The sequence below is a fragment of the Emys orbicularis genome, chromosome 24 (genome assembly GCF_028017835.1).
Source record: "Emys orbicularis isolate rEmyOrb1 chromosome 24, rEmyOrb1.hap1, whole genome shotgun sequence".
In the NCBI taxonomy this organism is placed as follows: domain Eukaryota; kingdom Metazoa; phylum Chordata; order Testudines; family Emydidae; genus Emys; species Emys orbicularis.
In genome coordinates this window covers 3,556,136-3,685,467 of record NC_088706.1, presented here as the reverse complement: position 1 = coordinate 3,685,467, position 129,332 = coordinate 3,556,136, and the positions used below count along the sequence as shown (strand labels likewise).

The following is a 129,332-nucleotide window of genomic DNA, read 5'->3' as shown; positions in this document are numbered from 1 at the left end:
CAACTTGATCTCCTTCTTTGAGAAAGTAACAGACCTTCTAGATAAAGGAAATGCAGTGGATCTAATTTACCTCGATTTTAGTAAAGCGTTTGATACTGTGCCGCACGAGGAATTATTGGTTAAATTGGAAAAGATGGGGATCGATATGAAATTCCAGAGGTGGATAAAAAACTGGTTAAAGGGGAGACTGCAGCGGGTAGTACTGAAAGGTGAACTGTCGGGTTGGACGGAGGTCACCAGTGGGGTTCCTCAAGGTTCGGTTTTGGGTCCGATTTTATTTAATCTATTCGTTACTGACCTCGGAACCGAATGTAGGAGTGGGCTGATAAAGTTTGCGGATGACACAAAGTTGGGAGGTATTGCCAATTCGGAGAAGGATCGGGATATTCTGCAGAGAGACTTGGATGACCTTGTAAATTGGAGTAACAATAATAGGATGAGATTTAATAGTGAGAAGTGTAAGGTGATGCATTTAGGGATGACTAATAAGAATTTTAGTTATAAGTTAGGGACGCATAGGTTGGAAGTGACGGAGGAGGAGAAGGACCTCGGAGTCCTGGTTGATCGCAGGATGACTATGAGTCGGCAATGTGACGTGGCTGTGAAAAAAGCTAATGCGATTTTGGGATGCGTTAGGCGAGGTATTTCTAGTAGGGACAGGGAGGTGCTCCTTCCGTTATACAAGGCGCTGGTGAGACCTCATTTGGAATACTGTGTGCAGTTCTGGTCTCCTATCCTTAAAAAGGATGAACTCAAACTGGAACGGGTACAGAGAAGGGCCACTAGGATGATCCGAGGAATGGAAAACCTTTCCTATGAAAGGAGACTCGAGGAGCTCGGTTTGTTTAGCCTAACCAAAAGAAGGCTGAGGGGGGATATGATTGCTATCTTTAAATATATCAAAGGGATTAATACCAAGGAGGGAGAGGAATTATTTCAGCTCAGTAGTAATGTGGACACGAGAACGAATGGATATAAACTGGCCGTGGGGAAGTTTAGGCTTGAAATTAGAAGAAGGTTTCTAACCGTCAGAGGGGTGAAATTTTGGAACAGCCTTCCGAGGGAAACGGTGGGGGCGAAAGACCTTTCTGGCTTCAAGATTAGGCTTGATAAGTTTATGGAGGGAATGGTTTGAAGGGATAACGTGATTACAGTCAATTAGGCATTAACGTGCAATCGCGGGTAAAATGAGGGTCCGGCTGTAGAATCTTGCCTGTATGCTCGGGGTACTGCTGATCGCCATATTTGGGGTCGGGAAGGAATTTTCCTCCAGGGTAGATTGGCAGAGGCCCTGGAGGTTTTTCGCCTTCCTCCGCAGCATAGGGCAGGGGTCGCAGGCTGGAAGATTCTGTTGTGGGTGGGTCAGCTTTTGTGGCCTGCATCATGCGGGAGGTCAGACTAGATGACCATATTGGTCCCTTCTGACCTTAAAGTCTATGAGTCTATGAGTCTACGAAAGGAAGATCGTGCCAAACCAACCTGATCTCCTTCTTTGATAAAGTAACAGACCTTCTAGATAAAGGAAATGCGGTGGATCTAATATACCTCGATTTTAGTAAAGCGTTTGATACTGTGCCGCATGAGGAATTATTGGTTAAATTGGAAAAAATGGGGATGGATATGAAAATCCAGAGGTGGATAAAGAACTGGTTAAAGGGGAGACTGCAGCGGGTAGTACTGAAAGGTGAACTGTCAGGTTGGAGGGAGGTCACCAGTGGGGTTCCTCAAGGTTCGGTTTTGGGTCCGATTTTATTTAATCTATTCATTACTGAACTCGGAACCGAATGTAGGAGTGGGCTGATAAAGTTTGCGGATGACACAAAGTTGGGAGGTATTGCCAATTCGGAGAAGGATCGGGATATTCTGCAGGGAGACTTGGATGACCTTGTAAATTGGAGTAATAATAATAGGATGAGATTTAATAGTGAGAAGTGTAAGGTGATGCATTTAGGGATGACTAACAAGAATTTTAGTTATAAGCTGGGGACGCATCGGTTGGAAGTAACGGAGGAGAAGGACCTCGGAGTCCTGGTTGATCGCAGGATGACTATGAGTCGGCAATGTGACGTGGCTGTGAAAAAAGCTAATGCGATCTTGGGATGCGTTAGGCGAGGTATTTCTAGTAGGGACAAGGAGGTGCTGCTTCCGTTATACAAGGCGCTGGTGAGACCTCATTTGGAGTACTGTGTGCAGTTCTGGTCTCCTATGTTTAAAAAGGACGAACTCAAACTGGAATGGGTACAGAGAAGGGCCACTAAGATGATCCGAGGAATGGAAAACCTTTCCTATGAAAGGAGACTCGAGGAGCTCGGTTTGTTTAGCCTAACCAAAAGAAGGCTGAGGGGGGATATGATTGCTCTCTTTAAATATATCAAAGGGATAAATACCAAGGAGGGAGAGAAATTATTTCAGCTCAGTACTAATGTGGACACGAGAACGAATGGATATAAACTGGCCGTGGGGAAGTTTAGGCTTGAAATTAGACGAAGGTTTCTAACCGTCAGAGGGGTGAAATTTTGGAACAGCCTTCCGAGGGAAACGGTGGGGGCGAAAGACCTCCCTGGCTTCAAGATTAGGCTAGATAAGTTCATGGAGGGAATGGTCTGATGGGATAACGTGACTTTAGTCAATTAGGCAATAACGTGCCATCGCTGGTAAAATGAGGGTCCGGCTGGAGATTCTTGCCTGTATGCTCGGGGTTCTACTGATCGCCATATTTGGGGTCGGGAAGGAATTTTCCTCCAGGGTAGATTGGCAGAGGCCCTGGAGGTTTTTCGCCTTCCTCCACAGCATAGGGCAGGGGTCGCAAGCTGGAGGATTCTCTGCGACTTGAAGTCTTTAAATCACGATCTGGAGACTTCAACAGCTGAGTTAAGGGAAAGTGGGTGGGTGAGCTTTTGTGGCCTGCATCATGCGGGAGGTCAGACTAGATGACCACAATGGTCCCTTCTGACCTTAAAATCTATGAGTCTATGAGTCTTATAAGGTAACTCCCTTCTCTTCATGTGTCAGTATATTTATGCCTGCATCTGTAATTTTCACTCCATGCATCTGAAGAAGTGGGTTTTTTACCCACGAAAGCTTATGCACAAATAAATCTGTTAGTCTTTAAGGTGCCACCAGACTCCTTGTTGTTTTTGTGGATACAGACTAACACGGCTACCCCCTGATACTTGGAAATCTTAGACACACTCAGGGGTCCCAGGACCACTGGTTGAAAACTACTGGTCTAGAGCAGGGAGAGCGGGAGCTTCTCATCTCAGTATCTCCCTGCTCCAGAAGAAGGGGAGATTCAGCTGCATTGGGAAGTGGCAAATTCAAAACTGATAGAGGAGGGAAATATGTTTTCACACAAGGTGTGACTAGCCTGTGGAACTCATTTCTCCTCGCAGGATGTCCTGCTGGTCAAGAATTTAGCAAGGTTCAAAGAGCGATGAGACGTCTATGTGGTTAACAAGACTTTTCAGAGTTATAATAGTTAATGCTAACAGAGTATAGGACAGGAGATAAACCCTGATGTTTTAAAGGCAATCTCTGTTAGTAGTTAGGGTAGGACCATCATGGGGAGGGTTTTATTGCCTCCCAGCTATATACTATGGGGATTCTTGCACTGTCCTCTGAAACATCTGGTGCTGGACATTGTCAGAGACAGGGCTGGATGGTCCATGTGTCTAGTCCATTATGGCAATTCCCACACTTCTGTCTGGAGAGCAAGGGGTGGGAGAGCACATGGGTCTGAGAGGGGTAGGGTGACCAGACAGCAAGTGTGAAAAATCGGGACAGGGGGTGGGAGGTAATAGGCGCCTATATAAGACAAAGCCCCAAATATCGGGACTGTCCCTATAAAATCAGGACATCTGGCCACCCTAGAGAGCGGTTAATGCTACAGCATGTTTAATCTATTTTACATTTATTTTCCCCATTCCTGGGGAACCTCAGAGCCCTCTCCTGCATTTATTCAATGCAGTTTGTGGAGTATAGGACACTTGGTCGCTCCTGCCCATTGCTGCACATGTCAAGCTGCCTGCACAGTTATTCCCTATTATTGTGGGCCCAAACATTCAGAAATGGCTGTTATTTGGGGTGCCCCAGTGTCTGGGGGCTCAAGTTGGGACACTTTAAAGGTGCCTCATTTTTCCAGAGCTGCTAAGCATCAGTAGCACCAATCAATTCAGCTGTGGTTGTTTTGGACTTCTAAAAATCAGGCCCTTTTAAAGTGCCTCAAGTTGGACCCCCAGAAACTGCAGTGCCCCAAATCACTAGCTCTAGCTCAGAGTTTTAGCCATAGTGCACAAGGGGAGGTGCTAGAAGCACTACTGCGTGCTCTGCAGGCTGCCTGAGGGGAAGGCCTCCCTTCCCATGCCCACTGCAGCAGTCTGAAACAGGCCAGGCCTACCCGCCCAAAGCCCAGATAATTGATTAAGGGGTGAGCAAATAGAGCAGGCCCTACGCAGCTACTGGCCAGAGGACTGGGAGGCAATCTCACCCCTCACTCCCTGCTCTTGGTTGGAGAAGGAGGATGCACGTCTAGAGTGGAAGTTTAGCACTTTTGAGGTGGGGCTGGGGGCTGGCTGTAGGCCACTTTATCAGCCAGTGGGCATAGAAGTAGGATTGGAAAGAGGTGCCCCGTGGCTGAGGCTGGAGCAAGCAGGCCCAAGGGTAGCTTGGGCATGGGGCTAGGGATAGGCCTAGGTGGCTGCAGCCAGGCTGGGAAAGTGGCCCAGGCCCTGCTTGAGAGTCTTGACTGGAGTGGTAGCCATGGCGATGGAGGCCTGTGATACGGTAGAGACTGGGAGCTCCCGTGCACCCAAGCACCAGGGATCCCCGTGAGAGGTATGAGAGACCTGTAATAGGCCTACAGGACTGAGGCTGAGATGGGGCAATTTGAACTCGTAATGGGTCAGTGGTAGTACTCTTAAGGACTGGGGGCTCCGTGCATTGTACTGTTGAGGGGGTGCTGTGTGTGTTGCTGAAAGGTCCCTCTTACTAATCATGGGTTGTGTCCTTGCCCAGGTAAAGTTGCTGGTATTAAAGCTGAGTGCAGCACTGATTTCTGTGGTAAATTCCTGCCTCCCCAAAACGCGTGGGAGGGAGCCAAGCAGGAAGCAAGTGGGGCTCTAAACCAGGGGTTCTCAAACTGTGGGGCGTGACCCCTCAGGGGGTCATGAGGTTATTATGTGGGGGGTTGTGAGCTGTCAGCCTCCACTCCCAAGCCATGCTTTGCCACCAGTATTTATAATAGTGTTAAATATTTTTAAAAGTGTTTTTAATTTATAAGGTGGGGTCGCACTCAGAGGTTTGCTGTGTGAAAGGGGTCACCAATGCAAAAGTTTGAGAACCACTGCTCTAAACCCTCTTGGGCATGTGGCTTGGGGGCATTTGGGGACCACACAACAAACTGAGGTGCCCCCCCCCCATGCTGATGAGGTCCTACTGCTCCATTTTCCAAAGGGCCCTAGCGCTCAAGGAGCTGAGCACCTTACATACATAAACCACTGCAGTATTGCCAATGCCAGGCATTGAAAAATCATGTCAGGCTCCCCAAAATTATGAGATTTTTGTTCTAAAAAATGCACATTGGGTTCTTTTTATTTACCTTCTGGCATTTGAAGCTTTAGGGTTCGCTCCGGTCATGTTTTCAAGCTTTTCTCCACAACCACAAGGATTAGACACACAGTTTTTAAAATTAAAACTGGGATTCTCACCTAACAACATGACTCCAGGAGCTGGGGCTTTAAGGAAAATAGTAAATATTGCAAGACTCATGATGAAGTTACAAGACTTGGCAACAGTGCAGTGGCAATGTGTGCATGTTACACTCACAGATCCAAGTGATGTTGGAACACTAATTTAATTACACTTTTTGTAAAAATTGGAGAATACAGTCCCCCACGGAGGTGTCTGCAGAAAGGTCAAACCTATGCTGTGACCACATCCTGCTCACCAGATTGCTGTTTGCTGCTGACCTCTCTGTCAAGAAGACGAAGGCTTAAAGAGATGGAGCTGGGATATGCAACCCTGGCATTATTTGAACAAATTCAGTGTAAAGTAAAACACTTTTTCTTCAAAAATATAGGCTCTGTTTATGCTGAGAGTCCAAGGCATTGATTTCTGAATGCTTGGAGCTGGCAGTACTGCAGCGGTTTATATATGTTCCTCTTACATCCTATTCATTTCTTCTGTACAGGGTTCTTTGTCAGTCTTCTTTGTGAATCAGTGGAGACATGCATTGAAGTCTCTCTCTTTCTATTGACTCTGACACCCATTTTGGCTGCAGATTTTTGTCTTCCTTGAGTTATTCTTATACATGTTGTTGTATTTCTGTTGTGGTGCTTTTTTGATTGTTTCCTAGTTGTAATATTAATTGTGCTTCATTTTGCCAATGTCAGAATTGCCCCTTTAATTCCATCAATTGCATGCACTCTGTGGGTGAATTCTTACATTCCCTTATTCCTTCCATTTTTATGCCAAAGTCACTTAATTTGTTTAATTCATTTTTATGTATGTTAAAGAATAAAATGTGGCACAATGACATTGTCAGTCATTCTGTGACAGCACAGAGTGACTAGAGGAAAGGCAAGATGCTGAATAGACCTGCACACAGAAGATTGCTGGGGTTTGTTTTTTTGGTTTTATGCTACATTTCTACACCTTGACCCTGCAATGAGTGACTACCACCCACTCACAGAAATCAAGTCCAGAGCTGGATACTTGGTGTGTCTGGACCCCCCCAAATAACCCAGAGAGAAGCAGTGCAAAGTCCCCTTCAATCTGCATAGGAGGAACCATCAGTTTGAAAAAAACCTTTGGAATTCTTCATGGCCTACATAAACTGTAGTTTCTATCCCGGGACTGCAAAACAAGGGGTCATCTGATGGTGTTGGGTTTAGTAAGGTAGATAGCTGTCTGTCAAGAAATGGACTGAGACACACCAACTTATATAGGGGCCCCTGTGCAGCTGCCAGATAAAGACCCTACTAACCTGGGCTGTGAGAGGTGAAATGCTGCTGCTGTATTACTACCCTCTGAACCACAGTCAGATAATATCAACTACAGTAAATAGCTGGAGATGTCATTCACATCTCTGAGCAGGCTGAAACAGGGCAGGTACAATATTTACAACTGGTAACGCCTTGCCACTCAGCATTAAAAATAGCCATGTGCTGGCACATCCCAGTCGAGGGGGGACACCTTCCACGTAGAAATGCTAATGACTCTAATTCTGTTGTGTATGCATGATGTCAAATACTTATACAGGGAATATGGTTTTCGCCTGAGCTGAGAAGGCCCCAGACAGGTGTGGAGGAAAATTGGGTCTGAGGCTTCTTCTATTTGAAGAAGAGCTAATGCAATCCCAGGATGCATAAACAGGGGAATCTTGAGTAGGAGTAGAGAGGTTTTTGTAACTGGTGTGATGGCTGCTGGAATATTGTGTCAATTTCTGGGACCCAAACTCAAGAAGGATGTTGATAAATTGGTGAGGGTCCCTGTTGGCCTTGGAATCTATGAATGAATGAAGTTTGAGAATAGTTGTGGGGTCTGATTAAAGTGGTGTTGCAACTCATTTTCTAGTTTCTATACCCAGAGTTCTAGGATGTGGAGCACAAAAGAGCTTTTTATTGGCGACTCTCAGCATTATGTTGCAGAATGTCATGGCTCTTCAGGTTATGGTTACTGTCTCTTTGTCAATTTTCTAATTTTCCAGCAATCCTATGTTTATTTCTTCTTGTGCTCCCCTGCCTGCTTGTCTTTATCTACCTGTTTTAGCTTGTCTTAGACTATAAGCTTTGTGGGGCTGGGTCCATGACTGGGAGATCCAGGCACTACTGCAATATAAATAATTATAATATTCCATTTGTGCATTACCTTACGGAGCTGAGCATATGTATTACATATGAGGAAACAGTCTATGAGAAGCTTGATAAGGCTGAGTTTGACATTTGTTTGGTATTAACTCCAGAAGGAGGACTTGTAAGATAGACAAAAATCTACATATAACATTTTTCAGCTGCCTTTCTGCTTGGTGACTTAGGCCGTGATGATAGGGCCATCCCATTGTTTTAGAAGGGCCTCTAGTGCTACTTTTAATTTCTGAAGAAATAATTTGAAAAGTTTCAGGAAAAACAAACCAAGTCTAATTTATACAATTTGATTGTGTTGCATCATAATGAAGGATTCAGATTAGCGTCATTTTTTCCACATCTGAAATAGATAGAGACCTGTAGGGCACAGCAGACTTCTGCAAATTCTGATTTTACGATTCTTTTCACTTGTTTAATACAATGAAGTAAAAACTGAAGTACTCTAAATAAGATACTGCTGAGACTTGTTTGATGTCTCTGAAATGTGTGTATTGTAAATACTAATCTCTCGCTGCTTGCATCTTACTCAGAGTTCAGTGTTATGCTAAAATCTGCTGCTGTCAACAACTCGCTCATCTAAGGTGCTTGTTATTTAGTGGCATAAATGTTAGTTTAATCTTTTGTTCAAGAGTTTGACGTGATACATACGGGGTAGAGCTGGGTTTAGGCTATTGGAACCCTGCTAGAGATACCTTGGCAACAAGCTAGTTTAGTCTGGAGTGGCGGTCCAACTCTTGGCTAAAGCATCCAGTCTACACAAAGCATCAAAGGCCTTTGCAATGGGAGTTATGGCCCAGCTAAGGGTTGCACGCAATGAAAGATTATGGAGAGCGATTGATTTAAATTGTATGAGGGCAGGCACAATGGGTATTCTTCCTCTTCACGCTGTTTCATTTACAAATTTTGGGCTTGTTTACTTGCACAACCATTGCTTAACTACGTTGTTACAAAATTTGACAATTCTGTGGCTGCGCTTGAAAGTAAAAGAAGAGACCCACTTCCTGGAGCAGGAAGGACACTGCTCGTCCACCTACTTCCAAATCACAGCTGGCCCCATCGCTTTTGTCTCTGTTCCTGAGGGAACATTTTCCACTCTCTCTTTTAAAATTTCGTTGCGTAGAGTAGCGCACCTGGGACACTCTGGGTAAGACTGTTCCTCCCCCACCCACCCTGGTTCTGAAGGAATTTGTAGGTAACACTTATGGACTCCGGAGCTTTCACTTGGGAAACGCCTTTCTGCCTGGCTCAGAAATCTATTTAATTTGAACTGAGACGTATGTTTTCTCTTAGATGCCTATCAACTCTGCAGATCATTTTGGACATGAATGAGTTTCCAAGGGGAGAATATTTCATTCCACCAGGGTACCCTCTGTGTGGGAAATTAGCCAGCTCTGTTGACACGGGCTCTTGCGTGCTTGACCAGAGGAATACGTTGAATGTGTGTGTAATACGATTTCTATTTTTAGGGCAATCAGTTCACACTGTTGTGGGTTAAGATTGATTGTCCATTCTCCCAGAGCTAAGTGATTTCTCTTGTGACTCCCTGAGAATTCAACCTGCCACAGCACCTGTTATCTCAGGATTTTCCATCTCATAAAGGCTTGACTATTTATGACTCTCTGCACCTCACAGCTTGCAGAATCAGCAGCACAAATGTTACCCCACTGACCGAGCCATGCTGTGAAGTTGATCCAATAATAATAAACTTGGAAGGATTAGATTTTTATCAGTAAACGTTGATTTCACTGTACATGCAGAAACCGACAACAATCGGAATTTACAGATAGGCAAAGCAAGAAAAATGCTGCTTGAGAACTTGTTAGTTTGATTTCACAATGTTTACTTTGTAGATTTTGACATGTGAGGTTGACACTTTGTATTTTATGGTTATAAACCTTTAACTTTTTGAATGTGTCTACTTTAATTAAATAATTAGTCTGACCACCCCCCAACTTCCTGCAACTGTGAAAATTTAAATAAACATTGAGAAAATGTTAAAACCCATAACTTTGCACAACTGTGAAAATTTAAAAATAGAAAAAATGCTTTAAAATAATTGATATGAGTGGAAATTACAAACAAATGAAAATGGAATTCTGCCAAGCCCAAATAATGAGTAATAGACTCCAAGCCTCTCATTTCCCCTAATCCTGCCTGTGACGAACTGGGAATGTTCTTAATGTTTTCTCTGAATACTGTGTGGGTGCCTCAGTTTCCACTATGCGTTTCTTAAATATGCACAGTGGTGGGATAAGGGTGTGTGATTGTTGCAGAGCCCTAGAGGGCAGGGAGGTGCAGGGGTCTGCACAGAGAATGGCCGACATCCTGTCTCTTGGCAAAATGATGGCCTGAGCCCCTCCCCTGCAAGGTGCCAACTGAAGGTGTTGGAGAACAAAGAGATCAGGTGGCCTCCTGGCCAGGGAAAGAAACAAAGGCCAGAGGAGGGGCTGGAGAGTTTCAGTTTGGAGCAGGCTGGGGAAACGGAAGGAGGCTCCCACTCCCTTCCCAGAGCTGGTAATAGAACCCAGGAATCCAGGCTCCCAGCTCTCCCTGCTCTAACCACTAGACCCCGCTCCCCACATAGACCCAGGTTAAAAACCCAGGAGTCCTGGCTCCCAGCACCCTCCCCCCGCTCTAACCACTAGTCCCTACTCAGCTCCCAGAGCCAGGGAAAGAACCCAGGAGTCCTGGCTCCCAGCCCCTCGGCTCTAACCACTAGCCCCCACTCCCCCCATAGGTCCAGGGAAAGGACGCTGTGAGACCGGGCTGCCACAGCGTCTGCTCCGTACGAAGCTCGATGTGTGTCAGCAATGGCGGGGGGGACATAGTCCACCAGTGTTATAGTGTGCTTAATTTGTTTAATCTGGTTTTAATAAAGTGCATGTGGCAAGTTTTCCAATACTGTCAGTTTATGTTTGTGTTGCTAAGAGCAAGTCGGGCATAGGGGAACCAGTTTAATAATACTGCGTAGGGCCCCATAAATCTTAAGGCCGGCCCTGCCTTCGCATAGGGCAGAGTCAGCTCCATCTTAGAGATGGGAAAACTGAGGCATGGAAAGGGTACTAGAGAGGGCCAGGTATATAACCCAGGAGTCCTGGCTCCCACCAGCCCCCACTCCCCTCCCAGAGCCGTGGAGAGAACCTGGAGTCCTGGCTCCCAGACCCCCTGCTCTAACCACTAGCCCCCTCTCCCCTCTCAGAGCCAGGGAGAGAACCCAGGAGTCCTGGCTCCCAGCCCCTGCCACATTCTACCCAGATGGAGAGGGGGCACTTCCCCCATGACTTTGTTTGCCCCGGGGGTGCTGATGGGGTGGGGGAGGGGCTGAGCAGAATCTCCAGGGACTCTAATTAAGCCCAGGCACAAGAAGTGCCCCTGATTACATTTCCATTTAAAACAGAGCTAATGACACTTCCCTTCCCTGTACCTAGGCCCAGTCCGCCCCCTTGCACGGAGCCGGCTGCCAGCGCCTGGTGCAGATAAGTATGGGGAGGCAGGTGAGACTGCTGTCTTGGGGAAGGTGTGTATGGGGGGGTGGGGATCCAGATGGCACCCCCCGAACCCCCACAAATCTCTCCCATCCTGTGCAGGTCTGGCCCCAGGGCGGCGCTAGGGGGCGCTGTGCGGCAGGGAGCGGGGCGGGGGGCTCAGCAGGGGGCACTCTCCCCTGGTAGGCAGGGCTGGCCCCAGGGCGGCGCTAGGGGGCGCTGTGGGGCAGGGAGCGGGGTGGGGGGCTCAGCAGGGGGCACTCTCCCCTGGTAGGCAGGGCTGGCCCCAGGGCGGCGCTAGGGGGCGCTCTGCGGCAGGGAGCGGGGCGGGGGGCTCAGCAGGGGGCGCTCTCCCCTGGTAGGCAGGGCTGGCCCCAGGGCGGTGCTAGGGCGCGCTCTGCGGCAGGGAGCGGGGCGGGGGGCTCAGCAGGGGGCACTCTCCCCTGGTAGGCAGGGCTGGCCCCAGGGCGGCGCTAGGGGGCGCTGTGGGGCAGGGAGCTGGGCGGGGGGCTCAGCAGGGGGCACTCTCCCCTGGTAGGCAGGGCTGGCCCCAGGGCGGCGCTAGGGGGCGCTGTGGGGCAGGGAGCTGGGCGGGGGGCTCAGCAGGGGGCACTCTCCCCTGGTAGGCAGGGCTGGCCCCAGGGCGGCGCTAGGGGGCGCTGTGGGGCAGGGAGCGGGGCGCTCAGCAGGGGGCACTCTCCCCTGGTAGGCAGGGCTGGCCCCAGGGCGGCGCTAGGGGGCGCTGTGGGGCAGGGAGCGGGGCGGGGGGCTCAGCAGGGGGCGCTCTCCCCTGGTAGGCAGGGCTGGCCCCAGGGCGGCGCTAGGGGGCGCTGTGGGGCAGGGAGCTGGGCGGGGGGCTGCAGGGGGCTCTCCCCTGGTAGGCAGGGCTGGCCCCAGGGCGGTGCTAGGGAGCGCTGTGCGGCAGGGAGCGGGGCGGGGGGCTCAGCAGGGGGCACTCTCCCCTGGTAGGCAGGGCTGGCCCCAGGGCGGCGCTAGGGGGCGCTGTGGGGCAGGGAGCGGGGCGGGGGGCTCAGCAGGGGGCGCTCTCCCCTGATAGGCAGGGCTGGCCCCAGGGCGGCATTAGGGGGCGCTGTGCAGCAGGGAGCGGGCGGGGGGCTCAGCAGGGGGTGCTCTCCCCTGGTAGGCAGGGCTGGCCCCAGGGCGGCGCTAGGGGGCGCTGTGGGGCAGGGAGCTGGGCGGGGGGCTCAGCAGGGGGCGCTCTCCCCTGGTAGGCAGGGCTGGCCCCAGGGCGGCGCTAGGGGGCGCTGTGGGGCAGGGAGCTGGGCGGAGGGCTCAGCAGGGGGCGCTCTCCCCTGGTAGGCAGGGCTGGCCCCAGGGCGGCGCTAGGGGGCGCTGTGGGGCAGGGAGCTGGGCGGGGGGCTCAGCAGGGGGCACTCTCCCCTGGTAGGCAGGGCTGGCCCCAGGGCGGCGCTAGGGGGCGCTCTGCGGCAGGGAGCGGGGCGGGGGGCTCAGCAGGGGGCACTCTCCCCTGGTAGGCAGGGCTGGCCCCAGGGCGGCGCTAGGGGGCGCTCTGCGGCAGGGAGCGGGGCGGGGGGCTCAGCAGGGGGTGCTCTCCCCTGGCAGGTGGGGCTGAGCCTATGTCCCAGCTACTCCCCCAGTCCATGTGGCGAGTGAATGCAGTGGGTGATGCTTTGGGCGGCATTGTGGGCCGTCAGCTAACGACCCCTGGCTAACGACTGCTTCCGGGAGGCTGTGCCATTGGGCTGCAGGTGCCCCCTGCCATGGCGTTCTTGCCCAGCCCGGTTCCTTTGTGCTGCCCTGGGGTGTTGAGGAAGAGGGGCAGCCTTTGCCAGAGGGAGGGAGCTGGGATCCAGCTGTGTGGGGGAGATCAGCTGTGACATTGCGGGGCATCGGGGCTCTGCACACAGCCTGATTCTCAAATAATGGGGATCGGGGCCCTGGGTTCCAGAGAGCACTTTGGTCAGGCCCTATCTGGGCAGCGCCCGGCGTGACGGGGCCCCAATCTCAGTCAGTTACTTGGGTTACTTCCTACTTCAGTGCATTAATGTATCCGGCAACTTTCGGATCTCTGCCTGGGGTGCAGAGAATCTCCTCTAGGGTTCACCCACGTAGGTCCCCTCATCTTTGCGATACCCCAGAACACACTTTGATGTGATGTACTCGGGAACTACCAGACACAGGTAACAATATTGTTAAAAAGGCTGGAATCAGCAGCCAAAGTCTCCTCTTAAAGAGCGGGGATGGCGGCATGCGGGAAGCCAACAGAGCAGAGGGGAACTTTGGGACCAACATGGCCAGAGGAGTGCAAACCACTCTGCTCAGCTTTCTGCAGTGCACCTGGGGTGAAGAGGAACTTGTTACGCCAGTTTCTATCTGTTTTACAGTGTGTTTTGGATCACAACAGTGATACTAGAACAGGGGTGGGCAAACTACGGCCTGGATCCGGCCTGTCAGGGCTTTGGATTTGGCCCACGGGATTGCCAGCCCCGCACCGCTCCTGGAAGCTGCCGGCACCGCGGCCCCTGGGGGGAGAAGGGGAAGAGGGCTCTGTGCACTGCCCTCGCCTGCAGGCACCACACCCCGCAGCTCCCATTGGCTGGGAATGGGGAACCGTGCCCAATGGGAGCTTCGGGGGAGGTATCCACAGGCGTGGAGCCCTCTGCCCCCTGCTCCCCCAGGGGCTGCAGGGACATGGTGCCAGCCGCTTTCGGGAGCGGCACAGGGCCACTGCCACCCCGGAGCCGCTCCAGGTAAGCGGCACTGGGCTGGAGCCTGCACCCCGAACCCCTCCTGCACCCGCACTCCAACCCCCTGCCCTGAGACCCCTGCTGCACCTTGCTCCCCCGCTTGCACTTCAACCCCCTGCCCTGAGCCCCTTCCTGCACACTGCACCCCTCCTGCACCCCTGCCCAGAGCCCCCTCCTGCACCCCAACCCCCTGCCCCAGCCCTACATTCATGGCCCTGCATGCAATTTCCCCACCCAGATCATAGACTCATAGACTTTAAGGTCAGAAGGGACCATTATGATCATCTAGTCTGACCTCCTGCACAATGCAGGCCACAGAATCTCATCCACCCACTCCTGTATCAAATGTGGCCCTCGGGTCAAAATATTTGCCCACCCCTGTAATAAATTATCACTCTTCCTCCCGCCCCCCCCCCCCAGCTTTGCTCCCTGGGCATTTATGAATCACGTTGCATCCAAATTCTTGACACTAATGAAAAATGTAGTTTCACAACCCCGCTCTGAAGTAGGGAAATATCATTGTCTGCAATTCGCAGAGAGGGAAACAGAAGGCCAGAGAGCTGACGTGGATTAGAACCCAGGAGTCCTGAATTTTAGTCCCTGTTTCTAATCACCAGGCTGCATTCCCCTCCCAGAGCTGCAAACAGAACCCCAGCGTCCAGACGCCCCCTTCCTTTGCTCTAACCACATTCCACTGGGGTCCATTCTTCAGCACCACGTGCTCTGCAGTGGAATGTACCTATCATGCCAGGGGTGGAGAAACTGAGAGGGGAAAATCCTCAACCAGTAACCTTGACTGCTTCTCACACCCCGTCAGACTGGACTGGACACTAAAGCCCAGAGCCTGAAAGGTATTTGGTGCCCATAAAATCAGCGATGTCTAAACCCCTAACTCCTTCAGCCTCGTCTGACTTTTTGTTCCAGCTTCCATGATCCACTGGACTCGGCAGATCAAGGAGGTGCTGAGAGCGCAGGAGGCGGGGGAGAGCAGGGAGAGAACGGGGCTGCTGGAGGAGATTGAGTTCTGGAGGAACTGCTGCACCGACCTGTCTGAGATCAGCAAACAACTCTGCAGGCAGGAACTGACGCATAGAATCATAGAATATCAGGATTGGAAGGGACCTCAGGAGGTCATCTAGTCCAACCCTCTGCTCAAAGCAGGACCAATCCCCAACTAAATCATCCCAGCCAGGGCTTTGTCAAGCCTGACCTTAAAAACCTCTAAGGAAGGAGATTCCATCACCTCCCTAGGGAACCCATTCCAGTGCTTCACCACCCTCCTAGTGAAATAGTGTTTCCTAATATGCAACCTCGACCTCCCCCACTGCAACTTGAGACCATTGCTCCTTGTTCTGTCATTTGCTACCACTGAGAACAGTCTAGATCCATCCTCTTTGGAACCCCCTTTCAGGTAGTTGAAAGCAGCTATCAAATCCCCCCCCCCCATTCTTCTCTTCTACAGACTAAACAATCCCAGTTCCCTCAGCCTCTCCTCATAAGTCATGTGTTCCAGCCCCCTAAGCATGCATCCGAAGAAGTGGGTATTCACCCACGAAAGCTCATGCTCCAATACGTCTGTTAGTCTATAAGGTGCCACAGGACTCTTTGTCGCTTTTTACAGATCCAGACTAACACGGCTACCCCTCTGATACTAATCATTTTTGTTGCCCTCCGCTGGACTCTTTCCAATTTTTCCACATCCTTGTAGTGTGGGGCCCAAAACGGGACACACTACTCCAGATGAGGCCTCACCAATGCCGAATAGAGGGGAATGATCACGTCCCTCGATCTGCTGGCAATGCCCCTACTTATACAGCCCAAAATGCTGTTAGCCTTCTTGGCAACAAAGGCACACTGACTCATATCCAGCTTCTCGTCCACTGTAACCCCTACGTCCTTTTCTGCAGAACTGCTTCCTAGCCATTCGGTCCCTAGTCTGTAGCAGTGCATGGGATTCTTCCGTCCTAAGTGCAGGACTCTGCACTTGTCCTTGTTGAACCTCATCAGGTTTCTTTTGGCCCAATCCTCCAATTTTTCCAGGTCCCTCTGTACCCTATCCCTACCTTCCAGCGTATCTACCACTCCTCCCAGTTTAGTGTCATCTGCAAACTTGCTGAGAGTGCAGTCCACGCCATCCTTCAGATTATTAATGAAGATATTGAACAAAACTGACCCCAGGACCGACCCTTGGGGCACTCCGCTTGATACCGGCTGCCAACTAGACATGGAGCCATTGATCACTACCCGTTAAGCCCGACGATCTAGCCAGCTTTCTATCCACCTTATAGTCCATTCATCCAGCCCATACTTCTTTAACTTGCCGGCAAGAATACTGTGGGAGACCGTATCAAAAGCTTTGCTAAAGTCAAGGTATATCACGTCCACCACTTTCCCCTCATCCAGAGAGCCAGTTATCTCCTCATAGAAGGCAATTAGGTTAGTCAGGCATGACTTGCCCTTGGTGAATCCATGTTGACTGTTCCTGATCACTTTCCTCTCCTCTAAGTGCTTCAGAATTGATTCCTTGAGGACCTGCTCCATGATTTTTCCAAGGACTGAGGTGAGGCTGACTGGCCTGTAGTTCCCCGGATCCTCCTTCTTCCCTTTTTTAAAGATGGGCACTCCATTAGCCTTTTTCCAGTCATCCGGAACCTCCCCCGATTGCCATGAGTTTTCAAAGATAATGGCCAATGGCTCTGCAATCACATCCGCCAACTCCTTTAGCACCCTCGGATGCAGCGCATCCGGCCCCATGGATTTGTGCTCATCCAGCTTTTCTAAATAGTCACGATCCATTTCGTTCTCCACAGAGGTCTGGTCACCTCCTCCCCATGCTGTGCTGCCCAGTGCAGCAGCCTGGGAGCTGACCTTGTTTGTGAAGACAGAGGCAAAAAAAGCATTGAGTATGTTGGCTTTTTCCACATCCTCTGTCACTAGGTTGCCTCCCCCATTCAGTAAGGGGCCCACACTTTCCTTGACTTTCTTCTTGTTGTTAACATACTTAAAGAAACCCTTCTTGTTACTCTTAACATCTCTTGCTAGCTGCAACTCCAAGTGTGATTTGGCCTTCCTGATTTCACTCCTGCATGCCTGAGCAATATTTTTATACTCCTCCCTGGTCATCTGTCCAATCTTCCACTTCTTGTAAGCTTCTTTTTTGCGTGTAAGATCAGCAAGGATTTCACTGTTAAGCCAAGCTGGTCACCTGCCATATTTACTATTCTTTCTACACATCGTGATGTTTTTTTCCCTGCAACCTCAATAAGGATTCTTTAAAATACAGCCGGCTCTCCTGGACTCCTTTCCCCTTCATGTTATTCTCCCAGGGGATCCTGCCCATCAGTTCCCTGAGGGAGTCAAAGTCTGCTTTTCTGAAGTCCAGGGTCCGTATTCTGCTGCTCTCCTTTCTTCCTTGTGTCAGGATCCTGAACTCGACCATCTCATGGTCACTGCCTCCCAGGTTCTCATCTACTTTTCCTTCCCCTACTAATTCTTCCCGGTTTGTGAGCAGCAGGTCAAGAACAGCTCTGGCCCTAGTTGGTTCCTCCAGCACTTGCACCAGGAAATTGTCCCCTACACTTTCCAAAAACTTCCTGGATTGTCTGTGCACCGCTGTATTGCTCTCCCAGCAGATATCAGGGTGATTGAAGTCTCCCATGAGAACCAGGGCCTGCGATCTAGTAACTTCTGTTAGTTGCTGGAAGAACGCCTCGTCCACCACATCCCTCTGGTCTGGTGGTCTACAGCAGACTCCCACCACGACATCACCCTTGTTGCTCACACTTCTAAACGTAATCCAGAGACTCTCAGGTTTTTCTGCAGTTTCATACTGGAGCTCTCCAAGTCTTCCTACGTGGCACCCTTCCAAAGGCTTGGCAGACAGATACAGGTAGGGGTGGAGACAGGGCAAGGCTGAGCGGGGAGCCCCGGGAGGAGTAGACCAGAGCTGTGTCCCCCTTTGGCCACCCTGTTGTAAAAACTTGTGCTGAATGTTGGCTTCCAGGGCTCATGAAAGGGAGGGGATCCCTACAGTAACCCCAATCTGTACATGCAGTGCGACTGGTCCAGTCCGGGGCTCTGCGCACACAGCTCTGCTGATGCCCCTCAAGCCCTGGAGAGGGAATGCAGTTTTACTTTGGTGCAGGAACCAAAAAGGCCTTGAGAGTTTAATTTGGGCCTTGGAGCCCTGCAGGCAGAGTGTCCTGCTTTCACTCGGAGCCTAATAGACTGTGAGTCACCTTGTTCCTCGGGATTAGGCTGCCTGCTAGAAACCCAGATGAAATGACCCCTTGGATTTTCACTTTGGGGTCTGAGTTTTTTCTCTCCCCCTGGTGATTGCTTTCAGGGCCGGCTCCAGCATTTCTGCTGCCCCCGAATTGCCGCAGGTGCCGCCCCTCTCCCTTGGCCGCCCCAAGCACCTGCTTGTTAAGTTGGTGCCTGGAGCCGGCCCTGATTGCTTTGCAGGAGGGGTCTGAGCACCTGCAGTCAAACCTCCGATTCCTTTCCATCCTGAAAGAGCTGTTCCAGGAGCTGTCCACACTGCGGCCCAAAGACACCCCTGTAGCGGGGTGGTTACCCAGCTCCTGTCCTGAAGGGCTTAAAACAGCCCTGGGGGAAGGTTGTGGCTGGGAGCTGCTAAACTGGGCTGATTGGGAAGTAGCTGCAGCTGGGCCACGCCCCAATCAGGCCTCAGCTGGCCCTATATAAGAGGCTGTGAGCCAGGAGCTCAACAGTCTCTCTCTGCATTCAGAGAGAGAAGGGCCTGGCTGCAGGAAGCTAGTGGCTGGGTACCTGTAGTGGAGCAGGGCTGGGGAAAGGCAGAGGAGCTGGGGAAGCTCCAGCCTGGAAAGTCCCAGGCTGCGGCCTAGCAGAAGGCCAAGGGGTACTGGGGGTTGCAGAGGGCAGCCCAGGGGTAGGCCAAGGCAGCAGGTCCAAACCCAACCTTGCCAGTGATGAGTAGGCTGATACTGCAGTCTGCCCCAGGGCATGGGGCTAGATGATGACTGGCAGTAGCCTTATACTGAGGCAAGGTGGGAATAGTGGGTGGGGGTTCCTGGGGAGTGGAGACCCTAAGACTCAGGGGTTACATCTAGGGGGTAGCACCCAGAGAAAGGGACGCTGGGGTCCTGGGAGGGACACGGGGGCCAGGACAGGCGGATCACCGGCCTGCAGAGGGCGCTCTGGAGCTGGAACAAGCTAATTCCTGGAAGTCACCAGCAGGAGGCGCCGCAGGAGTGAGTCCGCACTGTTACAACCCCTGACAAGCTTCCCCACCTCATCAGCCTCGTCTGCATCATATGGGTCAATTCCCCATACTACAATACCAGAGAGAGAATCACAGCCCTATTCCGAAAGGTAGGTGTGTGTGTGTGTGTGGGGGGGCTAGTGGGTTAGAGCGGGGGGGCTGGGAGCCAGGACTCCTGGGTTCTATCTCTGGCTGTGGCAGGGGAGTGGGGGCTAGTGGTTAGATCAGGGGACTGGACGTCAGGACTCCTGGGTTCTATTCCCAGCTCTGGGAGGAGAGTGGGGTCTACTTGGTTAGAGCTGGGATGCGATAGAGCCCACCTAGGGACTAGTCTTAGTCTCATCTGGTTTGTATGACAAAGTTGGAGATTTTTGTTTTACATGAATAGTGTGTGCACCTCAGTTTCCCTGGGTGCTGCATGTTTAACAAGGTGGTGGGAGAGGGTTTGTTGTTGCAGAGAACCAGTGACCTCGCCTAGCGGCCGGGACCCCCAAACAACAGCCTGGAGATGGGGAACCCTAACAACTGGTGATTAAGAGGCCCACCCCAGCTTGGCAGCCAGTTCTGGCCAGTGGAGGACAAAGGGCTGAGGAGAGAGGACCCCAGTGACCTGACCAGCCAGAGGGGAACACAGGATGGAAGAGAGAGGGCCCCAGCAACCTGTTTACCTGGGACGGAAGACCAAGGACAGGGGAGGAGCTGTTGGGGGTGCTGATATCGGATGCCCAGCTGGAAAGTGCAGGGTCTCGGGACTGGAGAGAGAGAGCAGGCAGAGCCTACTGGATGCAGGAGAGACTTAGGCCTGGTCTACACTAACCCCCAAATTCGAACTAAGGTACGCAACTTCAGCTACGTGAATAACGTAGCTGAAGTCGACATACCTTAGTTCGAACTTACCGCGGTTCAGACGCGGTCCACACGCGGCAGGCAGGCTCCCCGTCGACTCCGCGGTACTCCTCTCGCCGAGCTGGAGTACCGCAGTCGATGGCGAGCGCTTCCGGGATCGATTTATCGCGTCCAGACCAGACGCGATAAATCGAACCCGGAAGTTCGATTGCCAGCCGTCGAACTACCGCGGTAGTGTAGACCTGGCCTAAGATGTACTGTGCTGAGGGAGGCCAGGCCTGAGGGCCCTGAGAGTTTCCTGGTCTGTGTTCAGATGCTCACTAAACCCTCCTGTTCTACGCTGGCTGAGAGTCGCTCTGGTCTAGAGATCAGGGTTGCATCATTCCCTCTGGGAGTGGAGGCCCCGGGGGTCCAGAGCGAGTGGACTCCCTGAGGGGGCCCATGGCGAGAGACAGGCATGCTGAGGGCTCAGAAAGGTGCGGCTCCAGGAGGTGGAGGGGCTTAACCCCCGAGAGAGAGTGCACCCCCGAGAAGGGCTGTTGCACTGAAGGGGGTTCCCCCCCGGGACCGTTCAGGGCCAAGAGTGGGCATGACCTGTGAGACTGTGACACCAAGCTCTCTGCCTTGGTTCTATCTGGTGACAGATACATCTCTACCCGCTAGAACACGGGTTCGCAAATAGTGCGGTAGCAGCGGGGCTCCGGCGGCACTTTAAAGGGTCTGGGGCTCCAGCTGCTGCGGGGAGCCCCGGGCCCTTTAAATCACCGCTGGAGCCCGGCCACCACTACCCCGGGGCTGCGGCAGCGGAGCTCCGCCGGTGATTTCAAGGGCCTGGGGCTCCCTGCGGCCAGAGCCCCGGAGCTCTTTAAATCGCTGCCAGAGCCCTGCCGCCACTACCCGATAGAACAGCGTTTCACCTATACCGCGGTAGGGATTTTTGGCCCCCCACGACCGTGTTCTATCGGGGTAGAGGTGTATATAGGGTTAATAATCCTCTGCCCCAAATCACTTCTTCCTGTCATTCTGATGTGTGTTGCCATTGAACTTCATGGGGAGCTGGTCTCTTTATTGCTAAGAATTGTTGCCCAGGAAGAGTCTTTGTTTACTTTAAGAGGCCAAGGCAGAGCTGTGCTGACCCTTGAATCATTTCTCCTTAGATGAGCAACAAAATTATCCAGATGTGTTGCCAAGACATTTCCCTGGCCCAGATTTTTGAGGGTTACGTGGTATCCAGCAGACAGTCTCTCCACGACTGTAACTCGTGTATGAACGCATGGGAGGATTGTTACCCGTATGCAGCTCAGATGCACGACAGGTGGGCAGCGGGACAGCTCAGCGTCTGCACCCTGCAAAACCAGTGGGAGGATGTAAAGGGAATGCGGCAGCTGGTGAAAGAGCCCAGGTTCGCTACTCCTCTGGATAGCCCCAGAATGGGGACAACCTGGGGATTGGCAGGATGATGTCCCCTCTGGGGAGGAGGAAGGAGTTCAGTCTGTGTGGCCTGGTCAGTTCTTGGTACCTTTGCTCAGACTGCCAAAAGGTGGCCAGAGACATACAGCCCACTAGGGACAAACTGAAACCCGCTCGGTGGCTGGGAGATGGGGATGAGTGGAACCAGTGAGCCGGATGGGAAAGGCCCTGTGTCCCATTCCCCAGGCCCCTAAACCAGCCAGTCCCTTCTGCCTGGCTCCAGCCTCCCTTCCCTGGTTCTCCTGAGCTGTAAAAACCAGAATCTATCATGATTAGGGAGGTCAGGTTTTAGTGGGCGCCTGGTCCTTGACAATTAAGTCTAAATGTTACTTCTCTGCTTCAGATTCAGATTTGTCGAGCTGGATCAATATTTTATAAGACAAAGACATTAACGCGCAGGCAGCACCGAAGGCAAATACAGCTGAGTGGAGATCATGTACTTGAGCTTTGCTCTCAGGGTCTGTGATCTCCCCAGAGCTCCTGGACAGGATAATCTCCCTGGGTCTCCCTACAGCCCTGTCTCCCTGTCAGTGGGAAGAGATACTGGGGCATCTCGAAGGCTGTGAGCTCTTCCATTCTTTCCTGGGGCTCTCTTGGGAGGGGGAGCAGAGAGAGGGGCTGCAGGCTTGATGTGCCCTTTGGGGGCTGGTTCTCAATTCAAATAACACATTTGTGAAATCCTGCCCTGGAATTCATGTCCCAGACCCCAGAGCCAGAGGTCTTGGGTGACATTCCTATCCCTTGTGCCAGCAGGGCTCTGCCTTCTGTCCCCAGAGCGCTGCTCTGCCTCTTCGGCAGGGCCCTGGACGATAGACATGCTGCTGCCTCTGAGAAGCAACGGCGATAACATGCCCACCTAGGAGAATCTACTCCCCATCTCGGTGCCTGCCTCTGAGGCAGCCATTGGGCATGACAAACCTTTTCTCCTTCCTCACTTCTAACAGGCTTTCCGGGAAAGGCTGGGTCCTGGACCAGACTAGCATCTTTGCCCAAGTGGACGCCTTTGTTCAGCGCGGCAAAGACCTCCTGGGGGTACGTGGCAGTGGCATGTGATTCCCGCCTCGTGGTGACAGGACTAGGGATATGCCTGGCATTGCCCTGCAGGAGGAGGATCTCACTGCAGCATTGGCGCCCTGGTCTCGCTGTGAGAGGAGGCTGCATCTCAGCCTGACAATTACTGGTGTTCATTTACTTGGAGCCAACGGCTGCTCTCAAGTGCACCGGGACAAATCCATCTGCTTCCCTGACAGAGCAGTTTGGCGCTCAGTGATTTGTACAGTGCCTGAGACAAGTAGCAGGTGCTGTGTAGTGATCGTTTACAGCTCAGTGCCTGGCATCAAGCATGCCCCACACCGAAAGCACAAGAGCGTTCAGCCCAGCGTGATGTGGGGAGCTGCGTGGGAGGTACCCAGCCCTGTGTGACAGGGGGGAGCCCCACCCAGGAGGTAGCCAGCCCTGGGTGGTGGTGGGAACACAGCCTTCTGCATCAGCTGGAGTTTTCAGAGTGTCTGATCGTCCCTGCTGCTCCAGGCACACTTCATTCTGGTGGTGACGTGTGGAGAACTGTGGCAGACGCTCCTTCCCCGCAACACATGCAACGTCATCCCATCATGCCATGCTGCGCTGCATGCAGTCAGGGCTCCCACCCTGTTCTGCAGACTCAGGCTGCTGGGGTGCAGGCAGCCCCAGGTCAGCAGTGCGTCAGTGAAGACGCTACCTGCGCTGCTCTCCAGTCGGCGTAAGCACGCCCCCTCACCGAGAGGTGGTAGCTAGCTTGAAGGGAGAATTCTGTCTACACTGGGGTTAGGTCGGTTTAATTCCAGTGCTCAGAGGTGTGGATTTTTCACACCTCTCAGTGTCATATTGACCTAATTTCCTAGTGTAGACCAGGCCTGTGGCTTTACATTGTAAGATCTTTTTTGTTCTGTGGCTGCACGGCACCTAAGCACAATGGGGTCCTAGGACGAGCCCGGGGCGCCTAGGCGCTAGGACAAGATCAATAAATGAGTAGCTGAAAGCTCATGTGTCACATGGGTGGGGCAGTTGGGCCAAGTAATCCACTGTGTCTCATACAGCCAATTAAATTGTTGCATGCAAATTAGCTGTAAAGTAAGGGTGGTGGTTGAATCATAGAATTGTAGGACTGGAAGGGACCTGGAGAGGTCATCTAGTCCAGTCCCCCGCACTCAAGGTGGGACTACGTAATAACTCGACCTTCCCTGACAGATGTTTGGTTGAGTTACCTCTGATACCACGGACTCTTGGCATGGCAGATGCATGCCTTGCATTGCACAGGTGTAATTTGTAAAGTCAAAATAGCTGGGACCTTAAAAATTGGGCAATAACAGACAGCAAAACCCAGTGATGATTGAACCTGGTGATATTCTGAACAGCAAGAGCTCCCAAGCCTACTTGTAGGTGCTTCCATCCCGCCTCACTGACTCAACAGACATTCAAGGCTCCAGAGCGACACACAGACGGGTGACAATCCTGGACTCGTATTATATAGGTAACAATAATAACATCAGGGTGGGTGGCTCCCTGCCAAGATGGGGTGGGGTTGAGCTCCTCTCCCAGCAGCCACTAGGTGCTTGCACAGCCTAGAAATGTGTCCACTGAGGCAGCAGGTCAATGGGGGTGAGGGTGGGATTCAGGCCGAGCAATGGGGAGGCAAACCTGATAATGCTGTGGTGCACTTGCCAATAGGTTTGCGACTGTCAGCAGTACTTCGCCCGCTGGGAGGATGGGAAGCAGACCCCACTGCCCTGTTTCTTTGGGCACCGGGGTCCCCAGATGACCTGGAACCGGCTGGAGATAGAGGAGACCTTTCGGAAGCACCTGCACACCCTGCGGAACAGGAAGGGTGGGAGCCTGGATGTGAAGAACACATTCGGGCATGAGGATTTTAACAGGTGAGAGGGGCCCTTGGGCAGAGTCTTCCCCCTCTGACAGCTCTCGCAGTGGGCATAGGGTCAGCCCAGCGTGCTCCCTTCCTCTCTGCTGAGACTGCTTAGAAACAGAATATCAGGGTTGGAAGGGACATCAGGAGATCATCTAGTCCAACCCCCTGCTCAAAGCAGGACCAACCCCAACTAAATCATCCCAGCCAGGGCTTTGTCAAGCCTGACCTTAAAAACCTCTAAGGAAGGAGATTCCACCACCTCCCTAGGGAACCCATTCCAGTGCTTCACCACCCTCCTAGTGAAAGTGTTTCCTAATATCCAACCTAAACCTCCCCCACTGCAACTTGAGACCATTACTCCTTGTTCTGTCATCTGGTACCACTGAGAACAGTCTAGATCCATCCTCTTTGGAACCCCCTTCAGGTAGTTGAAAGCAGCTATCAAATCCCCCCTCATTCTTCTCTTCTGCAGACTAAACAATCCCAGTTCCCTCAGCCTCTCCTCATAAGTCATGTGCTCCAGCCCCCTAATCATTTTTGTTGCCTTCCGCTGGACTCTTTCCAATTTTTCCACATCCTTCTTGTAGTGTGGGGTCCAAAACTGGACACAATACTCCAGAGGGGGCCTCACCAATGCCGAATAGAGGGGAATGATCACGTCCCTCGATCTGCTGGTAATGCCCCTACTTATACAGCCCAAAATGTCGTTAGCCTTCTTGGCAACAAGGGCACACTGTTGACTCATGTGCAGCTTCTCGTCCACTGTAACCCCTATGTCTTTTTCTGCAGAACCGCTGCCTAGCCATTCGGTCCCTAGTCTGTAGCAGTGAATGGGATTCTTCCGTCCTAAGTGCAGGACTCTGCACTTGTCCTTGTTGAACCTCATCAAGTTTCTTTTGGCCCAATCCTCTAATTTGTCTAGGTCCCTCTGTATCCGATCCCTACCCTCCAGCGTATCTACCACTCCTCCCAGTTTAGTGTCATCTGCAAACTTGCTGAGGGTGCAATCCATGCCATCCTCCAGATCATTAATGAAGATATTGAACAAAACCGGCCCCAGAACTGACCCTTGGGGCACTCCACTTGATATTGATCCATTGATCACTACCCGATCTAGCTAGCTTTCTATCCACCTTATAGTCCATTCATCCAGCCCATACTTCTTTAACTTGCCGGCAAGAATACTGTGGGAGACCGTATCAAAAGCTTTGCTAAAGTCAAGGAATAAAAGGAATGGTGCCAGCTGCATGGGTCAGGCCTGGATAGGCACCGGTGCCTAAGAGCATTGGCAGGGATGGATCGGCCCCATTTCCTACCCCCGTGGCCAGCAGTGGAAGAAAGGGGCTGTGCAGTCAACTCTGTGTTAAAAACACTCCCTCCCGCATTGTCAGGTGGAGAGGGCAGGAGGTTACAGATGGATCTGCTGTCACAGAGCAAGGGATGGTGAATGAATGGAGAGGTAGTCGACTCCTGGATGGGGCTGGTGTGTTGCAGGGGGCGACTGTCCCTCTTGTTTCCCGCTGTCCGCTTCAAGTAAGTGTGTGTGTGCGCGTGTGTGCGTGCGTGCGTCCGTCCGTCCTGTCTGCTCTGGAGGTGATGACCCAAAATCTGATCACCGCCGCCTTCGAGACGGTGAGGGATGTGGAGCATGGCGTGGAGATCCAGGACCTCTTCCATTACCTGTCCGCACGAGAGGCAGCGGGGCGGGCTCTGTCAGAGCGCTGTGTCCCGAAGACGATTAACCTTTCCAGACACAGATGCCAAACTCCTAGCCAGCTATTGACTGGCTAGCTGGGAAGTTTGGAAGCTCCTGGAATGGGGGAGCAGGTGGCAGCTCCAAGACTGGGGTGTCAGTGGGGAACAGCCTCTGAACCAGGTGGTTCTGAGTGGGGGCAGTTCCCAGACATGGCAGTCAGGGGGTGCACGCTCCTCAAATGCCCTGTCGTGAGCTGTGGGAGGGTGGCTCCCAGACTGCTTATGGGCTCTTCCAGAAGATCCAGGTAAGAGAGAAGCTCCCCTGGCCCGGCGCTGCTGGCTGGTCCCCTTTTGGTGGCCGGGAAGGGCTCTTTGGAGGGCAACGGCTGGGGAACCGGGGCACTTGGGGGACAGCAGAGAAGGGGCCTGTCCTAGCGCTCTGCTCCCTGCTCCTGCAGGGCCCTCGCTTCCTGGCCTCATGAGACGTGGTGCGGAGGCTCAGCCCATTGGGGGCGTGGTCTCTTGTTCACCACTGTGTGGCATTCTGGGGGTGATGCATGTCAAAGGCGTGCCAAGGGACCACCCCAATGAGAATTCCCCCATCCCTGCTGACCCCTCCGGCCCCCCACAAACCTGGCATTGCTTCCTTTCCACCCAAAGGATTGGAACTGGGAAATTATCGAGACTTCTAAGGTGAAGGTCGAGCAGTTTAAGAGGACGCTGCCCCTGCTCTCAGACCTCAGGAACCCGGCCTTGCAGGCTCATCTGAGGGCACCATCTGCACACGCTTTGCTGGCCCTCTGGAGAGTGGCTGAAAGCTGCTCCTCCATAGAGTAAATATATGGGATCCTGTGCCCTGGGATCTGTCTGTGATGCAGCAGGATCCCACTGAGGGAATGAATCGTCCTCTGCCTTTCCTTGCGCACCTTAGCACCCGGTTAAGAAGTTTCCCAACCTCTTTGTGACATGGGTAAATTTGCTGTTCCTGTGAGGCCCAGAGCAGAGAAGGGATGTGCCCAAGGTCAGAGTGAGTGGTAGGGTTTGGAATTGAACCCCAGAGTCCTGAGAGCATTCTCCTCCCCCCCCCCCCCCAACTACACTCCCCTTCCTCAACAGGAAAGAAAATGCAGGACTCCTAACCTCCTGCTTTACCCAGCAGCCCTCACTCCTCCCACAGCGGGGGAGAGAACCCAGACATCCTGGCTCCCAGCCCCTGCTCTAACTCCCAGAGTGGGGTTGGAACCCCAGCGCTCTAGCCGCTAGATGGCGATTGACTGTCCTGGTGTCCTAGCCACGTGCCTGGCTCTGGGTGTTGTGCGGCTCAGACATGAAGTCTGTTTCCTTGGAGGACTCAGCCAGCACAGCTGGTTTGTTACCACGTGGTTCTTGCACCTCTTTGCAGTAAAGGGACTCGACTCTGACCTCGTTCGTCAGTGAGGGAGAATTCCTCTCCTAACACTGGGGTTTCACTGCCCACCACCACCGGGGCTGTACAGATGTGGTTCAAAGTGCTCAGATTTTCTGTGGGTGGGAAAAACCACTGGGATCCTCAGCTGGGTCCTTGAGGATCCCAGTCCTTCCCCTTGGCTCACCATTGAGCTGTGGGGGAACCCCTGAGTCTCTGGGGTGAGGCCTAGGGGCTTTGGGATGGACAGTTACCCCATGGTGCTGCCTCGCTATGGTATCACTCCCCAGCTCTGCCTTGCTAGGGGAAGCAGATTGCCCCCAGCACAGTCAGGCCTGTTGACACACAAACGGTCACTTTAATCACAGCACACCCAGAACGTGGCTGCAGCTACCCCGGTCTAGAGGGGCTTGTGCCAGTAGAGCTGGCCCTGCACGGGAAGGGGAACCAGCTACTCTGGGATAAGGCACCTGTAGACCAGTATATCCGTACCCCCAGGAGGGGCTGTGCTGGTCTGATGCTTGGTTCAAAATCACCTCTAAGCTCCCAGGCCAAACGCTGGATTCAAAGCAGGCCGACTTTGCCAGGAAAGTCCTATCGTTGCCTGTCCCCCAGCCCATACACAGCTGGTGGCCCATACAGTGTCCCGGGACATACGCTGCCCCCTCCCACGTGAGCTGGCGGCCCACATGCTAGCCCCACTCATACACTAGCTGGTGGCCCATATACAAAGCCTTGGCTGGGATGATTTAGTTGGGAATTGGTCCTGCTTTGAGCAGGGGGTTGGACTAGATGACCTCCTGAGGTCCCTTCCAACCCTGATATTCTCTGATTCTATGATATACCAGCTTCCGGCCCATATGCTATCCCAGTCCATACGCTGTCCTGACCCAACCACCAACTGGCACCTCCCAGCCCAGGGGCTCTCCTGGTTAAAAGCACAGGCTCCTCTCTGGGCCAGACTTTGTTCCCATCTGGAATCCCTCAAGCCCGTGTTTATTGACTCCTAAATCCCCGCGCCCATTAGCGGCTCCGAGCGAGCATCTGCCCCCCGCCCCCATTAAACAACCCCAGGGACACGCGTCACACGCTGAGGGGAGCCGAGGAGGATTTGCAGCCACATCGCAGGCTGGTCTGGGCCAAGAGGAATCCGAAAGCGGCTGCAGACAGCGCTGGCCTTGTTATTTCTGTGTCCCCAGCAGCCTTGGGGCTTCTGCTTCTCCCATCCCGTGCTCCAGCCCCGGCAACCTAGTGGATTCAATACCCCGAGCTGCGTTTCCAGCTCCCCGGCCGGCACCGCCTCCTGCTCATGGCCAGGAAACTGCAATTCAAAGAGCTGAGGGGGCACTGGGCATATGCCCCCTTCCTGGAAGGGGGCAGGCCCTGGGCCCTTGCCAAGGCGTGGTGGGTCTGGAGAAGGAGCTGCCAGGACCAGCCTGTGAGACTTGCACTAGGCTTAAAAAGGCAGCTTGGCCAGGCAAGATGCCCACCAGCGGGCAGCATCGGACCCATGCCACATCACATGTACCTACGGGCCAGGCCATACAACGGCTGCCCCCACAGGCCCAATCCCAGCCGCTAACGTGTGGGCCAAGCTATGGGCCAGGTGTGATGCTAGCACAGCCCCCCCATGTGTGCACAGCTGGATAGGTCACTTTGCCGCAGCAGCTGGCCCTGGCTCAGGGTTAACTCCTGTCCTTCCTACATGTGATGCTGATGAGTGGCAGAGAAGCCAACCACAGGGCAGCCCCTCCCGAAAAACACAAGGGGCTTTGCACACGCCAAACCGAGCCCATTTAACCCACATTTGCTGAGCCTGCCCGTGCCACAGGTGCCAGAGCATGAGTGCGCCCAAAGCTGGGCCTGCCGCCCTCAGCGCCTGGCCTCTCCCACCGCCGCCCGCCCAGGCTGGCATAACCGTTATAGCCAGCCAGGAAGAGCCATTGATCAGTCAGGAGGTACCAGGAGCGTTGGGACAACATCTTGTGGCCAGCTGGGACTGGCAGAGCAGCGCCAGCCACAGGGAGACGGGGGACACCTATCGCCCCATTAGAAAGCTGGTGTCCAAGGGGAAAGCCGATCCTCAGGCCAACCCTTTTGTAGCACCTCTCCCGTCCCAGGGGGCTGGGCCTGCTGCTCCCTACTGGGGGGGGGGGGGGAAGAGAAATGCAGCTGGAGAGGAGCAGCTTGGGATGTGCCAGCTGCTGACAGGCCATGACTATCCTAGGCACGTGGCCCAGGTCACTGTCCGCAGAACAGGACAGCGCTCTTCCTCCAAGTTCAGCAGCAAAGCAACAGCTGGTGGGTAAAAACCTCCCCCGCATGGCCCCTCCCAGCTGGACACCAGCCCCCGGCAACTTTCATCTTAGGCACAGAAGGCAGCGTGGGCCCTGGAAAGGGGCAGAGGTGGCGTCAGCAGGAGCAGGGGGCGCCGGGCTCCCAGCAGGGAAGTGAAAGGAGGCTGGCTGAGAAGGGAGGGAAGCGTGCCAGGCCGAGCTCCCAAAGCAGGATCTCAGTGAAGGCCCCACAAGAAAGGGCGCTGAGGCCACTTCTGGGGAACATCTCCCTTGAGAGGAGTCTGGCATGGGCCGCTCAGGCCTGGAAACCGTCAGCGGGGAAGGCCCGGTCACCTCAGGACAGAGCCATCTCCTTGGTGCTCGGCCTGTCAGCACACAGAGCGCTGGCTGCTAGCTCCCTACAACAGGGAGTGAGGAGCTTGCAGAGGCAGGCTGGGGTAGCAGGGGATAGCACCCCATCAAAGGCAGCCCACTGGTGAGCAAAGGAGGCTGGACGCCTGGGTTCTATTCTGCACCTCTGCAGACAATCAGGTGACACCAGGGCTGGAGTGATGGGAGTCAGACCCAGGGGCAGCAGGGGCTCGGATGGATCCAACGGGCCCTGGAGAAGTGACGCTGTGTGCCCACGGTGGAGGGCTAAGCTGGGAACGGAGCACAGGAGCTCACAGCACTGCGCTGGCTGCTCACTGTCCCCTCTCCATGCGACACCAGCTGACGCCCTTTAGCCCCGCGATGCTCTCGCTGGCCTGCGAGGCTGGGACTCGCCCCAGCAGTGAGGGGAAGGGGGCAGGCCTGGCACAGTGGTTTTACCTCATGCCACATCCCTCTGCTTGTGCAGGGGGGACATAGTGCCACCTTCACACTAGTGCACCTGTGGTGGGTGGGTGCCCAGGAGAGGCTGGTGGTTATCTGGGATGGGCTGATGGCTATGGGCAGTGCCCCAAGCCCTTCCCCTCCTGCGCCCCAGGATGCTAGCTTCCCGCAGCAGGGACGGACGGGGAGAGCTCCCTTGGGAACAGAGCTCAAGGGAACAGATAGTTTTTCCAGGGAGTGACTGGTCCAACCGAGGACCCAGCGAAGCAGAGTGCTGGCCACCCTCTAGCGGCTGCTTTGAAAACGGCAGGAGGCTAGCACTGCCTCTGGGCTCTCCTGGCCCATTGCGGCCCAGACGCCATGAGGGGCTATCGCTCCCAGAGCGCCAGGTTTAGAGAATCTAGGTTTATTTTGCTGGGTGAGTCGCACCACACCCATCCCAGGATCCCCTACCAGAGCCCATTAAAAACACAAGGGGGAGAGGAGAGCCCCCCCCGACACAAAGCAATATACAGAGCGCGCCAGAGGGCCCGCCGGCAGGGAATGCCCCTACAATCCAGAGCACACAGAACCTGCCCCCTTTGATGTGAGAGCGCTCACCCGCGGGTCCAGCAAAAGGTCCCTCCAAAGGGAGGCAGCCCAGAGTCGGCGGGTGGATGCCCGGCGCCCTCACCTGCGGTACCGGTACCGCTTGAAGTGGAACCAGAGCTGGAAGATGCCGTTGGCGAACTGGCAGCGGAAGCCGTGGCGGTGCGAATACTCCCACTCCCGGTTGACGATCTTGAAGGCGATGTCCTCGTAGGGCGGGCCAGCGTGGAAGCGCAGGATGGCAAAGTCCTTATTGTCCTGACAGGCCTCCAGGAAGTACTCGGGCGTGGAGCGCTTGTCGATCAGGTCGGGGTAGAAGATGTTGAACTTGTAGCCCTGGACGATCTTGGGCGGCGGGTTGTCGAAGTCGTAGTGCGTCTGGTTGTACTTGTTCCACTCGAAGCCCGTGTGGACGCGGTTGAAGAAGCGGGGCTTGCGGGGCCGGTACTTGTCAGCCCATAGGTAGGCCTTGCCTGTCAGGGGCATCTCCACACTGAACTGGGCCTCGTCAGCGCCCATGCCCTCCTTGGCCCTGCGGAAGAAAATGTCCTCGGCGCTCTCGCTAGCGTCTCCTGTGGAGGAAGGGGCAAGGGGTTGGTTAGAGGGCAGCCTGGTGGGCGAGGCCTGCAGCACTACTGCTCTGGGGGCACAGGCCTGGCACCCTCCCAGGGCAGCACAGGGTGAGGCCACACCACTGGATCCGCCCCAGCAGGACCCAGCCTGGGACGGGGACTTGAGGCCTGACTGTTCCACCCCCGGCAGCCCGAGGCCGGTCTGAGGCATGCTAAGGAGGGGAGGGAGGAGCCCGCACACCCTTCCAGGGGCCAGGCTGGAGGCCGCTGAGAACGGGGGGTAGGGGGTACAGAGGGCTCCGGCTCAGGCTTCAAGGGGATGGGCTGGCTGCTTGATAGGAGGCAATAACCTGGAGAGATGATACCCAAACCCCGGGTAGTGGGTCCTTGGTCTGCTCAGGCTCCTCCAGCCCCTCATCCCACACACCCTGGGGCGGGCACATAGACTCCCCAGGGCTTTGCTGAGTCTGTCCCCAGCGAGGAGGCTGCCAGGCCTTCCCCAGGGAGCTGCTCTGCGGCCCCCATGCGAACTGCTGTTATCCTAGAGACCCAGGCCCCATAGGCAGTGCCAGCCAGCACCTCTCAGTGACAGAGCCCCTGAGGAGATGGACACACCCGGGCCAGCCAGCAACTGTTACCTGTGGCCTGGAGCTGTTGTCTCAAGAGCAGCAGCCGCTGGAGATCCTCCTCGGCCTCCAGCACGTGGGCGTCGCAGGGCAGCTCGTGGGAGTTCAGCAGCCTGGGGCTGTATCTCCCGGCGTCGTAGTCGTCTAAGCTCTGCTGAATCAGGTCCTCCTCCATCAGAACCGCTTCCCCCTCCCCCTCTGCCTTGGCCTCTGCCTCTCCCCCGCCCTCCGAGGGGGCTCCCGCCGTGGAGGGGCCCGGCTGCGCTGGAGCGCTCTCCTCTGGGTCCGGCCTATAAGGCAGAGGGGAGAGAGGTTACGGCGCTGGGGGCCGGGTGAGAACCTGGACGGTCAGGTCACGCGGGGCAGGCTCGGGCAGTGTGGAAGGACAGTGAGGACGGCTCTAACGCCTGCTCCCACAGGGCACTGCCCTCTGCGGGTGAACGCTAGGTCTGCCATGTGCCACAATGCCTCTTCCACAGAGACACCTCTCACCTGTGCCGGCCTGGCGCCGTCGAGCTGCTGCAGCCTACGGAGGCCAAACACAGCGAAGCTGCCACGGGCTACTGCTGCTCCAGGGCAACCACCACGGCGCCCTTCCTCCCAGGAGAGGACTTCTGGCAGGCAGGGCACGGGGACACCCCCCAAACACTACACTCAGAACGGAGCCTTCTGTTGCCCAGGGCTGGTGCAGGGGGATGATCCATGCCCCAGAAGGCAAGAATCCACCCTGCAGCGCTCGCGACAAGGCACCGACGCTGGCCCCTGGAAGGATCCATCGTCTGGGGGTCGACAGGGAGAAGATTTGCCTAAAACGGCAGGAACCCGACTGGAGGGAACCCCCTCAGGCGCCGTTCGCCTCTTTGATTGAGGCTGAGCAGCTGGGAACGAGGAGCGTTAACTCAGCGACCAGTGAGCAATTCCCAGCCCCTGCACCACGGCTGCTGCCACATGGCGGGACCCGCTGGCTGGAGTCGTGCCGGCACAGAGAATGGGGGGAAGGGAAAGGTACTGGATGTTCTACGGCAGCGGTTCTCAACCCGGGGTCCACAGCCCCCTGGGTGTCAGCGAGCCTTTTCTAGGGGGCCGTGGGGCCCCCGCGTCTGAACCCCCGATCCCCTCCAGCGCAGTGGCACAACCACCTCCCTGGCAGAAGAATTTCCGATCGAGGTTGTATGGAGCAGGCTCACCTGAACTGAGCATTGCAGGGCCGCCCAGAGGATTCAGGGGGCCTGGGGTCTTCAGCGGTGGGGGGCCCCCGCCACCGAATTGCCCCCAAAGACCCAGAGCGGAAGAAGCTCCAGGGGCCCGGGCCCCGCAAGAGTTTTCCAGGGCCCCCGGAGCAAGTGAAGGACCCCGTTCCAGGAGCCCCGAAAAACTCTCATGGGGGCCCCTGCGGGGCCCGGGGCAAATTGCCCCACTTGCCCCCCCCCGGGCGGCCCTGGAGCATTGCCATTGTGCCAGCAAAGGCGGCTGGTTTTGCCGTGACCCCGGGCAGTGAGGGGCAGCTGCTGCTCTGGCTGGTGCATGGAGCAGGCAGCGTTCCCGTCCCTCCTGCTGAAGCTGCTCCTCAGCTCCCAGCCCCCTTTGCTCCCACAGCGGCAGCCGGGAAGAGCCGCCTGGGTGGGGAGACCCGGCTCCGTGGCTCCAGACCCCTCTGGGAACAGGGATCACAGGGAGTCCTCCCAGCACACAGCCCCTAATGCCCCTCTCCCTGCACCGAGCTCCCCCCCGCCCACACACAGCCCCTAATACCCCTCTCCCTGCACCCTGAGCTCCCCCCAGCCCGCACACAGCCCCTAGCTACCCCCTCCCTGAGCTCCCCCACCCTGCATCCTGAGCTCCCCCCCCGCCCACACACAGCCCCTAGCTACCCCCCTCCCTGCACCCTGAGCTGTTTTCAAATTTTTTGAGCTAAGCCTCCACCTTTGAGTTATAATTTCTGGTTGCCCCCCCTTCAGACAGGTGGGTGGCCTGCTGAGGTGAGTCGGGGTGGAGGTGGCACTCCCCCCCTCCCCCCCGGACCCCGCTATGCGGAGGTGGCTCAAGCCCTACTGGCCCCTGACCCCCCAAAATGGAAGTCAAACTACACCTATGCCCAAGGCCCCTGCCCTGAGGCCTCCCCCACCAGCTGGGCCCTGGTGTTTTTATAGCATGTCGAGGCGGGCCTCAGAGAGAAGAAGGTTGTGAACCCCTGTTCTATGGGGCAGGGCTCTATTCCTGGCTCTAGAAGAGGGGTGGTCTGGGGGGAGAGCCGGGGCTCCAGGGAGCTACGAAGCCCATCTGTCCAAAGGCGGCCTGGCTGCCAGCCTAGCGATGGGTTCTACTCCCAGCACTGGACGGGTGCAACCTCTCACCGGTACCAACAGACCGACCGCTGCCATCTCCGGCCGCAGGAAGCCTTGGGCGGCGTGGAGGGAAGTGCTCAGAAACAGCAGTGTTCAGCGGAGCAGGGCACTACCTCACCATGTCCAGGGCCCTTCCCCCAGCTCAGGTCAGTCTCTCCCTGCTCCTGACGTGCCAACTGTGACACCCCCTGCTGGGACTGCAGCGGCCTGGCGCACCCCTGTGTAAAACCAGCCAGGTAACCATGCATCACCTGGGAGCCAGCCCATCACGCCGGACACTAGATCTGACCGACGGCAGCCCAGAGATGGAGGAGTCAGGTGAAACCTGCCCACACCTACGCTTCCCATCTTTGTGCACAACAGTGCTCGAAGCCAGCCGACCTTCCCACTGCTTGGGAGCTGGATCTCGGGAACTTCTCAATCCGATGAACTCCCCCCAGGCCGACAGTCAACCCAACCGGACTTCACGGGAGGGTTTTACAGAGGTTTGGGAATCCAACTGCTACTAAAAACCTCATCGCAAACCTTGTCCATGGGAAAAGCCAGCAACCCTCTGCCCTTCATCCCCAGAGCTCAAGGCTTCACTTGGTTAGCATTGCTGTGCAGATGGGGAAGCCGAGGACAGCAAGGGGAAGGGACTTCGGCGAAGTCACAGCGAGGCAGCAGCAAAACCTGGAACTGAACCCTGGAGTCCTGTGCTCTACCTGCTGGGCCGTGCTGCTCAGCCGTCGGCTCACTGACGGGGGGCGCTCAGCTGAGGGAGTGCTCTCAGGGGCTGGAGGGGTCGGAGCTAAATAACCCTGTCAGCTTCTGGCACCAGAAGGAAATTGCCCGCTCTGCGTACCTGTCGCTGGGAGAAGACGGCTCCTTCTTCAGGATGGGGAAAAGCGGCTCACTCTCCACTCCCTGCTCCTGCTTCAGCTTGTACAGCTTCTGGCGCAGCACGTCCTGGTGCCGCTCCCGAAGCCTGCAATGAAGTGACGAGAGCAAAGGGTGAGGCCCCCAGCATGGCCTTCCCTGAGCCCCCCGGGCTGGGACCCCCTTGGCATCACATACACCACCAGAGCGAGATGTGAAACCGGGCTCAGCGCCCAGGGTCCTGCCCCGAAGGTTCCAGCAATGCTCCCAGGGAGACCTACACAGACGGCTCAGGGTCAGACATCTTGAGCCCCAGTCATCATGGGGGGCAACGAAAGAGGAGCGGACTCAATATTAGCCTTTGTCCTGTGCAGCGTCTGAACCTGTCACCCAGGCTAAAAGAGACGTGGGGCACTCTCCTTCCCCTCAACCCCGGAAGGGAAGCAACCCATAACCAGCTGGGAGGGAGCTAAAAAGCCCATGTCCGGCTTGGCATGTTGGCACACCTCCCACCCCCGTGATCTGTGACACAATTCCCCAGTACCGCCCACTGCAGGCGAGTGCTTGATACCCCACCTTGGGGCTGCAGCCCTGATCCAGATGGGATATGCTCCCTCTCCCGCTCACCTGGCCCGGGCCATATACGCTTTAAGCTGCTGCAGCAGACTCTCCCAGTAACCGATGTCCAGGTTGGGCCCCCCTGCTCGGATCTTGCCCTCGATCCCTTGGAAGATCACTTGCAGCTGGTTGTATGTCTTCCCCTTGAACACTGACTGCACGTCCGAGCTGACGGAGGCATTGACTCCTTCTCGGCGCTCTCCTGTCGTGAGGACAGACGAGGGTTAACATGAGTTAGCTCCAACGGGTGCTACGGGACAGAATGACCCACCAGTTCCTGAGCCACAATGCAGAGCCACCCCTCCAGGATCGGACACTCCATCAATGCACCCTCCCTGCCTGGTGCACGAACCCCACTGAACCCCTGCCGGATTCCCCCTGCCCAGATGTCAGGTGTTGCTCGGCTACAGACTGAAGGCCGTTTGAACGGGGCATTTGGCAGGGCCCAACCCTGCCAAGCACAGAGTGCCCTTGATTCCCTTCAATGGGCATGGAGTGCCAAGCACCATTCAGGATGGGGCCTGGGCTCCGATGCACATGCCACACCCAGGCCTTTAGCAGGCTCTTGGCTGAGAGTTCCTAACCCAGGAGCTTTGGCACAAGCTTGGGCTCAGGTGACAGGATCGTGCTCTCAGCGTGTGACGCTGACGCTCACTGCACCAGTGGTTCTGCGGCAACCTCCGGGCCCCAGCGCCCCATCACTTCGCGGGCAGGACGGAGCCATGGGGCCTCAGTTCCACGGAGCTCAAACAGGAAGAGCAATAATGGCACATGGGTGCCCCCTGGCAGCAGCAAGAGAAATCGCAACTGCAGGAGAGCAAAGCCCTTTGATACAGGCCATGGAAGCAAGGCTGGGGAGCTGCAATCACGGAGACTCAGGATTTTACCAGCCAGAGCTGACAAGCCACTGCACATGTACTGAGTTCTCTGTACAAACGCAGGGGAATTCACCTGGCTTGGTTACAGCCTCCCGGCTCAGCCTAGAGCCAGGCAACCGAGAGTTCCAGGGCCGGGAATCGCCCACACTCCAGAACCACGGTTCCACATAGCTCTGGATTATTCTACAGCACCCTTGAGCCTGCTTGGCACTACACAGACAGTGCAGAGCTCACAGCAGGGAGGTCACCGCCTCAGTGACAACAGCTCAGAGAGGAGAAGCAATTTGACAAAGGTCAGAGAGCGAGATGGGGCAGAGCAGAACACAGGCCTCTGCTCTAACTACTAGGCCATGATCCCCTCTCTCATCGGCACTGCTGTGCATAAGCAATGCAGGTGCTGACAGCCAGCGTTCCCCTCCCCCTTACCTGGGCCTTTCCCAGAAGCCTCTAGTTTACGGAGTTTGGCTATCTCGTCCTCAGTGATAATGGTCATGTCCCTCCAGAAATCCACATTCTTGCCCTGCTCCAGTTCCATGTAAACCTGAAACAAAGAGCCATGTGAATTCAGAGGCGAGGCCTGGCCCTGCTGGTTGAATCAGGCCATTTGCAGCTGCAGGTGTTGCTATTCCAGTGAGCACTGGAGGCAGAGCTGATGAGCACCAGAGGTGGGGCACAGGGACAGCGTGCAAAGGACAGGAAGGAAGCTCGGACAGCATCTAACCCCCCCAGCTAGAGAATGGAGGCCTGGAAGCAGCAGTACTGGAGGAGAGGTACCTGGATATCCTCCAGCAGATCCTCCATGTCGGAGACCGTCAGGCCATTCAGGAATGTGTAAGGCTCATGCATTTCCACTGCCAGGTCGTCATCCTCTGCACTGATGTACTTGGCCAGCAAGTCGATGGGTTTGGCACGGCCGTCCCGGATCCGGATTTTTGATCTGCAGGTAACAAGAGAACACACTGAGTTCCAGCTACCAGGGCTCAGACCGTGCCTGCCCCCAGCACACAGGCCTGAGACAATACCGCAGCTTGGCCTGGTGGAGGTGGAAGTTGTCCTCTTGCTCCTCCCAGGTTTTGAAGTGCTCCGCCTCTTTCTCCCGCTGCAGCATCTCCAGCTCCTGCTCACGCATCGCCTTTTCTCGCTCCCGTTCCAAGCGCAACTGCTTCACCTGTCTCAGAGGGAGGGAAGACTGTTGCAGTGCACAGCCTGGGGCACCATTCCCCAAAGGCTCAGCCAGTCCCAGCATGTGAACTCATGGATGCTAGATTCAAATCGAACCCAGCGCAAAACTGCCCCATTTCCCACGATTGGCCCTGCCCTTACAGGGAGTGGAAGGGCACCAAGCAAGAGGAGAACCAATGCTGGCATGGACAAGAGGAGAGCTGAAACTCACTAGATACGGGCAGCACAGACCCCTGACTGGGCCCATGCTCAGGGCTGGGGGGTACTGAGATCTCTATTGGTTTAATAGTGTGTCATTAAAGAGACCAGGGACCAGCTCATTCTGAGGATTCAGTATTGAGAATAGGGCACCATCTCTGTGCAGAGGCAAGAACCTGTACCACCACATCCCCATCACCACACATGCCACTCTCTTCGCCCAAAGATGGGAGCATTAGACTTGGCGGAGGCCGGGGGGGGGAGAGGGAGGGGAAGAGAAAGACAGCCACCAGTAACCAAGTGACTTATATCGGGGCCAGTGTCCTCGCCTGCATTAGCTCCGCGGCAGGTCACAGGCCGAAAAGGGCTACTGGCTCTCACCTTCTGCAGCTCCAGGCGGTTGTCCTCCTGGATTCGTTTGTTTCTCTCCTTCAGTTCTTTCTCCTCCAGGTGGCCGATCCCTTTCTTCTCCAGGGCCTAGAATCAATCCCGCACCAAGAGTAAGCAGCCCCCAACAGGCCTCTCAGTTGCCATTTGTGAAGTGGCAGGAAGTCCCCAATACAAGCCCCCTGCAGGGTTCTACCATCCACACACTCCACCTCATCACAGATGATGCTGTGGGACTAGAACTCAGCCAGTGGCCCCCAGGAATTTAGCTGTGGCCTCCTCAACGAGGATACACAAGAAGCCACCATCCCACTTAAATTACCATTAAGCTCTATGTAATGCATACGTTTTCAATGGCAGGCCGAATAAAACTGCACTGGATCTTTAAGATAATTGCTCAAAACAAGTGGGTGCTTCTCCAGCGTGTCCTCAGTGCAGGTTTCACCCTCACTTTTGCTTTGCTGTTCCTAGCCTTTTCAAATTCCTCCCCCAACTCACCCCAGGCAAACGTGTCCCTCCCTGCGCCTTATCATCCCTGACCCTGCACCATCACCCCTTGGCCCTCTGCGCAGCAGCTCAGCTGGAATGTGCAATGCTGAACTGACTGAGGTTCCCAGGGGGAAGCTCTACCATGGGGAGCAGCACAGCCCTGATTATCTCATGACACAGGAAGCTTGGGGGAGGGAAGAGCCCATTTATCCCCTCCACCTCACTGCCCGTTGAGATAGAGAGAGGCCTCACCTTGCTCCAGATGAAGGTGCCTAGCAGGTTGTTGTCCCCAAAGGGGTTATCGGTGTTGGTGTAGCCCATGTATTCCTCCCCCCAGCCCATCTTCTCACGCTTTTTCCTCTCTTTGGCTTCCTTCTTCGCCAGCCGCCTAGCCCTCTTCTCCTCCGGTGTTTCCAATGCCTTCATCATCTCAGCCTGCTGCTTCTTCTCCTCTTTCAGTCTGAGTCGCTCCTGAAGGCTCAGCTGTTGCCCCAGCTCCTCACGTGAAGGAGAGGGAGATGTGACGGAAGACACAGAAGACCTGGAACTGGATCGCTTTCTTCTCCTCTCTCTGCTGCGGCCTCTTTTCTTCTCTCTCTCTGCCTCAGAGTCTGAGCTAGTGGAGTGATCCCGTGACCGAGCGCGGCGTTTCTTCTGGCTTTTGTGGTGCCGGTCCCTGCTTTTGCTTTTCTTCTTTCTCCATCTCTTTCTCTCATCAGAGTCAGAGCTAGAAGAAAACAACACCACCCTAGTGATAGCTACAACCTCAGAGAAAAACTGCATAGCACTACAGGGCTTACATAGCAACCTGCCTATCTAGCCGTCCAAACGTTTATTCATTCATTCACCCTCACAACCCTGAGATGGGTAAGCGCTCGCCACATTTCACCGCCAGAGGAAGTACAGACGTGAAGCCACACAGCGAGTTAGTGGCAGAGCCAGGAAAAGATCTTGGATCGCCTGACTTTCAGCCCTGGGCTTGTTCCTCTCAATCAGGCTGCCTCTCCTGTTGCCAGCTCACACACCCGCAACTTGCATTCGGGATGAAGCCACAGCCAACCAGACAACGTCTGTACGAGGTTCAGGCCAAGGTTGGAACCAGTATAACGCTGCTGGTTAGGGGTGTGATTTATCAGAATAGTTACACCCTGGGGTGGGGACAAAGCCGCTGTGGTTCGTTCCCCTTCCCACGCGGGAACAGCTACCCCCGCAGAAGCCGCTTCGCTCTCGGTAGAGCTGCGCCCGCCTAGGAGCCTTGCCCAGCTCGGCCTGTCCCGGGACAGGGAGGGGGCCGGCGCGCGGCTCCCCCGGGGCAATGGGCCCAGGGCGCGCTCCCCCGTTCACCTGCTCAGGGGGGAGGCCCGGGGGTGGGTGAAGCGACTCGCCCCAGGTCAGAGAGCCCCGGGCTGGGCCTGGGCCTGTCCCTGCAGCGGGCACCGCCCCGCCCCGGCCGCTCCTGTCCGGGGGCCGCGTCTCACCCCGAGCCCGGCTTCCTGCGCCGCCGCGTCTCGCTACCCCGGGCCCGGCCGCCTCCATCGCTGCTGGCGCCGCTGGACCCGGAGCGGGACCGGCGGCGCCTCCTCTCCCGGGACCCGCCCGCCTCCCTGCGGCTCCGGTGCCGCGAACGCCCCGCAGGGCTCCGCGACCCGGACCCCATCGGCACGTCGCTGCTCTCCGCCGCGCGGCCGCTTCCGGCCCAACAAGGGTCCTCTCTCACCCGCGGCGCATTTCCAGGCGCCCACCCAGCGCCTGACTGGAAAAGGCTTTTCTCCAGCGGTCCCTGCCGCCCGCTCCCATGCCCAGCCCACCCCCTCCCCGAGCCTTAGCTATGCAGAGCGTCTAGGCTGAGGCAGCGGCAGCTCCGAACCCTGCTGCTGAGCTCGCCCTACAGGCACCTACTCAGACAGCTATAGAAGCCGGGGGCCTCGCAGGGATGAAAGCCCCGAGCGGAAGCATCTAGTGCGTCACGCGATGGGGGCGGGGCCAGCTCTTAAAGAGGCAGAAGCCAAGAATACTCGGAGGGGAGCCAGGCCCCCAGCTGGGCTGGAGCCTGCAGCAGCCGAAGGGGGCTCCAGACCCAACCCACGAGGCTGGACGGGCACCGCTACCACCATCCCCTGCCCAGGGCGGGCACAGGCCGGGGCCCCGGCAGCGCCGTCCCCTCTGGGGAGCAGATGGGGGGGCCAGGGCAGGAGAACAAGCCCTGGTCTACACCCCAAACTGACCTCAGTAGAACTCTGTCATTTGGCTGTGTGGAAAATCCCCCCGCGTGATGCAGTGATACGGGCCTTACCCCTGGTGTAGACAGCGCTCCGTCACGGGGAGGGCGTCTCCCACTGGACATAGCTACCCACCCACCCCCCGGGAGCTGGCGTACCTCTGCCCATGGAAGAAGCAGTAGCGTAGCTAGCGGGGTGCAGGGGAAGCAGCCGCTTCCCCCGCCTTTCCAAAAGCGGCCGGAGGAGCAAGGGGGGGAGCAGGCTGGCGGCCCGCAGCGCGGCTGGCAGCCATGGGGGAGCAGTGGGCACGGCCGGAGTGGGGGGCGCAGCATGCGGCCCGCAGCACGGCCGGAGGAGCGAGGGGGGCGCAGGCTGGCGGCCTGCAGCCCGGTTGGCAGCCATGGGGGGGTGGCGGGCATGGCCGGAGGAGTGGGGGGGCGCAGCATGGCGGTCAGCAGCCGTGGCCAGAGGAGCGAGAGGGGGGGGGCACAGCAGGGCCGGAGGAGCCATGGGGTGGGGGGGGCGGGGCGGCCACAGGAGGAGCCAAGGGGGGTGGGGGGCGTGGAGTGGCCGGAGGAGGAGCCAAGGGGGCGTGGCCAGAGGAGGAGCCAAGGGGTGGCACCTTTTTTATGTTTGCTCCCTCTCCTCTTAGAAGCTGGCTACGCCCCTGGGAAGAAGCTCTCCTGCCAGCATAGGTGAAATCTTCACTAAGCACTACAGAGGTGCAGCTGCACCAGTCGACAAGCCCTGAGAAGGGGCCTGGGGAGGGGACAAAGCGTAGGGTATTTTTACTTAGTTGCCATGGTTGATCCTTGTTTTTAAACACCCCTGCCACGCAGAAGTCTTGAAGTTAAGCTATCCACATCCTATTTGCCACGCCTAAAGTCAGTTTCCCCTTCTCAGGCCAGAGAGTAAGGCAGCTTCTTGCTGCAACAAAGCTTGTAAACGGGTCACCGCACCTGCCCTCCCCCTTCCAAGACGCTCCCCCTCTTCCAACACAAACTTCTTGTCATTACTTACAAAGCTTCCACAATTTAGCCTCACCCCATCTGACCTGTCATAAGAACATCAGAACGGCCATACTGGGTCAGACCAAAGGTCCATCTATCCCAGTATCCTGTCTTCCGATAGTGACCAAAGCCAGGTGCCCAGAGGGAATAAACAGAACAGGGAATCACCAAGTGATCCATCCTGTCGCCCATTCCCAGCTTCCGGCGAACAGAGGCTAGGGCCACCATCGCTGCCCATCCCGTCATGATTTTATAGACCTCTATCATATCCCCCTTAGTCATCTCTTTTCCAAGCTGAAAAGTCCCAGTCTTATTAATCTCTCCTCACACCAAAGCTGTTCCATACCCCTAATAATTTTTATTGCCCTTTTCTGAACCTTTTCCAATTCCAATATATCTTTTTTGAGATGGAGCGACCACATCTGCACGCAGTATTCAAGGTGTGGGCAAACCATGGATTTATATAGAGGCAATATGATATTTTCTGTCTTATTTTCTATCCCTTTCTTAATGATTCCCAAAATTCTGTTCACTTTTTTGACTGCCGCTGAACATTGAGTGGATGTTTTCAGAGAACTATCCACAATGTCTCCAAGATCTCTTTCTTGAGTTGTAACAGCTAATTTAGACCCCATCATTTTATATGCATAGTTGAGATTATGTTTTCCAATGTGCATTACTTTGCATTTATCAACATTAAATTTCATCTGCCATTTTGTTGCCAGTCACCCAGTTTTGTGAGATCCTTTTGTAGCTCTTCGCAGTCTGCCTGGGACTTAACTATCTTGAGTAGTTTTGTATCATCTGCCAATTTTGCCACCTCACTGTTTACCGCTTTTTCCAGATCGTTTATGAATATGTTAAATAGGACTGGGCCCAGTACAGATCCCTGGGGGACACCACTATTTACCTCTCTCCATTCTGAAAACTGACCATTTATTCCTACCCTTTGTTTCCTATCTTTTAACCAGTTACCAATCCATGCGAGAACCTTCCCTCTTATCCCATGACTGCTTACTTTGCTTAAGAGCCTTTGGTGAGGGACCTTGTCAAAGGCTTTCTGAAAATCTAAATACGCTATATCCACTGGATGCCCCTTGTCCACATTCTTGTTGACCCCCTCAAAGAATTCTAGTAGATTGGTGAGGCATGATTTCCCTTTACAAAAACCATGTTGACTATTCCCCAATAAATTATGTTCATCTACGTGTCTGACAATTTTGTTCTTTACTAAGTTTCAACCAGTTTGCCTGATACTGAAGTCAGGTTTACCGGCCTGTATTGCCAGGGTTTCCTCTGGAGCACTTTTTAAAAAATTGGCGTCACATTAGCTATCCTCCAGTCGTTTGGTACAGAAGCTGATTTAAATGATAGGTTACAGATGACAGTTAGTAGTCCTGCAATTTTACATTTGAGTTCCTTCAGCACTCTTGAGTGAATACCATCTGGTCCTGGTGGCTTATTACTGTTTAGTTTATCAATTCGTTCTAAAACCTCCTCTAATGACACCTCAATCTGAGACAGTTTCTCAGATTTGTCACCTAAAAAGAATGGCTCAGGTTTGGGAATCTCCCTCACATCAACCGTGAAGACCGATGCAAAGAATTCATTTAGTTTCTCCGCAATGGCCTTATTGGCCTTGAGTGCTCCTTTAGCATCTCGATCGTCCAGTGGCCCCACTGGTTGTTTTGCAGGCTTCCTGCTTCTGATGTACTTACAAAAATTTTTGCTATTACTTTTTGAGTCTTTGGCTAGCTGTTCTTCAAATTCTTTTTTGGCCTTCCTAATTACATTTTTACACTTCCTTTGCCAGAGTTTATGCTCCTTTCTATTTTCCTCACTAGGATTTAACTTCCACTTTTTAAAGGATGCCTATTTACCTCTCACTGCTTCTTTTACCTTGTTGTTTAGCCACAGTGGCACTTTTTTGGTTCTCTTACTATGGTTTTTAATGTGGGGCATATATTTAAGTTGAGCCTCTATTACGGTGTTGTCACGGAGTGTGCGGGGCACAAGGCCCTGCACCCCCAGCTTCCTGCGATTCACCATGACTCTCAGCCAGCCAGTAAAGCAGAAGGTTTATTTAGACGACAGGAACACAGTCCAAGACAGGTCTTGCAGGCACAGACAACAGAACCCCCTCAGTTAGGTCCATCTTGGGGTCCCAGGGGCACCACAGCCCCATTGGGGGGTCAGAGCCCCATCTGGGCTCCCCTCCATTACCAGCCAGCTCCTGAAATTCTCACCCCCTCCAGCCTCTCTCACCCAGCCTCCCCCGGCTCCTCCCCCCCACCTTTGTCCAGTTTCCCAGGCAGAGGTGTCACCTGGCTCCAACCCCCTTCCTGGGTTCTCACATTACATGCTCAGGTATCTTCCCTCAAGGCCAGTCTCCCATCCCCCAATGCAGACCGTCCCAGCCAAACCCCCCTGCCTTCCCAGCCAAACTCCCCACTCAGCATTCAAAGACCACATTAAGAACAGTCCCAGTTTGTCACAGGTGTCATCTTAGTGTAAGGTTAACGCCAACTTTTCCAATGTTGCTCCCTCCAATCTCTTTCATGCTTTCTCTCATGCTGCCCCTTACACGTGAGAAAAGCTCCCAGTCAGCATGCAGAAAGCCCCCAACTCGTCCTTCAAGTCCCTCTTCGATAATGTATTTGGGAATGAGAATGGCTAAGCAGGGGAGAGATCACTGCTACTGCCCAGCTAGCAATTCTGCACATCCCCTTTTATCCCATCCCACCCAAGCCTGCTTCTTTCTCATATCCATTTGTTATTCGTGATCGTTTAACGGGTCAGCGCTTTGGAACAGGGACATTCCTTTGTTTGTACATCACCCAGTACAATGGCTGGTGGCCTCCAGGTACTGCTACAATGTTCAATGGTGAACTCCGGGAAGCGGTTTCTCCTTCCCCATCTCCAGAGCCCTGAGTGCAAAACACAGAGCCCATGGCATGGCTGCACAGTGACCACTTCCTGCATGGATCCTGTTGCATAAATTAACTTCTCACTCTTGAAAAGGCGTGTTGATTTAATACAAGGGAAGAGGCTTTTCACCAAGTCACTCTAGCATTAACTTGATTTCTTGCACACTCTAAAGAAGTCATAACTCACCATCTAGTTCAGGGGTGGGCAAACTTTTTGGCCCGAGGGAATAGAAATTGTATGGTGGGCCATGAATGCTCAGAAAATTGGGGTTGGGTATGGGAGGGGGTGCAGGCTCCAGGGTGGGGCCAGAAATGAGGAGTTCAGGGTGTGGGAGGGGGCTCTAGCCAGGGGAGTGGGGCATGGGCTCCATCCGGGGGTGCAGGCTCCTGGGCTGGAACTCAGGGGTTCAGAGAGTGGGAGGAGAATCAGGGTGTGGGAAGGGGTACAGGCTCTGGCTGGGGGTGCAGGAGGGTTCTCAGGGCTGAGATCAAGGGGTTTGGAGGGCAGGAGGGGGATCGGGGCTGGGGCAGGGGGTTGGGGTGTGGGGAGAGGCTCAGAGGTGCAGGCGCTGGGTAGCGCTTACCTCAAGCGGCTCCCGGAAGCAGCGGCATGTCCCTTCTCTGGCTCCTATGTGGAGGTGGGGCCAGGGAGCGCTGTGTGCTGCCCCATCCGCAGACACCACCCGTGCAGCTCCCATTGGCTGCACTTTCGCGCCAATGGGAGCTGCAGGGGCGGCACTTGGGGTGGGGGCAGCATGCAGCACCGAGTCCCCTGGCTGCCCCTATGTGTAGGAGCCAGAGGTGGGTCATGCCGCTGCTTCTGGGAGCCGCATGGAGCGGCCCCCGACCCTGCTCCCTGGCTGGAGTGGGGCCATGCCGCTGCTTCCAGGAGCCAGCTGGAGTGGCCCCCGACTCTGCACCCCGGCTGGCATGCTGGAGTGGGGCAAGCCCCAGACCCCGCTCCCCAGCGGGAGCTCGAGGGCCAGCTTAAAACAGCTGGCGGGCCAGATCCGGCACACGGGCCGTAGTTTGCCCACCCCGCTCTAGTTCTTAGTTGGCCAGGATGCCAGGGTTAACACTTCTATTTTAGGAAACAAGCATCAGGGGACTTAAAAAAAACTACAGGGGATTGGGATCTCAGTTATACATTTCATATGTAAAGTGAGGTCCTTCTGTAGCAGTGTTCCATTCCATCCCTCCAACACTCTCTCTTCCCCCATGTGTACCACAAACAGATTAATCATTTCTTGCAGCACAGCTGAATTGCTCCTCGGACCTCTCCCACGAAAGACCTAGGTTAGATTAATTCTTCTTAGCTTGCAAGATAACACAGGATCACAGCAGAAAGCGATATGCGCGCAGCCAAATCACCTATTAAGTGAAGAGGGACTAAGGGTATGTCTACACTGCAAAGTTGTCGACAAAACTTTTGTCTTTCACAGGTACTTCAAAAAGCCCCCCACGAAAGAAACGTTTTGCCGATGCAAGTGGCTGTGTGAATGTGGCTTTGTCAGCGCTCTCCTGCTGACAAAGCGAACGCTGCTCGCGGGGCTGGGAGTATTTTGTCGGCAAAAGTGCCGACAATGAGCGTTTATACGTGCTGACTTTTAGCGACAAGGCTGTCTCGACACAGCCTTGTCGCTAAAAGCTGCATGATGTAGACAAGCCCTAAGTGTGACGCTCTGTACCTCGGGGGAACACCCAGCACCCCCATTCTCATCCTTGTAAAATGATTGTGTAGTATCCAGTGCAAGGTTTGTCATGTCAGGTGTCTTTGGAAGGCTCATGATGCACTGAGTATGGTGTTACAGTAATTGTTACAGTAACATTATAGGTTACAATTTCATGTATATAGTTATGAGGCTGAAAATGTATCCTCATGGCTTAAAGCAAGCCCAGACAAAAACTCTCTAGAAGCAGACGGGCAGTTTACACCTCATCAGGGCGTGGATGGGACAAGCCCAGCCCAGCCTCACAGGAACAAAGGACAATGGCCTAGGCAGCAACAAAAGAAGCTGTTAGACCCTCGAGGGAGTCACCCCCCTTCCTTTGGTCAGTTTGGAACTGTGATGAGGTAATGCTCACCTGACTCTGAAAGGGAGGGGGCAAAGCCAAGAACATGATAAAAGGGAGAGACGTTTGCCATGCTCTCTCTCTCTCTCACATCTATGGACACCACCACACCAAGCGACTGAAGCGCTGATCAAAGGGGAGAGCCTGGCTGAAGAGTAACCAGCCAGCCTGTGGTGAGAAGCATTTAAGTTTGTACGGACACTGAAAGTGATAAGATCAGGTTAGAATGTGCTTTGCTTTTATTTCATTTGACCAAATCTGACTTATGCTTTGACTTTTATTAACTATAAAGATAGATTTTAAGTGATTATATCTGTTGGTTTGTTCTGCCTGAAGCAGTGTGTTTGGTTTGAAGTGTGTCAGAGACTCCCCTTGGGATAACAAGCCTGGTACATATCAATTTCTTTGTTAAACTGATGAACTCATATAAGCTTGCAGCATCCAGCGGGTACAACTGGACACTGCAAGACGGAGGTTCCTAGGGTTGAGTCTGGGACTGGAGATATTGGCTAGTGTCATTCGGTTGCACAATCTAAGGAGCAGCTTACATGCCAGAGGCTGTGCGTGAACAGCCCAGGAGTGGGGGTTCTCACAGCAGAGCAGGGTAAGTCTGGCTCCCAGAGTCAAGGATTGGAGTGGCCTACCAGATCACCAGTCCAGATAACACCAGAAGGGAATGTCACACTAAGATTTTGGTGCCCAACACCCTTGTAAACAAACCCTGATCAAACACAATCAGGTTTGTATGTAGCAAATCAGGATGGCTACCCAGCATCCAGTACAAGATGTCCTATAGGTCAGGGTTTTTCAACCTGTGGGTCATGACCCTAAGTTGTTTCAAAGGGTCACATAAGCAGCTCTGGTCCTGTGGGTCTGGGCGGGTTTGCCTCCCTGCTCCAGGCATTGCACCCTTCAGCATCACAGTGCCATCAGGTTTGGTCCCACTGCCCCTCCATCATGACAGGTGGCTGGCTGGGCCAAATTTGAGTGAGTGGCACCACCAGCCCATGCTCCAGGCTGCAATGCCACTCGCAAATTTGGTCCAGCTGGCCCCCCATCAGGCGTGGGGCCAATCCTGAATGATGCTGCAACCCCAGAGGTCACAACACCTAGGGCAGGGAGCTGAGTCCAGCCTGCCCCACAGGACAGGAGTGACCGCTGCACTGCTCTGCAAACCTCCCCCAGAGCATTCGTTACCCCTGAGGGTAGGGCCCAACCCCACTCCCAGGGCCTATTTACTGGGCTGCAACAGGCCATCCCCTGCCAGGGCAAGACACAACCCCCTTCCTCTGGCCTATTTACAGGGCTGTGACAGGCCATAAACATACACAAATCAGTCCTGAGGCCAGAAAGGTTGAAAACCTCAGCTACAGGTTAGCAATGAAGAGACTGAGGCAATTGCATGATTACCCTATTTATTAGAGAGATCCTTTCCAAAAGAAAGGAAGGGGGAGGAGGGGACGCAGAATGAGGAGGCTGTTGCATACAAGTGTTATTAGTTCATGTCAGCAGAGGTTGTACGTTTTATACCGAAATTCCACAGCTCTGGGTTCAAAGGTACAGCTCTCCCCTCGACAAAAAAAAAGCTTAGAGATTGTCAAAGTATTGTCGGACTCAAAAGTTCTAATAGAACCCGCTTCAATAGTTAAGGACATACAACGTTTCATAAATTACGAAGTAAAACATGAGAGAAGATTGACCTCAATGCAATTTAACAACAAAAAAAGGGTTTGCCTCGGTCAGAGTTTAATGCGAGTTAACTCACTGCAAGTTAAGTTGAGTTGAGTTGAGTTAGCCGACACGTCTGTGAAGGCGACTGTGGGTACGTCACAGGTGGGTCAGGACACAAACGTGTGGACTGGCCACATATTTACAAACGTATTAGCCAACTTGAGTTAATGGCCAATCAACTCGAGCTACAAACCCAAGTCTCAACAAAACCAGCAGTGTCTCTCTATGGGAGTCAGGAATGAGCACAGGCTATGACTGTAGGAAACGTCACCAACAGGTGAGAGAGGACTCTGCTATTAACGAGAGTATTGCCTTTTGAGCTAAGTTCATGATTCCAAGAGAACATTGCATCTAAATTGTCTCACAAAATGCCTTAGTTTTAATACAGTACAATAGTTCAAACAGTATCCACTTTCTGGGCAATAGCAGCCAGAGAGACAAGACAAACTAGGGTGCAATCTCACGCTGAAAGTATTTACAAAATTCTTTACACTAAAAAGGGAAACGATATTTTTAGGAACCATTCCCATGGGGTTTCGGGTAAGGCAATTAATTCACTAGACATTATAAATAGTTTGCTTGCCTCTGTGTTTACATCAAAGACGACATTATGCTTTATCGCACAGCCGAAGAACAATTAGCATCAATTTACATTTCTCTGAGAAAAGACTTCCAAAAAAGCGTTCAGGACTTAAACTGAAACAAAAAAAAGAGAAACATGACAATATCCATGGATTCTCATTTTTTTCCCAGAGAAACACTCCCCACTCCCTCCCACAAACCCCCCCCCCTACTTACATACATTCTTTACATGGAGCATACATACAAAATGACCTAATATGAACATCAGCTATATTATACTTGGTCTAATGTAGACTTCAAACAAATCAGACGTGATCCAGTAAGTCTGAGCTCTCTCATTTGCCTTTCCATTTAAAAACGTGGGCAATGATGCTGGGTGGGAGTGTGAAGAAAAGATACCACGGCTGGCTTTAGCTGCTCAGGGAAGGCTCTTTGCTAGAAGGAAAGGCTGGAACGTGTTTCAAGAGTCAACTGGCTGACGATGACAGGGACAAGCACAGAGCTTGTGCCATCTCTAATACTGCCATCAAGGATCACAGTCATGCCAGCTTCAGTGCTGAGATTAAATCTTTTTGCGGTTTCACGAAGTGCGATTTCGACACACTCACCCAGATGATACTGGCGGGGGCGTGACAGCAGGATACCTGCAGTGACTGACTGCTAGCAGCAGTAAAGGATCCCAGACGCCTAGCAGAGCCTGGGGCTTTTGGGGGTTCCAGGGGTCTCTCTGGAGCACCAGTCTCTGCAGTTTGTTCATTTTCAGTGACCGAGCGCACGTTGGGAGTCTGTTCCGGAGAAACTGTTACTCCTGTTCCCTCTGGAGAGTTCCCAAATGAACACAGAACACACTGGAGCGGAGCGGAGTTTGTTTTGGTGGTGCGCCTGCTGAATCATTCAAACTGAGGCTTCTCCCGCCCGGGAGCTGCTCGAGAAAGGCTCAGACTTGGGCTGGAACACCCAGCAAGTAACAGCCCGGAGGCCACCTTGGCAGTCAACATTTTGCATTTCTTAACTGAAGTGGGGTCTTAATTATACCCCCGTCTGCATTCCACATCCTGTAGTCTGGCCCGAGACACTCCCCTCGGAATCCCCTACACCAGAGCTCAGAACTAGCCTTAGCAGAAGCAATGACCACACACTTTGAGCAGGTGAGTGGCAGGCTGCAGGGATGATGGTGGGACAGTAATGACATGAAGCTACTTGGAAGCCTAGGGTCTCACTGGATTGTTCCACTAACATTGCAGTGGAAAAGGAACAAGATGCCTCCTTTCAAAGATACAAGTAGACCAGATCTTGAAACAGGCGATAGCTCATAACCCAACTGTCCGCTATAGTGAAGCTAACAATGAAAATCCTGGTAGATACAATAAATGTAAGAGTGCAACTTTCATACCACCCCAAGAATGAATGCGCCATAGGACAGCTGTAGCTGTAGCTCATGTTGGAGTGAACAAGCAGACTGACTGCTGTTTAAACAGACACTCCTGTCTCCGAGAGAGGCCCCTGAGAAATTCTACAAACACTTCCCTCCCCCCAATGCAAAGCCTCACCATAGATCTAGGGCAGAATCAACCAGCCGAATCTAGTGATGCAACCCCTCTCCTCCCCGTCCCCAAAGGAAGAGGCTGTGTCATCCCTAGAGAACTGACAGTAGCAGACCGCTATCCCCAGTCCAGCTCTGGAAGTGGGGAGCTCTCCCATACCACCTACTGTATGATTAAGCCTTGCAAAAACTACTATGAAGTCCAGGAGGCAGGAAATAAGACTCCAATTGATGGTAGAGGAGCTTGTTTTGAGCCCAAGGGTATGTCTACACTGCAATTAAACGCCCATGGCTGGCCTGTGCCAGCTGACTTGGGCTTGTGAGGCTAATTGCAGTGTAGACGTTCCGGCGGAGGCTGAGGCCCAGGCTCTAGGACCCTGTGAGGTGGGATGGTCCCAGAGCTTGGACTGCAGCCCAAGCAGGAACATCTATACTGCAGTGAAACAGCTCCTTAGCCCGAGCCAGCTGGCACTGGCCAACCGCAGGTGTCTAAAGGCAATGTAGACATACCCGACGGGTCCCTTCCTCCAGCCAGGTGCCTCTCCCCTAATGGAAATGGGAGTTTAAGCCTCCTGCAGGGCAACTTGTAATGGACAAGACAACACAGCACAATGCTTTGGGGGGGATGGGACTGCAGGTGAACAACAGGGTTTATTTCTGACCAACTCCCCCTGCAGTGCGGCTCCGGGGAAGGGTTTTTTGGTAATGCCCAGAGTAGCTGTATCTTTAGAAGACGTTCAGAGTCAATAATAGACCCTACAATACTTGCTTGCTGCAAAGGGTGGAAAACAAGAGATTTACACAGATGACGCTGCCCTAGAACGTCACAGAGTGGAAAACACTCTGGCAGCAAGGAATACTTTTGGAATGGCGGAAGCAAGATCAGTTTTCCAACCTCTCAGAACAGGGCTCTCGGCTTCAGCCTCTAATGTGGGAGCGGACCAAGGAAATGCCACAGCTGCAAACTGCATCACCAAACATGCTTTGTCTTTGCCGCAGAGATACTGACTGGAGTAGGTGTATTGGATAAACAGATCAGAGATCTTCCAAATGGTTGAAAGTAATAAAATCCTGCTCTTTATTCTTGGGCAATCAGAAGTGCCAAACTTCAGCATCTTCTTCTAAAGGCATAAGGCTAAGGATCTGATTACCAGGAAGGAAGCAGCTTCCTTTCAGAGCCCTGCAATGCTGGTCAGAGATGGGCCTAGCCCATCTTCATCGCTCCTCCCAAAGCCTAGTTTACTTGATGTTGAAATCAAGGGCTTGGTTGTCACAGGGCTGAGCAGCTGCAGCTCCCACTGGCTTCCTTTGGGCTTGGAGCTGCTCAGTGCTTCTGAAAAGTCACGCTGTACGTTTAGCTGTGTTCTGAAATCTTCTGCCTTTAGCACTCAGCAGTAGCGGAGTCTATGCCTTGTTCACCTCCCTAGCTCCTTCGCCCAGCCTCCTCTTTGGAGAGGAGACTGCCGGGTGGGCCTGGGCTGAGCACTACATACCACCAAATGCCCAAATGATGGTAGCTATACCTGTGCGTAAGGAGAGAAGGGGCTATGTAGGATTCTGAGAAAGCTTTTAGGAACCTGCCAGAGTTCTGTAGCAGATTCGCCACCTGACTCATGGATGTAATGGCAGCATCTTTGTTTTCACAGCTGTTAAGGAGAGAAGAGGGGTTCTTTTAAACCCACATGAGTTCCAAAGAAAGGATATTCTAGACCAATAAAGGAGAAGCTCAAACAGCGTAATGGCTGCTATGAAGCCCAGCACACATTGGGAGTGCAAGTCTTCAGCCTCTGCAGGGCAGGGATTGAAAATTCAGGCTCTGAGTATTTAAAGAGAAAGTCATCAGCTGAAGATCCTCAGAACAGTGGCAGCTCCTGGGGAAAAAGCTTCGACACTCCCACCGACCCAACCTGCCTCCCCAGTATGTCCCGAGTGCTGCCAGGACAGACCGTGGTACCAGTTCCTCAGTGCTTGGCCTGTAGACTGGGGCTGTCCTCTCACTGCTACTGCACAGGGAAGCTTGAGAACAGAGGTTCGAAGAATATAACAGCATTAAAAAGTGATCTTTACCCCTCACTTTACACTAGAGTCCGAGGCGGACAGAGACATGCTCAAGCCCTCTCTGCGCGCAAGACTTTCTAATTCATGGGAAAGGAGATGCGATCGCTAGAGAAGTCAGGACCTACAGCTGCAGTATCCTACAATCACAAGGAGGAACTTGAAGTCAACACCGGGTCACTGCTTTGTGCCATTTCATGGTTAAGTGAAGCCAAATCTTGTCTGGTCTAAAGACTGCAGCAAAAAGACACCTCTCGAGCACAGAGCAGCGCTATCCACCTCAGAGACCACATCACACAGCTGGTCTCCCCTGGCTGTGCATCAATAGCATGTGTGTCACGTGCCCAATACAGACTCTTCCAGCTGGGCTTCTCTGACTTCCTTCAATATGGGGGAAGGGTGGCGTGTCGGTTTCAGCTATGAAGGGATACACGTGAACCTCTGACACCCTCACTCGCTTAAGCATCAGAGAGAGTCATGAACATGCTGCTGCTAAGTGACTTCAATAGCCTGCAATGCCCAGCTGCAGGTCACACAATTCTCCTCCTTCCACGCCCCATGGCCGAGGCAGCAGTCTTCCAGAATATCAGTCTGCCAGCAAATCAGAGCAGATCTCCAGCCCACCACTAAGCAACACAGTTCATGGTGAAGGCAGAGCCCCACCATCTCCAACGCCCAGACGAGAGCCAGGCCAAGAAGCCATGTCATTACAGCCAGGGGTGTTTTTGCTTCTCCCATATAGATCAGCAAGTTAATTGTAGAGGTCACTAGCAATTTCTAAATTCAGCTCAAGTGGCATGTCTAACTCGGACTGCTTTAATACAGGAGCGATTCTCGTCACGTCACTGGCCTCGAATACATTGCATTTACATAGCACCTTTCATCTGAGGGTCCAAGTGCTTTGACAAAGGTGGGTATTACCCGCAGTCACACATGTGGAAACCGAGGCACAGAGTGGCTAAGTGACTTGCCCAAGGTCACACAGAGTCTGGACTCCTGTTGTCTGGGGGTTAGACCACATTGCCTCATCAGTGAAGCTAGGACTGGACCTGCCCTCCTCAGACTTCCCCCCCCGCCCCCCAGTGAAGATTTGTTCTCGATCTCCTGTGAGGTTTCACACTCTTGATGAAGCACATACATAGAATAGGACAACCAAAGAAAGTGCAGTAAACTAAATGTTTAAAAATAAAAAAAAAGCACATTTGTGCAGTGTCTGTGCAACGATAAAAGAAATAAATACATGATTAAAAATGAAAAAGGTTCACAGTATCCCACACGGGTAGGTAGCTGCAGTGGTGCCTGTTTGGGAACAGTCACTACCCAGGCCTCTCTACAGCCCGCTTTATGCAGGCGCTCTGGGTGGGAGGTTCTTTGCTGTCCGTGTCTCGGATAGGTATAAATACACGTTTCGCTCCAGCCTGAAACGCAGTGCCCAGATCCAGCAAGCTCTTCCCCATCCCATCAGAACGACTGTGTCAACGAAAGGGAACACATCAACCTGCAGAGGGAAACGCTGCTCTCTGGGTCTTCAGTGTCTGCATAGAGATTACTGGAAGAGGCAAGGAGGAGGGGTTAGCAGGCCGTGCTGATTTCAGTGAGCGTCACACTTTGCTAAGTCCTCTATACATGCTCACTCTGTGCCCTCAGGTAACCGGACAATTTAGATCTGAGGTCCGATTGTACTAGAAACGATTCAACAGAACAACCAGGAGCGTCGTCAAGGTGAACCCGGTTTCTGGCTACACAGCAGCTCTTGCCTGCTGCCGAAGAGCCGATCCAAGATGCAGCAGGACTACCCCAGCCATGCAAGTGCCACCCGCTGCAGAAGCCAAGCCAAGGCCCAGAGCCCCGAACCTCATGCTTGCACCGCAGCCCACATTCAGAGCTCGCCCCTCTGGGCGCCCATCAAAGCTTTCTTGAACACTTACTGTATCGCTCTCCTCATCGGAAACAGAGTGGACTTGAGTGCTATAGTGGAGGGGGGAGTAAACCCAACTCCTCTCGTCTGTAGGCTGCCAGAGTGGCCAGAGACGGCAGAGACAGTGCAAGAAGAGCAGCGGCAGAGCAGGGAGTGAGGGAGAGAAGAGGAGAAAATAGAGAGAGCAGGAAAATACAGTAAGAACAGCTGTACACCCGGTGGAAGAGAACTGATCTTACAACGAGACTTCAGCAAAGGAGCCTTCCTCATCCTCAATACGTACCTGAGCCCCTAACAACGGCTGGGAGAGCCGCTAGCAGCGCTGCTAAAATGGACATCTCTGTTCAGCTGCAGGGCAGAGGGCAACACTTTCCTCTTCCATGGCACCTTCCATGTGAGCATCTCAAAGAGCTTTCAAGGCATTATTTAAGCCTCAAAGCTCCTGCAAGGCCAGCCCCAATGACGGATGGGGAACCGAGGCACAAAAAGCTAAGTGACTCGCCTAAGTCCCACAGCAGGTCAGTGGCAGAGCTGGAATTAGACCCCAGATCTCTGGACTCCCCGTGCTGCATTTTACCCACAAGACCATTCCTCTCCCCACACCTTCAGCTGCAGTCGCATCTGCATATGTTGGATGTGACTGTCACTTTCAAGTGAAGGGAGCTTTTATGGCAAAACCGGCAATATTTGTATCCCCCTCGTGCTGATGTGCCAAGCAAGGCGGTGGAAGTGCAGGGTTAGATCATGTTGGACCATGAAGAGGAGTTGGTTAGTCATCAATTGGAAACAGCAGGGAAATGGAGAACAGGGACTGGGGATGACAAAGGAGGCAACACAGAACTGGATTGTTTTGGAGAAGGATCCAGGGATTTAGCTACCCCTGAACCGCATTAATGCGACAGAAACGTGCTTCCGCTTCCAGATGAGCGGGGAGAGACTTGCACTCGAATGCAAGGCAAGGCACAGTTCAAGGGGGAGCCACTTTCATCGCCAGTCAGTCTGGTTTCCCGCAGTGGCGTTTGAAGGCATGAGGTAAAGGAAGCAGGGTTGGCACTGAGTCTACGACGTACAGCTACAACCAGCCAGTCGAGCTTTGGAGCACTGGGGGGGGGGGGGGGGTCTGCTACCCTGAACTCCACGGATAATGGCAGGTTCCGCCAACACGGAGCTGCTGGGAGGGGGCACCAGAATCCAGAGCTGAAGCTTGAAGTGCTGTGCTAGAGCCCCTGGAGCCCCTTCCCACTGTGCTGAGCCCACCCTGCTCCCGATCCTTCATTCCCCATTACTGCTCTGGCGGAGTGAGCCCTGAACTCCACCACCCACCTTCCACGCCTTTCATGAGCACCAGAAGCAGGTGTCTAGTGACAGCTGCTACAGAAGTGGGTCTGTGCTGTGTGGTGACAGAGAGAAGCAGCATTCAGAGTCTGGGCTCGAGTTAACCCCCTCAGTGCTGGGACTTCTTACTACAGTAAATGGGGGCAAAACGGGTGTGAGGGAGAAGAGATTAACGATTCTCTCTCAACTCTCTCTGGCTCCCCCCATCTCACCAGGGCCAGTCTGCACACTGCTCGTCACCTACATCCGGTCTGCTTAGTGCCCCCAGCCACCCCCACGGCAGAGGAGGGGCTGGGAATACCACCACCCATTAAACAGTCCCTTTGGACAGACGCCTTGGAAGGGGAACAATTATCCCACGTTTATAACTGGGGAAAAGGTGAAGTGATTCTGCCAAGGTCACAGCCCGCGGAAGGCAGGGAAGGCACTTCACCCTAGGCTGGAGTCCCCAGCAGTTTCCCTCTTAGAGCCTCTAAGCTGTAGAAACTGGTCAGTGCATTAGACACCTAGAAATCAGCCAAGGTCCTAAGGGCCGTGTTTGTAGCTGGATTTTATCCTCAGCTTCATACTGGCCGAGTGATGTCTTCCTGGAATCCAGCTTTAGCGTTCCAGCCTACGTGGCTACCAGGAGGACTCGGCCCAGCATGACACGTAAATATGGGGCCATGTTACGTTAATGGCGGATGTTGCCAAACATGCTGGCACAAAGGGTAATGATAAAGCACTTGGCTAAATTCAGTCAATTTCATAACTGGCCTAAAAAAAGGGGGGCAGGAAGGAGGGAGACTCTCACAATCAGCTCCACGAGCAGGGGTTCATGGGATATTTTTGGAAGGAGGTTGTAGATGGTAACTCCTCACTAATCAGGGGCTTGCTGGCCATGCAGGCTGTATCTATACCTCACAAAACAGAACTAGGCCCTGGGGCATCCAGGAGAGAGGGAACCGCTCGGCCTTTGCTTGACCCCAGTGTTTCAAAGCTGCAGGCTGGCTCCCTTGCGTGCTAGCGTATTCACTTACAGTCCCAGAGGAAAACGAGGCGGCTCGGAGTCTGCGCTGGCGGGGAGAGTAAATCCAGTACCTCCCATCTGTGAACTGGATGGCACCAGGGCAAGTGAGGTGAGAAAGGAAACAGAGGAGAAAGGATGAAGTGAAAGCAACCAAGGGGCTGGGCATCTCCAGGTCTGACAGGATTAGCTGGCAGGGGAGCCATGCGGGGAACAGCCGAGCCCCATGCCCAGCCACGCTGCTCTGCCCCTCTAGTCCCCTGCAGCGAGTAGGGAGACCAAGTGCATCCCCACCCCCCGCTGTTGCTGCTTTAAGCACTGGAAAGCAGATCTCCCCCAAAGGGGAGTTCATGCTCCCTTGCGACTCAGTGACTTCTCCTCTGGTCCAAGCATCCCTTCAGATTACCCCCAGAATGCAGCTAGCTATTGGAGAGGGCAGCCAGTCCTAACCTGCATCATGCTCGGCTGCTCGCTTGAGCTGCCGCTTAAGCCGTTTTCCTAGGTGAGAGCCAGCGGGGACTAAAACTCGGTGCATTTCCCTTCACCTCAGTAGCTCGGAGAGACACAGCACAGCACGCTACACACGGCAACGCAAAGCCAGAGGGCTCAGATGAGGTATGAAATGCTGATGATGGGTTACAAGATTTGTGCACACGGCTAGGCACAGCACACCAACCCATCCGTCCCAACAGGCTTGTCTATGGCCAGGTGGTGGGGGGATTGAACCTCACTAGAAGGCACTTCCCAATGAGAAGGGCAGTTACCAGAAGGCAGCTCACACTCAGCTGCCATCCACAGGCAAATAAAGAGCAGCAAATGTTAGGGAAAGCTGTTTGCATTTTGAATCACATGCAGAGAAAACCAAAACAGACAAGCTTTTAAAACTGAGCCAATTCCTCCTGCAGCTCCCTGGAGCTGTCCAAATTACTCCGCAATGAATGAGCAATTCTGCAGTGGAGTCACATGAGCACAAGGAAAGCCACAATGTGATGCACGAATGCTCTAGGATATGCGGTGTTTGAGGTACCCACTTTAGGGTGATCTCGGTTTCTACGGAAGTGCCAAATTGCAGGACACAGCTCCTCCCTGCGGTAACTCCACTGCAGCCAAAACTAGCATCAATGCAAGGCTGAAGGGGTCAGCAGGCAGTGTGCCTCCACCTCTCCTTGTTGGCCTTTGGTAGTTCAGAGAGGAGATACACGTTGCTAGAAGTCTCCTCTCTCTCAAGTCTCCAGCAGGTGCTCAGACATTGCGAGAGCTGATGGAGGGATACAGCTCAGAGATACTCCGCACTCTGCTGCCAACCCGGCAACCACCTCACTTACTCCCTGCCTCAGTACTAGATTTCCACTGCACCATCTAACGCATCTGCCTGCAGGGAAAGGAAAAACCAGAGTTCATCACAGACCTCTGAGGTCAGCCAGCACAGTAACTTCCTGTCCTGTCTCCAGGAGGCTGCGAGGAAAGAATAGGATCTGAAGCCTCATCTTTTCAGGGAGAGAAACAATGGATTCTGCTCTGTGGGGAGGAAAGAGAACTCGCAGGGTAACTGTACGCGCAATGCGATAGATTCCCAGATATGGAGAGCTGGCTTGTTTAAGCCCATCAGAGACTTGTGCGTGTAGGTAGCAAAGTCGCTCATGTGGTGGACAGGCATGTCTACAATGTACATTGAAATAGCAAGGCATATCTATCTCCTGTGCTTGAGCACATGCTATATTTGAGTTAGCAAAGGGTGAAACTGAAGTTACTGTGATTTAAAACCTTTCCATCTAACCAATGAGTGCACAGGCGACTGACAGCCACGTGTTTCAGATCCACAGGACATGCATTACCCAGGTTAGACTGTTTTCCTTCATCTGCTGCTTTGGTACCTCATATCTAGCTACAATGCTGCTTGAACACACTTTACGGGTGTAAGATGGATTAAGCAGATAGAATATCTTACAAAGTATATGTCTGCGACTGGCACATCATCTTCATCTGAAGCCTGGCTGGCTGGTTCCGAGGCCTGGCTGGCTGTTTCCACTTCGATTGTAGCTGTGGCTGTTGCAATGGCACAGGCTGAAGAGGCTGCCTCCCTGGGTAAGAAGCAAAGAACATGAGGCCAGCTTCCTTTATCAAAAAAGGATGGAGCTAATCTGATTTACTACAGGGGAGCTGAAGGGGTCAGGAGACTGCAAATCTGGACACCAGCACTACTCCCCAGCGCTAAGGTGCAGATCAATGTGGGGTTAGAAGCAGAATCACTCAGCACCCTGGGTGAGGCACCTACGCTTTTGGAAGTTTGGTACCCAGAGCAAATCAGTCCTCATGCATCTCAAAGCTGAGATGGAGACATCAGCCCCTTCCAGGCCCAGGAGTGCCATAGGCTGGCCAGCACCTGGAGGAGCTGTGCTGAAGCAGGAATTAGCATTTCTTCATGGCCAATGCCAACAGCAACTCCTGTATTTTCCACATTGACACTTGCCCTTTGTCGTCTTCCTCAGGAGCTATGATCTCAACGTCACATTTGCTTTCCAGCTCTACGGTTATCTGCTGGAGTTCCTCTTCAACCCGAACCTCCTCGTGAGACCTGCAAAGCCAAAGGTACACAAGCCTATCTGCTCTGTTTAACATGGTCTCTTCCACCCCAGTTCTCAGGTTCTCCAATACCAGAGCACCGCCAGTCTGCTTTAGGCAGAAAAGCAATAGCCTCACGTACTGCAGCAGTCCTAGACTGGATGTGGCAAATGGCAGCTTTTTGCACCAGACGTGGCCAGCACGCCACCCACGGGCAGTTGCACAGTACATGTGTAACACAGCTACATTAGCTCTTGCAGTCAGAATTTCCTAGCGTCTGGTCCTTGGGACAACCGTCTTTGACAGCCTAACTTCTCAGCCCAGAGGGTCAATCCCTTCCAAGTTCTGTGGCCGGGGAGGAGAGAACGGGGGCAGCAGGATTAGCTGGAGCAGGCCAGCTGACATCAGGAGACCCTGTTTTATCTCAGGATGGCTAGCAGCAGGAAGCTGCCTGCTGTAGGTGAGGAAAGCAGAGGAAGGTGGGATGGAGGGAGGAGCTGCACAGCTGACTCACGCTGCATTATCAACACTCCAGGTGTGCTGAAGCGCCTTGCCCACTTCTGTGTTTCCTGCCATGCAAAGATGTGCACAGGTACTAAAGGTGAATGACGTAGTCCAGACTAGATTATACACCTGTAACCCTAGGGAGAGCTGTGTGTCTGTGGATTGTCTGCTGTTTCATATGTTATGGTACCGTTGCCCCTTTTCAATCCAAGGGGCTAGTCACAGTGTGGGGTGATGGGGACATTCCAGTTGGGAACAGCAATTGGTGATAGAAAACTGCAGCAAAGAAACACCTGACTTTCTTTACAGAGAATATATAAAGTCCTCTGTCTCTGAACACAGAAGGAATCAAATACCAGGAAACAGTTTCTTTTGCACACAGCACCAAGAACCCTCTTTTCAGCCTGCACCTCTGGCCCGAATCCCTCTCCCCAAGTTTCTTCCAGGGTCAGACAGATATGTTAATTGAAGGATGCATTCACACCTGTCAATCTCAATAAGGTTTTAACTCAACCCATAATGAGGTTTCACCCAGCTCATAATAATAATATTAAAGTGACTGCCTATTTTAGAGAAGCTTAGGCCTGGTCTACACATAGCTACACCAGTCAGGGGTGTGGAGAAAAAAAAAAAATCAACTAAACCAAACAAATGTCGCCTCCCCACACACAGCCATGAGCACTGAAGCTATGCCAACCTCATTCCGGTGTAAACACAGCTAGGTCAATGGAAGATATAGCTACCATCACTTGGGGAGGAGGTGGTCCTACCATGATGGAAAAGCCCCTTCTGCTGTTGTAGGCTGCATCTACACTACGGATTTATGCTGGCATAGCTATGCTGCTATGGTCCCTGCAGAATAGACACGGCCTTAGAGTAGATTATTCGTTCGATGGTCTTCGTGGGAGGGGTCAATGTTTGCCAAGTGGAGGACACAATCAGCTGGGGAAGAAAGTTATTTACACAGTCCTGGATTTGTAAGAGATACCTGAAGATATCGCCACTCCCCCAGTTTGCTCACTTGACAGTGCTTGTGCAAAGCAGTGCCTGGAGAAGTGCTAGTCAGGGAGTGGACACTGCATAGCCAGCAGGGGGAGCTCTCCTATAGATCTATGGGACTCCGCTTGGGAGCGAATTCTCCAGATACAGCACCCAGAGAACCTCAACCAACTGGGTACGGTCCCTGTCGTTTTCTGAGCATGTATTAATAAATTTGTACTTGCAGCACTTTTAGAGGATCTCAAAGGGCTCTCCACACAAACATTAAGCCTCAGCCCCTGTATGAATAATGTATATGGGCATAAGTCCCACTGAGGCACAGAGGGAAGGGCCCACATTTTCAAAAGAGTTTCCCACCAGGTTGCCAGTTTTCAGGTGCCAAGTCATTCGACATCTCAAGTATGATTTTCAGAAGGGTCGAGTACCCGACAGCTCCCCCTTACTTCAGCTGTGGGTGTGGGTCCACAGCCCCGGGCCACTAGCAAGACCAAGACAAGATTGCAAGTGGGACTGGACATTTATATAGATAACAAAAACATCCAGAGCTGTTCGAATGAATGACGACAAACTTGGGGAGGGACTGATAAAACCGTGTGCTCTGGACCAAGCCAATCTGGTTGCTGTCAACTGTCAGCGAAAGAACACTGGGTTGGATGGACCTGGGGTCTGACCCAGGCTGGCACTTCCTATGGAGCGTTGGGCACCCAAAACCTGAAGGCCCCAGGATCAGAAATGTTGGCCTCTGACTAGCTCAAGGGATCACAGCAAGTTTGGGGCAGAGCTGGCAACAGAACTCAGGAGTCCCGACTCCGATTCTTCTGCTCCAGCATGCAGACACTGCTGCCAGTGTTATTGGTGTGAGAATATTCCGGAATAATTTAGGATATTAGCGTCCAGAGAAAGATCTTAGAATAAAGGTATCCTCTGAGGAACCGGGGAATTCTGCCCACTGTGCCAGCAGCTCCCCGACACACCCCACTGGAAGAGCAGAGGGCTGAACTCCCAGAAATGCTGAGAGTGAGCACCGCTCCCAGTGTACATCGGTGGGAGCTGGGGGCGCTCAGTATCTCTTGAAAACCAGACAGCATCTAGCACCACTGTACGGAGACAACAGATTGCACGCAAGAGGGATATGCCTGCCTTTCAGTGACTAGGGCACCAGACCAGGATCAATCATAGAATATCATGGTTGGAAGTGACCTCAGGAGGTCATCTAGTCCAACCCCCTGCTCAAAGCAGGACCAATTCCCAACTAAATCAGCCCAGCCAGGGCTTTGTCAAGCCTGACCTTAAAAACCTCCAATGAAGGAGATTCCACCACCTCCCTAGGTAACCCATTCCAGTGCTTCACCACCCTCCTAGTGAAAAAGTTTTTCCTCATATCCAACCTAAACCTCCCCCACTGCAATTTGAGACCATTACTTCTTGTTCTGTCATCTGCCACCACTGAGAACAGTCTAGATCCATCCTCTTTGGAACCCCCTTTCAGGTAGTTGAAAGCAGCTATTAAATCCCCCCCTCACTCTTCTCTTCTGCAGACTAAACAATCCCAGTTCCCTCAGCCTCTCCTCATAAGTCATGTGCTCCAGCCCCCGAATCATTTTTGTTGCCCTCCACTGGACTCTTTCCAATTTTTCCACATCCTTCTTGTAGTGTGGGGCCCAAAACTGGACACAGTACTCCTGATGAGGCCTCACCAATGTTGAATAGAGGGGAATGATCACGTCCCTCGATCTGCTGGCAATGCCCCTAGTTATACAGCCCAAAATGCCGTTAGCCTTCTTGGCAACAAGGGCACACTGTTGACTCATACCCAGCTTCCCGTCCACTGAAACCCCTAGGTCCTTTTTTGCAGAACTGCTGCCTAGCCACTCAGTCCCTAGTCTTTGCAGTTCACGGGATTCTTCCGTCCTAAGTGCAGGACTCTGCACTTGTCCTTGTTGAACCTCATCAGATTTCTTTTGGCCCAATCCTCTAATTTGTCTAGGTCCCTCTGTATCCTATCCCTACCTTCCAGCGTATCTACCACTCCTCCCAGTTTAGTGTCATCTGCAAACTTGCTGAGGGTGCAATCCATGCCATCCTCCAAATCATTAATGAAGATATTGAACAAAACCGGCCCCAGGACCGACCCTTGGGGCACTCCGCTTGATACCGGCTTGATACCGGCTGCCAACTAGACATGGAGCCATTGATCACTACCCGTTGAGCCCGATGATCTAGCCAGCTTTCTATCCATCTGGGCAGCTCTGCCACTAACTTCAGGGTGACCTTGGGCAAGTCCATTCACCTCCTGGGGCCTCAGTTTCCCCATCTGTAAGATAGGGGTAATGATACTGACCTCCCTTGTAAAGTGCTATGAGATCTACTGATGAGAACTGCTAGATAAGAGCTGGGGACTATTATTTAAGATCACAGAGGGAGAAATTCTCTCGTCTCTGCAGAAGAGGCCCAGCACAAAGTCTATGCACCACTGAAATCCCACTTTAGCTCTCAAAATAGGCCTGAAGTGGTGTACAGGCCTTGGCACTGTGGTTGCTTTTACTCAGCCCAGTCAGTTGAGGGGGATTTCTGGACACGTTTCTAGAGAACGGAAGGACGTCTTACCTGCCATCCTGCCCTGAGGACTGTGTGCGCCTCCTGCGGAGACAAACCAAAAACCAAGTTTATCTGAGTGGGGGGGATTTAAAAAAATAAAAAAAAAAAAGCCTTCCCTGAAGGGGCTGTTCTACTTGACAGCAATAATTAATCCCGAAAGCACGTTCCTCACTCCCGGGAGCGGTTTAATTAAAATCAGCTGGTCGCACTCCATGGCAGAGACTAACCCCAGTCAGCTAGCTCTAGGATAACCAGATTAAGAACACCATCCTTACCTGTACCTGGGCTGCTCAGAGGTCTCCGAGGGAGACCGCTCAGGAACAGAGAGCGACGTTGAAGAGAGCGTCGTTGCTATGGAGGCTGTGGTTGCTTCTTCGAAGGAAGGGGGAGTGCAGGGTAGCAGGTCTGGCCTTCCTGCTATGCCCAAGACCAAGAGCAGAAAGACGACAGGAAAAAACAGGCTGAAGGAGTTAAATACAAGCAACACTGGCCTGTCTCCAGCCAGCCGCTGAAGCCATGTCAGTCTGCTGCACCACCACTGGGATCCACACCCCACGGGTAGTGGGCAGTCTGAAACGCTGTGCGCCTGCGGAGGTATTTGGAGGTGGACTGACAGCGCTGACTTGAGCTAGGTGAGGGCTCAGCACAGCCCTACCACAGAGCTTCACTCCCAACTCCACCAGTACGGAGCCTCCTGGCTGAAACCTGTCATTGCAATACGGGGCCAGGACCACGGAAAGCTTCCTCGCTCGTACCCAGCTGGCTTTGGGCTCAGACTGTCAGATCAATACCCCCGTATGCTCAGACGATGAACGGAGCCCTCAGCGTTTCACCCAACTATGCTGTAAAGATGTAACATTTATGGGCCCGGCTGGCCACTGCCTTTTACCATTCAGAACTGGTAAAAGTAGCACAGATGTATGTGACGCAAGGCTGTGGAGAATCAGACCCAGCTTTCTCCTGGCAAAGGCCAAGTCTTGTACTGTACAGCAGTACCTGAGCACCAATGGAATTGGGTTCCACGTCCCCATGTATCCCCAGTTCTCTTCTCACTATCAGCGAGATGGTCAACAAGCCAACAGCGTTTCCACGGTGTCTGGACTGTCCCTGTCATCACTGCGAGTGCCAACTGGCAGTGGGCACCTTGCAGCAGTGACGTCCATTACCATTTTGACACAGAACCCCTAAGGTGCTGGCTCTCTCCAGAAGTGGAGGGAAGGGACTCCACCCTCTTCAGAGCCACTGGCGCTGCTTAGCCATATACTAGTTCCTAATACTATGCCAAAGCAATATTCGCTTACCTTCCCCCCTGTCCTGGTTAAGTTTAGCACCTGCAAAGCACAGCAAGAAATGAAATGAAGAGCGGTTGATCCAGGGAAACGCAGTGAGGGAAACTGAACGAGTACAGGGGAGGATGCTAAGGATCCTAGGGGGAAGAGAATAGCCACAGGGCAGCCCAAACCACCACAACCGTTACCTTCGTCGTCCAACGTGGGGTAACTCCTGGCGGCTCGGAGATCATACTGGGCTTCATCCCTCTCCGAGGGGATCTGGCTAGCTGAAAATGCAGCTGTTGGGCCAGGCATCTTGACAGCTAACAAGGCACTACGGCCTTTCTTAGATGGAGACGATTTCAGAGCTGCAGCCAGAAGAGTTAAGGAGATGAGACCACAAGCCACACTCACTGACTGGACACTAGAGAAACCATCCCGCCCCTTGGATGAACATCCCAACACAGCAACAGAAGGACTAGCTGTGGGCTGCTGATACCGTTTGCCTAAAGAGCTTCCAGCTCTGAATCAGGCACGTCAGTTAGGAAGTTTGGTCAGCTCCAAACTGCAGTGAGCTCCAGCTTCCTGGCCATTGCAATTTCCTAGCTTAGGCCAGGCCTGCTGTGGGGAGAGCCCAGTTTCCCCACATAGTTAGCTCACATAAGGAAGGTTGACAGGAGAAATACGAGTTCCTCTTGGCAAGCATTTGCCAATCATGCCCTCTCACGGATGTCTTGAGGCATGGCATTCCCGGATTCCTACACACCTGCTTTAAGAACTCTATATACCAGGGGTTCTCAAACTGGGGGTCACAAGGTTATTACATGGGGGGGTCGCAAGCTGTCAGCCTCCACCCCAAACCCCGCTTTGCCTCCAGCATTTATAATGGTGTTAAATATATAAAAAAAGAGTTTTTAATTTATAAGGGGGGGTCTCATTCAGAGGCTTGCTACGTGAAAGGGGTCACCAGTACAAAAGTTTGAGAACCACTGCTATATACTGACACAAGGGCACCAAGAGAACTGTGCAACGGTGGTGATACATACAGGTGTCAGGAGAACTCAAAACACTCATGCAAAGGAGTGGGAGCAGGGAGATCGGAAGCAGCAGGGCTACTTTAGGATGGCAGAGCATTCAGTCAAGGTCTTCCCTCCTAGCAGGGTCAGGGGACATGGGGGTGGGGGGGGGAGGAGAAGGCTGCCTGCCCATCCCAAAGGGAGGTGGTCCCAGCGGGTGCCCCAGGATAGTGAGGCTGCAGACACTTACAGGAATTCTTTCGGAACACTGTGTTGGTCATGAATTTGAAGAATCTCTCTGCATAGAAGCTGGGTCTGTGCACGGAGACCGTGTCCTAGAAACAGGAGAGGTGATCAACATTATGCTTAAAATCTCTCTCCTTAGCAGCAGGGCCCAGCGAGTCGTCTATTCCACTGCCAGCACCGTAAGCAGCTCATTTCAGGCAAGCCTTTCCATCTTAACACTATAAATATGCTTGCAGCATGGCCTTTGATTTGACTGCATTTTGATGAGGTTCTCAGTGTATTACGCTGGGCTGGTGATTCTGCTGCTTAGAGGGTACCTAGATTTTTGGAGGAAGCAAATGGCCTGATTTCATACAAGAGAGTCCCCCCGGCTTTGTTTGTTGCCGTTCAGAGCACACTTGGATACAGTGGAATTGGACATGGTCACCAACATTCGGCAATACAGCATCACTGCATTTTAGTTGTACTGTGCGTTTCATTTTGTGTACTAAAGCGGAAACTGGCTCTGACAGCTTTGATGTTCTCTTCTGCTTCCGTAACCACCGGCTTCTGTAAATGAGGCAAAGGCATTTTATAGAAGTACGATGTGCGTTTCTGAAGAGTAAGTCATCTCCCACCTGAAGTCAATTTTGTAGCAGCACAACTTGCTGCTGTGGAACACATTGGAATGTCAGAGGAAAACAAGTAGAAAGTGATTCCTCGGTAGTAGATAATTCACCCGGGTGGAACTACAAACACATCACCCAGTGCTCTGTGCCAGTACAAAGGTCCCTAGGACAATACAAAGACAGAGGACCGAAACTTGAGGTCTGACAGCTAAACGGTTGAGGAAGTGGGCCGAGCTAAGGGAACCTGAATGGAAGTACCACTCCACTGCCCCAAGCGTATAGGCGTGAAGAATTCCTCCTTTCCATTGGATTTAAGCTGTACCCGCGGAGAGACTACAAACAGCAAGGTAAATGGCACCAAACTGCATACAAGAAAGCAATGTCAGTACCCCTGCAGACCACAGCTTGCTGACAGCATTTCTCACCCAGGGCTGTGTGTGTTGAATACTCACCCCATCATGGACAAGGGCCTTCCAAGTGTGTTCTAGCTTCTTGATGAACCTAATTTTGAGAGAGAGAGTGTTGGACACAGGTTTGCCCTCCTCGCCCTGGCCAGACCACCTTTCACAGCAGAGGACAGGGAGCTGCTAATATTCCTTCCCGTTCTCAGGGCACAGCTTTCCTCTCTCCAAGAGAGCTGCGCTGATGCCTCTGAAGCAGAGATTTCTAGGTCTCAGCAGCTGGAAGGTCAAGACTCCCTGGAAACATTGGAGGTAGGAGGGGCACAAGAACTACTCTCCTACACATGGTACTACCCCTCCAGAAAGGGGAGACTTTTCTTTAAGGAAAGCAGATTCAGCACCACTGGCTGAGATAAGAGCTTCAAGATAAAAACCCACAGCTTTCAAATATGCAGTGATCAATGTGAGACAGATTGGGATACTTGCTCTCGGAGACGGTCGTCTCAAAGGCAGGCTTTCATCTCTCTCCATACAGTATTGAAACCAGGTTTTATAGAAGCTCAGGAGTCCGAGGATGCTCAAGCCCCCTTACCTGTAGGACTGAAGGATATCTATTATTCCGACGTGCAGCAGGAGGTGCTCTCCTTTGCCATTCACGGCTGGGATTCCTCCCATTCTGAAGAAAAGAAAAAACATTGTCACACCAACTCAGAGATGCCCTACGTTACTTGTGCTGTATGTCAGAGTGGAAAGACAGATATCCACATTATCGGGGGGACAATCTTGTGGTTAATCACGTTGACTCTGGTGCAACAGCTTTCATTAGAAGATACAGTACCTGTGGAGTCATGCATTTTTCTGTCTGACTGGAAGGTGGTGTTCTATGAGTCAACCTTGGTACAGCACTTGACCATACACAGTGCTAAGGTTTATTATGAATCAGGGGACTGCTCTCTCCTACCTGGGCCAGACACCCCAGGGTTCCTGTCCTACAGCAGGACATGGGTTCATACTCAGAAGCTAGACGTAAAGAACCAGCTGCAGTGCCACATGTGAAATGCACCCTTCAGATACACTAAGCTAGCAGCTTTCTGCCAGTCGCTAGTGGCAACCTAGGAGGACATTAAGACGCCTGTGGTACTTCAAGGAGGCATCCGGGCAAACATCCCCTTCTCCCAAAAATATACGTTCTGACATTTAAGACTGGGTGTTAGCGCCCACCACACACCAGCTGCTCCCTACAGCAGTGGTTAGGTAAGTCTTAGGCATGCCCTTCGCAGGCAAAATGCTTTGAGAACCCTAGGGCATAACGCCCCCTTTTATTGTAAGGGCCAGACTGCTCACGAGTACAGATGGCACAAGCCCTGGATCAGTCAGTGGGAGTTGTGTGCATATAAAAGCAGAAGCTTGGCCCAAGTCTTTAAGCACAAGTTTGTTTTCAAACCGCCCCCCCGCCCATTAATACCCATCTTGAATTTGCAGCGCAGTTAGTATCAGCACTTGGTAAGTCGACATGCGGACATCAGGCTGTCCACTGGAATTAAGAGTTATTTGAGAGAATGGAAACACCAAAGTATTTCCTGGCTCTTTAACTGTACAGAATCCGAACTGTTCAAAACGGAGCAGCTGGTCTCTCCGAGCACAGATGCCAGCAGACAAACAGAGCAACCCCACCATGTTAGTGAGCCCAATCCACCGAGCCATAAAACCACAATGCTGCAAGAGCCGCACACGGCAGAGTGCAGCAAGCACTAGGCAAGCTTCACCTGTGCATTTCCAAGCCTCCCCGTCAAACCCCAACATGCCCAGGCCTGGATCTCTCCTGAGCAGAGGCCGGGTGCTGCTAAGCATGCCACATCCTCAAACCACGCTGGCCTGCTAGGATTCCACCGGGACCAAGTGACAGGCTCACGATCCAAGCAGAAACTGAACTCTCATCTCCACGGGCTAGGCTAGTGTGTAGCCCCACTGCATCACCACACTCCTGAGCGAAGCCTGCCCCCAGCTCTCCGCCCAAGACCAGTGCTGGGCCTACAGGCTGGTACAGGGCCCAGTTACCTACCAGATGAGGTGCAATTCATGGTCACGACCATTGTAAATAACTAAATGGGAACTGGTAAGTGTTTCAGAACGACAATGACCACATTTCACAACAAACTACTCCATGCTAGAATACATCAGTGGCTGCGCTCCATTTTCCTTAGGGTAGATGGGTCATGCAGCTAGTTCAAGCCAACGGCACAGGGTGGCAACCTTTAGAGATTTCCTACTTTGGCTTTTTGCTTCCACCCACTCCCATTACAGCAGTGCAAGAGAACCAGGTTTTCACCTACGTGTCATCTGTATCTATGGACTCCCCCCGGGCAGCCCCACCCTGGATGGACTCCATGGCTGTGGAGTAAAGTGCCTTCTGCCCAACGGGACGCTTCTCATCAGACGTGCTCTGGGCTCCCTCCGTTTGCCGCTCCCGTTCCTGCTGGTCTATGTTATGCACCCCGAGCAGCAGGCTGTAGTCCATGATTTTAAAGCTTTCCAACACCTATAGGTTAGTATCAAGTTCAAGAACAAATCAGACAAAAAGACAGTCAGTCCAGTAAGTTCTCACATGCTACTTCAAAGGCAGACCCAAAAGCATGGGACAGTCCATCTGGTTACACAGAACTCATGCCAACAACTCCTAGGCAGCAGCGTGAGAGAGCGTCAGAGTTAATCACTCTTTGTTTCAACACAACATACTCTGGGCTTGGTCTAACGGATCTCAGACACCCTTGCCATTGGTCTTTTAGGTGGGTTGTGGGATGGCAGAGTTCACAAGGAGCCATCATCTGCTGCACACTGTACAGTAGAAGCTTGTTCACGAATTCACCCCAATGACCCAGTTCTGGATGACTGAATTGTGTGAACTGGAGAATCAGTGAACAAATGTGATAGGAAGAACCAAGGACACCGCAGCACACGGCAAGCTGTGTCCCAAGTGTCATTTGGTTTTATGACATTTCGTAGGACACTAATGAATGTTCTCTGAAACTGGCAGAGTACTATGAGCCCGAACTACTGCACTCTGCTTTTGGGTGAGCTGAGAACTGGGGTGGAGACAGCTGGCTTTGGGGCTTACAGATTAATGAGCTAACAAAAGCATGGGACAGTCCATCTTGGTTACAGCTGCCTGAGAGCTAGAGAGCTACACAGTTAGGCAGTCCAGCTTTCTAGGTTTACCTTGCCCTTACCAAGCAGTCTCGCTGCAGCGTTTTCACCAGTGCACTGAAGGTGTCTGTGTCCAGCATTAAGCCTTCTGGCATGTCTTGCATGAAGTCCAGATCCTTGAAAGTGGGGCTGGATTTCTCCTTCTCCTTCTTGGATGCCCGGCGTTTGTAGGTCGAACCTTTCAGGTCAAATTTGAGGTGCATTTTCACCACCCGGGGCAGGATATTGTTCATCACCACCACCCGAATGTTCTTGCCTCCCGACTGAACGCAGTACAGTCCATAGAATTTTGGCAGCAAGGTCCGTGGGTTCTGGTTCAGGTTCTGCAGTGGGGCAAGGAAGGCAGAAAGGGAAGGTTAGAAAGAGCCACTGTGAAAAACAACTGCTTTGTTCAGTGCAGAACTCAAGCTCAGATTGGCTTTGGGAAGGGTTTGCAGACTAGCATTTGCACATCCAGAATTTATTTTTACCTTGACAGCTTTGCACGAGAAAGATCCCAAAGAAACTCCAACTAACCATTTGAATGGCTCCACCTAGGACCTGGCTTTACAAACTGGAAAGATTGTTATGCCTTGATTTGCCTATAGAAAATAAGATTTTGCACCTCTCTCTGGGCAAATAGCCAAGTTTGGGAACTCCCAAACAGATTTCCCCACAAACTGCAGCTAAAGAAAGGGAAACCTAACCAACACCCCACCCCCCCAAAACTAGTTAGTGGGAATTTAAAGTTTTAAAATATCAAATATCCTCATCCAATTGGAGATCTTACAACTATGAACTGTTCCCTAGCTCAGAACAAACCAGTGGCATAACATGTATTACAACATCTCTATGAAGCCTCTCCAGCAGGAAATACGATCATCTCAGCTTACCTTTAATAGAAAGAGTCAAATTTATAAAACAGTCTGCCAGAGAGATCAGTTAAGCCACCCCACTGTCAGGCCCATTTTAGGCAATCATGTTATTAGGAATGATATCACAAACCCGGTTTGCTTGTTCAGCGCTGGGAGGCTTTTAAAAGGAAACAAAAAGAGCTATGCATGCTATATGAGAGAAGAGATGAACCTGCCAGATTTCAAAACAAAGGAAAGCAGAAGCACAGCAAGTGTATGAAAATTTAATGCCCTTCATCTCATCTTTCCTCACTAGACCCAGGAGTGAGGTTTTTTTCTGAGCGTGTCAGTCGATACAGTGCCGTACAAAGCCACCCCTGCCAGCCAGCAGCTGAAAGCAGAACTCCACTTTCCAGAGTTAGAGCAACTCAGCACCAACCGCCCTGGTGTCTTGTCTGTCTCAGGTCATTTTACAACTCAGATGAGTTTCAGATAGCAGCAGGGAGACCCTCATAGCAATTAGCACAGTGTAACTTTACAAAATAGCAAACAGCACAAGCGCTTTACAACAGGGCGAGAAGTCATGTTTGAGCCTGTATAATTATTTTTATTGTCCAACCATCTAAAGTTCCTGGGACAAGAAGAGTCTAATTACTACTTTCGTTTGAGATGTCCTAATCCTAGGAGCCCTGCCTAGCATGCTGCACATGCTCAGACAGAGTCAAATTTTCAAAGCTCTTAAGTGATTTAGCTGCTTAAATCCCATTTTCAAAAGTGAGCCATTGACTTTCAGTCACACTCTGGAGCCTCGGTGCCTGAAGTGCTTCTGAATAATAATTCCTAGCTCTTATCTAGCTTCTTTCTTCAGTAACTCTCAAAGCACTTTACAAAGGGAAGTAAGTATCATCACACCCATTTTACAGATGGGGAAACTGAGGCACTGGGAGCAGAAATGGCTTGGCCAAGGTCATCCAGCAGGCCAGTGGGATAGCCAGAAATAGAATTCAGGTCTCCCCAGTCCCAGTGCAGTGCTCTGAGTGAGGCAGGGATCCTGAGGAATATAGCTCATCGGGTATTTAAAGACTAGTACGATGCACACATACAAGGGGCAGAGTGAAGGTCGTGTGGGTAACCTTAGCTCTGGCATTTCCATAGCACAGTGCTTCCCCTTTGCAGGCTTCGGGTTCTTCGAATGCAGTTTATCAGGAATTGGGCCTTAAGATGCAGCTGTGTAGGAGGAGATGCTTCCTGCCACTGGGGGGGACCCACCTTCCCTGGTACAGTGAGCTCCTGTTCTGGTTCTCTTGTTTTCTTCTCCTGGCAAGTCTCTGCTGAGCCCCAGTGCACGGCCATGCTAACCCACCATGCTGCTGCGCTGTAGAGCAACCCACAGTCTGGTGTCGGTTAGAAAATGCCAGGCTGCAGCCACGGGCCGATACAGGCAAAGGCTTCAGCTGACAGACTGGTACCAGGGCCTGTCGACGGCAGGGATCCACTACAATAGAACAGCCCGTTGCTAAGCAGATCTCTATTAAGCAGCGCACACACACACAGGGGAAATTCAGGAAATAGTAGGGATGGGTACTCCCGAAACAAACATGCTTGGGAGTTGCACAAAAGCAGGGCAATAATGCACCCACTCTGCCTTCACAAACCTAGGAGCATCTGATAGGAGACAAAGGGGAGGAGAAAGTTTCATCCCTTATGGCCTCCAACAGTTAAGGCATGATAATCTGCTATCCTGGGACACAACAGCAGTAAAGCAGGAGGAGGGTGCAAATACTTGTCAGGACATGGCTCAGCTGTCTCCAGGTTTCAAGTGAGCTGAATTTTGTTTCCATGTCAGGCTTCACAATAGGCTGTTCATTCTGTCATGTGCGCTAGGCAGGCAGGCAAAGAAAGCCCTGCTGGGTTACCAAACACCACCCTTTGTGGTGCTGAGGACAGGCAAGCTGTACATTTCTCCCACAAACCAAAGCCCTGATACGCACCATGTAGTAGCCAGGAAGAAGTTTCTGTAAGAATTCCGCTTCCTTGTGCATCACAGTTTTTATGATGAACTCGTCATCACTGGTGACATAGAAGAGGGAGCCGCTGGCACCAGGGTTCGACAGCTCGATCAGAGGCTCGTTACATAACGAATACTAGGAAGGAAAGAAAAAAAAAATAAGATGCCATTCATATACCACATGATAAGCTATGACCAGAATACTACATCTGCCAGGCATTCCTAAGGCACCACCCCATGGAATCTAGATCAAGAGGTCTGGGATATTAAGCAGTATGGAAATTGTGAACCTTAAACTGGAGTTAGGTCTCTCAGTGGGTTAGGTGGACGACAGCTTACAAAGAGCTGCATACATTACAGTCCAGAGTGCCCCGACTGCTCACTGAGTCAAGCTAATCTGCCTGCCGTTAGTAACACCCAGGCTGCAGAACGACATCAAATCTTTTTAATGTTTTGTGCCCTGTACCACCACCACATATAGGGTTCTTTCCCTCAGCGTGTTCGTGTGCGCGCAGACAGAATGATCAGATTTGAAGAGACAAGCCAGCTTGTTCAGCGTTGTGTGCTGCAGTGCCAGAGAGGAACAAAATGCACTGCCTGTTCCCAAGACTAAAGCTCTCCCATGTGCTCAAAGATACATGGTTTGCAGAGGCGTCCCTCACACCCTCAGTGCAGCAACTAAAAGAGGTGGGACCCCCGCCCCAGAAAACTCATGTATCAGTAGGCATATGGTAATTATGCTTCCCTGTATTCAGAACCCAATCCTGGAGAACAGAGCAGGGACTAGAAATCTGAACAGCAAGTTCCCAGAGCAGAATGTGCATGAGGAGCAGAAGGGAGGAGGAGGTGTTGTGTGGATACAATACCCCAAAAACATTTGCACATGTCAGACAAAAGGGGTTAGGGCAACATTATGTAGGAGCTGATATTTGAAGAAGGTAAGGCAGGGTAAAGCAGACAATACAGAGGGGACATAATCAGAGCAATACATTAAATGCTATCATTACATGCTGAAAACAGCTTTCAGCACTGCATGGATTAACGATCCAAGACTTTATCAACTTAATTATCTCATGCATAATTAAAAGGCATTCACTGCCGTAGTGGGCCAGAGAATGGGGAAGCAGTGGCTGCAAATCAGATCTGTGACCTTTGGAATTCAGGCAGGCTCTCTCCCTCCCCCAAGTTTGTAACCATTATCATCAAATCAGCAAGCATTATCCCAGATGGCACAGATGGGGATTTCTGTTGTTGTCAAGCCGCCCCATCATACCAGCTCATTTTTGCTGGTATGTTTTCAGTCCTCATTTCTGACTAACTGCAGATATGGGCAAAGTGATTACATAAAGATGGCACCTTCTTAAGAAGATCTGCTCCCGCCTCCAAGAAACTTCGCCTTGCTATCAGCAAGACGAGGTGCAACCACTTACATACAGGAGCCAACTTTAACGCTTAAGTTTGACCTACGCTTAAGTTTTAAACTGACGTTGCTCAGGGGTAGGAAAAGTTCACAACAGACACTGTAGTTAAGCCCTATCCCCTAGTGTGGGCACAACTAGGTAGACGGAAGAATTCTTCCGTCATTAGCTACCACCTCTCAGAGAGGTGAATTAACTACAGCGATGGGAAAACCCCTTTGTCACAGTAGGAAGCAGCTACACTACAGCAGCGCCGTAGCTGTGTCACTCCAGCACCCATAGTGTAGACATGGCCTTAGTCTATGCCAAATCCAGTCACTGACCTGACGGGAGAATACTGGTTAGCCCTGACAAGCCATTTCAGCTCTAGGAGAGCAAGTTAGAGTCTATTCTGATTTTCACATTACCAAGTGTTAACTACTCTCAGATTGTTAAATCTTTATTACTGGGGATGATGCCTGAGGCAGAAAACATCTTCCCTGAGGTCCCGAAGGAGTTTAGAATACTCATCTTTTTTCTTGTAGACAGAGTGCATTTGTTGCATTATCAGTGAGTAATAGATATGGAACCCCACCATATCATTTTAACCAAATGCACTTTAAAGACTCCATGACAGTAGATTATTCTATTCTTCCTTTCACAGAGGGTGCCCTAATAGACCTCATTCACTGGGAATGGACTCAGCAAACCAAAGCAGAAATACCAGAAGACCAGGAGCCTCTCAGACCCACACTTCCAGCTGGTCTTTCTCCCCGATTGTACAAGAGAAGCACCCCCACAGACTTCCTCACATTTGGGATCTGCTTGATGTACAGGATCAGAGATTCTCTCTAATCCCAGTACTTACCTCAGTCTCCAGCTACCAAATATTAGGTGGGGGATGTTTGGCTTTCTTCTCTATGTTCTCGCCTCAAATTGGACTTCAACTGCCCCTGTGATATTGACCCAATCACTTGACTCCATGCCTCAGTTTCCCCCAGCTATTATCTGGAGACTGAATTTAACAAAAATCCAAGGAAACCCCCTAATCCCGTGCAGCTGACTGGTCACATATCAGTCTGTGGTATGGCGTTCCCCCATCTTCACTTTTGCTGAGGCTTCAAATAAAGCAGTTATATCCAAGCCCATTCATACCTAGTACTAACCCCAGAGAAATAAAGAACTCCACACATACCAAATAATCATCTGGACGAATTCCAAAGAGCTCCCGGAAGTACCGAAAAGCCACGGGTGCATAGGTTTTGAACCTGAAGTCAGGGTAGTGGTGAGCTGGAGTGAGGTTACTTCCTTCACTGCATGGCAAGGATACAAAAAGAGCAGGCATGTTATTTCACACTAACGCCTCGCGTACTCGCACAGTCACACCCAGACAGTTAATAGATATGAAAAAAAGGCAAATTGAGCTTTGTAAAAAGGCATCCCAAGAAGCCACCAGCCTAAACACAAAGATCTTGCCTGACCTCATCAGGACATTAACAAAAAGATCTAATATTTTAACCATCTGGCAAGGAAACACTCACTCCTTGGGAAGAGAGAATAGAAGTTTGCAAGGCTAGACGTATTTACATACAGAATCGAGATTCTGTAAGCCCTGCACATGAACAGCTCAGCCATGCAATAGCTGAAGTGGTCCAATGAACATTGTTGGCTCAGAGGGTTTCTTCAGTACAAAGATAACATAACATCTGGAGGTGAAAATTCCACGTAGGTAGGTTAAAAAGGACGACAATTATAAAGGCAATGAAAGCTTCAAGGCTAACAAGCCCAGTAAGCAGATATATCACAGCCCATAGTAAATCTAACCCCATCTCTTGAGCTGCAGCACCATGATTTCTAATGCTTCCAGTAATGTGCTGGTAAGAAATAGGTGCACACTTGAATTCTGAGGGCCCACCTTTCTGCTTACAGTGAAGCCCCTTTAAATCAGCATGATGAAAGGAAACAGCCAGCCCCTGCATTTTGTTTCACTTGTCCACTTACCTGGGGAAGAAAATGCTCTCCACCACATAAAAATCCTGCATCAGGACGTCTCTCTCTGGCTTGGAGCTCAGGTTCCCCACCGTGTAACCAATACCCAGCTGGATGGCCCCCTTCAGAGTGGTCGAAGTGGTCTAGCAGAAGGAAGAGAGCAGTCAGTGCACATTCACCGTAAGTTACAGCAACAGCCCCCACATATAGGTAACCTTGCTGCTCTGTGATCATGCTGATGTGGGAGGTGTCAGATATTAGCTGCTTTGTAAGAGGCCAACCTATAGACTGCCTCAGGTTTCTATAGAATGACAGTTGTAAAATGCTTGTAGCGTGTAAGGTCAGCACAATACACTGCAGGGAAATCTAATCAAATTGGTTGGCCAATTGCACACCTATATTCCCCATTTGTTTCTTGATTCTAGTCTATTCTATTCTCAACCTCCCACTTGTATGTGTGGCCACTACCCTCCAGAAATCAAGCAAGAGATGAAACCTTTTTGTAGGTAGTTTCGCCAGAAGCATCAACTCCTCGATGACCTATCTTCTTCCCTTGGCCAACTCCAGGCTGTCCTGATAATGATGGGGCCTGGGAAAGAGAAGTTTTCAGGTCAAAGTGGTGAAGAAAAGCTACGCTAGCGGAAGGAAGAGAAGAGGCACAGTGGCACAGCTGTGGTTATAAGGAATGCAATGATCTGCATTTATTCCTGTGCAGAGTGCATACAGATGTATTTGGCACCAGCAAGCTTTAAACACTAAATTATACATCCGCTGGCTATCAACTCCCCTCTCATTCTGAGGGGTTTGTTTCTCACACACAGGACTGTGGATCTTGACATACTGGGAGGAGGGATGGTCTTGGGTTAAGACACTGGATTGGGGACTCAGTTCTAGGTTTGTTTCCCAGCTCCATCAGACTCCCTGTGTAAAAGCCAGAAAGGACCATCATGATCCTCTGACTGCCTGTATAACAACTGAAGGCAAAACAATTAATTTCAGTGCCTCGGTTCCCCATTTGTAAAACTGGCGATACTTCCCCACCTCACAGGGTAATGGGAGAATAACTGCATTCATGTTTGTGGGGTGCTCAGGCACTGTGGGGATGTGAATCAAATACTAGCCAGACTGATCAGTCTTTAAACACCCCATTCAGATAAGTATCAGGCCATTTGGGCTTCAGAGCTCAAAGCCAACCCCTTATACTCCATCTGAAAACCAGCAAGCAGAGTGGATAACGAATCACCAGTGTTGTGTTCATGGGGAGATACTTCACTTAAGCAAGCTGCTGTTTACAATTGATTCACCAAGCCAGGTGAATTGCTGTAATTGTAGCAGTTTCCTCCAGAAAGGTAGCCAAGGTGTGTAAAGTGCGGTCTGAGTGCCAACACTAAAACCATCGATCGCTATCCCCTCCGCTCTTCTGTCCCATCTCTTCTCCATCTGCTCCTTCCAGAATCAGCAGCAGAGCTGTACACATCGAGCCAACTGCACATCGTAAAATTCAAGGCAGTGTTTCTCTGCAGTCCCATCCACCTATAAACATCTCTGCCTTGGAGTGCTGCTTGAATGACTCTGCAGCTGCCCACTACCCACGGCGATTGAGAAGCGTCACGGGCAGCCAGCAACATCCAGTGGACTCACCATGTACATTTAGGGGGAGAAATCGTGCTTGAGCATTCTGCTTCTGTGAAGCCACTAACAAACAAGAGCCAGACCTTTAGACAGGACTCATCTAGGCACAATATGTAATGACCCAAGGCAGTCTCTCATGGAGGAACACTACATCAGTGGTATTGGTCTATGCTGCTGCACTTGACAATTTATCAACACTGATGTTTACAATAAAGGGAGTGTGATTCTATTCAGACTGCAGCAAAGTATTGCAATATTTCCTTCCAATTACCCAAGCTGCTAGAGTGCCTTCTGGACAGGACCAACTGGATGCCTTTACTTCTTTCTATAAAGATCTATGTAGTCTTGGACATTTCTACAGCAGACTCCAGCCATTCTGACTACCATTACTCCACACATGTAGTTAACGTTACATTTTGCATCTTCCCCCCCAATGACCTCAAAACTCACTACAAATATGAATTAAACCGTTGCAATCCCACCCCATGCTGTGGGTAATTAACCCCATTTTACACACTGACCAACAATGGCACAGACAGGTTACGTGACTGAAGTCACACAGCAAGTAAGAGTTGGGGATAGAGGGCAGGGGCTCGACCCCCAGGCCCTTGTTCTAACCATCACAGAGCATTTCCTGTCCCAGAGAGGACTGGATATTTATTTGTGCAATGAAAGAAGGAGTTAGCCTGTCCAGAAGTTTAATTTCCCACTAGGTGTTGATTTGGGGGTGTGAGAATGGCTCTCATACTCCCAGAGCCATCGCTTTATAGAAAATTATAATTATTGTTAAATGAGGGCCCATCACGGTATCTGGGTGCCTACAAACAATGACCCCCCACCAATCCTTATTACTCAAAGTCTGACACAGCTGGACCAAACAAAAATTGGCTGAACACTGCCCTAGAAATCTGGTGCCAGCGCACGGGATCCTCCCTGCTGCCAACTGTGGTGTTTAACTCCAGAAAGCAAGAGCGACTTAGCAAACTATAACCTATCGTAGCTAATGAGTGAGAGAGGGGTGATCCCTGGGACCCATCCCCTAGGTAAATTAATAATCCGCTCTTCTACTGTGCTTAGTAACCATCTAGATTTTACATAGTGCTTTTCATCAGATCTCAAAGCATTTTACAAAAGAGGTCAGCATCATTATCCCCATTTTACAGATGGGAAACTGAAGCACGGGGAGGGGAAGGGACTTGCCCAAGGTCTTCCAGCAGGCTAGTGGCAGCGTCAGGAATTTAGAACCCAGGTCTTCCGAGTCTGTCCAGTGCTCTACCCACCTGACCACACGGATACACATTCAGAACTTTACAAATTGCACCTAGAAGCCAATCAATGGTGCACTGGGGAGATACACACACAATATCACACCTCACCCAAGACATTTATAGCAGCTGTTATCATATTTGTTTTATTCTACAACCACTAAATCTGCACAATATTACAGAACAGTTAGCAAAGGGAGAAAAATTAAAGCACAAACAAGAGCCAGATGGATTTTCAGGTGAGATTTCAAAGAGTTGATGAGGCGCACACACTCCGTGGCAGCACTCAGAGCTGCGGAGCAGCCTCTTGTACCAAGAGCAGTGGGATTGTCGAAAGGTACAGAGACAAGTGGTAGGTGAGTAGCGCCACTGAGTGTGTGTGGGGGGCGGAAGAGATGCTATATTTGCATAGCTTCTATGTATCACAGGCTGTTAAAGCCAGGAGTATACTTTACAAAGGTTTTGCTCTTATCAGTACTTCATTCTCAGGGGAAAACGCTAGCCAGAGCCAAGAGCTTACTCAGATTCTACAACCAGTGCCAAAAACTGAACCACATGAGCACAGCAGCAGAGAGAGGGTGGGACTGGTCGCTACAATGGGTAGCATGGACTAGAAATCTGGTAACTGAAGTAGCAAACTGAATAAATATTTCAAGGCCTGATTTTCAGATGAGCACCTGCAGCTCCCATTGACTTTAACTGGAGGATGGGGTCTGAAAATCAGGTTCTCAACATATGTACACACAAGTTCAGTGTCAGCTCTAGGAATTTTATCAGCAGCTTTGCCCATTTCCGATTTAGACTTGCGTGCTGTTTAGTGAAGCACAATTTATTGGGATCTCTATTCTAATAAAGATACAAAATGTGCTTTGCTTGGAGAGGTAACTTGCTTTTCCACCTGAGCGTTCAAATACTTAGATGGGGGCCAGTTTCAGTAGATACATTTGTTGTGTTAGACTACAGGAGCTTGAGTTGCTCAGGACTGGTGAAGAGTTAAAGAGCTTTGACCAGAAGGTCAGGGATTTAATTTTGGGCCTGCATTGGTAGCAAACTGCTTACATGGCTTTCATCACTGTAGTAATAAAATCCTTAAGACTATCTTCTCAAAACCCCTGAGAGGTAGGGACATTTCATCCCCACTGGACAGTTAGGAGGGATAGCTCAGTGGTTTGAGCATTGGCCTGCTAAACCCAGGATTATGAGTTCAATCCTTGTTGGGGCCATTTAGGGAATTGGGGTAAAGATCTGTCTGGGGAGTGGTCCTGCTTTGAGCAGAGGGTTGGACTAGATGACCTCCTGAGGTCCTTTCCAACCCTGATATTCTATGAAATAGATTAAGTGACTTGTCCAAGGTCATACAGAAAGGTTGAGGCAGGAATGGAATTTTGATCTCTTGAGTCCCAACTCAGAGCCCAGTGGAGAGCAATGGAGTACTGGTGAGATGGCCCACCTCAGATCGATCGATCTATATCTCTCTCTCTCTCTCTCTCACACACCCCCACACCCACCCCCCCACCCCCACACACGCTGAAAGCCTGTGCTATCAAAGTCATATTGTAAAAAAAGCCAAAAATGTCCAAGAAGTTAAAAATTGGACACTAACAGACTGTGAATCCCAGTGATTGAACCTGCTGAACTGTGACAGTTGGGCCCAGAAATCCATCTGTACACTTTCCCCACATACAACCAATGAAATTGTTGCATGAAAATTATCTGTAGAGTAAGGGTGGTGATGGGTTGAGATTCTGCTGTTATTGCAATGGTCTAGGATCCTTGACTTGGCACAGATACATGTGGCTAAAAGTGGCTTACTGTAGCTAAAAGCCCATGCTCTCACACAGGTGTAATTTGTAGAGTCAAAATAGCTGAGAACTTGAACTGATCAGTAACAAATCCCAGTGATGATTCAATCTGCTGATACTCTAAATAAAAAGAATTCTCAGCCATGCTTGTAGCAATTTCCAGTGCTCCACACTGACTCAAAAAAACCGAGGAGTCCTTGTCGCACCTTAGAGACTAACAAATTTATTTGGGCATAAGCTTTCGTGGGCTAGAACCCACTTCATCAGATGTATGAAGTGAAAAATACAGGAGCAGGTATAAATACATGAAAGGACATTCTAGCCTTCAGAGTGAGAATCCCTGAATATTACATAGATTAATTGGTGGGTCTCAGTCCAGTTCCAAATGGTCATATCAACACCACAAAATCCATCACCATAATTTGCCCTACCACTGCCAGTCAGCAGACAGAAGGGCTGAATGGATCATGAAAAATACCCTCCCCCAGATGTGATCACTATAGGTCAAAACACCCCACCCCTCAATGCCTTGCCCTGCTGCCAACCATGCTGTAGGAAGATAGAGGACCTCATTCTCCTAGGCTGCCAACCTGGCACCTTCATCAACACCAAGATTTACTTAAAAAACCATGACTCTTCCACCTTGCACATTCCTCCATTTCAACTGTGCGCCATAAAAGCTCTATTTGTGTTCTCTCTCCCCCTCTGCAGAAGGTTTTAAACAGCAGTATGCAACTCACCTCAGTGAGGGCCGTCTTCTTCAGTGCCAGACCTGAGGAGAGAAGAACAGTAGGTCAGTAGGAGGATGGTCACAGGCTCTTTGCAGGTGCATTTATCCCAACAGCTGATCAGTCAAGCAAATTGCCAGAAAAAACAAGGCAGTAATTTTTTGCCCAGCTTTCATTTCTGCAAGCGCAGGGGTCCCAAGTTAAAGAACAAGCCTGGACAACTTGGCTTTTAGAAGCTCATAGGGTGCCTATGTCTTCTTTTCTAGCTCTCGGTGGGGTTTTTACTCTAAAAATGTTATGTCAACTATGTAACTTTCCCCCACTTCTTGCTGCTCCTCCAGTAATGGGACTGGGCTACACTGAAGAATTATTTAATTAAAGCCCAAAGAGAAGCCCAAAGAGGCTTTTATGATGCTCTCTTCTAGCCACTCAACAAGAGGAAAGACTGGTCTGAATGGAGCCCCAGATCTACTTAAAGAACCCCACACCCACTAATGCATTAGCCTTCATAGCACCCTGGGGAGGAAGAAAGTATTATTCCCATTTTACAGACAAGGAACTGAGGCACAGATTAAATGACTTGCCTAAGGTCACACAGGAAGGCAAAGTCTGAGCATGTCCCACTAGCACCTTAACACAAGCCCGTCCTTTTCCCACCCTAGCTGTAGTCAAACTTCGCAGACTGAGCCACGCACGTTTCTAAATGAGAACAGCCCCGTTTGCTGTCTGAACCAGAGCACACTAACAGAACAAGGGGCCGTTAGAATGGGCTAATGCAGCACTATTGAATTTTCATTCAAACAAAAAAACAAGAAAAAAAAAAAAACCCCAAGCAGTTATGTGCACGGTATCAACAGCTCAACCGGCCCTAGTTCTGGAGAGTTATGGCTTTCATGAAGCTGACCCTGGATGACTTCACGCATCAGGAACCGTTCAAAAAGAAGCCCTTTCAGCAATACACCACACCCCCGCAGAGCTGCCCTAAGGGCTTGCAAGTTAAGCAAGTAATCCTCTCCTTACATGGAGAGTTTTGCTGGAAGAGCCAATGTGCTAAATGGGAGGGAAAAGCCCTTTTTAGAAAGAAGAAATAATGGATTTCACTGTGAGGCTGCCTAACTAGCGTTACCTGCTTCCAGTTACACACGGGCCTTGTACACGCTTCCAGGCTGACAGGAACGATAGGATCAGCAGACTATTGAACAATCCTTAATCCTTCTAAATGAAGGATTTCATGTTGCAAAGCAGAACACTGAAATTCACTCTGCACAGAACAAAGGCTTCATACACACAGCCTCCCCTCCCCACTTAACCTGCCCTTGAACTACCAGGCAGACATGTAACTGATGCAGCTCCTGCTTATGGCCTAAATGCAGATTTCCTACAGTCTAAGGAGTAGCTGTTTCAGCAAGGCAGGAGGAGCAAGAGGATGTTTCTGTCCAAGAGCAGTGCAGGCCAAGGGAGCCAGCGCTGCTGATCAGACTTTCCCATTCGGTCAGACATTATGGAACTATCACAGCTTGACCCAAAAGCTCTTCAGGATAAGAGGGGATGCTCGCAGTAAGTTGGGATGTGTCATGCCCACCCATCTTGAAGAGCTGAGAGAGATTCAACCAAGTGGCAGTACTACAAGATCTGGTTCAAAATTAGTATGAACAAGAACTGAGATTAGCAGGAACATCCTAATACCATGCTGATGCCACAACAATGCATCTACAGGGTCCTATGACAAGGGCACCCTTCCTTCCGTTATATTTCAGGAAACAGATCTCACAACAGAAAGAAAAGTGCTTCCTGCTGGTCGCCAGGGGCTGGGCCCTTTCTGAACAGATGCTAGAATGGGGTGGGCCAACTTTCTGGCCTGAGGCCCACATGGGGATTCCGAAACTGTATGGAGGGCCGGGTAGGGAAGGCTGTGCCTCCCCAAACAGCCTGGCCCCCTCAAAACTCCCCCCCCATCTAACCCCCCGCTACTTGTCCCCTGACCGCCCGCTACCGGGAACCTCCACCCCTGACTGCCCCCTATCCAAACCCCCGCCCCCGCTCCCTGTCCCGACTGCCCCGCCCCCTATCCACACCCCCGCCCCAACAGGCCCCCTGGGACTCCCATGCCTATCCAACCTGCCCTGTTCCTCGTCCCCTGACCGCTCCCCCTCACAACCTCTGCCCCATCCAACTGCTCCCTGTCCCCTGACTGCCCCCCAGGACCTCCTGCCCCTTATCCAACCCCCCCTCCCTGCCCCCTTACCATGCCACTCAGAGCAACAGGACTGGCAACCATGCCACCTGGCTGGAGCCAGCCACGCTGCAGTGCTGCCCGGCAGAAGATCGCAGTGCCGCCGCCCAGAGCGCTGGCGGCACGGCGAGCTGAGGCTGCGGGGGGACAGTAGGGTAGGGGCCGGAGGCTAACCTCACTGGCCGGGAGCTCAAGGGCCGGGCAGGATGGTCCCACTGGCCGGATGTGGCCCGTGGGCCGTAGTTTTCCCACTTTTGTGCTAGAAGATGATCTCATTTGTTTATAAATATTCCTAGTGAAGACCAAGCCAAATTTTTACCACTGCATCCACGGCCCAAGATCCACGTGTTAGCAATATGAGGAGACCTAGCATCAACAGGCCAATAGTGGCTTCCATGGAACAGGTCTAGGCAACCTGGTGCTTTGAATGGTGATGGCAGGCTGACCACCCCCGATGTTGCTAGCACAGCTGGAGCTGAACCGGCCGTAGGTAGATTGCCCTAGGCAAACAGAACCGCTTATATCAGGGGTCGGCAACCTTTCAGAAGTGGTGTCAAGTTTTCATTTATTCACTTTAATTTAAGGTTTTCCGTGCCAGTCATACAGTTTACATTTACAGGGGCTGGCGGATGGAACCCCAGACCCACAGTGGGGGCCGGCGGACAGAACCCTAGACCAGCAGCGGGTTGAGCTCGCTGCCGGTCCGGGGTTCCGTCCATCCAGGCCAGCAGCCGGGACCCCAGGCCGGCAGCAGAGCCCCTGGGACCGGTGGCCTGGACCCTGGCTGGCAGGGGGCCGGCGGACGGAACCCCAGGCCGGCAGCAGAGTGCCACTGAAAATCAGCTCGCATGCCGCCTTTGGCACGCGTGTCATAGGTTGCCGACCCGTGGCTTATATCTTATTCAAGTGCAACAGGGAAATGACGAGTAGGAAGGATGAGCAGAAAGACTAACTTCTGCTAGGATGACGAGCAGTCAAAAAATCCTTTCACAACCTTTCTAGGTCACAACATGGTCTCCTGTGTGCCTGTGCGGCTTAGCCTGATCGTAAATTCCTCAGGACAAGGCCCCTCTTCGCAATGCCAACACACACGCCATCTACTTGAAGGCATGATTCAAAGGGCCAGATTCTGCTCCCAGTTACACCAGCGTAGCCTTGTTGAAGTCAATGGAGGTGAACAGTGTAACAGAGCAGAATTTGAGCCTGAGGGGCTACGTTTTCTGTGCTGACTGTAGGAAGGTAGAGGCTAAGGCCCCTTTTGCTACAGCTTTGTATTCCACGGGAGTTAATCTTTCTGCACATTGTCCGAATTCCAGAGCAAGAGATTATCTTTAATTTTGTGATAATTACCACAAGCTGCTTTAGTGCCCAGCATCTGGAGTGTCTAATGTGGTCTGTGTTCCAAGTGCAGAGTCCACACTGATTGTCTGGAGTAGGGGTGATCAAACCAACCACCTGGGGCAAGGGATCACGGCTCTTCGGAACAAATTTTGTTTCGGGGGACAACAGCGTTGACAGGAAAAATCGGCTTTCAAAATAAACCAACTAGTCTGGGCAGAAACTGAAAGTATTCCATTGGCTACTCAGTGTGCAGCATTAGGCTGTGCTTATCTCTTAAGTAAGCTGACAGATGGCCTGGTGAAAAAAAAACTGACAACTTTAGCTCCAGGGGTAATACAGCCACGAAACACAGCACTTGGATTTATGGATGAGTTGGAGCTCTCCTTTAGGAAGTTTCCACACTGAACAAGCTAATGTAACTCGAGAAGTCCATATTCACACTTGGAGTTGCAGCTAGCAAGAGATGTTAAGAGTAACAAGAAGGGTTTCTTCAGGTATGTTAGCAACAAGAAGAAAGTCAAGGAAAGTGTGGGCCCCTTACTGAATGAGGGAGGCAACCTAGTGACCGAGGATGTGGAAAAAGCTAATGTACTCAATGATTTTTTTTGCCTCTGTCTTCACAAACAAGGTCAGCTCCCAGACTGCTGCACTGGGCAGCACAATATGGGGAGAAGGTGACCAGCCCTCTGTGGAGAAAGAAGTGGTTCGGGACTATTTAGAAAAACTGGACGTGCACAAGTCCATGGGGCCGGATGCGCTGCATACGAGGGTGCTAAAGGAGTTGGTGGATGAGATTGCAGAGCCATTAGCCATTATTTTTGAAAACTCATGGCGATCGGGGGAGGTCCCGGATGACTGGAAAAAGGCTAATGTAGTGCCCATCTTTAAAAAAGGGAAGAAGGAGGATCCGGGGAACTACAGGCCAGTCAGCCTCACCTCAGTCCCTGGAAAAATCATGGAGCAGGTCCTCAAGGAATCAATTATGAAACACTTAGAGGAGAGGAAAGTGATCAGAAACAGTCAGCATGGATTCACCAAGGGGAAGTCGTGCCTGACTAACCTAATTGCCTTCTATGATGAGATAACTGGCTCTGTGGATGAGGGGAAAGCAGTGGATGTGTTATTCCTTGACTTTAGCAAAGCTTTTGATACGGTGTCCCACAGTATTCTTGCTGCCAAGTTAAAGAAGTATGGGCTGGATGAATGGACTGTAAGGTGGATAGAAAGCTGGCTAGCTCGTCGGGCTCAACGGGTAGTGATCAATGGCTCCATGTCTAGTTGGCAGCCAGTTTCAAGCGGAGTGCCCCAAGGGTCGGTCCTGGGGCCGGTTTTGTTTAATATCTTTATTAATGATCTGGAGGATGGTGTGGACTGCACTCTCAGCAAGTTTGCTGATGACACTAAACTAGGAGGCGTGGTAGATACACTACAGGGTAGGGATCGGATACAGAGGGACCTAGACAAATTAGAGGATTGGGCCAAAAGAAACCTGATGAGGTTCAACAAGGACAAGTGCAGAGTCCTGCACCTAGGACGGAAGAATCCTATGCACTGCTACAGACTAGGGACCGAGTGGCTAGGTAGCAGTTCTGCAGAAAAGGACCTAGGGGTCACAGTGGACGAGAAGCTGGATATGAGTCAACAGTGTGCTCTTGTTGCCAAGAAGGCTAACGGCATTTTGGGCTGTATAAGTAGGGGCATTGCCAGCAGATCGAGGGACGTGATCGTTCCCCTTTATTCGACATTGGTGAGGCCTCATCTGGAGTACTGTGTCCAGTTTTGGGCCCCACACTACAAGAAGGATGTGGAAAAATTGGAAAGAGTCCAGTGGAGGGCAACAAAAATGATTAGGGGTCTGGAGCGCATGACTTATGAGGAGAGGCTGAGGGAACTGGGATTGTTTAGTCTCCAGAAGAGAAGAATGAGGGGGGATTTGATAGCAGCCTTCAACTACCTGAAGGGGGGTTCCAAAGAGGATGGAACTCGGCTGTTCTCAATGGTGGCAGATGACAGAACAAGGAGCAATGGTCTCAAGTTGCAGTGCGCGAGGTCTAGGTTGGATATTAGGAAACACTATTTCACTAGGAGGGTGGTGAAGCACTGGAATGCGTTACCTAGGGAGGTGGTGGAGTCTCCTTCCTTGGAGGTTTTTAAGGCCCGGCTTGACAAACCCCTGGCTGGGATGATTTAGTTGGGAATTGGTCCTGCTTTGAGCAGGGGGTTGGACTAGATGACCTCCTGAGGTCCCTTCCAACCCTGATATTCTATGATTCTATGATTCATACGGGAGAATTTTCAAGACAGTCACTTCATACAAAGGCTACTCTACTGTAACTCCAACTCTCTGCCCGTCTCCATCTCAGCCCTCGTTTTTTGCAATGTATGTTCTGTACATTTGAGTGACTTTTTTACAACATTCAGAGCTGAGAATTCTGATTGCAGCACAATGCAATACCCCTTTCTGTTTGATTTAACCCTTAACCCTTCCCTTTCCTGGCTCTTCCTCTGGCTGCTGTCTCAATTTCTGTTTTTTCCAATATAAGCACTCCTTGGGGCAAGGGCTGGATTTATTTCTGAAAGCATCATGCATATTTACAGAGCTATACAGAGAGATTCTGGGGGCTGGCTTCCACTTTTAGCGTTCATTTATGCTGTAACATCCTTGAAAAATCATGTGTATTTAAACTGAGACTAGACACACTGGCAGAGAAATTAGTTGTTTCATTAACAATCAAGCACAAGTTAAAACAACCCCATTTATTATTTGCATCCGACTTCACCAACATCAAGGCAAGTCCCAAAGGACGTATCCTCCTTGCAGTCGAGCAACATCCAGATCGATCTGTAGCTACCTACAACACTAACAAACTACCAATAAGTGGCCCACAAAACACCAGGATACAGGCTGAATTTTCAAAAGCTGCCTATATTGGGTGCCTCACTCCCTTACGTTCTTTTGGAAATCTCAGCCACAGTTGTAATTTGTCTGATTTTTTTTTTTTTAAGGTGTCTACACTATGCACCTTTTAGCAACACAGCTGGGCTGTTACAGCCGTGCCACTAAAAGGTGCGCAGTGTAGCCACTCTTTGTCAGCAGGAGAGAGCTCTCCTGCTGACAAAATAAATCCACCCCCAAGGAGAAGCGGTAGCTTTGTCAGTGGGAGAGCTCTCCCGCTGACAAAGCGCTGTTCGCACCAGCGCTTTTCGTCAGTGAAACGTTTGTCGTTTGGTGAACAACGGAAGTGTGGTGTAGACAGAAATTTGAGCACTCAGATGGCACAAAATTGAGATGTTGAGAACAATATTAATCAAGGAACCAAAGGACATGAAGAGAAGGAGTTCTTGAATTGCCCACATACCAAGGAACCATGCACATTTTTAACCTGTCTAGACAATATGGAGAAGCAAAGAGAGCAACAAGAATACGACGATTTCTTGTTAGAACAGTCAGTTCTAACTGCAGCTTGTTCTGGTCAATATATTACATTACAAAGCACTGGAAGAGAAAGTGGAGAGCACAGAGGTATGAGCTATAAAAAGGGAATGAACACACACATATTATACATGTTATAAGAGAAATATGGTGGGAAGTACTGGAAATGAAACATCCATCTTAAGAGATGGCACTATGCTGTTCTTTTCCATCAGAGACTGATCTTAAAAAGAAATTAAGGAAAAAGCAATTTGGAAAAGATGCCAAAAAAGTGCTTCTCATGCTGAGACTCATAAGCATCCTAAGTAGACAAGGCAGCCAGGCAAGGCTGTAGAGGAGAAGTCAGTGCAGGCATTCAGAATGCATCCAATGGGAAAGTGGACTGGGATGAAGCCAACCTCAGAGAGCCTCCATCTTGTCCCTACAACATGCAGTCTCAGTTCCTACCCAGCAGCACAGCATGAGGGCAGTAATTAGAGGGAAAACAGAGGAACATCACTCTGAAGGGGAAGCTATTTACAAACTGGCCTTCCCACTGATCTACAATGACCTACTTTGCCTTGTTAAATAGATAAGCCTTCCCTTTAAAAAACAACACAGCTTGCTTAGGATGATATACGTAAAGTAATCCACCATTAAAAAAAAAAAAAATACAGCACATCCCTGCAAGGAGGTGCTGTGGCTAACTGTACCCAGAACAAAGAAAATTCAGCAGTTTATGCCATTTGTGAGCTTACAGAATTAGTGAAGTAAAGCAATTTGAGAGATTGTACTCATTAATGGGGAAAGACAACATAAGATGAGCCTGTAAAAGGCAAGCAAACTGAAATGAATCCATTCTCCCCTAGAGCATTCAGGACAATTCAGTCAGTTACTTTAGATTTGTCTATACATAGGAGTTGCACCTGTTTAACTAACTAGCTATAAAACAAGTCACACCAGTTCAGCTCTGTGTTTAGACAAGCATTCTACAGCACCATAAGTGAGCATGGCGCGTTATAAGCGCCACACAGCTCAAGCCCTGGAGCTTACCATCCAAGCAAGCTGTACTGAAGAGGGTGGAACTGAGTAGCATCCAGCTTTCCATAGCCACTGGCTGGAGCAGGCTGCACAGGAGACTTTCAGAGGCCCCCGGACATGAGTGGCAGCATCAGACTACTTACTTCAATTTGTCCTCTGGAGTAAACAGCCAATCAATCAGCAGAGAGGGAGAATGTCCAGCTACCTCCCAGTCCCACCACTACAGCTGCAACTGCTTGGTCCTCCATACTCCTCTCCTTATCCTCCCTTCCTTCCCTCCTCTATGCCTATTAATTCTTCTACTCCCTGACAGTATGTAAAAACCAACCACCACCACCACCACCTGGAGGAAAAGACGGTTACTTACCTTCTGTAACTGTTGTTCTTCGAGATGTGTTGTTCACGTCCATTCCACATTAGGTGTACGCGCGCCGCGTGCACGAACGTCGGAAACTTTTTCCCTCAGCGGCTCCCGTCGGGCCCGCAGGGTCTCCCTTCCCGCCAGAGCGGCGCCCCGCCCTAGCGTATATATATCCCTGCCGGCTCGACCCTCCCTCAGTTCCTTCTTGCCAGTGACTCCGACAGAGGGGAAGGAGGGTGGGAAGTGTAATGGACGTGAACAACACATCTCGAAGAACAACAGTTACAGAAGGTAAGTAACCGTCTTTTCTTCTTCGAGTGCTTGTTCACGTCCATTCCACATTAGGTGACTCACAAGCTTACCATTGGAGGAGGGTAGGAGTCAAGGAATAACTGATTGAAGCACCGCCCTGCCGACCATCGCGTCATCTCTGGTCTGATGGTGGATCGCGTAGTGGGCTGTGAAGGTATGCACCGACGACCAGGTGGCTGCCTTGCAGATCTCCTGGAGCGGGACCTGCACCAAGAAGGCCGTCGAGGACGCTTGGGCCCTAGTAGAGTGAGCCCGGATCTGAGGTGCAGGCATGTTGGCGAGCTCGTAGCACGTGCGTATGCAAAGCACGATCCACGCCGACAGGCGTTGCGTCGAAATAGGCTGGCCCTTCATCCGTTCCGCAATGGCCACAAACAGTTGAGTCGATTTGCGGAAAGGCCTGGTACGGTCCAGATAGAAAGCCAACGCCCGCCGAACATCAAGGGTAGGCAGGCTACGATGGCGTGGGTCCGTATGGGGCTTGGGGAAGAACACCGGCAAACAGATGTCCTGCCCCATGTGAAAACTCGTGACCACTTTAGGGAGGAATTTAGGGTGAGGTCTAAGCTGCACCTTATCCTTATGAAAGACAGTATAAGGAGGCTCCGAGGTGAGGGCCCTCAGCTCCGATACCCTCCTAGCCGAGGTGACGGCCACGAGAAACGCGACCTTCCATGAAAGGTGCATGAGGGAGCAAGAGGCCAGGGGTTCAAAGGGGGGCCCCCATGAGCTTAGTGAGGACCAGATTGAGGTCCCACGGGAGTATAGGTGGGCGAGAGTAGGGGAACATCCTCTCCAGCCCCTTGAGGAATCGGACTACAGTGGGGTTGGAGAACACGGACATCCCCGATTCCCCCGGGTGGAACGCCGATATGGCGGCTAGATGCACCTTAATAGAAGCGGGGGCGAGGCCTTGATGCTTGAGGTGCAGCAAGTAGTCCAGAATCAGTGGTATCGAGGCCTGCAAGGGCTGGATGTGCTGAAGCCCACACCATAGGGAGAAGCGTTTCCACTTGGCAAGGTAGGTCGCCCTTGTGGAGGGCTTCCTACTACCAAGGAGGATTTGCTGGACCTCCTGAGAGCACCTGTGCTCCACCTCACTTAGCCAGAGAGAAGCCACGCCGTGAGATGCAGCGATGGCAGGTTCGGGTGGAGCAGGCGACCTCGGTCTTGTGTGATGAGGTCGTGATGGAGGGGGAGGGCTATCGGAGAGGTCACGGACAGTTCTAAGAGAGTTGTAAACCAGTGTTGTCGTGGCCACGCCGGGGCGATGAGAATGACCGTCGCCTTGTCCCTGCGGGTTTTTAGGAGGACCCTGTGGATGAGTGGGAACGGGGGGAAGGCATACCGCAGGCTCCCGCCCCACGGGATTGCAAAGGCGTCTGCCAGAGAGCCCGGACTGCGGTTCTGGAAGGAGCAAAACTGCGGGCACTGGCTGTTGTCCATGGTGGCAAACAGATCCACCTGGGGAAACCCCCACCTCAGGAAGATTGAACGGAGGATGTCCCGTCTCAGCCTCCACTCGTGCATGAGATAGGACCGGCTGAGACGGTCCGCCAAGCCGTTCTGGACCCCGGGGAGATATGCAGCCTGGAGGTGTACTGAATGGGCTATGCAGAAGTTCCAGAGGAGGAGCGCCTCGCGACAGAGAGGAGAGGACCGGGACCCGCCCTGCTTGTTTATGTAAAACATAGCGGTAGTGTTGTCCGTCAGAACTGACACGCCGTGCCCTCTTATGGTGGCGTGAAAGGTCTGGCAGGCGAGGCGAACCGCCCTCAGCTCCTTCAGGTTGATGTGAAGCAACTGTTCCTCCCTGGACCACAAGCCCTGAGTGCGCAGGTCCCCTAGGTGCGCCCCCCAACCCAGGTCCGACGCGTCTGTCACTAACGTCAGAACTGGTTGTGGGGCGGCGAACGGGATCCCCGCACAGACCTGCTGTTGATCGAGCCACCAACGGAGGGCGCTCGATACCCGAGCCAGGATCGTGACGACCATGTCCAATGGGTCGCTGTTGGGGCGATATACTTGGGCCAACCACAGCTGCAGAGGCCGGAGCCTGAGGCGGGCGTGTCCAACTACATGGGTGCATGCCGCCATGTGCCCCAAGAGTTGTAAGCAACATCTGGCCGTGGTCGTGGGGAATCTCTGAATGGAGGTCACGGCCTCCTGGATCGCCAGGAATCGCGATACGGGAAGACTCGCCCGTGCCGCCACCGAGTCCAGGACTGCCCCTATGAACTCCAGTCTCTGTGTGGGGACTAGTGAGGACTTGGGCACATTGACTAACAGGCCGAGTTCGCGGAATACTTGTAGCGCCAGTGCCACGTGAGCGCGAACCTCTGCCTCTGACCGGCCCGCCAGGAGCCAATCGTCTAGGTACGGGTAGACGCGCATCCGTCTTTTTCGAAGGAAGGCCGCCACCACGGACATGCATTTTGTGAAGACACGTGGGGCCGTTGCCAGGCCGAAGGGCAAGACCGTAAACTGAAAATGACGCTGCTGGATGGTGAAGCGCAGGAACCGCCGGTGGGCCGGGCGGATAGCGATGTGAAAGTAAGCGTCTTTCATATCGAGGGCAGTGTACCAATCCCCCGGATCCAGGGAAGGAATGATGGTACCAAGGGAGACCATACGGAAACGTGGTTTTTGCAAGTACTTGTTCAGCTTGCGAAGGTCCAGGATAGGACGGAGGCCCCCTTTCGCTTTGGGAATGAGGAAGTATCTGGAATAGAACCCTTTTCCTCTGAGGTCTGGAGGAACCTCTTCCACCGCCCCTACAGTGAGGAGGGTCTGTACCTCCTGCATGAGAAGTTGCTCGTGAGAGGGGTCCCTGAAGAGGGACGGGGGTGGTGGGTGGGAGGGAGGGGGCGAGGAGAACTGGAGGGTATAGCCTGACTCCACCGTGCGCAGGACCCAATGGTCTGATGTTATATGGGACCAGGCACGGAAAAAACGGGACAGGCGGTCCCTGAAACACAGGGGAGGATCCGGAGAAGAGATAGGTACGCTGTCCTCGATCGCACCTTCAAAATCCCTGCTTATTTCCCGGCTGCGGCTTATTGTTGCCCTGGTTTTGGCCTTGGTTAGGCGTATTGTTGCGCCTACGCCTATTGTCTCTGCCCCGCCTACGGTATGGTTCGTGTCAAGGGCGAGGCTGGTACTGCCTCTGTGGAGGCTGCGGTTTGAAGGGCTTCCTCTGTGTCACAGGGGTATGCATCCCCAAGGACTTGAGGGTAGCCCGCTAGTCCTTGAGGCCATGGAGTCTGGCATCCGTCTGCTCCGAAAACAACCCCGTACCCTCAAACGGAAGGTCTTGGAGGGTGTTTTGCACCTCAGGGGGAAGACCAGAAGCCTGCAGCCACGCTGAGCGCCTCATCACCACGCCGGACGCGATAGTCCTAGCGGCCGCATCAGCCGAGTCGAGCGAGGCCTGTAACGAGGTCTTGGCCACCGCCTTTCCCTCGTCCACTATGGCCGCAAACTCGGGTTGCGATCCCTGAGGCAAGGCATCCTTAAATTTAGACACCGATGCCCAGGAATTAAAATTATGTCTATTGAGGATCGCCTGCTGGTTCGCGATCCGCAACTGGAGGCCTCCCGAAGAGTAGACCTTTCTGCCGAACAAGTCCAATCGTTTCGCCTCCTTGGCCTTGGGGGCTGGGGCCTGCTGGCCATGCCGCTCCCTCTCGTTGACCGCCGAAACGACCAGCGAACATGGGGCTGGATGGGAGAAGAGGAAGTCAAACCCCTTGGATGGGGCAAAATACTTCCTCTCGACGCCCCTTGCCGTCGGCGCAGAGGAGGCTGGCGTCTGCCATACAGTCTTATAATTTGACTGTACCGTCTTTATAAGTGGAAGTGCGATCCTGGAGGGACCCTCCGGGCTGAGAATGTCTACCATGGGGTCCTCCTGCTCAACCGTCTCCTCCGCCTGCAACCCCAAATTGAGGGCCACCCGGCGGAGCAAGTCCTGGTGTGCCCGGTGGTCAATCGGGGGAGGGCCGGACACTGTTGTGCCCGCCACGGCTTCATCCGGTGAGGAGGAGGAGGTCATGGCCTTTTGAGCGTCCTCGTCCTCCTGTAACTCCTCCTCAGCAGGGTGGCCCTCCGGGGTGCGTCCCCTGCCCTGAGTCAGGGACGGTGCCCGGCTCGGTGCCGAGTCCGCCCTCTCTGTGTCAGGTGGTCTGGAGACCGTGGCCTCCGCACGGGGGGCAGGACGGCACCGTGGGGAGCGGGACCGGTCTCCTGAGGGGCCCGATCTCGAGGTTCTGGACGGAGGGCCTTGCTGATGATAGGCCCACGGGGTCCAGAACGGCCACTGTCCCGGATGGCTCCAATGCGGTTGCCAAGAGGCCTCGTGCTCTCTAGCGACGTGCCCTCTGCGGCCATATCTGGAAAGCCCCGAGCCCTCTTCCGACGCTAGGGACGGCGACCTAGAGGGCCACGGCGGTGCCGTGGGGCGGTGCCGGTCCGGTGTCGGTGAGCGGTGCCGTCGGGACCGGGACCGTGAGTAGCGCCGTGCCGATCTGGACCTGGAACGGTACCGTTGACCGCGGGACCGGGAACGGCTGCGGGAGGATGGTCTGGGGAACCTCGCCCTCGAAGCGTCCCGGTGCCTGCTCGAGCCGGGCTGCTGGGACGGTGCCTCGCTCGCGTCGGGGCCTGACTGTTTGGCGGCCCGTTGCGCGGCGGGAAGCCGGGAGTCCACCGAGGCGGAGCTCGACCGGGACCGGCGCTGTGAACGGTGCCGAGATGGCGACCGCGATGGGCGCATCATTGCCGGCTTGCCCTTGGAAGGCAGTCGCGGCGGAATGTCTTTAGCGCGGAGTGTGTTGTCGGAGGACAATTCAATGAGGTCCTTTGCCGCCTCAAACGTGTCCGGGGTGGAGGGCTGTTCCAACAGTTCCTCCAGCCCTTCCTCCTCACTCGACGCGCTTGTCCCGGGGCTCGACGGGCCTTTCGGCGCCGGAGCCACTGGTACCGGGACGTGTATCGGGGCCGTCACGGCCTTGGCCGCACTTGCGGTCTTTGCTGGTGCCACCTTTTTGTGTGGGGAGCGACCCCGGGCCTTGGGCTGGCTCTTGGACTTGGCCGGCGAAGCAGACCGGTGCCGGGCGTGATCTCGCCGTGGCGGCACCGTAGGCTTAGTCTGCACCGCCGGTGTCGGGTCGCGGACCGATGCCGGAGCACTCCGCACCGAAGCCGACGGTACCGTGGAAGCGGAGGGCTGTAACGCCGTCTCCATGAGGAGCTGTTTAAGACGAAAGTCTCTCTCTTTTCTAGTCCTGGGCTTGAAAGCCTTACAAATTTTACAGCGCTCCTTCTGGTGTGCTTCCCCAAGGCAACGGAGACACGACTCGTGCGGGTCGCTCACTGGCATAGGCCTGCGGCACGCGGCACAAGCCTTGAAGCCTTGGGCGTGCGGCATGCCCCGCCGCCCAGGGCCGGTGCCGGGGTTGACCAAACCCCTATCACCAAGATCTTTTTGGTCTTTGTGAAGAACTAATTAACTACTTAACACTTAACTATATATGAACTGATAACTATTGCTAATGGCTATGCTAAGGGACACTCTCAAGCGAGAGACAGAGTTGTTCCAACGTCGCCACGGGCGGTAAGAAGGAACTGAGGGAGGGTCGGGCCGGCAGGGATATATATACGCTAGGGCGGGGCGCCGCTCTGGCGGGAAGGGAGACCCTGCGGGCCCGACGGGAGCCGCTGAGGGGAAAAGTTTCCGACGTTCGTGCACGCGGCGCGCGTACACCTAATGTGGAATGGACGTGAACAAGCACTCGAAGAAGAACTACCATGCCATTAGCCAACCATCATCCTCTGCACTCTGATTTTATGTTGCACACAAGTGTGCTGAAAAATATCCACGCAATCTTCTCCAAAATCCTTCCTGTCCAATGAGCGAAGGAAGACAGAAGTCTATGAAAGTCAACTGCTGGCTCGGTAAAGTAGAGTAGGGGTTTGTTTTGTGGAATGTTGGTCCACCTTCTATGGAGAGAGGGTGCTAGATAGTTTGGATGGCCTCCACCCCAGTAGAAGGGGGAACCAATCACCTTGGGAACAGACTGATCAGAAAAGTCAGGAGGGGGTTAAACTAATAACGAAAGGGGAGGGTAAAAAGAGGGAAAATATCAACACTCCACTGGCACAAATCAAGATGTTGAGAACAATATTAATCAAGGAATCAAAGGACATGAAGAGAAGGAATTCTGGAATTGCCTATACACCAATGCTAGGAGTTTGGGTAACAAACAAGAACTGGAATTGCTCATTTGTGAACATAAATTCGATCCAGGTGGTATTACAGAAATCTGGTGGGATGATCTGCACAACTGGAACGTGAAAATCTATGGTTGAAACCTATTTAAGAAGGATTGAGTGGACAAATCGAGAGGGAGAGTGGCACTGTCAAAAATGCCATAACCCAGTTTCTGAGTAACTGGTAATTCAGAAGAAAATAATATTGAATGCTTATGGAGCAATATTCTAACAGATAAAATACAAGATCGGGTATTAGTTGGTGCTGACAACCAAATCACATTAAGAAACAGAATGACCGCTACCTTATGTGCCTATCTATAAAGTGTAGGGGGTGGAAAACTGTGTGATCATGGGGGACTTCAACTGGAGTGACATATGCTGGAAGTCTCATCTTGCCAGTACTAAAACATCCTTGGAATTTCTAAACATTACACATGACAATTTCTTAACTCAAAGTGTTGTAGCCAACATAGGAGAATTCTATATTAGACCTTGTCCTAACAAATAAAGAGGAACTCATCATTGAACTAAAAATTAATGTTAGCTTGTGTACAAGTGATCAAGACTTGATCACATTTATAATGTGCAAGTTGAATGAAGTCCAGACCAGTAATATATATACTTGGTGCTTTAATAGCATGAATTTCACAAAGCTGAAAACAATTGTGAGCCAAATCAGTTTGAGGAAGAATTTAATCAGAAAAATGAGAATGAATACCAGATGCCCCAAAAGCCACAAACCCGTAACCAAGGAAGAAGGCTGTGCTGGTTAAAAAACTGACCTGGTTTAGAGGAAGTGAGGGCAGCTATAACAAATAAAAAATAATAATATAACAAATGGAAGAAAGGGGAAATTAATAGTAATGTAGTTAAGTTAAGTACTGTAGAAAATTGATAAGGGAAGGAAAGAGACACAAGGAGAAATCTATAGCCAGCAGAGTTAAGGACAATAATAAAAAGAATGCTGCCAATGGTATTGGTCCATTACTCAACGCAGTTGGTAGAATTATCAATTATAATGCAGAAAAGTTCAGTAAATATTACTGTTCTATATTTGAGGAAAACAACTGATATATTCTCATTGTTTGGTGATAACATGCCATTCAACTAGTATCTCTGGAGGATGTTAAACAGAAGCTACTAAAGTTAGACATTTTTAAAATCAGCAGGTCCAAATAACTTGCATCCGAGAATTTTTAGAGACTGGCTGAGGAGCTTGATGGATCATTAATGTTGATTTTCAATAAGTCTTGGAGCACTGGAGGAGTTCCAGAAGGCTGGAAGAAAGCTAATGTTGTGCCAATTTTTAAAACGGGTAAACAGGATGACCCGGATAATTATAGGCCTGTCATCCTGATACCAATCCTGGGCAAGATAATGGAGCTGCTGATTCAGGACTCGATTAAGATTAAAGGAGGGTAATGTAATTAATGCAAATCAACATGGGTTTAAGGATAACAGATCTTGTCAAACTAACTTGATTTTTTTTATGAGATTACAAATATGGCTGATAAAGGTAGTAGTGTTGATGTAATATACTTAAACCTCTCTAAGGCATTTGACTTGGTACCGCATGACATTTAGATTAAAAACTAGAACGATATAAAATTAACATGGCACACATTAAATGGATTAAAATCTGGCTAACTGATAGATCTCAAAATGTAACCATAAACAGGGAACTGTTGTAGAGCATGTGTTTCCAGTGGCATCCCACAGGGACTGGTTCTTGGCTCTACGCGATTTAACAATTTTATCAATGACCTGGAAGAAAATGTGAAATCACTACTAATAATGTTTGCAGATGGAGCCGTAAACAATGAAGACGACAGGTTATTGATTCAGAGTTATTTGACAGTGGTTCTCAACCAGGGATCCGGGGAACACTGGGGGACCCCAAGCAGGTTTCAGGGGGTCCACCAAGCAGGGCCGGCATTAGTCTTGCTGTGGCCCAGGGCAGAAAGCCGAAGCACCACCACATGGGCTGAAGCCGAAGCCCGAGCAACTTAGCTTCACAGGGCCCCCTGTGGCGTGGGGCCCCAGGCAATTGCCCTTCTTGCTCCCGCCTAACACTGGCCCTGCCTTTTATATGCAGAAAGACAGTTGTTGTGGCACAGGTGGACTGTGGAGTTTTTAATAGCATATTGGGGGGGCCTCAGAAAGAAAAAGGTTGAGAACGCCTGTTCTAAAAGATCTGCTCTAGGAATTACTGTGGGGCAGTTCTCTGACCTAGTGTGATCTCCTGTGTAAACAGATGATCACAATGCTCCAATCTGGCCTCAGAATACATAAATCTCTTTCCCACACCTTTTGTCTTGCCTATTTTGATTGTAAGCTCTTCAGGGCAGAAAATGTCTTACTATATCTACCTTTGTACAACACCTAGCAAAAAGGGGCTCTGATCTGGACTGGGGCTTTTGGGTGCTACCGTAATATAAATATTACTACGCTGAAACAACAGAGAGCTATGAGCCCCCCAGAACAGTTTCTATACCACACTGTACATGGTCTCGCTCAAGATAAAGTGGGACTGGGGTAGCTTCAATAATCCCAGGACACTCACTTTAGTGCCTCTTGCCGGCACAGTCTATAGCTGTGAACTCCCCCATATTTGGCTACAGACTGGCTAACCTAGTGAGGAGGGCTTTAAACTAGGTTCGAAGGGGGCAGGTGACCAAAGCCCACAGGTAAGTCAAAAATATGGAGGCCTGGGAGAAGGGTTGGAATCTGGGGGGAGCATGGGCTGTTATAGCAGAAATAAGGGGGAGAGAAGACAGAATGGGGCTGGGGGAATCAAATCAGTATCTTAGATGTCTGAATACTAATGCAAGAAGTATGGTGAATAAGCAGGAAGAACTTGAAATGCTAGTAAATAAACACAACTATGACATAGTTGGCATCACGGACACTTGGTGGGATAATACACAACTGGAATATTGGTATAGAAGGATACAGCTTGCTCAAGAAGGACAGGCAGAGAAAAAAGCTAGGAGGTGTTGCCTTATATATTAAAAATGTATACACTTGGACTGAGGTTGAGGTAGAAAGAAGAGACAGACTTCTTGAAAGTCTCTGGGTAAGGATAAAAGGGGTAAAAAACAAGGGTGATGTCATGGTGGGGTCCACTACAGACCACCAAACCAGGAAGAAGAGGTGGATGAGGCTTTTTTTAAACAATTAACAAAATCATCCAAAGCACAGGACTTGGTGGTGATGGGGGACTTCAACTACCCAGACATCAATTGGGAAAATAACACAGCAGCTGGGCACAGATTATCCAACAAGTTCTTGGAATATATTGGAGACAATTTTTTTTGTCAGAAGGTGGAGAAAGCTACTAGGGGGAAGGCTGTTCTAGATATGATTTTGACAAATAGGGAGGAACTGGTTGAGAATTTGAAAGTGGAAGGCAGCTTGGGTGAAAGTGATCATGAAATGATAGAGTTCATGATTCTCAGGAATGGTAGGAGGGAGAACAGCACAATAAAGACAATGGATTTCAAGGAGGCAACTTTAGCAAACTCAGGGAGTTGGGTAGGTAAAATCCCATGGGAAGCAAGTCTAAGGGGGGGGGGGAACTGAAGACAGTTGGGAGTTTTTCAAAGAGACATTAAGGGCACAAGAGCAAACTATCCCCCTGCGTAGGAAAGATAGGAAATATGGCAAGAGACCACCCTGGCTTACCCAGGAGATCTTCAACCATCTAAAACTCAAAAAAGAGTCCAAAAAAAAAAGTGGAAACTTGGTCAAATTACAAAGGATGAATATAAACAAACAACACAAGTATGTAGGGACAAAATTAGAAAAGCCAAGGCACAAAACAAGATCAAAAACAAGAAAACATTCTACAAATACATTAGAAGCAAGAGGCCCCATCATCTCAGGCATTGGCACCCTAACGGCAGGACTGTCTGGCTATGTGGACTCTCTCCTCAGGCCCTACGCTACCAGCACTCCCAGCTATCTTCGAGACACCACTGACTTCCTGAGGAAACTACAATCCATCGGTGATCTTCCAGAAAACACCATCCTGGCCACGATGGATGTAGAATCCCTCTACACCAACATTCCATACAAAGATGGACTACAAGCCGTCAGGAACAGTATCCCCGATAATGTCACGGCAAACCTGGTGGCTGAACTTTGCAACTTTGTCCTCATCCACAACTATTTCACATTTGGGGACAATATATACCTTCAAGTCAGTGGCACTGCTATGGGTACCCGCATGGCCCCCACAGTATGCCAACATTTTTATGGCTGACTTAGAACAATGCTTCCTTAGCTCTCGTCCCCTAATGCCCCTACTCTACTTGCGCTACATTGATGACATCTTCATCATCTGGACCCATGGAAAAGAAGCCCTTGAGGAATTCCAACATGATTTCAACAATTTCCATCCCACCATCAACCTCAGCCTAGACCAATCCACACAAGCAGTCCATTTCCTTGACACTACTGTGCTAATAAGCGATGGTCACATAAACACCACCCTATACCGGAAACCTACTGACCGCTATACTTACCTACATGCCTCCAGCTTCCATTCAGGACACACCACACAATCCATTGTCTACAGCCAAGCTCTAAGATACAACCGCATTTCCTCCAATCCCTCAGACAGAGACAAACACCTACAAGATCTCTATCAAGCATTCTTAAAACTACAATACCCACCTGCTGAAGTGAGAAAACAGATTGACAGAGCCAGACGAGTACCCAGAAGTCACCTCCTACAAGACAGGCCCAACAAAGAAAAGAACAGAACGCCACTAGCCGTTACCTTCAACCCCCAACTAAAACCTCTCCAGCGCATCATCAAAGATCTACAACCTATCCTGAAAGATGATCCCTCACTCTCACAGATCTTGGGAGACAGACCTGTCCTCGCTTACAGACAGCCCCCCAACCTGAAGCAAATACTCACCAGCAACCACACACCACAGAACAAAAACACGAACCCAGGAACCTATCCTTGCAACAAACCCCGATGCCAACTCTGTCCACATATCTATTCAAGTGACACCATCATAGGACCTAATCACATCAGCCACACCATCAGGGGCTCATTCACCTGCACATCTACCAATGTGATATATGCCATCATGTGCCAGCAATGCCCCTCTGCCATGTACATTGGCCAAACCGGACAGTCTCTACGCAAAAGAATAAATGGACACAAATCTGACATCAGGAATCATAACATTCAAAAACCAGTAGGAGAACACTTCAACCTCTCTGGCCATTCAGTAACAGATTTAAAGGTGGCAATTTTGCAACAGAAAAGCTTCAAAAATAGACTCCAACGAGAAACTGCTGAACTTGAATTGATATGCAAACTAGATACTATCAATTTAGGCTTAAATAGAGACTGGGAATGGCTGAGCCATTACACACATTGAATCTATTTCCCCCATGTTAAGTATCCTCACAGCTTCTTGTCAAACTGTCTTAAATGGGCCATCTTGATTATCACTACAAAAGTTTTTTTCCTCCTGCTGACAACAGTTCATCTTAATTAATTAGCCTCTTAGAGTTGGTTGGGCAACTCCCACCTTTTCATGTTCTCTGTATGTATATATATCTCCTCACTGTATGTTCCATCCTATGCATCCGATAAAGTGGGCTATAGCCCACGAAAGCTTATGATATCTAGACTTCCTGCCCTATCGCGTGAGAGACTTACTTAAAAGAGAACTAGATAAATTCATGGAGGTTAAGTCCGTTAATGGCTCTTAGCCAGGATGGGTAAGGAATGGTGTCCCTAACTTCTGTTTGTCAGAGGGTGGAGATGGATGGCAGGAGAGAGATCACTTGATCATTACCTGTTAGGTTCACTCCCTCTGGGACACCTGGCATTGGTCACTGTCGGCAGACAGAATCCTAGGCTGGATGGACCTGTGGTCTGACCCAGTATGGCCATTCTTATGTTCTTATATTGGGTGAACCTAGGGCCAGAGGAAAGAGCTCCCCTGTGACTACTGCTCTACAATAGTTTCCTGAAGTACCTTCCTATAGGAAGGAGACCAGCTGAGCTGTAGCCATAGATTCCTTGAGCTGATCATTGCACACTACCTTATACAGCAGAACCAGAGCCATGGAACAAGATGCCTTGCTCAAGGAATATCTTTAATATAAATGACTGCAACAAACAGGATACTTCTGCAGTAAAAAAAAGGCATCTAACCAGGCTATTTCTAAGAAGTTCTTCAGCAGAAACTCATGCTGTCACAGGAAATAATCTGCTGTTATCCAGGATCACAAGGTGATTCAGGATAGCAGTTAACTCATCCCACTCCAAGCCTAGACTACTTCTCACCATAGGGCATGCTACAGCGCAGCATTCCTCCCACAGCACGAACTGCTGAGCTAATACATTCGGTGTTAAAACGTCTCCTTGACAACTAACCAGGAAAGCATTTACAGCAGAGAGGCCAGTTACACCTCTGAATAAGCAGAACAAATGCAGTGAAATTTAAAACAATGAGCTATTTGACTGTTTTAAATAAGTTGCATGGCTAGGAAGGGCTTTTCAGAGTGCTTAGCATGAACTGTATGACAGGTCTTCTGGAAAATGAAACAAAAATCTAATCAAGAAGAACATACACAATACCTAATGGCAGAATACACTGCTCCACATTCAGCTGTATCATTATGTAATCCAGTGGTATGTTCAGACATTTAACTTTCGCAATACAGTTTTTCATCACTAAAGACGAAGTGGAGATTTTAACCAAAAATAGTATTTCTTTCCCCTTCTATGCCACCTGTCATTGGAGGATTTCAGAGATTAATGAAGCAAACTTCCTAACACACCTGTGTTGTCACCAGTTTAAAGATGGGAAAAAACAGGCAGAGATGGGAGTGACTTTCCCAAAGGTCACCCAATGAGTCAGTGGTGAAAGAAGGGAACCCTTTTCCTAATCCTTGGCTTCCCATTATTACAACCTCCAAAATCAAGCATTCACTATTGGCAAATTTTGACCTACAGACTAATTTGAGGCAGTCAACACCATTGGATCGCCTTTATCCCAAGATGACGGTGGTATAAGAACTGTAAGCTCTTTGAGACAGAAACCCATCTTCCTACATCTATGACATGTCCAATGCCCTTTGACAGACACACCTTAGCAGCACATTATACTGCTATGTAGATTTGTAGCAGAGGAAATCCTTGAACATCCTGCAATGGATGTCTCCAGAGGTCAATCAATATCATTCTGAATGCTCAAAAGCTATCGGGGGGGAGAGGGGGAACTGTCCCACAAGACCCCAGACGGCCTATTCCTGACACTATACTGAAGCATGAGGCTGACCTGGAGAAGCCTGACAAGAGAGGATATATTCAAAGGCCTTAGAACTCAGCTCAGAATTAATTCCCCTCCCTGTCAGATCCACACACTTTAGCAAAGCATTGATACAGACGCTTCTCGGGTTACGCAAAAAGTTCCGTAAACGTTTTGGGGGGTTTTTTTTTGGTTTTTTGGCGTAATTGTCAGGTATACGTCCCCGCAAATATGGGGAGCGTCTGTACTTCAAAACGAACCATGGATTCCTGCAGGAAAGCAAGGCATAAGCAGCTTTAAAGCCTCTGGGAAGGGAGAAATACTGAACTGCAGTGTCTCCGCTGGGCTCTTCCTTCTAACTTCAAACATGTTAATAAAGGGGAAGATTTAGTGAGTTCATGAGTTCCATCTACCTACCTGACATCACAGACTGCTTGGGAAAGCAGTTATTCTCCCCATAGCTACCACCCTACTCTATTTCCCCAGACACACCCCTTTTGCAATGGTACATGTTCCAGCAGGATAGGTGCACAAGGCTCAATTCCAAACCTCACGGCTTTGCACTGCAGAGAGGGGCTAGCGCTGGTGGAGGGTGTTTTCCTCAAGCGACAGCAAATCAACCCACCTAGTGCCCTCTGAATCTTGACCACCAACAGCGTTTGAGGAGGTGGCTTGTCCTCAGCTTCAGAGTTAGCATGACAATATGGCTACGGCTGAGCCTGGAGTTAGGAATGAACAAAGAATCTGCCCTTGCAGCCAAATCGAAGACCTCCACTCAACTGACAAAGTATCACTAACTGCTGCTAACCAGAAGAACAAAAACCCTGTAGCCAATGGTCCCGGAGAGCAGCACCGGGCAATTCTCCATACTAACCAATCCCTTTGAGCTCCATTACCTGTAGTAATACCTTCAGTATGCCACGCTCTCCTCCAGTGGTTCTAGAGACATCCGGTGGGGCAGGGAGACTTGGTGCGCTGCTCGCAAGAACACAATAGCAGATGGAAAGGAGTAGGGAATTTAAGTGGAAGTGAAATACTGCGGATTTTCCCCCTTACAAAGTGTTCCACAAAATGATAAAGTCAGAACCTCTGCACTGCGTGAGAAAGATGTAGGAGGGATAAATTAGACTGACATGTTCATTAACTATTTCCTTCATTACATTGTGTTGCTAGAGGGGACGCAAGCTATCTGCTTACTACCAACCACTGTTCTAAGACTAAAAGTTACATTTATTAACTACATACAAACTCCTCCCCCCAAACTGCTAAAGACATTTTTCTACCATAGAGAAAGATTCTGGCCTTCCGGAAGGGCAAAAGGTAGACACCGAGTTGAGAAACTAACGATTGCAAGAACTAAAGGTAAGTATATTGAAACAGTCCTCTAATCCAGTGCTAGTGGGGAAGAGGAGTATACCCAAAATTTAACAGCCCTAGTACCAGGATACGCTGGCACTACAACAGTCAAGTTCAGCGCAGGCGTAAGCAAGTACAACTCTGATGTCAGTGGGAACTCAGCACCACAAGATCAGACCCCAAAGAGGTAACTCCCTTTGCTTACAGTAAAAGCAACGGTCTGAACACTAAGGCCATGTCTTATGCGTCACTCTGGAAACGTACCTGGATTTTTCTTAGCGGGTGAGGTGTTTTCCGATTTGCTTTGTAGCAAAAGCTGCTTGTCTAAATCCTCTAAGATTTAATTCTGCTCTTGCTAATGTTGCACGACAGGGAGATTTTCCTGGGGGTGCTTGAAGCAGCACAGACTAAAAGGGGATTTGTGAATGGGGCTGTGTAACAATATGCGTCACTGAACATGCTGCCCTTTTGCTAGGCTGCTCACATCAGACTGAGTAAACTCCTCTCCTTCATGAAGCACTTTCCAGTTGCCAGAGGCTGGTGCTTACAACATTGAAGAGGCTGGGGGAGAAGGAGAAGAGAAGGGGACATTAACATTTTACCTAATTTGAGGTTAATTTCAAAGAGAATGTTTCAACTTGGTTTATTGAAACTGATTTAAAAAAAAAAAAAAAAAAAAAAAAAAAAAGAGTTCCTGTCCTGATACAGCCCTCTTTAAATAATATGTCCAACATTTTCAGACAAATGTGGTTTTCAAGTTGGTGATGGCCTTTTAAAAATGTGAAACAAGTATAGGAAAAAGAGAATCAAAACGGAGGTGAAGAGGCATGTTATACCTATTTCTGAATACACCTCAGTGGTTTTCCTGAATTACTTACAACCAGGAGTTTGTCAACCTCCCTGGCTGTATATATGTCTCTAGCTGCACCTAGAGAGACAAGGTGCTTCCACCTTGTACTTAGCTGTAACACACTGAATTCATTTCCCAGACCTGAAGAAGAGCTCTGTGTGAGCTCAAAAGCTTATCTTTCTCACCAACAGAAGTTGGCCCAGTAAAAGGTATTACCTCACCCACCTTGTCTCTGCTGGGACCAACACAGCTACCACATGCACTTGGCAGGGCCTACACTAGCAGATTTTCGTGAAGTCTCATTCCAGATCACCTACTCCCAAAATAAGCTTGACACCTAATGACTGGCATAATCACGTAGTCCTACAACCCAAGCACAATGAAATCTCAGGGAAATTGAGCTGCTTCCCATGCCCCACTCCCACCTCTTGATTGGATAATGGCCATCTCTGGTCTAAGATACTGGAGTGGTTTTGCATGATGTCCTATTACAGGGCACCTAAACTGCTAAAACAAAACAAGCTCGAAGTGAGCTGCCAAAGACCATAATGAACCTTAAAGATGAAACTTCAGTAGAAATCCTATTTCCAGAGGAACTGTCAATGACACCCCGTGACTCAGCTGTCAAGCTGAGAAGTATGGCTGTGTTAGCTACACGACATTGTACACCCGGGGTCTCAAACTCAAATGACCACATGAGGACTAGTGCATTGGCCCAAGGGCCGCATCACTGACACCCCCACTTGCTGCCCCCAGCCCCGCCCCCACTCCAACCCTTCCATGAGGCCCCGCCCCCGTCTCTTCTCCACCTCCTCCCCGAGCATGGCTCCCTGCTCCTCCCCCCTCCCTCCTGGAAAGTGCTAAGCGCCACCAACAGCAATGCACCTCACTCAAAGGACAAAACACACACTTAGTTAGATTTACTTCTGTTAAAGCCCCCCTTCCCCCCCCCCACTGCACTGGGCTGCACCACCACTCCACCCCTGCTCTGCCTCTTCCAGGGGTGGCAGGTTTGTAGAAATTTTGGTGGTGCCCAGAACCTGCCCTCCCCCAAACTCCACCCCCATCTGCCTAAGGCTCTGGGAGGGAGTTTGGGTGGGGGAGGGGGTCTGGGGTGCAGGCTCTGGGATGGAGTTTGGGTGCTGGGTGCAGGCTCCGGGCTGGGGCAGGAGGTGCAGGCTCTGGGATGGAGTTTGGAGATAGGAGGGGGTGCAGGGGTGAGGGCTATGGGGCTGGGGATGAGGGGTTTGGGGCATTGGAGAGGCTCAGAACTAGGGCAGAAGGGAAGGGGAAGGGCAGCTTGTCCTGGCCACAGTGGAGGGGGGCACTAGGACCCTGCGGCAGCAGGTGATGCCGGAAGCGGCAGAGCCGAGTGGAGTCAGCGCTCTGGGCAGTGAGGGGGCAGCAAGTGAGCCCGGGGGACACTCGGGGGAGACGCGTGGGGGTGGCAGGCGGGGCCGGGGGAGAGACCCGGCCCCAAACATTGGGGAGCAGCGAGCAGGGAGCTTAGCTGCCACATAAAATAACTGGGGGGGGGGGCGAGGAGCTTGGTGGGCCGCAGGGAAGAGCTCCGCGGGCCGCGTGTTTGAGACCCCTGCTCTACACCATTCACACAGGTGCCTCTAACATGGCCAAGCCAACCCTGAGCTGAAGAACAGGCCCTTCCTGGTATAGATCTGCAAGTTTGCTCAAAAGCAGACTGATTAAAAACAAGGCAGCTTCTCCAACCCGTTGAGCAGCATTCTCTCTCATACTCCTAGCCTGGCATCTATTACTCCCATTTAACAAATACAGCTGTGTCAAATTTGTATTCATTCAAGAACAAGCTCTCCCCATTTGTGTACCCAGACTTTGTAAGGGTAAATGGTCCGAGCTAACGAACAATGGTCTTTTCAGACAGGAATCTTAAATTAGAATATAAATGGAGCAACAACATTATATATTAAATACAGAAAACTTCCAAAGACACTGGGGTTGCAATGTCAAGCACTCAAGATTTAGGAAGTGCCAGAATTAAGAGTGATCATTCTGGCCGCCTGCACTGGTGCACGGCAATAGTGGTGCCCCCCATCACAAGCAGTTGGAGGCAGAGCCAGGCAGAGAACCCAACTCGAGTTCTGGTCTAGTGCCTTATACACAAGAGAATCATTTCTCTTCATGCAACACTCTGCCTCATTCCCTGTCCATCCTGCACACTGAATGAGACAGGGATCCTTAGAGGAGTACGTTATGTCACATGCAATTCAAGATTATAACATGCAACCTTAAATTTAACATTTCTTAATGTCGGAGTGCCTGATTTTGCAACCTTAATGTTCTTTTAACATCTTTACAATAGTTTCCTAAGATTCTTAGGGAACAAAAATTAGATCATGTGGAACATGAAGACCCTCTGCATGGAGGGTTACAACCCAGAATTCTCAGGGCTAAGGCACAGACCTCTACCACTTGAGCTAAAAGAGTAAGAAGTAGCCGTTAGCCTCTATGTGGACCAACCATAAGGTGGCTTGAGACAACTTGCCAGTAGCTTACACAACTATTTGTTAGACAGCAGATGAATGCTGGAAATCTCTGGTTCTATTCCACATGCTGTAGGAATAATGGGAGATGTGGTCTGCACAGCCAGGCACACAAACCTCACACATTCATTCAGAGAGGCAGGGCACCTAAGAAAGAGACTTGGGTCTGTCATATTAGAGATTGGGTTCTATTCTTGGTTCTACTGGAAATGACCTTGTGCAACCTCTCTGTTTCCCTCATATGTGAAATGGGAGGGGGAAAAGTGATACTTGCCTACCTCCTAAGGTAGGCAGATGGACCCCCTCTCAGTGAGGGCTGTGAAGTGCACAGAATTAAGTCAGTGGAAAAGCAGAGACTGCTCCTGGGGGAATTCTGTGCAATGTAGAATTTTAATGTGTGTGCAGAATTTCCTTTCCCCCCACAAAAATGGGCTGCAGTGCTGCTGCTAGGGGCCGCTGGACCCAGCAGAGCCCAGCTCGCACACAGAAGACACTGCCGGGGGGGGGGGGGGGGGGAGGAGAGAAGGAGAGAGCTAGAGCAAGGGTGGCCAACCTGAGCCTGAGAAGGAGCCAGAATTTACCAATGTACATTGCCAAAGAGCCACAGTAATACGTCAGCAGCCTCCCATCAGCTCCCCCACCCCCGCTCCCAGCACCTCCTGCCCACCAACAGCCCCACCGATCAGCACCTTCCCATCCCTCCCGATCAGCTGTTTCGCGCAGGAGGCTGGGGGGAGGGGGGGGGAAGAGAAGCGAGGGCAGGGCAAGCTCAGGGGAGGGGGGGCAGGGCCTGTGGCAGAGCCAGGGGTTGAGCAGGGAGCACCCCCCCGGCACATTGGAAAGTTGGTGCCTGTCGCTCCAGCCCCGGAGTCGGTGCCTATACAAGGAGGCACATATTAACTTCTGAAGAGTCGCATGCGGCTCCGGAGCCACAGGCTGGCAACCCGAGCTAGAGGGTTCCTGGCAGCTGCGGTTCCCAGCACGCCCTGAGGGAAGGAGACTGCGGCGCGCAGAAAACTCCACACAAGCCTGGGACCCAGCATCAGACTGTTTCTCCCTCTGGATCCCTGGGCTCTGAGAAGTAGGGAGACGGGTGGGTTTGTGGCTTGGTGCTGGGGGGGGAGTAGGGGGTTCGGGTGTATTGGATGGGGGGGCCCCTAGATGGGCTCAGGAGGGGGAGGGACAGAGAAACAGGAACTGGGTTGTCTTAAGAGTTTCTTTAACTCTCTACTCCTGGGGGGAAATTTTTGTGTGTCTGTATTGTTACAGACATACTTGCTGACAGGTATTTTGAAATAAATTACCAAAATAATTGAAACTGGCATGATTATATAGTGTTGTTTTGACAAAATTTGCAGAATTTTAAAATATCATGTGCAGAATTTTAAATTTTTTCGGCACAGAATTCCCCCAGGAGTAAGAGACTAGAACTTTTCCTGGCTCCCACCCAATGAACTTTTCTTCTCAGACAAAGGGAGTTGTAGCTGCTGTGATCCCTGTCTGGAGCTCTAGCTCTTTATCCACCATGAAAGAGGCTCAGTGGGGGCTTGCACCATGACCAAAGAAATGTTAACAAGCTCCGCTGAGCGCATGTAAGTGGATACTGGGAGGGGGAAGCAAAAGGCAGTTATCTGACCCCAGTACTATCACCCTTTCAAGTTTCATGATCTTACTTCAAAGGACGGGGATGCTAGAGCTCAAACAAACAATGGAACAAGGTGGAATACTGGCAAAACTATTTTTCTTGCCCTCCTTCTCTGAAACGGTTGAACCACTGAACCAAAAGTCAGCCTGAGGGAAAGAGCAAACATGGAAATGTCCAGCCCAAATGGTTAGCAAGCAACTGAAACCAGGGCTTGATATGGAAAGTGTCAGGCTACTTTCACTACAGACATTGGTGAACGTATTTTAGGCAGAACTGGTAGCAATCAAATGCTCTTATAAACGATCACCCTCAATCCAGGTGCCTATTACTCTTCTTTCACAACAGGCTCAGACACTCCCTATTACAGATTAAAATGGTTTTTCACATCACCTTGGCACAGAAAAAAACTTAAATCTGTCCCTTTAGTTGGACGCACTCAAAGCGCATATCCAGCTTAATTTGTATTGCTTCTGCAAATTCATACTGGTCAGTTTTAGCTTTCTGATTGCTGATTAACAGTCAGTTTCACATTTTGGTTTTCATGCACTAGTGCAACACTGCAATGCTGGGGTCACTAACTAGGCAGAGGATGGTTTAAAAGGAAAAAAGATTCACAAATCCCAATATTAATAGAAGTGTTTTCATGAAGTTTGAAGTTATTTTTTCCAAAGTTAATTTCAGTCACTCAGCTTTTTTAAAAGCAACTTTGTCCATCCATTGTACCTTTCCATCTTAAGAAATAGTTTTATGCCCATTTTATGAATGAGGAAGTGGAGGCACAGAGACATTAAGTGACTTTTCCCCAAGGCCACGGAGTCAGTAGCAGATTCAGGAACAGAATTCAGGAGTCCTGATATCCAGTCCTCTACTCTAACCCTCATCATTTCTTCTCCAAATGTTCTTAAAATTAGCATCAATCTGGGGTTGCCATCCCTGTTCACACGGAACACAACGATAGGTAAATCTAGTTCATGATTTAGAAGCAAAACAGGCCTCCTGATTCCATTCCTTAAATTGGCAGCATCTCATTGCAATAACGATCTTTTGTCTTGTTCAGCAACATGCACAGAGTCAGGACTTTGATAATAAAAGCTCAGGTTTGCAGGGACTTCAGTGGCCTTTTGAGGGGTGCTGGGATGAGAAGGAAGGGCTATATATAGTTACACATGATTAATAAGTGAACAAGCCACAAAAAGTAATTAGCAACATTTTAGGATGTTCTCCCCCCAAGATACTCATTTTCTTTAATAAGCATTTTCCGGCATTACTGCTCCAGAAGCCTCTTTCTTAGAAGAGAGCCCTAGAATGTTAATCCACCAGTGACTCCTGTTTAATATTGAAGTGAAAAAAACAGACATTCAACCCTGACAGACTGAAGTGGAGAAAGAGGCTGCATAATCAGTTCTCTTTCACAAAGACAATCTGAAGACAGAAGAGATGCCCAGATGCTATGTCTAAGGGGAAACATCCTACAAACCCAATAAAAACAACACCCTCTACACTGGAAGAATTAACTTCCCACCTGCTTCCATGCAGAGATTTAATAAACCATTACTGGAAAAAGGAAAGACTGAGTGGTAGAGAATGAAACAATTTGCATTCCACTAGAGAAGCTTTATTATTGAGCTAATAATTAGCATTATGTAATAAAGTTAGGAATGCAACAAATCCTGATTAATCTTCCAGATCTCAGCTTTGATAGCTCAAAGAACAATCCTTGTGAACACAACAATATTACATGTGTGATTTAAAACCAACAGGAGCCAGAAAACAGGATTCCAGAGTGAAACTTTACCCTTACTTCTCCATTCTGCCTAGGCAAGCATTAGCCCAGCAATTGAACAGGACATCATTTCTTAACTCTCTAAAGTGTTAAGACCCTGGAATAGTTGCAAGGCTGTTTTTATCCTAGTTCCAGCTTTGAATTTACATATTATTTCTAGAGTTTGCATTTCTGTCAACAAACTCTACTGAGGTTTCAACACGGTGTCCATCAACACGTATGTGGGCAGATGGTGAGAAGGACCATTGTAGAGTAAATATACAAAGGGAAGCTGTCCCTTTAAAGGGACATCAATTTGAAACTGACAATTAAAAAAAAGTACTTTCAGGTGTTCCATCTGACCCTGAGTCCATCGGACAATTTGCGTAGGTTTTCAATCATATTTCCTATCCCCCCCCCCCCCTTTCTTTTTAATTTAAAATTTCTCCCGTTATTGCACGAAGCACACAAACACACAGGGAACTGACTGACTTAACAGGGGAAGCTGTGAAATTGACTATACACAAAGTGCTCTTCCTTTTACAAGGTAAAACTGAAAAACATTCCTTTAATCTTTCAATTACATTCATTTTGGAGTTATCTGTAACACCTGTAGGTAAGGAGTTTTCAGAGAGAAGGATGGTTATTTAGTTGACTGACCCCCTTTAAAAATGGGGTGAGACATTCCTATTGTGAAGGATTTACAAAAGTCAGTTTGCAAGATGAACAAAGATATGGCTGAAAAAAATCCCTAAATGATCAAAATTTGCATCCAATAGAAATCTTTCATGGAAAGTGAAAGTCTGATTCGTTTCCCATCTCCACCATAGAAACAGCCAGAGTGTCTTTGGAAGTTTCTATCAGAGTCCATTGTGTTCCCTGCACACCACAAATGGCAAGCAAAGTGTCTGAATGATTCTAGTACATTCTGCTGCACAGCCTGTGGAGTGAGTGGGCAAGTGCCAACGTGGGTAGGCTCTCACCATCCTCATGAGGAGCTCTAGGTAGGCCAGTAGCACGTTAGAACACTAATTTATCAGAGACAAACCAGAACAGTTTGAACCTTAAATTCACCAAAGAAAATTTGAACTGAAGTTTCCAATGCTACAATAACATCATATCTACACCTTTTAAAAACAGAACAGCCAACTTAGTGGTAACTCTAAGAGGCAATGGTTAACCAACTTATTTTTACTTGTAATTGAGACTAACCTACATTTCTAGGACTTGTGCTAAGACTGAAGTTTTTCTTCCTATTCCCTAACCCTTGAAGACTCTGGGTGAAGTCCTGGCCCCAGTAAAGTCAGTGACAAAACACCTACTGACTTCCATGGGGCCAGGATTTCACCCCATTTCCGAAAAAGTTATGCAGCTCCAGTAATGAAACATTAAGGGTGCCTTATCTCAACTGCTGTAACCACAGAGTTCCTACCAATGTTAACACAGCAAGAGTGCTTTGTATACAGGTTATTGACACCACTATTTCTATCACTACAATGCATGCGGATAAGATTTAGCACTTCAAGGCACTGTGGCCTGTTGGGAGCTGTGTGACAATAAACTGATTTTACAGATGGGTCTTGAGTGATGAAAAGGTCTCAAGCCTGTCCACTGCATGGAAGCATTCATCTGACATTACAACCCACACACAACACAAAAGATTTGGACCAATACAATATATACCAACATTACTCAATTCCCAAGCTCCCCAATTTGGCCTAAGGTGACCTCAATTACCCGAGCTTCTAGTGAGTCCAAAACAAAAGTGAAAATCCACACACAGTCCTTATTGAGTAAACTCTCATTGCTATAGATTTTACATGACTGGTATTAAAAATATGGTTATACGGTTATTCCAGTGTAATGCAAGGTTGCCTGGTTCACAACAGAACGCAAGACAAATGAATATTTACGAGCTTAGAAGGACACAATCAGCTTGAACTTTAATAGTCTCACTTTGTCCCCTTTAAATAATATGTCCTTGTCCTGAAAAAAATCAAGAGTACCTTTAAACTGTATACACACAGTCTTATTCTGCTCCACTGCTGAGAATTGTTTTGGTATGTAATAAGCTATGACTGCAAAGCACTCCACAGCTAGAATGTGGCAGAACTGGGGTTGTCCATGCATCCCTTTGTTCAGTTCCCTTGTGCACATACCTTATTCATAGCCTCCAAGGCAGAAGAGACCATTGTTATCATCTAGCCTGACCTCCCATATAACACAGGCCAAAGAACTCCCCCAAGAGAATTCCTAGAGCAGATCTTTTAGAGAAACAGCCAATCTTGATTTTAAAATGGTCAGTGATGGAGATTCCATCACAACGCATAGTAAGTTATTCCAGTGGTCAATTACTCCTTTAAAAAAAAAAATCTACACCTTATTTCCAGCCTGAATTTGTCTAGCTTCAGCTTCCAGCCACTGGATTGTGTTAGACCTTTCTCTGCTAGATTGAAGGGACCATTATTAAACATTTGTTCCCCATCAGGTACTGTACTTACAGACTGTAATCAAGTCAACCTTTAACCTTTTCTTTGCTAAACTACATAGATTGAGCTCTGTGAGTCTAATGCTATAAGGCATGCTGTCTAATCCTTGAATTATTCTCATGGCTCTTCTCTGAACCCTCTCCTATTTACCAACAGCCTTCTTGATTGGAGGGCACCAGAACGGGACTCTATAGCCAGCAGTGGTCACACCATGAGAAATACAGAGGTAAAATAACCTTTCCACTCCTACTGGAGATTCCCATTTATGCATCCAAGGGTCACATTAGCCATTTTGGCCACATCATCATGCTGGGAGCTCATATTCAGCTGATTATTCACCATGATCTACAAATCTTTATTATATTAGTCTGCCATTCCATGTGGTGGATCAGAGATGGGGGCAGAACCCAACTCTCCTCAGTCCCAGTCCAGTGCCTTAGGCATAAGAGGACATCATTTCTCTTCTTATAACCCTTTGGGTATGTCTACACTACAAAATTAGGTCGAATTTATAGAAGCCGGTTTTATAGAAATCGGTTGTATGCAGCCGATTGTGTGTGTCCCCACATAAAATGCTCTAAGTGCATGAAGTCGGCGGACCGCGTCCACAGTACCGAGGCTAGCGTCGACTTCCGGCGCATTGCACTATGGGTAGCTATCCCCCAGTTCCCGCAGTCTCCGGCGCCCATTGGAATTATGGGTTGAGATCGCAATGCCCGAATGATGCAAAACAGTGCCGCGGGGGGTTCTGGGTACATTGCGTCAGGCCCCTCCCCCTCCGTCACAGCAACGGCAGACAATAGATTCGCGCCTTTTTACCTGGGTTACCTGTGCAGACAACATACCACGGCAAGCATGGAGCCCGCTCAGCTCAGCTCAGCTCACCGTCACCATATGTCATCCGGGTGCCGGCAGACGTGGGACTGCATTGCTACACAGCAGCAGCAGCTAACTGCCTTTTGGTGGTAGACGGTGCAGCATGACTGGTAGCCTTCATCAGTGATCTGGGTGCTGGTAGCTGTGGGGCTGGCAGCCGTAGGGCTGCATTGCACCAGCCCCTTACCTTTTGCCTTTTGGCAGTAGATGGTTTATTGCGACTGGTAACCGTCCTCGTCGGACAGCCGTGGCCATCAATCATTGGCACCTGGACAGACATGCTCTGTCCTATCGAACTGTCTTGACGATGATGGCTATCAGTCGTAGTATACTATTTTCTGCCAAGTATTGTCTGCTAAGCACCCAGAAGAGGCCGAGGGCGATCTGGGTGCTGGCAGACATGTGGCTGGCAGACGTGGGGCTACATTGCTACACAGCAGCAACCCCTTGCCTTTTGGCAGTAAATAGTATATTATGACTAGTATCCGTCATCATCATACTGCCAAGCGCCCAGTATTTGCTGCCAAGCACCCAGAAAATGCCGAGGGCTATCAGTCATGCTGCACCGTCGTCTTAAGATGTAAAAAATAGATTTGTTCTGTATTCATTTCCTTCCCCCCTCCCTCCGTCAAATCAACGGCCCGCTAAACCCAGGCTTAGGAGTTCAATCTCTGGGGGGGGGGGGGGGGGTGTGCATTCTGTGTGACAGTTGTTTGTATTTCTCCCTGATGCACAGCCACCTTTCTTGATTTTAATTCCCTGTACCTGTACGCCATGTCGTCACTCGCCCCTCCCTCCCTCCCTCTCTCCTTCCCCTGGTCCTTCAGATACTAGTTTCGCGCCTTTTTTCAGACCAGACGCCATAGCTAGCACTGGGATCATGGAGCCCGCTCAGATCACCGCGGCAATTATGAGCACTATGAACACCACGCGCATTGTCCTGGAGTATATGCAGAGCCAGGACATGCCAAAGCAAAACCAGGACCAGCCAAGGAGGAGGCGATTGCAGTGCGGCAACGAGAGTGATGAGGAAATGGACATGGACCTAGACCTCTCACAAGGCACAGGCCCCAGCAATGTGGAAATCATGGTGTTCCTGGGGCAGGTTCATGCCGTGGAACGCCGATTCTGGGCCCGGGAAACAAGCACAGACTGGTGGGACCGCATCGTGCTGCAGGTGTGGGACGATTCCCAGTGGCTGCGAAACTTTCGCATGCGTAAGGGCACTTTCATGGAACTTTGTGACTTGCTTTCCCCTGCCCTGAAGCGCCAGAATACCAGGATGAGAGCAGCCCTCACAGTTGAGAAGCGAGTGGCAATAGCCCTGTGGAAGCTTGCAACGCCAGACAGCTACCGGTCAGTCGGGAATCAATTTGGAGTGGGCAAATCTACTGTGGGGGCTGCTGTGATCCAAGTTGCCAGGGCAATGAGAGACCTGGTGATATCAAGGGTAGTGACTCTGGGAAACGTGCAGGACATAGTGGATGGCTTTGCTGCAATGGGATTCCCAAACTGTGGTGGGGCGATAGACGGAACCCATATCCCTATCTTGGCACCGGAGCACCAAGCCACCGAGTACATAAACCGCAAGGGGTACTTTTCAATGCTGCTGCAAGCCCTGGTGGATCACAAGGGACGTTTCACCGACATCAACGTGGGCTGGCCGGGAAGGGTACATGATGCTCGCGTCTTCAGGCACTCTGTTCTGTTTCGAAAGCTGGAGGAAGGGACTTTCTTCCCGGACCAGAAAATAACCGTTGGGGATGTTGAAATGCCTATCGTGATCCTTGGGGACCCAGCCTACCCCTTAATGCCATGGCTCATGAAGCCGTACACAGGCAGCCTGGACAGGAGTCAGGACCTGTTCAACTACAGGCTGAGCAAGTGCTGAATGGTGGTGGAATGTGCATTTGGGCGTTTAAAAGCGCGCTGGCGCAGCTTACTGACTCGCTCAGACCTTAGCGAAAAGAATATCCCCATTGTTATTGCTGCTTGCTGTGCGCTCCACAATATCTGTGAGAGTAAGGGGGAGACATTTATGGCGGGGTAGGAGGTAGAGGCAAATCGCCTGGCCGCTGATTACGCGCAGCCAGACACCAGGTCGGTTAGAGCAGCACAGCAGGGCGCGGTGCGCATCAGAGAAGCTTTGAAAACTAGTTTTGTGACTGGCCAGGCTACGGTGTGAAACTTCTGTTTGTTTCTCCTTGATGAACCCTCCACCCCCCCCACCCGGTTCACTCTACTTCCCTGTAAACCAATCACCCCACCCTTCCCTCCCCCCTTCGAGCACCGCTTGCAGAGGCAATAAAGTCATTGTTACTTCACATTCATGCATTCTTTATTAATTCATCACACAACTAGGGGGATAATTGCAAAGGTAGCCCGGGATGGGTGGGGGGAGGAGGGAAGGAAAAGGACACACTGCAGTTTAAAACTTTAAAACTTTAACACTTATTGCTCGGGAAATCATCTAGGGTGGAGTGACTGGGTGGCCGGAGGCCCCCCCACCGTGTTCTTGGGCGTCTGGGTGAGGAGGCAATGGGACTTGGGGAGGAGGGCTGTTGGTTACACAGGGGCTGTAGCGGCGGTCTCTGCTCCTGCTGCCTTTCCTGCAGCTCAACCATACGCAGGAGCATATCAGTTTGATGCTCCAGCAGCCGGAGCATCGACTCTTGCCTTCCGTGTGCAAGCTGACGCCACCTCTCCTCTTCAGCCCGTGATTCAGCAAGCAACCTCTCCTCTTCAGCCCGCGATTCAGCACGCCACCTCTCCTCTCGCTCATATTGGGCTTTTCTAAAATCAGTAATTGACTGCCTCCACGCATTCTGCTGTGCTCTGTCAGCGTGGGAGGCAGTCTGTAGTTCAGTAAACATTTCATCACGCGTCCTTCGCTTCCGCTTTCGAATATTCACTAGCCTCTGTGAAGGAGAAACATTTGCAGCTGGTGGAGAAGGGAGAGGTGGTTAAAAAAGATACATTTTAGAGAACAATGGGTACACTCTTTCACGTTAAATTTTGCTGTTCACATCACACAGCACATGTGCTTTCGTTACAAGGTCGCATTTTTCCTCTTATATTGAGGCCCTGCCGGTTTGGTGTGAGAGATCACTCACGCAGTGCCAGGCCACAGATTTCAGCTTGCAGGCAGCCATGGTAAGACACAGTCTTTTGGCTTTTTTAACCTTCTTAACATGTGGGGATGGTTTCAAACAGTACTACTCTCATTAACCATACCAAGCACCCGTTGGGTTGGCCATTTAAAATGGGTTTGCAATGTAAAAGGAGGGGCTGCGGTTTCAGGGTTAACGTGCAGCACAAACCCAACTAATTCCCCTCCCCCACACACCCAATTCTCTGGGATGATCACTTCACCCCTCCACCTCACCGCGTGGCTAACAGCGGGGAATATTTCTGTTCAGCAGAGCAGGAAGGGGCACCTCTGAATGTCCCCTTAATAAAACTGCCCCATTTCAACCAGGTGACCGTGAATGATATCACTCTCCTGAGGATAACAAAGAGCGATAAGGAATGGATGTTGTCTGCATGCCAGCAAACACCGGGACCATACGCTGCCATGCTTTGTTATGCAATGATTCCAGACTACGTGCTACTGGCCTGGTAAAGTGTCCTACCATGGCAGACGGGATAAGGCAGCCCTCCCCAGAAACCTTTTGCAAAGGCTTTGGGAGTACATGAAGGAGAGCTTTCTGGAGATGTCCCTGGAGGATTTCCGCTCCATCCCCATACACGTTAACAGACTTTTCCAGTAGCTGTACTGGCCGCGATTGCCAGGGCAAATTAATCATTAATCATTAAACACGCTTGCTTTTAAACCATGTGTAATATTTACAAAGGTACACTCACCAGAGGTCCCCTGTGTGCCCACAGGGTCTTGGGTGAGTTCGGGGGTTACTGGTTCCAGGTCCAGGGTGATAAACATATCCTGGCTGTTGGGGAAACCGGTTTCTCCGCTTCCTTGCTGCTGTGAGCTATTTACATTATCTTCATCCTCATCTTCCTCGTACCCCGAACCCGCTTCCCTGTGTGTTTCTCCAGTGAGGGACTCATAGCATACGGTTGGGGTAGTGGTGGCTGCACCCCCTAGAATGGCATGCAGCTCCGCGTAGAAGCGGCATGTTTGCGGCTCAGCCCCGGACCTTCTGTTTGCTTCTCTGGCTTTGTGGTAGGCTTGCCTTAGCTCCTTAATTTTCACGCGGCACTGCTGTGCGTCCCTGTTATGGCCGCTGTCCTTCATGGCCTTGGAGACCTTTTATAATATTTTGCCATTTCGTTTACTGCTTCGGAGTTCGGCCAGCACTGATTCATCTCCCCATATGGCGAGCAGATCCCGTACCTCCCGTTCTGTCCATGCTGGAGCTCTTTTGCGATCCTGGGACTCCATCACGGTTACCTGTGCTGATGAGCTGCGTGGTCACCTGTGCTCTCCACGCTGAGCAAACAGGAAATGAAATTCAAACGTTCGCGGGGCTTTTCCTGTCTACCTGGCCAGTGCATCTGAGTTGAGAGTGCTGTCCAGAGCGGTCACAATGAAGCACTGTGGGATAGCTCCCGGAGGCCAATAACGTCGAATTCCGTCCACACTAACCCAATTCCGACCCCCTAAGGCCGATTTTATCGCTAATCCCCTCGTCGGAGGTGGAGTAAAGAAACCGGTTTAAAGGGCCCTTTAAGTCGAAAGAAAGGGCTTCGTCGTGTGAACGTGTCCAGGCTAAATTCGAATTAACGCGGCTAAAGTCGACCTAAACTCGTAGTGTAGACCAGGCCTTTGTCTCATTCACTGTCCATCCTTTGCATGGAATTAAGCAGAAATAGCAAATTAAAGGGTGTATTATAATGCGTTGGCACAAGAGAGAAGAAATAAAGCTACAGCTTAACTCTAGCATTTCCTAGCTTCTGAATGCTTGACTTTGGCAACCTTCATGGTTTTTTTATCTAGTTTGTGTGAGAGAGAATTTCTAGTGCCCGTTTATTTTTTTTAAATATATACCCTAATGTGGAGGAATAATGAGTAACAGTTATCTGCTGTGAGAATTGGTCACTAGAGGGGGATGAGAGGCACGTTTTGCCAGTGGCTTACACAGCTGTTTGCTAGGCAGAAGAGGAATGGTGGGAAAATCCAGATTTCTATTCCTGGCCCTGTAGAGAAATGGGGCCTAGTGGTTACAGACAACCCAGTCAAGCACAGAGTAGAAACATACATTTTGAAAAGCAGTGTGATTCCATGGATGGTGTTCATGCCATATTAGAGACAGGGTTCCAACGTCAGCTCTGCTTTAAGTGTTCTTGTGAGACTTCTCAGTTACCCTGCCTGGGAAAATGGTAAAAATAGTACTCATCTGCCTCTCTACGAGCCATCAAGTACCCAGAATTACGAACACCCCCTGCAGTAGAAGAAAAGGGACTAGAATTCTGTGAAGCTGGAGCATGTTCAGTGCAAACGGCTCTGTGAGCATGTTCAGTGCAAACGGAATGTTCCAAGATTACAGCCTCAAGCTTCTTACAAGCCCTTCTGAGCATGTGCAAGTGGCAATTTTTTCCCAGTGGCTTATACTGCCAAATCCAGATGGATTTTGATATGGGAAGCAAAAGGCATCGTTTACACCCCAAGAATATCCTCCTGCCACGTTTAGTCCAAAGCATGGAGGAGCTAGAGCACTTCAAAGAGAATATCAAGAAAAATTTTAACATTGACAAGACTATTTTCCCTTAACCTCATCCTCAAGCAGCTGATTAGGGTTTGCTGAAACTTAAAGAAATATCAACCTGAGGCAGGGCAGGCAATGAAAAATTTCAGCCCGAATAGTTGAGCATTTGGCAAAGTTATATAAGCAACAATAGGGTCTTATCAGGGAAAGTGTTGGCAACTTCAACTATAGGTGATGCTACCAGCTCTGCATATAAGAGTCCTTTCTGCATAGTCAGTCTGCCTTCATGCTAAGGAAATAGTAAAACTGATAATACAAAGTGTTGCCAAAACCAAAAGTAAACAACCTAATCTTTCAATTGTACCCATTGCAAATTATACCTATAACTATCGCACATACACTATTTTCAGACAGAAACATGATGTCTTTCAAGTGGCCATGAAATGCTGCATCTCAAAAGTCACACACACTACACGTGCGCTAGTGTACAGTAGACTCAACAAGTGTTAGCCAATCATTGCCATTAACCTGGTGCTGAAGATGATTTAGCTGCACTCATTGCTGACATTCCTTATAACAATGGGTAGCTTTGATAGTGTAGACATGGGTTTGGTGAAATCCAAGTTAACACAATTTCCATTGTAAAAGCATCAAAGGCTGACTTTCTAGTTATCAGTGTTTGGATTTAAGGTTTATTAATAGTCACGCATAATCTTTTCCATATGTTGCTGAAGACTTTCACAAGGTTATACAGTAAAGGAGGAAGATGTATTTGAGCTACTCATCTTTGAGTACAACACATGTGCATTATCAGTGCTTTATAAATAACAGATACAGTACCAAGTGCGTGCTAGGTATTAATAGACCAGAAAGATGACAAGATGATCATCATCATAGAAAATCCCAAAGGGACATGCCTCCTTGCAGAATGAGCACCACTTGGATTGACCTCTACCTAGGTTCTTAAGGTGGCATGGCGGGATGACAACCTTAGTGCCACCGAAGCTTTTTTTCAACCATGTGATTGTCAGCCATGTAGTGACACTGCAGACAAGATGACACTGCCCTCATCTTGTGGTCCACTGACATCCTGCTAATTTAAGATTAGAATAGTGTTCCATAAAATGGAAGAAAAAGTAGTTTGCCCTGTGTTCAGGTTATCTGAAAAGTTCCCATCCTCAGCTTGTTTACAGATCACTTCAGAAGCAGCAGTGTGTTTGCCCAAGCCAATCTTGTGACACAGAGAAGTCCATAGGCAGAGGATGTTTTTAATTTGTTGAATCAGTGTTTGCTATAAGGAAGCACACAGCTACCCGTTGGTTTGCCAATATTTATCCCTGCTTTTCTGGGTAGTGCAGGGATAGGCAACCTATGGCACGCATGCCAAAGGCGGCACACGAGCTGATTTTCAGTGGCACTCACACTGCCCGGGTCCTGGCCACTGGTCCCAGGGGACTCTGCATTTTAATTTAATTTTAAATGAAGCTTCTTAAACATTTTAAAAACCTTATTTACTTTACATACAACAATAGGTTAGTTATAGATTATAGACTTATAGAAAGAGACCTTCTAAAAACGCTAAAATGTATTACTGGCATGCGAAACCTTAAATTAGAGTGAATAAATGAAGACTCGGCCCAGCACTTCTGAAAGGTTGCCGACCCCTGGTGTAGTGTTTACAGATGAACAGGCAGATATTCATTTGGAAGTGGGTATATTTCTTATATGAAGATTTTTTTAAGCCAGTAGTCTCATGGCAAAGAGCAGATAAAGATTACTATTGAAGATACTGCTAATTCTAAATTAGAGACAAAACTGAAGACCACATCCGCATCCTGAATAGTCTGCGAAGAGACTTGCACTCTCGGCACTATAAAATACTATACAGATGGCTGTGCACTGTGACATTTCATTTATCGCCATTGGGTCCCCAGTGACAGAAAAGCCGTGCAACTGTACAGAGGGATAATTCTAGTTGGCACTGTTTACTACAGATGAAACTTGACTGCATGTGAAGTCGGAATACTATAAAATAAAGCTGTTCTTCTTACAGAAATAATCATTCCCCTTTCCTGTTCTACAGTAAATATTTAAGAGCACCATTTACATTACACAGTCACTCATTGGCTTCACTTATTTACATATAACAGAGCCAGAAGGGAAATGGCATTTTGTTTTACTCAGTAATACTGTAGGAAAAAGTTAGCGAGGTACAGTAAATAGCTCACTATGAACTGGAACTGCTCAGGGATGTGCAGTCTTCTCTAGATTGCCGAGGCGACAGAAAGAGGCTGGCTGAGCATCGCTGGCAGTTCCAGACAGCATAAACTGATGGGAATATGTTGAATCCTCCAGATTTACCCACCACACACACTGACTCAGTCTAGTTATTCACCACAAGACAGTGAAGAAACTCACATGTAACCTGGAGAAGCCACAAGACCACATGACGGAAAACAACTACTGTACACCTAATTATAGGTTGAAGAGGTTGTGTTTAAATATGTGGGTGAGAAAGAGAAAGTGAGAAAAGCTACTGTCGTCGGTTTTGGCCTTTTCTTTATTACTAGAAATATGTCTCAGAAAGTTCTGAGGTTAATGAGGCTATCTACAACACTGGAAAAACCCAACACAAACACGCACCACACAGCCCTGGGAGCAGAATATTTGCCTAAAGGAAGGCAAGGCAGCACCATTGGCTCTTAGACTGTTCACAGGATTTCAGTGTTGGTGAAAGGGGCTGGATTAATATCTTCTACAGACTAAAGGCCTCTACTTCTCAATAGGTCAGGCACAGCAGGAAAGCCTTTCCCACTAATGTGTCTCAACCCTGATCTCTGGGTGTGCAATCTTTGGGCTCTCTGCTAGGAGCACTAGTTGTGATACAGATTGAAGCTAAACTCATTTTACACACGCCACCAAGCAAGTTACAGACTTTTCCATCACCTCCTTTCTTGGACTTTTGTTGTTTAATATCCACATCGAACAGCCTTTTGTCTGACATCACTAACAGACTGACTTATCTTTGTATTGGGTTACTGATGTTTTGCCATCATAAAGGTATCAACATAGTGGAATTGTAGAGGTTGTAAAGCTGCATGCAGTAAGGTGCTTGGCATGTCACAGATCTGCATTAAGGAATCTTCCACGCCACAAGAGAGAACATGTGGGTGCTTGTGTGTGTACTGAAAGAGTACAGAACAGGTACACAACCAGTATGCTGTAAATGCAGGGTGGATCTGCGGGGCAAGCAGTTTGCTTTGACAAAGACTTACAGAAAGTGAAAATATTTTGATTCTACAAGTCTCTGTGACTGGATTAAGGAACAGTGAATATCATGCAGAGGTACCTAACGTAAGTTTCTTATTGGGAACGCAAGCCACAGAATGAAAGCTCTTTTCGAATATATCAAACCAGTTCAACTTCATATCCTGCACTGTGCACGTGAAATTGAACAAGCTCAATACTTTGGGCCTATTGAGTGCATGACTAACTCCTCTTAACGTGGCTCAGAGCGGAGCAAGTTCTGCTCTCCGTTATAGTCATGCAGGTTGCACAGCTGTAAGGAGACCAGAACAAGACAGGGCATCTCATGGGAAAGCCATGTATTTGAATTAAAAGGTCAACTAGACTTTTAAAAATTAAGTAAAAATAACACTCTGACAGAGTCCCCTTTAATACACATCACCTTTTTTTAAAAGAGTCCTTTATAAAAAAAACCACATTGATCGGATTTCCAGGTGCCCTGCTGATATTTATAAAGGTCCAAACGTACTTGGGCTCACCCCGCCTCGCGCTTGCTTCTTCAGGAGGAGTATCAAGGCAAGGCCTCTCTTCTAACCTCCTCTCCAGGACCTGCAAAGAACACCTGGGAACTGAAGTACTACTTCTCCCACAATCCCTGCCCACGCTCTCATTGCTCCACAGCCTGTAAAAAAGAAGGGGGCACCCTGGCACCCAGATTTTATATCCCCCAACATCGTAAGGGTCTAGAGAACAAAGGGGGCTCTGTGACCCACCAAGCTCCCATTGCAACCCAACACTATAAAGAGGTCTTGAAGAAAGTGATTCCCAGCTCCTGCTGTTCCCCACCTCCGTGCAGGGATCCTAGGAACAGGACACAGGCTGCTCCTGGAGCTAAACTCCAACTGCTACTGTGTTACTGGTAAATACTGGGGAAGAGAAGGCACAAGACAAGAAGTCAACAAATCAGAGTGAAACTGATTATGCACCAAGTAGAGACACTGACACGCAGAAAAATGTTTCCCCTCTAATTTCAGTTTTAGCCATCTCTGCTGTAGTTACACAAGACCAGGGCAGGGGCAGCTTTTTCAGACAAATGTGACTTAAGTCTATTACATCTTGAACTACTCTTTGTTCCCACATGCACAGAGAGATGGGAACTAATCATGTGCTGGAAAACAAGCCTCTTAGAAAATATTAAAGTGCAACATCACACTGCCAAAACAAAGGCACCTGCCAGGCTCCTGCAAATTAATTCTGGTCTGCAGGAGCATGCTCAGCAGTCCAAAGAGATGGATGGGAATAATCAGTGACAAAGATGTAAGCAGCACCTGATGAGCACTGTACTCCAAACCTTTGTCGGAATATCACATGACCATGTCAGATCTATTTCTGGATTTAATTTGTTTCAGCTGAAAGATGCTTTCATGAAGAGAGCTAGCACTGTAATTTGGACTTTGTTTTTATACTGCAAGATCTGTATATGGGAAAATTCACATTTTAATCAGATTATGGGTTCTTGCCAGATGCACATAGGTCATGTGAGTGAATTGCTTTAATCACTGAGCTCAAATTATACGCTACTCAGTCTCAGATCGTTTCCTAAGGAAGACTTCTTCAGAGACCTATAAGAAAGCTCCCTGAATGGAATACAGCAGCAATTCATTCAGTCCTATCAGTACTGGATTGGGGGGTATGAATCAGTGTTCACGTCGCACTCCCAATTGGTACCCGGTCCGGGACAGGGAAGCTAACGATCCAACCAGCGGACCAAATTCGGCAATGAATCCTGGTCACGTGCCACCGGAGGCATTTTGCACATATGCTAGTAGTAGTACTGGATTATGCGACTAGCTGTTACATGCAGATCAATACTGGCTACATCAAATGCTGGTCAAAAAAAAAATCAACTCAAAAATATTTTAAAATAAGAGTGGCTAGAATACCCAGTGCTAAGATGGAAAGTATCTAGTTCTTATTGTCCTTCCTCAGCTCTCAACCTCCACTAGAAATCCTCCTGCCCTCCCTGTTCACTTCCTGCCTATTATCATTTAAAGGGGCAATTAGTTTGCTAAGTCAGTCTTTGAACTAAAGTTATAACTTTCTTCTAATTCCCCACATAGAATCATAGAATATCAGGGTTGGAAGGGACCTCAGGAGGTCATCTAGTCCAACCCCCTGCTCAAAGCAGGACCAATTCCCAACTAAATCATCCCAGCCAGGGCTTTGTCAAGCCGGGCCTTAAAAACCTCCAAGGAACGAGACTCCACCACCTCCCTAGGTAACGCATTCCAGTGCTTCACCACCCTCCTAGTGAAATAGTGTTTCCTAATATCCAACCTAGACCTCCCCCACTGCAACTTGAGACCATTGCTCCTTGTTCTGTCACCTGCCACCACTGAGAACAGCCGAGCTCCATCCTCTTTGGAACCCCCCTTCAGGTAGTTGAAAGCAGCTATCAAATCCCCCCTCATTCTTCTCTTCTGGAGACTAAACAATCCCAGTTCCCTCAGCCTCTCCTCATAAGTCATGTGCTCCAGACCCCTAATCAGTTTTGTTGCCCTCCACTGGACTCTTTCCAATTTTTCCACATCCTTCTTGTAGAGTGGGGCCCAAAACTGGACACAGTACTCCAGATGAGGCCTCACCAATGTCAAATAAAGGGGAACGATCACGTTCCTCGATCTGCTGGCAATGCCCTTACTTATACAGCCCAAAATGCCGTTAGCCTTCTTGGCAACAAGAGCACACTGTTGACTCATATCCAGCTTCTCGTCCACTGTGACCCCTAGGTCCTTTTCTGCAGGACTGCTACCTAGCCATTCGGTCCCCAGTCTGTAGCAGTGCATGGGATTCTTCCGTCCTAAGTGCAGGACTCTGCACTTGTCCTTGTTGAACCTCATCAGGTTTTTTTTGGCCCAATCCTCTAATTTGTCTAGGTCCCTCTGTATCCGATCCCTACCCTCTAGTGTATCTACCACGCCTCCCAGTTTAGTGTCATCTGCAAACTTGCTGAGAGTGCAGTCCACACCATCCTCCAGATCATTAATAAAGATATTAAACAAAACCGGCCCCAGGACCTACCCTTGGGGCACGCCGCTTGAAACCGGCTGCCAACTAGACATGGAGCCATTGATCACTACCCGTTGAGCCCGACGAGCTAGCCAGTTTTCTATCCACCTTACAGTCCATTCATCCAGCCCATACTTCTTTAACTTGGCGGCAAGAATACTGTGCGAGACCGTATCAAAAGCTTTGCTAAAATCAAGGAATAACACATCCACTGCTTTCCCCTCATCCACAGAGCCAGTTATCTCCTCATAGAAGGCAATTAGGTTAGTCAGGCACGACTTCCCCTTGGTGAATCCATGCTGACTGTTCCTGATCACTTTCCTCTCTTCTAAGTGTTTCATAATTGATTCCTTGAGGACCTGCTCCATGATTTTTCCAGGGACTGAGGTGAGGCTGACTGGCCTGTAGTTCCCCGGATCCTCCTTCGTCCCTTTTTTAAAGATGGGCACTACATTAGCCTTTTTCCAGTCATCCGGGACCTCCCCCGATCGCCATGAGTTTTCAAAAATAATGGCTAATGGCTCTGCAATCTCATCCGCCAACTCCTTTAGCACCCTCGGATGCAACGCATCCGGCCCCATGGACTTGCGCACGTCCAGTTTTTCTAAATAGTCCCAAACCACTTCTTTCTCCACAGAGGTCT

The 129,332-nt window shown here is 50.7% G+C and overlaps 2 protein-coding genes and 1 pseudogene across 2 annotated transcripts; 1 reads left to right on the top strand and 2 right to left on the bottom strand.

Moving 5' to 3' along the window:
• The first annotated feature begins 13,577 nt into the window (after positions 1-13,577).
• On the top strand, positions 13,578-26,330 carry LOC135894256 (dynein axonemal heavy chain 2-like; annotated as a pseudogene).
• Positions 26,331-31,342: 5,012 nt separating this feature from the next.
• CACTIN (cactin, spliceosome C complex subunit) lies at positions 31,343-41,147 on the bottom strand. Its single transcript, XM_065422104.1, has 10 exons — positions 40,969-41,147; positions 39,743-40,217; positions 38,996-39,091; positions 38,257-38,402; positions 38,009-38,171; positions 37,661-37,775; positions 36,366-36,558; positions 35,725-35,847; positions 32,548-32,825; positions 31,343-31,909 (listed from the first exon to the last, which is right to left on the bottom strand). Exons 1-10 carry the CDS (start codon positions 41,145-41,147, stop codon positions 31,419-31,421), a joined length of 2,259 nt encoding a protein of 752 aa, XP_065278176.1. The 3' UTR covers positions 31,343-31,418.
• A 13,944-nt stretch (positions 41,148-55,091) lies between these two features.
• Positions 55,092-96,897, bottom strand: PIP5K1C (phosphatidylinositol-4-phosphate 5-kinase type 1 gamma). The gene is made up of 20 exons (XM_065422321.1): positions 96,433-96,897; positions 95,891-96,071; positions 82,965-82,996; positions 78,022-78,114; positions 77,538-77,668; positions 76,732-76,849; positions 74,123-74,275; positions 71,322-71,621; positions 70,428-70,633; positions 68,687-68,770; positions 68,146-68,194; positions 67,090-67,174; positions 66,030-66,191; positions 65,854-65,883; positions 64,828-64,966; positions 64,562-64,594; positions 60,356-60,464; positions 59,838-59,966; positions 55,559-55,642; positions 55,092-55,100 (listed from the first exon to the last, which is right to left on the bottom strand). The coding sequence occupies exons 1-20, from the start codon at positions 96,895-96,897 to the stop codon at positions 55,092-55,094; spliced, it is 2,592 nt and encodes an 863-aa protein (XP_065278393.1).
• Positions 96,898-129,332: the final 32,435 nt, after the last annotated feature.

Coding starts and splice junctions, on each gene's coding strand:
- CACTIN (XM_065422104.1), bottom strand. CDS start 41,147: ATGGGGTCCGGGTCGCGGAGCCCTGCGGGGCGTTCGCGGCACCGGAGC. Junction 40,218..40,968: donor CGCAGGAAGCCGGGCTCGGG/GTGAGACGCGGC, acceptor GTTTTCTTCTAG/CTCTGACTCTGATGAGAGAA. Junction 32,826..35,724: donor CCGTCTTCTCCCAGCGACAG/GTACGCAGAGCG, acceptor TCTGCCTTATAG/GCCGGACCCAGAGGAGAGCG.
- PIP5K1C (XM_065422321.1), bottom strand. CDS start 96,897: ATGGAGACGGCGTTACAGCCCTCCGCTTCCACGGTACCGTCGGCTTCG. Junction 78,115..82,964: donor AGAAGACGGCCCTCACTGAG/GTGAGTTGCATA, acceptor TCTCTTTCCCAG/GCCCCATCATTATCAGGACA. Junction 59,967..60,355: donor AGGAAGACGACAAAGGGCAA/GTGTCAATGTGG, acceptor TTACCCAGGGAG/GCAGCCTCTTCAGCCTGTGC.